This window comes from Camelus bactrianus, chromosome 20, assembly GCF_048773025.1.
Source record: "Camelus bactrianus isolate YW-2024 breed Bactrian camel chromosome 20, ASM4877302v1, whole genome shotgun sequence".
In the NCBI taxonomy this organism is placed as follows: domain Eukaryota; kingdom Metazoa; phylum Chordata; class Mammalia; order Artiodactyla; family Camelidae; genus Camelus; species Camelus bactrianus.
The window spans coordinates 2,665,632-2,787,527 of NC_133558.1; the positions used below are offsets into that span (position 1 = coordinate 2,665,632).

The window sequence follows — 121,896 nt, forward strand, 5'->3', positions numbered from 1 at the left end:
TTCTCCCATGATGGCTACTCTGATGCTTTATTTTTTTAGGTATCAAATTATTTGAAAATAATTTTTCAATAATCCTACTCTGCTGGTGCCCAAGTGTGTCTAGAGTGTCTGTAGGTGATGGACACTGTCTCTGGGGAAGCGACCAGACGCGTGGCCAGGTCATATGGGCTCACAGCTGCCTACAGCTTTCCTTGATTTACAATCATGGCTGTTTCCCTGGCAATTTAATGCCTGTCTATTGCAAAAGAGTATTAGCTGCCTGAGAGCAGGGATGATTGTGTATACATTGATTAGCAAGGGGCCTGGAACACCATATGTGGTCAATGAATATTTATTGAATGAATGAATGAAGGACTGTAACTTAGTGGTTCAGAGCTCAGACCCTACAGTTACCTGGACTTGAGTATAAATTTTTTTGCTTCCCCACTTACTAAAAATGGAGACAATCATTCTTTTATTCCAAAAGGTGACCTATGGGTAGATGGGCTTACTTAGGGTTCTGTGTAAATGTTAGCTATTATTTTTATTAGGTGCTGTTGAATTAGAGAGGTCAGTAATTGTAAAGTGCTTACAACAGTTCCCGGCACTGGGCAAGCGTTTCTTGTTTGTGTTTGTTTTTTTTTAATGTTGCTGTTTATCAAATTAAAATGCATTCACTTCACGCAGTCTGTTAGGGATACTCTTTGGAAATGCTTTTACATTCTTTGGAAAGAAAAGGCCTAAAATATATACTATAAATCCTCATTAGTTCAAAATATATTACTTCAGAATGTGTGGTAATTCAGAAAGGAGCCTGGTCTGAACACCTTTGTAGCATTTATGGAGAAATAATTTGTACCGCAAAAAAGGAATCATTAAGCTATTTAAGAAAATGGGTTTTAAAACACTTTGGCGATACCATTCAAATATAATTAGAAATCCAACTTCACAGGGGTTTGCTACCCATCTCCCAAACAGTGCTGTTCAGATTTTTTTGGTCCTGACCAAAACGTAGGAAACGCCTTTTACATTATGACCTAATATATATAAAAGTGTGTGTATTTCATGGAAACAATAGTCCCACCCCAGTGGAGTGATGCATGCACTCTGATTCTTTTCCCAAGTCCGTTCCATTCTATTCATTCTATCCTGTCTCACTTAAAAAATGCTACTCAAGATCTACTAAAATAACCCAAAGATCTGCTACTGGTTTGAAATCTGTAGCTTGATAAAAACAAACAAACAAACAAACCAACCACAAAGAAACAAAACCGCTGCTTCTCAAACTTCAGCAGGCAGCAGAATCACCTGGAGAATGTATTAAGCAGATTACTGGGTGCCAGCAGGTGGGTGGAGGCAATAGAGAATTTGTACTTCTGATAAGTTTCAAGGTGAATCTGTTGCTACTGGTCTGGGGACCACAGTTTGAGCTCTGCCCAAGGCAATACTAGTGATTCAAAAACAAAAAACAAAAAACAACAAAAAAAAACCAAGCGCCAGTACAAGTTTCCATGTGCTACTGTGGCCCCAGCTTTGTGTTCAAACATATTTACTCTTTGCTTTAGATTTCAACCCCCGCCTGCGCTGGTCCTGGGCACATCCCCGGTTCCACCGCTTCTGGTGCGTCTGGTGTTCCAGTTTTCCCTACCGGCCGGAATGTCTCCCCTCATCTCCTGCCTACTTGCTGTCTGATTGATAATCTCTTTCTCTCTAGAAAAGGTCAGAAGGTAAATGAGGTTACTGGGATGGTCTTGCTTGGGTGACAAACATAATGACCATCACAATAATTCAAGGGATGTTTACATTTGATGTTTTTTTCAGGAATCCAAAATGAATTAGTAACCGCCCTGGTATAAAGTCCACCGGAATGTCATGGCAGTGCCTCTAGGCTGTTCACTCTTTACGAATTCTGGGTATTTTCTCCTTCCGAAAGGGGGAACAATGTGTAAAGGTATGAATGAAAAACTTCGTCAGTCTTTATCAATTACGTCAATCAAAAGAAGGTTCAACAAACACATATTACAAAGATTCTTTTGGTGGAATCACCATTAGCTAAAGAGAAAAAGGAATTGAAGTTAAACACTAAATCTAGTTGAGAAAGAAGACAATCCTTGATTGTAAACTGATGAGACTTGGTCAATGGTGGAACCTTGGTCTAAGAGGAAATTGGTGAAATCAGTCACAGGACTCACACCTCTAGGGGCAAAGAGATTAAACAGTCCTGGCGCTGGCCAGCAAACAGCAGTGTGGCAGCTGGGTTAGGCACTCACGTCCATACAGAATAGAGAAAAATGCCTGGGACCTGGACGGATGCAGGCAGGGGGAGGTGGCCAGGTGAGATGGGGAAACTGATGACTTGGCCAGGGAAGGCAGCAGCCGCTGAAACCAGGAACCAGAGGTTACTGGTTATCTAGCAAAGAAAGGGCAGTGGTACCCAATTCAACCTTTCAGGGGAGGAAGAGCTGCTTGGCTCCCAGTCCAGAGAAGGGCCTAGCATCTGAATTCATTTTATGATTGGCTTTCTGTGCTGCTCTCCTTGGCTTTGTCAGGCCTGAAATGTTACTTTCTTTTGGGTAAGTGATTGAGACAGGAATTTCCCCACGTTTTATGGAGTGGGTTCTGTATAACAAGAATGGTATTTAACTTCTCTTTGGTCACAGTGTGCACAATTAATTTTAGGTCACTTCTTGATTTAAAAAACCTGCAGTTAAATTTTAGGTTTCGGTGGAGGTAGCCAAGACAGGTTATACTTCTGGGGTGAAAAACTGACGAAGGGGATCATTATTCGCCCTCTTCCACAGCCACCAACCTTAAAATGCCTTTGGCTCTTAGAATAGAAGTTGCTAGATTTTGGTTTCTTTTGTCTTTCCCCTCCCCTCCCCCATCTCCTCTTGGGAGCCTGGGGATTCAAATGTAGATGAAATGTAGATTATTGGGAGAATTGAAGACGGTGATCTGTTGGGCTGTTGAGTAGGAAAAGGGAAGAACGAAAGAACCTCTAATTTAAGATATTAGTCATTGTTCTGCCGGGACGGGGAATGGCTTTGACTCCAGATCTGAAGAGTCTTATCTTGAGCGGTACTGATGGTCGATTACCAATCGTTCGGATAAATGTGGAAAAGGAGTAAACTGGTTTACGTCGGTCTCCACTACGAACTCACATCAGGTAAGAACTGAAGCTTAGAACCAGTAGAGGTGTATTTTAATCACACGTGCACCTCATCTTGCTTCTTGACCATTTCTATAATCTTTAGGACTTGTATGTTTCACTAGTGCACACTGTTGTGCTGCATGTATTTTTGGTACCTTGCAGATATCTTCCTTGATGTGTTTATGGGATGTGACGCACTTTTATTCTCAATTCACCGAGAAAGTACTTTCACAGCACCCACACACGTGGTCATGGTAACTACTGCAAAACTTCACTATTTCATAAAAGGTAGTATAAATTCAAAGCTGTTAAATGATCTCCGACATACCTGCTTCTGTTATGAGTACTGATAAAACGTCTACATTTTTAAAAAGTGCAAGAGGAGAGTAGATTTGCTTAAAAGTAAGACAAATTGACATAATGAGGTGAAATACATCCATAAGCAAAACAGCATTCAGTAAACCAGTGGGTGTTTTAGGTGGAGAGAGGAATGAGAGGAACAAAGTGGACAGCTGACCTCAATTTCTCAGACCCTGGTTGGGTACTTTAGTACCGATCTCCTCTGCCAGGTTCTTAATTAAGATGGAAACTGACCAGTCGTTGGAGGAGAGAGGTACCTGGGGCTGAGCTTAGGAGACTGGCTTACTCTTGTTTAGTTACAGAGGTGCCTTCTAACCCCTGGTTACTGCACGTTGATGACTAATCACAACAGCACAAATAATCCAGGTCACCAGGATTAAAGGTCTGTGTACATCAACTTTTTGGAGTTACCTTTTTTTTTTTTTAACGCCACAATCCACCCCACCTTTTTCCTCATGAGGGAGGTCTCCTTATGCTAGGATTGTATATATACCATATGTAACTAGCTCAGTATCTGTGTATGGTTGTGGTGGATGTCTTTAGACCCTCCTGTCTTCCTCCCCTGGGTAATAACGGTGGTATGGGGGACTTCAGAGACCACATATTTAATACTTCAGACCATTAAGCATGTGGTGGAACAACTTGTGAATGGGATAGCAAGTTCTGTTCTGGTGGTGGCGATAATTCGGGTGATGGCCATGAGTAAAAGAGGTGTTTACATGTATATCGGTCTATGATTGTACGTAGGTTTCTAGGTGAGGTGTGTCTGTTCAATTTACACAGAGAATCCCTTTTTTGGACAATTCATGTTTTATTGTGCTTGTGTGATTTTGAACCACCTCCTGCAAGTCCGTGAGCACTTGCAGTGCTGAGCAATCATTGCTGACTTTGAGGATATGCAGTTTTAGTCCTCGCCTTCAAGGGGCGTACAACTTAGGGCGACGAGTTTGAGTGCCTAGAGAGACCATAAGCAAGTGCGGCAAATACTGTGTTACGTGAGAAGAAAGAGGCGCTAATGTTTGGAGGAGGGAGAGAGAATTGGCTGGGCCGTCTGGGAGAGCGCCTGGACGGGGAGAGGAGGTGAGGACTTTAATTTGTGATTCTGTTGTCAAAGCATTTGGTAGCGGACATTGGGATTCCAATTTGCTGAATTTAAAACCTTATTTTGTACGTAGAGAATGGTGCGAGGGGCTGGAAAGTCAAGTTTGAAGATGAGATCTGGGAGAAGGTCATCGCTACAAACAGGGGGGCGGGGAGAAGGAAGAGTGGGCAGAAGAGAGTACACGGAGGGAGGCGCCGCCATGGAGCACGCTTGAGTGGCTGGGGAGGGAGTGACTCATTTTGCCCTGGAAGTCAGAAGGCTTTGCTTTGGAGGTGACGTCGGAGCAGGAGTTTCAGGTTGAAAGGGGCATTCCAGGCAGAGGGAATTGCAGGCAGAAGCGTCGGCGTGAAAAGAATGGTGGTTCGACTTGAAGTGACTTAAGGGCAAGCGTTGCGCTTGTTTGTGGGCGTGAGGGCAGGAAACTCAGCGGGGCCAGTGAAAAGCCTTGTGGTTGCTCAGCTGTGTACACGGGGCACAATCGAATTGGGTTTGGGGAAGAAAACTGGTGGGAGGAGCCTGGTCTCTAAGAGGTCGGTTGGGAACTGGAGCTAGATAGAGCACCAGGAACGCGGTGGCAGGAGAGGATGCACTGGAAGAAATGAAAATTTGGTGGTGGCTTCCAGGCGTAGGGGGTGGGGGACAACATGACACAGTGTCTGTGCAGCGCCCCGTGGAGAAGTTCCGCTCCGTTCGCAGGAAGGTTGGGAGTTGCCAGCTATTTGAGGCAGTCGGGCCAAGCAGCCCCTTCCTCTTCCCACACGGATGGGGAAATGTCCAGTGTCCCGGCAGGTGTGCCCTGGGAGCTAGCCATGCGGGCCGGCACCACTTTGCCCCTCTCCCCTGCACAGGGGAGGAAGGGCCAGCCCATCGCTGGGGTCCCGGAGGGCTGGTCGCCTAATTGTCCACGCCGTTGCCCCCAGGAGAACCACCACTGGCAACTTCGTTCGATTGGAACCCAGACCTCCCCGGAGCCCAGATTCCGGCCCCTCCTCCCAGCTCCCCTTCGGAGGAGGCGGACGCTCCAAGAGGAACAGGGAGGCCCGGCGTGGGGGAAGCTGCGGGCCGAGCGGAGGCGGCCGCGCCCTCGCGCCGCCCTCGACTGCGCCGGGCTCCCACCCCGGCCCCCACCCCGGGCCTGGCGCCCGGCGAGCGTGCCGGGCGCGCCGGGCCCCACGAGGGCGCGCGCTCCGGCTCCGGGTCTTGGCGGCGGCCGCGGGGGAGGCGGGCACGTGTTGGGGCGGGGGCTCCACCTGGCCACGCCGCGGGCCCTCAGTGGGCTGGCCCGGCCCGGATGGGCTACGCGACGGGCGCCCGGGGGCGTGGGCCCCGCGCACGCTCCGGAGGAAGGCGGTGCGTTGCTGCCGTCGGGGCGGCGGGCTCCAGACACGGGCCGGCTTGCCCCCGCGGCTCCCTGCCCAACTTCGGGCCCGCCGGTGCCTGCCCCCGTGCGCGCGACCGCCCTCCGCCCGCCTGCCCCGGGCCCGGCTCCCACGTCGAGGTGGGCGGGCGGAGGGCGGCGCTGCGGCCCGGGCCGACCTCCGCGAGGGCACTTGGGCGAGTCGGGCCCCGCCCCCGCCTCGCCGCGGCCCCGCCCCCCGCCCAGGCTCCTCCCCTTCCTGCCGGCCGGCTCCCCGCGGCCGCCCGCCCGCCCGGCGCGCCCGAAGCGAAGCCCGCTGCTCCCCTTGGCCGCCCCGCCCCGCCGGCCGCCCCGCCCCTCCCGCGCGGGCGGCCCGAAAACCCGGAGCGCGGGAGCGCGGCTCGGCCGGGCCGGGCGGCCGCACTGGGCATGCTCAGTAGCCGGGGCAGGTTTTTTGGTCGCAAGTAGGAAGCTTTTTGCACTACACCGGAGAGGGGGAGCCGCGGAGCAGCGCGCCGCCGTGCACCGCCGCCGCGCCCGCCCCAGCCCGGCCCGGCCCCGCGGCGGCGCGATGAGCCCGACCCCGAGCCGGCCCGCCGGGGAGTGAGCGCGGCGCGGAGGGCGCGTTGCGCAGCTGCTCCTGCGCACAACCCGGCCGGCGGCCCGCACCGGCAGGAGTGAGCGGCCGGTCCGCGCTGCGCCCGGCGCCGGAGCCGAGCGGGAGCAGGAAGCGCAGGCCACGCAGGGACCCAACTGAAACAAAGTGTCGGCCGCCGGCGGCGCGGCGCCTCGCCCGGCCCGGCCCCGCGCCCCCCGCCCCGCCGCCCACCATGGCCTCCGAGGAGCTGTACGAGGTACCTCCCCTCCCCCCGGCCCGCGCCCCGCGCGGCCCCCGCCCGACGGCCGGCCCGCCGCCCCCTCCCCCGCGGGCCGCAGTTTGCTGGACGGAAGCGCGTGCGCCCGGGCCCGGCGGCGGGCGCCCGAGTTGTGGGGCCGGGGGTCCCGGCCGCGGGGAAGGAGCGCGGGCGCCGGCGACTTGCTCGGACGGCGCCCGAAGTGCCCGCGGCGAGGCGGTGGGTGCGGAGCCCCCGGCACCGCCCGGCGGGGGCTGTGGGCGGCGCGGGGGTGCTGCCCTGGCCGTTCGGCGGAGCGCTCTGGGCAGGGTTTGCCTCCGGTTCTGGGGGGCCGAGAGGAAGAGTGCAACTGTCTCCCGACTCCGCTGCGGGCCGAAGCGAGGCAGGATATCGCCCCGAAAAGGCTGCGCGCTGACCACATGCTTTAATTAGGTTAGCCTTGTGGCCAGAGCCAGGAAATTTAAATTGAACGCTGATACACCGTCATTCATTTGCGCCGCGGCCGTGCGAGTGAGAAAGGGCACGATCAGGACTATAAGTTGTGGGCGATGGGCTTGCCAGCTTCGGCTTCAAGTTGTGCACTTACCAGTTTGGATCTTGAGACATATTTCGTACGCCTCGATGTAACTTCTTGACGTATTGCAAAGTAGACTTCCTGGGAGTACGGAAGCGTGGAAGGCTTTCTGTTCTCTTGGATAAGTGAGTCTTCGGTTGCACGTGCATACTGACACATCCATCTTCTTAGGAGACTGAAAACTTCTGGATACTCTCCGGATCCACCTCTTTGACGCGGTTAGGAACCTGGGCCTTTAGGGACTTAAGGAAGCCTCTGTAGCAAGTAGAGCCCCTTGGCCCTCGTGAACCCTTCGTAGGTTCCCAGTGAGCCTTCCTGAGGCGTCTTCTCTTGTGGGCGTGTTATGCCGCTGGCACAGAATGGAGCTCTGCTGCCAACAACGATAGCCTTCTAGCAACTTTCTGTTGCTTTTTGAAAGCAAGTGTTTGCAGAAGTTCAGAAGGAGGCTGCCTTCTGTAGATTTAATGGCGAGGTGGTGGCCTCCGCGTACGTTGTACGTGATCAGTGTGCCTTAGCTGGCACTGAAAATGTTCCGTTCTGTCCATTTCACACATTAGCTGTGCCCTACTGTAGTCAAGGTACGATCTTGGGTCCTCTGGGGATGTAAAGAGAAAAAAAATCTCCCTGTTCTCAAGAAGCTTCCCTTCTAGGAAGGCCAGTTTTGTTTGGGGAAGGCCCAGACATGGGGGTTAAGAACTGCAGTTGGGAAAGTACATTGCATGAGGGTGTGAGGAATTTTGGTTTCTACATTTTTTTTTTTTTTTGATAGTTCAAGCTTGAGTATTCACTCTTCACTCATTTTTGTGATTATAAATACACAGTCAGTTAACCCATTCCATTAGTGTTTCGGTGAGGGTAGCACCTTATACATAAGTTGTACCTTACGTGTATAGGTATTTTTTGAAGCAGAACATTTACCGCTAGTGCGTTATGAACTAAATTTAGTTTTTTCTTTGCTTATTAGCTTCAGGTTTCCTTCGCACTGCTTTCCTGGCAGAATTCATTTAGAAGTTCCATTTTGTACAGAGGTTGCGTTCATTCAGCACGTTTGTTGAATGCTTGCCCTGCAGAGGGTCAGGAACGGGTGAAGGATGAAAACGGGTCCTTCCCTCAAAGGGCATCTGTTGGGGAAGAAATTAGTACGTTGCAAAGAAGTGACCCAGCTATGCAGCTGAACTTTTGACTCTGAGTTTTAGTTTTGGAAAAAAGTGTTACAGGTGTGTAGTTAGTTGAGGTGATAGTAAAGAAGGTAGTGGGTATCTTTGATGGTAAATTTCCTAAGCTCTCCTTCCAGAAGTTCAGAAGGAGGCTGCCTTCTGTAGATTTAATGGTGAGGTGGTTGACTATGTTATGATTGGAAGTTGATCTTTGAAAGTTCTGCTGAGTGGTTGAGAGCCTGGACCTGGAGTCAGAAATCCTGGTTGTTGAAATCCAGCCCTGTCACCTTGAGTAAATTAACCTTGAAAGCTCAGTGTCCTCATCTGTAAAATTGGGATCAAAGCTTACCTCAGAGCTGTGAGGTTTAAGTGAAAAAATATGTAAGCATACCCGCATTCCCAGGGAGAGCGCTCGGTAAGTGATGGTTATTGTTGTGTTTTAACTGATCTGACGTGCCTCCCCGAGGCCTGGTTTTGTTTCTAAAGCTGTAGCATTGGACTGTTTTAATCAAGGCAGTATTACTTGTGAGGCAGAAATGGTAGCAGTTGTCAGGAAGCAACTGACTGGCTGTTGGATGGGCTGGGGAGAGCGCCAAGATGTCTTAGTGGCCAGGTCCTGGGGCATCGCCTGCCGCGTTTTCTCCAGTTCTGCTGCCCAAATCGAAGTACAAGTTTCATGTTTGGCCTCCAGCTCCACAATTCTACAGGGATATAGTCACCGAGGAGGAAGTTCAGAGTCTTGCTTTTTGCGGTAAATTCGTGTGGTGAGAGCAGGGATCTTCACCCCCAATCCCTGAATGTGGAGGGTGGTACCTGATTGCCCAGCCTTGGTTTTATCACCGACCCTGAGCATGGTTCCCGGGAGGTGGTGGTAGGTCCTTGGTGAATATTTAAGTGGTTACTGTAACTATGCCTTGTGAATAAAAAATAAGGAAACAGAACCGAGACAAGATGGGATGGAAGGGTCAGCCTTCCTGAGCTGGAGGAGCTACTGTTAGTTGAAGGACAGAGTTCATTTACCCTCTGCATCTCCAGCAGCTCCAATCGGGGAAGAGCCTAGAGGTTTTTTATTTACTCATGCTACGAACTTTATAGTTTTCAGAAAAAAGGCAAGCGTTCTTTAGACCAGGGTCCGTGAAGTTCATGTAAAGGACCAGAGGGCTGTTAAAACTTTAGCCCCCGCAGGCTGCGCGGTCTGATGCAACAGCCACGGACCAGGCCTGCAGGAGTGAGCGCTGAGCGCCAAGAAAACTGTCCATGGACAGCAAAATTCACATTTCATAGAGTTTTTACATGTCGTGCAGTGTTCTTTCTTTCTTTTGTTGTTGTTGTTGTTGTTTTTAATCACTTAAAAATGTACAAAGCAGTCAGCCCGTGGGTTCTACAGAAACTGGCCGTAGGCGGGACTTGTCCTGCAGGTCTCAGTTTGCTCACCTCTGCTTTAGGTGAGGAGCTGTTCTGGAGCCGAGGTCTAGCCTGGGGTTGGGGTGGATGGAGGGTGGGATGCCCAGTGATGAAGGGCTTTCGAGCTCCAATCCCAGCTCTAGACTTGGAGCCAGCAGCTCTGGGCTCCACTCCTCCCTTCTCTGTAGGAAAGGGAACGGCTGAGTTCCTCCCTCTCCTGAACGTCCACATCTGTGAAATGGGAGTGATGATAACTGCTCCAAAGAATTACGAACACTAAATAACGTTAGCACCTAAAAGCAATTCCGACTTGATAAAATGCTGTACCCCAGGGGCCAGTGGTTCCAGTGTCTTACGAAACATCTTTATCTTCTTCCATTCTTAAACAGAAACAAAACCTCCCAACACTCAAACCCTGAAACCAAGCCTTTTTTTCCTTGGAGCTTTCAGAGTGTCAGGTAAATTGATTATATCACCAAAGAAAACTGTGAGATCCAGAGGGTCTTAATTTATCTAGTGGTCAAATAATCACCATAAGATTTGGTTCACATGGGACTGAGTAAGGAATCCAGTCTAATATAATGGAAGCAGCTGTTTTGTTTGTGTGTCTTAGTCATTCCTTTTTCTCAGTGGATGTGGGGTTTTTTTCCCTGAGAACTACTTTAATAGCGAATTTAAATTTCAGTATGATCTTAGCGATCTAGTCTCGGCCTTCTGAGAAAAATATTTATCCAACACGTGCATGTTTCAAGTGTGGAAGTAAGCTTTTAAGAATGAAATTATACTTGGCTTATAAAACATGTCTTAAAGTTGATTAGTTTCGAAGAATACTCAGGATTTGGGGGAAAGTCGGGTCTTTTGAGTCTCTCCTTACTTTGGGATAAGATTGCTCCTTTCTCCTGTGCACCACAAGAATTTTGTGTGCACTGACCAAAAGCACAGTTATAAATAAAATCTGCAGGTGTGGTTCAAATGGAAGTCACAGAGGTCAAGAGATCTTCCATGGATTTTGGTCAAGACAAACCAGCATCTGTTGTGTGCAGTTAGCTGGCTCTTAAGATCGAGATCCCCAAAATAGGAAAAGAGAAAGTGACTTGACTGCTGGACTTGATCGTGGGGTAGCGGGGGTGAACGTGTGTGTGTTTTGAAAATTAACACACTCTCTTAAGTGAATTGCTGCGGATATTTATGTGTTTGTCTCAACAGGAGTGTGGAGGCATCTCAGGTGCTTTTCCTTTGAATTTTCTTCCAGTTCCCGTGTACTCGAATAAGTTTTCCTGTGACCCTTAAGAATCGTTGATTTTTTTCCCCCTTACGCTCTATTATGATTTTAACCATCGAACATATTTCCACGGTTTATAGGAACTACTTTATTTTCAGTGTTCTGATTCCCAGCTTTGAGTATCTTGAACTGCACAAAGCCAGTCTGAGTCAAGTTTTTGTGAACAAGGAGTCAGCATTTTTATATTGTGTGTGTCTGTAGGTGCAACAGCCTCATCGAGGGTCCTGTTAAGATACAGATTCTTGGGCCCTAACTATGAGATTATAGTTTTCAGTGTTTGGATGGAGACAGGAATCTGTTTCCAAAAGCTTCCTTCTGGGAGGCAGGTGGAGTTAGAGCCTGTGGCTTGCACTGGCCTGTTTCCGACTCAGGCTACAAGCTGAGGTTAGGGAAGTGGGGCTGGGGTCTGCCTTTGTGGAAGTCTGGCTCCAGATGGACCAGATGAGTCCTTTTTGCAGGGTCTTTAACCATTACGGGTGGTTAACTGAGTCATTCCAGGAAGGGAGCATTAAAAACACTCGGTAGGTAGGTAGGGGCGGATTCTGGAATGTCTGTTTTTTGTCCTCCTTGTGCAGCATGCTTGTCCACCAGATTGTCAGGTTGGTGTGCACAGTCTTTAAAACTAGGAATTTCTTTCTGGTCGTTATTTCCCACGGTTCAGATTCTGCAGTGGTTGCATACTTGCTGAATTACACTTCAGCGAGAAGGGGTGAGTTACAGGAACGACCCTATCTCCGGATTCCCTCTCCCCAAAACGGTATGCCCCCTTCTGTTCCTTTCACCCTTAGTTCCTCATCTGAATCTGCTTTTAACTCTAGAATGGGGAGAACTTCTGACTTTGCTGTTTCCCACACAGACTTCATTCTCTCCAGCTTAAGCTGGGGAAGGTCTTCTGCACTGGTCTGAAAATCCATTCAAGTACATGAGAGCGTTTTTCTGGGGGAGAGGATTGACAGTTTTCATCTGTTTCTATGCCCTCCCGGAAGTATTGAAATTGTTCTTGAGACCTTTGAGTTCAGACCTTTGAGTTTCACTGCCCTTCATCGACTGTTTTGACATTATTTTCGCCAGACCCAGCTCTGCCGCAGCCGTGTCCATATTCAGCTTCACGTGGAGCCACAGAGCTGATGTGAAACCCTGTTAAAACCTCACTGACTGGGTTTGGAAGTTGTATGCTATTTCCAGGCTTGAAGTGGCTGTTCTTAAAACTATACCTACATAAAACCTAAAGTTAACCACAGTTTTAGTTCCACTTCTGACAGCAGGGACTTTAGAATCCTTTACCTCTGATCCACCCCCGAACTTACATGCTGTTATTTTCCAGTGTTAATTACTGTCCATGAAAAAAAAAAAAAAAAAAAGCCCAGGAAGTAGAGCATGATGACTGCGCACGGACGGTCCTGGCATAGTTTTACTGGTGCCTTTACCAGATCCTTTGACCATCAGTCTTCTATCTCAGAACTGTCTTCTGGGATTTTTCCCCCCTTGTCTCAAATACATCCTTTAGAGATTTCTTTAGTGAAGGGTTATTGGTGTAAAGTCTTAAGTCTTTTGATCACCTGGAAATGTCTTTATTTTCCCTTCATTTTTGAAAGATAGAATTGATTCTGGATAAGCCGGTTAATGGGTTCTTTTCTCTCCGCGTTTTGAAGCTCTTCTCCCATCGTCCTCTGGCCGCTGTTGTCCTTGAGGTGGTGGGTCTGGACGGTTCCCTCGCAGGATGTCTGTCTGCTGCCTCTGGCTGCTCTGGGATCCTCTCTTTGACTTTGGTGTCCTTACTCTTGACAGTGTAGCCCCCTGTGACTTTCCTTTTGTTAATCTCAGTAGATGTGCTTCTTCGTGGACTTGCCGCTCGCTCGCTCTGGAAGGTTGCTGGCCGTCTTACCAGGTGCTGCTGCCTTAGGTGCCCTTCTCTGGAGTCCAGGGAGGCACTTGTTACATCTTCTGTCTCCTCCCTCTCCCTTCCAGCTCCTTGTTTTTGTGTCATTTGCATTCTGGGTACATTTCCTTGAGTCTGACTTTCCTTGAGTCTAAACAGGAGCTGAGTCTAATCTGCTATTTAACTCATCTATTGAGTTTTAATCTTCAACAATTACATTTTTCACTTCTAAATACTCTGGGCACCCCCCAGTCTGTCGGTGTGTGGCTGGCTGGCTTCATCTTTGGTGGGTCTCTTCTTGCCTGATTGACTCCTTCTTTGTGGTTGGGTTGGAGGGTGTTACTGGGCACGTGCATGTTTCCCTTGTGTCCTGCAGGGTCAGTGAAGTAGTAAGAGTTACATTTTCTGAAGATCTAGCTGTTTGTAGTGAGAGTGCCCTTTGGAACCTTGTTCGCTTTTTTTTGCCAGAAACCATATCGATTTGGAATTTGTGGGATCGTGAATAGGGAGGGAGGGTTTAAGCCAACACTTGAGATCTTCCTAAAGATACTGAGCATGCAAATAAAGTATCAGCTAGATTTCAAGGGCACGGTTCCTGAAAATGGAGATCACAGTTACAGCAAATGCTTCTGAAGCAAAATGTTCAGCATCTTTGTTCTGCCTGCTTTGGTTTGTAAGCATATCTTGTCTAACTTTCCTTTACCTGAGGTTGGCTGTTGAGCTGGTCTGAGCCCAAGAAGCCATGGTTGCTGGCTCCCTGGGTCCACACCTGCACACCCCAGCCTTTCCCCGTACCTCTGTGTGGCCATGTCTTCAGTAAGTGGTGGGTCCCCCGCTCGCCAGCCCCCGTGGAAGTCCTCACGCAGGAGCAGGAAGCCTCCCTTTCGAATTCCGTGTGACTAATTCACCTTTTGTTTTGCTCTGTTAATAATTTGTACTTGCTTATGCGTTACTTCCTCTGGGTATTAAGCTCTGTTTTCTCCCGGAGAGGCCAGCTACCTGTCTCTCTTTTGGTTTCTTGCTACTCCTGATCTGAGGATGTGAGTGTGAGTCAGTCATTGCTGACTTTTAGCTAAAATACAAATATTACAGTGACTGGAATTGCATTATTTGAAATTATACCATATATGTGAGAGTTGTGCATTTAGGTACCTTGTTTGAAAAGCCATATGGTGTTTTGGAGGAAAGTTATTTCTAAACTTGATACAAATAATTTAGAGGAAAATTATGTTCCTGGAAAGTCTGTTTGAAATGTTGGCCACAGCATTTATATTTACCCCCCCCCAATGAAAATGGGGGGGCTGTCTAACAATAGTGCTCCCTAGTTGGAGAAGTTAGCTGCAGTGTATTTAGGAAATGTCCTTGCTCTTTGTCTCCTTCCATTTGTAATGGTCTCTGTCTTATGTTTTCAAGACGTTGGTAGTTGCCAGTGTTTGCTGATGCAACCCCACAGTGTTGATTGCAGGTCATGAGTATCTTTGGTTAAAATGTTAAAATTTTTCATCAGTAGTTGACTGTTTAGGGTTGCAGAGCATCACAGAGCTGCGTGCAGAAGCATTTCTTATCTTAGCCTGTAACTGATCTGGAAGCCTCAGCTGTTCAGAATATGTGAGAACCAAGACAGAAAAAGGCCTCTTGGCTGTAAAAAGTTGTCGCACCCCGTACACATTGAACACTCTGGGTCTCTCCTTTATTTTCAGCATGGCATGCTTGGACTTAGCTGGCTTCCTTAGCACGTTAGAACCAGATCATTGGTAAGGGAAGGGAGCCGCCAGAGGCAGGTGCGTTGACATGAGTAAGTTTACTCGTGAGGTGCTTGAGGTGGGTCGGGCGCCTCCAGGTCATGGATCACAGGACTCCTGAACCCCATGGAGCAGGTGGGGAGCACATCACAGAGTGAAAAGCCATGTGTTGGAAAGAGCTATCAAAGGTGATTTTTAGAAAGTTTGGGGATATAAGTGACAAAGCAAAGTTTAACTTCATGGTATGTCTTCCAGAGTTTGCACCCAAGTAGTCCTAATGGTGGGAGATAGAGAGCAGGTGTCCTCGTAGGGGTGGAGTGGGGGTGGAGGAGTGCCGGCTGGCCTGTTGTTGAATTCTCATTCTCCTGTTGTCCTGAACCTGACAGTGTGTGCTGCACGGAGTGGCTGGGGCTTGACATCATGCGCTTTAAGGGTAACTGCCATTAGCTCTTCTCCGTAAATCTTTGGGTCGGGTTGATGCTTCAGGAAGATGAGCTGTGAGTTGGTGACTTTGACTCTGTATCCCCTGCTGTGTACACGTGTGTCCCTCCGCCCCCCGGGGTGTGAGCAGGGAACTGCCGGGCCATCCTCCATGATGACACTTGGTAAAGGAAGGATCAGCTGATGTGGTGAGGTGTAGACGAGAGCACGTGATTGAGTTATCGGTAAAAGGTTAAAAAAAAATCTTGTTTCTGAATAGTTTTTACCGTTGAAGTTTAAAGAGATTTGTCCTTTATCTGAAGTTGTGTTACTGCCGGGTGCTCAGGTCTGCCTGCTGATTCTCCGCTTGGAGGAGCAATGGTGCCATTCTTTGGAGTGTCCTGGGAGCATCTGTGGGGTCCCCGCCCGCTTTGTAATTCCTCCCCACCCCCGGGCTGGGCCAGAGCCCCCTTAGAAAACTGTCTTCTCAGGCGTCTCTGTCCGTCATCCCTCTCTCCCTCCTGGATTTTCTTGCCCCGTGTCCAGCTCTGGAACCTGCAACCTGATTTCCATCCCCCAGCCAGGTCCCCTTTGACTCGAGGCTTCATTCATCCTGTGTGGACCATGGACATGGCTTCTGCACTTGCTTGTTGCCCGGGGAAGTACCTTGCTTTCTATCCGTGCAGTTCAGGGAGCAGCCCCCACCAGCCTTACGCCTCAGGCCCCTCCTAGATGCAGATGCGCTTTTGAGCTTAAAGCAACAGGTAGATGATTACTTCAGTATCCTTTTCAGGGACGGAGAGGGGTGTGTGTGTAGTGGTGGGGGTGCTCCCGGGAAAAGGATCTGTAGGGCTCTTTCCTTGGCACATACGGGTGAGAGGAATTTCCCCCGGAATCATTTTACATGCCATTATTCGACACCACTAGCTTCAGCTCATACACGAGCTTTTTGAAACTGTGTTGATTAAATTGACAGGTACAGAGCTAAAAGGGTTCTCCCAGGGGAAGCAGTCTGTCCTGACTAGGTCCAGGCCGGAACTGATAAAAGTGATGGAATTGCAGTGATGACGTAGAAAGAGTGCAGAGGATTGCAGGCATGCGATCCTGCTGAAGCGCGTGTGCCCCTGGGCGGGAGAAGCGTGGAGGCCAGGCGCGCCCTGCTGACCCAGGAACCTGATTCAGGTCCACAGATGAGAGACTGTGGTCCTGAGTGGGCAGTGCCACCTGGCGCCACACCGCAGCTCTGCCAAGAAGGTGGTCTCGGAGAGGAAAAGGCCAAAACCACCTAGTGAAGGGGGGCAGGGTTGCTCTGAATCCCAGGTTCTTGCTGGCATCATCCCACCAAAAGGAGAACTGACCCCTCGGGCCTTTCTCTTGCCTGGTTTCTGCTGCAGTCGAGGGGCCTGCCCCAGAGTCTGGTGAATGACTTAAGAAGCTTTTTCTTAAGTGGAGCTCCCTTTGGGGAAGAGGGCTCCCTTGAGCGTTTGAGGAGGAAGCCCTGGTGGAGAGAGCTAGGAAGTCCGAGGGGCCCTGAGAACTGCCGCCCGGCTCAGGCCAAAGACCAAACATCCTTGAACCCCTTGCCCTCCTGGGTGGTGCTGGGGAACCAGGCCTGAGATGGAAGTTCCCGTCCCTCCCATGTTTCCACCCCCTCCTGCCTCTCTGGGATTTGGAACCGTCCCACGCCCGCCTCAGGGGACCACAGCCCAGGGCCACGCTCCACTGAGTCTGGAGAACCTGCCCCCCGCCGGGCACCATGCCCCCCTCCCCGGGGACCGGAGGCCAGCTCCAGCCCTGGGTGCTCTCTGAAGCTGGCAGGGGGCCCAGCAGAGGTGAGGGCTGCCTTCTCTCCTGTTCCTGATGCAGCGGGCATCACTGCTTGTCAGAAGCTCTTGGTTTTCAGTGAGGCTTCTGTGCTTCGTAGCATCACCCATCGGGGCGGATGCAGGAGTCAGACCTGGCCGGGCCCGTGGTCGGCCCTCCCTGCAGCCTGTGCGTGCTTCCCGGACCTGGCAAGCCCCCGGCCCCCCTGCACCTCTGAATTCCTGTGGGCAGGGTCCCCAGAGACTCCCACTAACACACCTGCTGCCAGGGAGGAGGGACTGGAAAGCCACACGAGGGCTGCTCGGGGGACCTGTGTAGCCCGGGCCCCTGGGCCTGCAGATCGCTGCGGGGTCTGTTACTGGACTAAGACTCTGGGGGGGGGGGGGTTTCCTCAGCTCTCTTGCATTTTTGGTGGTTTCTCACTCTGGGTGGAGGGCAATGAGGTAAGGTGTTGCTGGCCTGTCCGCCCGCGTGCTGGCCTCCCCGCCTCTCCTCCCAGCCAGTGGGCGAGCCCGACCCCCTCCCCCATCACATAACATGGACTTGAACTGTTTACAGAAGTTTAATGAAAAAACCCAGCGAACAATAGTACCCTTCCATCTTCCCCAAACAAATCAACCTTCAGACTAAACGAAGCTACCCTTGTATTTGTGCTCCGTCTCGTTTTCCCTGTAGCTGGTTTGTCCTTAGTAGAAAACGGGTTTCTCACTCCTGCTGGACGTCATTATCCATTCAGGACCCGTCATCCGGGCAGGTTTTTGCTGGTCTGTTACGTGTGAGACGTTAGAATGATGCAAAGAGCAGCAGATGTGGAGGGGACTGACCGCTCCCTCCGTCTCTTTGGGACACATGTGAGCAGCAGTTAGCAGGAGCTGTTTAGTAAACATCCTTAAATGATTTGTGTGTTTTTTAAAAATGGCGTTTGAAAATGTTCTTGAAGAGACTTTATGACGATACCCTTTAAATGTGAAGATTGCTTAAATCTTAAAGTTTTGATGTGCAGTTAACACTGACTTGACGATGCTGTGTTTACGCGTACGCGGGCGATCTTCCGCGTGCTTTATGAAAGTTTCTCAGAGTTTGAGAGGTAGTGCCTTGGTGGTTTAGGGTTTACGTTGAGGTATTTGGAGATACTGTTGTTCTGGCACATAGTAACATCTTAACCAAAAAAAGAAAAGGAAAGAAAAAAAACAACCCACTCATTGTTCTTGCTATGAGGACTGGAGTTATAAGGGTTTCTTAAACTCTTTGTAGTACCAGAGTTAACAGAGGATGGTACTTCAGTCACAAAAAACAAACAGGATCTTAACGTCCTAATCTGCCTTTTCTTCCGTGTTCACCACACGGGGATCACTCAGCAGATGTAGAGAAGAGGTGACTAAAACAATGACATTTGCTAGTGTAGCTTGTGGAAGCTCACAATAATTACCTGTAATTTTAAGGTAGCCAGTAGGTTTCCTGTGCACAGCAGCATGGAAAGCTTTTGTATGGACCTAAAAAGGAGTGACTAATTATAGGGTAGAAAATGAATAAGCTTTGTACAAGATGAAGCAGATTTGCAAGGAGCATGAACTTAACACACCAACGTGGGTGACAGCCTTTGACTGTCACCCAAGAGTTTGAGTTCAGCAGGTGTCTATAACGAAGCACAGAACATCAGTGGAAACGGAGGCAAGGCCAGAGATTCCACTTCTCCAGAAATTGGTCCGAAAGATCATTTGAAAGTTTCTACAAAGATGATGAATGAACATGATGATTTGACGTTTACTATCACTTTTAGTTTGTTCTCTTTCTTTAAAAGAAAAAAAAGACGTGTTTGGAGACCACATGAAAGGAGAAGACAGGCCAGTAGAGACCTTAAAGGGCTCCTGCGCAGCCACAGGCAGTCACACCCTCAAGAACCAGGAAGCTCCAATGTCCGAGAAACCAGCATGTGATTTTTGTCACCAGTAGCGTCATTCCTGGTACAGCCGAGTCCTCGGAGTCAAGTAGATTTAGCAAGTGGGAAATCAGACGTTTGAGACCCGGTGGGACGCAGCGGGGGCAGGCCTGAGGCCGTGGGGGCCCTTTACCGGGACACTTCGCTGTGTCTGTGGGAAGCCGCGTCACATTTACAGCACGTCGTCACCTCAGCTCACCAGCCATCCTGGTTTTGAGTTACTCTGGTTCATTCCCAGATTCATTTCTGTGGATTTTGGGCACCACGGGGGACATTCCAGAGACGGCGTCCGAGGGCAGCCCTGGACGGGGAGACAGCTCTGAGACTTCTGTGTCACCAGCAGCCTCTTTGAAATAAGAGTTCGCCCCGTTAAGGTCGCTCCTTGAACCGGCTGACACGCACTTGGCAGGCAGGTGCTTTGCATTTCGTAGTCACGCCACCTTGCTCGCGGTTTGTACGTAGAGGCCCCGTGCGTGTTTATTGAGAAAAGAAAGTGGAAATGAAAAAAGAAAAAAGTCGCCCCCGGCTCCGGCACCCAGACTGAGCACCGCAGCCGGTAGAGGACCTCGTTCAGGACGGCTCCGTGCGGGCGGCGACGGAGAGGGGGCGGAAGGTCACCGTGAGCGCGAGAACGGAGCTGTATCCGTGCTGTCTCACAGACGCGCCACTAGGCGCTACTGCTGCAGGAATTGTGGGACGTCCTGTGGAAACCTTTCAATGTTACCGGTCCGTTCTTCTTTTGCGTTTTTCTTGATTTCCTGGAGTTCTTTGTAATCGATGCTCATCTTTGTTATTTATGGTGCAAGTATCTTCTCATCTGTGCTGTGTCTTCCCTCTTCGTTAAAGGCTTTTAAACCTGAAACATAATTAACATATTTCACCCACCAAATTGATGCGATTTTATATTTCGGTGCAGTCAGATCTGTGTTTCTCATGTTGTTTCTTGTTTAGGGAGTCCTTCCTCCCCCAGGATCATTGTGTTCTATCTTTCTGTCCAAAAGTTTTGCTTCTCACAGTAGCAAACGCCCGCAGTTTTATGTTTTATGGAAGTACAGTTGGTTTGCATGCAGGTTGTTTTCTGGACGGTATGAAGTTGGGATCTGATTTGGTTTTAACTGTGGGTAATCCGTTGTCCCTGTTTATTGAATGAGTCCATCTCTCCCCCACTGACTTGACCCCTCCACCGTATATGAGGTCTCGTTTATGTGTGGGTCCCTTCCTCCTGTTCACCTGGCGATTTTTCTTGGTGACACCAGACCATTGTAATTAATGTGGATTTGTAGTGAGTCTTGGAAACTTGCCCTCCTGGATATCTTCATCTTGTTCTCTTTCTGAAAAGCATCTCAGGCGCTTCTTGGATGCGTTTGTCCGCTTCCATGGTGGGATCGTCTTGGTGACACAGGAAACCACGCGGGGCTGGGGTGGGCTTGATGCTGCGTTGTGCCTTCGGGTCCCTGCAGCACTGGAGAGACAGCAGTGGACCCGACAGATCAGTCCTGTCAAGGAGCTGACATGCTAGTGGTGGCCGCAGGTTCAGTGGGATGCGGCTGGTGGCTTGGGGTGTGGGTTAGTTTTATGCAGATTGTCAGAGAAAGCCTCATTGATAAGGTGACTTCGGGGACTTGAAAGCCAAGGAATGCCCCCTGAGGCTAGCGTGTTCTTGGCCAGTTTAAGTAGCAGCAAGGAGGCCTTTGTGTCTGGAGGCTGAGAGGGATGGTATGTGAGGTCAGGGGGCTGGTGGGATCCAGGTGGGCCCTTGGTAGATGCGCTGAATACTTTGTTTTATTTTTACTGAGAAGGAAAGCCCCTGGAGGAGTGAGGTAATCAAATTAGAAATAGTAAATGGTCATGTTGGATGCCAGACAGAGACCAAACCGTAGTAGGACTAGGAGGGACTCAGGGAGGCTGATCAGGAGGCTGGCAGAGAATTCAGGCAGAAGATGACGGTGTGTGGAAGCCGAGTGGCAGGCTGAAAGTGATGAAATGGGAAGAGTGGGAAGAACTCAGGCTTCTCAGGCTTGAGCAGCTGGAAGCGTGGGCTCGGCCAGTTCCTCAGGCAAGTGTCCCTGCCTAGGGCTTGGCTGGGGTGTTGCCACGCGAGGGCTGATAGGTGATAAGCAGGAGGTGGGTTTTAGGCTGTTGAGCTCAGGATGGCCTTTGTACATCCGGGCGTAGGTGTGGGCAGCAACAGGCTCTGCAAGTTGAGAGCTCAGGGCATGTGCTCAGGCAGGGGATCATTTGGAAGATGTCAGTGTATGCGTGTGGGTTTTTAAACCATAGAGGGACCGAATCATCCAGGGAGTAAATGTTGGGAGAGAAGAGATGTGAAGGTTGGGTCTTGGAGACTTTGTTATCTAGAGTTTGGGGGCAGCTAGAGATGCAGTGAAGGATGGAGAAGAAAGTGGCCAGGAAAGCAGGAGAAAAGAGCAGAGCCCCGGAAGCCAGGTGGAGACAGCTCCCAGAAGGAGGGGATGGCCCACTGTGTTTTGCGCTGCTGAGGAGCTAGACGGGACCGTTAGATTGGGCACCGGCTGTTCTAGGGAGCCCAGGGACATAGACCTGGCATGGGCTCATGAGAAAACCGGAAAAGAGGAATTGGAGGTGATGATTATAGGCAGTTCTCAGGACCAGTTTTTCAAAAAGGGAACTGGGCGGCAAGGTAGGCTCCAGAGTTTGTTTGCTTTGAGATAGAGAAGTGATCGGATGTTGTGTGATGCTGGGAAAGAGCTAATAGAGGGGACATTAAGGGATCAGGGAGGGAGGGCGAGCAGTAGCTTTACCTGGGTTGGCAAGAGGAACCTCACTTGCTCTCCTCTTCCCACCTTTTTGTCCTCCAGTAACGTTTTGTTACGCACTTTTAAAAAGTTTTGCACACCTTTTCTTAGCTTCATTCCTAAAAACTATAGTTTTTGTTGCTCTTATTAGTGGGACCTCTTTAAAGTTGCATTTTCTAACTAGTTAGTACTTGTGCATAAGAAGGCTGTTTATGCCTGATCTTTAAATCTAGTCCTTGTTGAACTTAATAGATTCTTTTGGATTTATATGTAGATAATCGTGTCTTGTGCAAATAGGGATGGTTGTATTTCTTTCTCTTCAAACTCATACCTGTTACTTTTTATTTTATTTCTTTGGCTGGGACCATTTGGTACAATGTTGAATATAAGTTGTAACAACAAGCATTTGTGTTTTATTTCTAATTCTGAAAATTCTGTAAAAACTTTATTATTAAGTAAAAGCTGTAGATGGTTGCTAGATGCCTTTTTAAAGTCTGGTTAAAGTTCTCTTATTTCTAGCATGTGAGGAGTTCTTAATCACGAATGGTTAATAAGTTGCATGGACTGTGCTTTCTGCATTTATTAGAAATTGTCATTTTACCCCCTCTTTCCTGTTAATATTTTAATGTTGTGTATTAATATATTTGGTGTTAAGCCATCCTTGCATTTCTGGGATAAACCTTGCTTAGTCAGTGTATTATTTTATATACCTTATTAAATTCTTTTCATAATCAGTGTTAATAATAGTCACTTAAAGGAAAGGAAACCGACTTGATATTTTTTTCTATTCTGAAACAGCTGCAGAATCCTTGGATCTTCTGGGGGTTTTTTTATTTTCTGTTTTTGAAGATTTTGTTTTACCTGCATTTAAAATCATCTGGACCTCTGTTTCCTTTTAAGATAGGAGAGGGACTGTTTGTTCATTGGAGTTATCTTGTATTGATTTATTGGTGCTTTCTATTTCTTAACTCAGTTGTGGCCTAAAGCTTTTTATATTAGAATATTTTAGGATATTTAAAAATCTATACTGGATTATATGCCTTTATATGATTATATACCTTATATGATTATATACCTCTATGATTATATACCTTTAGCATGCCTTATTTTTTTATGCCTTTTTCCTTACAGATATTTTTGTCTTATTTGATTCTTTTTAAGAATTAAGTTTTTTATCTTATTGATTCGTTCTATTGTTCTTTCTTTCTTGCTCTTTATTTTCTTCTGCCTTCTTTAAGTTATCTGGTTCTTTTACTGGCTTACTGAGTTGAACATTTTGCTCATCTTGTTCTTTCATGAAGGCTATAAGATTACCTTGTAAATACAGCCTTAGCCGCATCATACAAGTTTGGTTATTTTCATACAAGTTTGATTTATTTTTTAAATCTCAAGTATCTTTAGCATTTTCTTTGTTTATTTAAAACAAATTCACTTACTTTTTTATTAAGATATTTATTCATATGTTTTAAAATTCAAAAAGTATAAAAAATTTACAACCACAAGGACTTTGTTTTTGAGTACTTACATGTACTTAAATTTAGATATTTTTAAAGTGAAAATCTTTTTCTTTACTAGCTGTTTTCTAACTGAATTACATCATGGTCAGAGAATGGTCTTTATGATCCTTATTTCATGGGAGTTTCCTTTTTTGATCTTGTAAAATGGTTTATTTGGGGATTAGAGTTCAAGATTTGTTTGGTTTAGAGTTCAGATATATACATAGGCATCAAATAGATATTTATGGAATAGTGACTGTACTTTCAATATGTAGGGCTCCTGTTAATGAAATTTTCCCTTAAAATTTGTTTTCATATGTTGCTACACTAACTTATTTTGGGTATTATTTGCTAGTCATATCTTTTTCCTTTTTAATTTAAAAAAGTCTGTGGTTTTATTTAGAAGTGTCTATTGCAAGCAACATATAGTGAGATTCGCAGGCTTCAGTGTGATGTCTTTTATGAGTTTAATGTATTATGCTTTCTGAAATATCTGAAATATTTGGACTTACTAATGTTTGGTGTTATCCTTCTTTCCTTTTTTTTAGTTGTCTGTTGGTTTGAGAGATTTTTCTCTGTGGGTTGAGTATTCTTTTGCTAGTCGGAAGATACAGATTCTTTGCCTGACCTTGTGGTTTCCCATTAATTTCTTTAGATTCTGCTTAACTGTTAAACTGAATGATCAAATTGTTCAGTGATTTCTACTAAAATGTGACATAGTTTTTTTTTTTTTTACCTTTTGAGTGTATCTGCTCTCCCTGTCTTATGCTCATTGAGAATGTTTCTATTTTTAATATAATGAGATATGCATTTAATAGTTAATTTTTATCTGTCTTCCTTGAGGACACAGCAAGGGCACAGCTCACTAGTAACTCTTCATTGAAATCTCCAACCTCACCTCCACTAGATTAAGATTATTGTCTAGTACATGTTCTATCTTTTAAAAATAAACCAACAATTTTTTAAAAATCACAGGTTATTTAAAATTTCTAGCTTTACATTTGAATGCTTGCTTCATTTATCCCTTCTTTTCTGTCTGGACTGACTTTTGTTCCTGAATTGCACCTTACTTACTTTCTTTTTCTGTTTCTTTTTCTTTTTTAAGATATAATTTGGATACCATAGAATTCCTCCTTTTAAAGCATACAGTTCAGTGGTTTTTCGTATATTCACAAAGTTGTACTTACACCGTTACCTGATTTCAGAACATTTCGTCACTTCAGAAAGGAACTCCGTACCCATCAGCTGTCGGTCCCTACCCCACACCCCTGCACCCCTGGGGAGCACTAGTCCACTTTCTGTCTCTGAATTTGTCTGTAGTGGACATTTCATATATATGGAGTCATACAATATGTGGGCTTTTGTGTCTGACTTTTATAGTATGCTAATAATTTAACACCTGTTTTCATGAATCATTCATGTCGTAGGATATATCAGTTCATTATTTCTCTTATGGCTGAATAATATTCCATTTGAGGGCTAGACCACATTTTGATTATTCATTCACCAATTCATGGATATTTGGAGTTGTGTCTATGTTATGAGTAATGCTGTAATGAACATTTATGCAGAGGTTTTTATGTGGAACATTTATGTAGAGGTTTTTCACTTCTCTTCAGCATATATTGAGGAGTAGACTGAATTTACATCTTTTGGTGATTATTTTGGTAAAGATTTGGGATAGTAAATTCTTGATATTTGTACATCTAAAGATAATATTACTATTATGTAATGGCTTTCTAGCTGGGTATAAATTTTATAGGTTGACAATTAAGATTTATTAGCTTTGCAGCTGATGAAACATCTCCCCCTCTTTCCTTTGTAAGCATCTGAGTCTCTGGTAGTTCACGATTGCTTACCCTTGAGAGTTCTGCAGTTTTATTACTGTGGGTCTAAGAGTGGATATGACATACTTTTGATCTGAATATGAATGCGTCTGAGGATGTTTGGTCCTTCTGATCTGTGTTAATGCCTTAAGGAATTGTTGTGTCTGTGTTCATAAAGTTTATGGGTCTGTAATTTTCTCTCCTTGTTTCATGTCAAAGTTACGCTGGTCTCGTAAAGAAAGTTAAGGAGCATTCCCTTATTTTCTGAAATCGGTTGTGTTGTTCTCTGAAATTGGTTTTAATTCTTTCATGAATGTTTACTAGAATTCACCAGTGCAGCCATCTGGTACTGAAATTTTCATTGTGGTACATTAAATTATGAATGCTATCTTTAATAAATATAAAGCTACTCAGAACTTGTATTTCTTCTTGAGTTTTAGTGTTATGTCTTTAAAGGAATTTACTTTATCTAAAAGTATTGGTGAGGAGGTTATAGCTCAGTGGCAGAGTGCCTGCTTAGTATTAACAAGGTCCTGGGTTCAATCCCCACTACTGCCATGAAAATAAGTAAGGAAGTAATGCTAATGACCCCACCGTACCAGAAAAAGAAAAGTAAAAGTATTGGATTCACTGGCAGATAATTGCTTCTCTATTACTCATCTTTCACTTTTGGTTTAATTTGGTTTTCTTTTCAGTTTTATAAGGTGGAAGTTTAGGTCATTGGTTTAAGGGGTTTCTCGTTTTCTAATATGAACATTTAACGCTGTAAGTTTCCTTCAAGCCCTGCTGTAGTGTGTCTTGCAGAATTTGATGTGCTTTCATTTTAGTCTAGTTCAAAACAGGTTCTAATTTCCCTTGTGATTTCTTTGACCCATGGGTTGTTTAGAGTTAGGTTGCTTAATTTTCATATTCTGGTTTTGATTTTTTTAAAAATTCCATTGTAGTCAGAACATTTTCTCTTAAGATTTTTAATTTTTTTGTAATCTATTTTGGCTTGTTTTATGGCACAGTATTTGACTGTTCTGTGTGCGCTTAACAAGGTTATATAACTCTTCGGTTATCAGTGGAGTGTTTCATAAATATCATGTAAATTAAGGTTGATGCTGTTATTTGGATCTCCTATATCTGTACCATTTTTTAAAAATTGGTTTTATCAATTTTTGACAAGTGCGTTAGAATCTCCAACTATGAAAATGCATTTGTCTCCTTTTACTTCTGTTTTTGCTTCGCATATTTTGATGCTCTGTCATTACATATGTATATGTTTATAATATTGGTATGAGTATACCAATGTACTATTCTGTTGACCTTTTAAAATCATTATGAAATGACCTTTTTTGTCTGTACTAATACTTAAAGTCTATTTTGTTTTATATTAATAAAGCCATCTAGCTTTGATATATATTTGTTCAGCCTTTTAGTTTGTTTCTGTCTTTATAAAGTGCTTCTTTTGAAGCTAGAATGTAATTGGTTCTTACTTTTAAAGAAATCTACCAATCTGCCTTTTGATGAGAACATTTAGTCCATTTACATTTAAAGTAATTATTGGTATGGCTGTATTTCAGGCCTACCATTTTCTAGTTTTTTAGGGAAAGATTTTTGTCTGTCTTATGCCTGCTCTTTTGGTTTTTGTGTTAGTCAAAGTTAAATTTCTTTTTAATTTTTTTCTGTTGGTTTTTTAGCCATATTTCTTTGCTTGAGTTGTGGTGGCGGCAGGGAGGGGGGCACATGTTTGCTCTCTAGGGATTACAAGATGCATTTTAGCTTTATCCCAGTCTGCTTAGCATTGGTATTGAATCTCCTCGGGTAAAATGCAGAAATTCTTCAATAATATATTTCAATTTTTCCCTTCTTAGTAATTATTGTTATATATATATTACATCTAAATACTTTGTCCTATAATGTATTTCTACTTCCTCCTCTTACTCTCAGTGTTGTCATGTGTTACATTTATATGCCTTGTAAACTCGCCAGTAGTATTGTAATTTTTGCTTTAAGCTGTCATCTTTTATAGAAACTAAGGTAAGAAATTTATACATTTCATATTCAGTCGTCCCTCAGTATCCACAGAGCACTGGTTCCAGGGCCCCCCTGTGGATACCAAAATCTGCATATGCTCAAGTTTCTTAACGTAAAATGGTGTAGTACTTAACATATAACCTGAGCACATCCTCTCATATACTTTAAATCATCTCTAGATTACTCATAATATGTAATACAATGTAAATATTATCTAAATAGTTGTCAGTGTGGCAAATTCAAGTTTTGCTATTTGGAACTTTCTGGAATTTTTTTCCTCCAAATATTTTCAATCCACGATTGGTTGAATCCATGGATGTGGGACCCACAGATACAAAGGGCCTACCACACACAAGTAATCACTGTTTCTGGTGTTCTTTATTTTTCCCTGTACATTTTAAGTTGCCGTCTAGTGTGATTTCCGTTCAGACCAGAGAACTTTATTTAGCATCTCTTGTAGTGCAGATCTGCTGGTGATAAATTGTTTTCTACTTGAAAATGTCTTTGTTTCACCTTCACTTTTAAAGGATAGTTTTGCTGGATAAAGAATTCTTGGTTGACAGATTTTTTTTCCCCCTTCATCAGCAATTTGAACGTTTGGTCCCAGTGTCTTCAGACTTTCTACTTTCTTAATGAGAAACCAGTTTATGTTCTTACTGTCTTTGTTTTCGTGTATAAAGATGTCATTTTTCTTTGGCCGATTTCAAGATTTTATCTTTGGCTTTCAGCAGGATGACTGAGGTACGTCTTAGTGGTTTTATTTGTCTTGATTCTGCGTGAGGTGTGCTGAGCTTTGGGGAGATTTTTCAGATGTTATGTCTTCAGAAAATTATTTTCCTTTCTCTTGTGGGATTCCAGTTAACATGCTGCTTCCTGTTGTCACACGTGTCTTTGAAGTCTGTGCATTTTTTGTCCATCTCTTTTTCTTTTCTTCCGATTCTTCTCTATTCAGCTTTATTACAGATGTTAGATGAAAGCATCCATTTGTTTAGCGAATCTGCTGAGTTTGTTTTACTCATTGTTTTGTTCATTGTTTCTGTGTTGATATTGCTCTATCTGTTCACTCATTGATAGCATATTTTCCTTCAATTCTTTGAGCATATTTTCCAAATTCTTTGACCTGTTTGTTAGCTGCTTTGAAGTCTGTTAAATCCAACATCTGGGCTCACCTGGAGTCAGCTTCTTCTGACTGTCTTTTTACTTGCATGCGGGTCACAATTTTCTGTGTTGTTTTGCTTTTCTAGTTGAAAATTGGATGTGTGGTGACCCTGGGCTCTTGTGTTCTCCTGAGGATCACTGGGGTTTTGCTGTAGCAGTTAAATTGCTTGGGGTCAAACTGAGTTTTGTTTTTCCTGGGACGGGTGCTTCCTTATACCCCTGCTCTGTTCTTCTGTCTTTCCACTGGTGTTTTTTTTGCTCTAGGGCCCCTTGCCTCTCCCTGGTGCCTGCAGGGCCTGGAAGCTGGCTTAGCATCGGGTAGAAGTGGGCTTGCTCTGAGGGCCCCCGGGTTCCAGCTGCCGTGCCAGCATGGCTTTGTGTTCTGAGGTTCCAAGCCTTTCGCAGCCCGAGCTGAGCACAGTTGAGAAAGAGCATCGCATTCACAGGTTTGGGTCCACATTACCCTTTCAGAAGATTTCTTCCTGGTCCCTGACTGCTTTTTCCCGAGGCCACTCCTGGTTTCCTTTGAGCATCCACAGTTCGGCCGTCAGCCCGGGATTTCAGCATTTGATGCTCTGAATTTGAGTGTCACCCCTTCTGTAGTTCTTGTGCTTTCTGAAAGCTCTGAATTTCTAGCTGCTTCCCCAGCTCTGAACTCTGCTGCCTGGCACCTTTAGCTGGTCCGCCTCTGTCTTTCCCAGCCCCTGTCTCTGCAGCCCTCACTTTGTGGGTTGGGCAGTGCCCTCAAGCCAAGAAGCCACGTACTCTCAGTTCTTACCCCGTAAGTTTGTAGTTTTTGAGATTTAACCCTCTCACTGCCTGGTAAACACCATTTTTAGGTAGGTTTTTTCTTCCCATTCATTTTTTAATAAATGTTATCTGTGTGTGTTCTCTTGACCTCTTTGGTCTTCCTGCTGTTACAGAGAATTGACTCTTGGTTTGTTTTGAAACATTAGGGGACAGTTTATCTGTTTCGAGAACAATGTCTTCCTGCGTGCTTTCATTGTTTATAGGGTCATTTTGTTCATTCTTTTTTTCTTGTCATATGTTTGAATAAGATTCAACCAGCCTTCTTTTTCTATTGTTCATTTTTATTTGAGATTAGTCTCTGCGTTTTAGGAAAGGGGGCAGGTCAGGACAGGTTTTCTGAAGTCACAGCTCCAGAGCTCCCTCTTCTGTCACTTTGAAAATGTGGCCTGGTCCCTCCTGAGTCCTGGCTCTGTTCTGCCATCCTCACCCGTCACCCAGACCTCCTCTGACCAAACCTGTAGTCCCTGACACCTGCCTCCTCCTCTCCCAGGGTGAAATGACAGCTCAAGCTGTTGGGTGTGCTCCGATTTTTAGTTAAACGGTTTCTCCATGATTAAATTAGCAATACTCTCTCCCCACCCCTTTGAACAGCATAACAGCCCTCCCTCTGGTCTTTCTCTAGCATGTGTCTCAGACTTGACTAACACAGAAGTGGCTGTTAAGGGGTAAACTCTTTTGCTAAACACATTCCCCACCCACACCACTTAGACATTGCTAGTCCTTTGAGGAGACATCTCTCAGTGACAAATTAACCTTGAAGAAGAGTAATTAGACTTAATGTTTGGGTTTTTTTTTTTTTAGTTCATCACTTAAATGAGAACATAAAATCAGAAGATTCTGTAGACCTATCGGCCCGTTCAGCGTAAGTGTCTGTCACATTTCTGTGCCTTTATCTCACGTGTTCCAGGTTTCTCTTCCTACTGGTGTTTTTTCTACTTTTTTTCCTTGTTTCCTTTTAGGAAGGAGATTATACAGAGATTTCCCTCGACTATTCAGTTAGTTTTTGCACATCTGACATGGTTTTGCACATTGAGTTTAGTTACGTTTGTTTTGAATGTGATAAAAGGAGGAGAAACTGTTCATAGTAGCTCCATGGTGTTAACAGTGATTTTAGCTAGAATGAAGGTTTCAATTAAATTTTCAAACTAGATAAAAAATTAGACAAAACTGGACGGTGCTTTTGAGTGGGAATAATCCATATGAGCCCAGGTCTAACTCAGGACACTAAACCTATTACTGTGCTAATCACTAAGTGAATTAGCTTTTCTCTCTAAACTTATGCATAAATTTTGCTTTACTTTTAGAGGTTTCCAAGACGAATATGGTAACTCCTGTTAGTCTAGCCCTCTTGGCAGTGAAGATGTGTGGTTGGTTACGGAAGAGGATTGGGATCGGTGTAAACAGCAGGAAGGTGGTGCCAGGACTCGCCTCGGGCTCCGTCCGTCCACAGGCGACAGCACCGCTGGTTAAGGGGGCACCTCACGTCCAGGGTTATTAGGCTGCAGGAGCCGGCGAGACTGGTGCACACAGAAGCGGCAGCTGCAGAAGGCTTGTCGCGCCCCGGCGGCTGGGCAGGGGGCTGCGCGGCCTCGCACACCGCCTGCCGGGGACCCGCCGGGCCGCTGCGGGAGGGGCGCCCCGGGCGCCGGCCCCCCGCACCCTCTGCGGGCGGAGGGGGCCGCGGCGTCAGCTCCAGGGCCACCAGCAGGGCGAGAGGGTTCGTTTGTAACTGAGAGACTGTCTGTGTTGTGCCCAGGGTGAGCTTTCTAAAATTTAAAACTGCCCGGACAGGGAGGGTACAGCTGGCAGTGGGTACAGCTCAGGGTGGGTACAGCCCGGCAGTGGGTACAGCTCAGGGTGGGTACAGCCTAGCGGTGGGCACAGCCCTGGGAGGGTACAGCCCGGTGGGTGGGTACAGCCCGGCGGGTGGGTACAGCCCAGGGTGGGTACAGCCCGGTGGTGAGTACAGCTCAGGGTGGGTACAGCCTGGCAGTGTGTACAGCTCAGGGTGGGTACAGCCCGGCAGTGGGTACAGCTCCTAGTCAGAGAGTTTGGGCTCTTTCCAACACCCTCATTTTAACTTAATTACTCTTTAAAGGCCTTCTTCCCAGGTAGTTACTTTCTGAGATGTTGGGGGTTAGCACTTTGAGTTTTGGGGGACACAGTTTGGCCCATAACACCTTCTCCACGCATCACACCAGGAGGAGGAAGGGTACTTGACATTGTCTCACTGCTGCTGGTCCTAACCTCAGTCGCTTGGGTAAGGTGGTGTCTGCCATGCTCCCCGCCTTGTGGTTAACACATGTCTCGGGGGAGGGAACTCTGAGACTCGCAGATCCATTCTTTCTCCCTGAACTTTTCCCGGTCCCTTTAGCGTTCCGTTGGCGAGTCTTGTCTGCAGTAGGCACATCTGTGGGGTTTACCTGCTGCTGACTTTCTATTTCCCTTGCTTCTCCTTTCTTTTCCATTTATTAATTGGAGTTTTTCTGTAAAGGAGGAGCTGTCTCTTCTCTGTATATTCATTCATTCAGTGATTTATATCTTTATGGAATCACGGTTTTTGAAAACTCAATGAGTATAACCCGATGCCCTTACTTTGCTAGTCAGATGGCTCTAGTTCTGGCCCCTGGAAGCTCCCGTGGCCTTTTGGCAGCTCCCGCCCTCTCCTTTCTGGAGCCCGTCCTCATTTTCAGCCATGCCAGATGCTTGGGGCTCACCTTGAAATTTCCTTGCACAGCCCTGGAATTAGCCACCTCCTCAAAGAGCCCTGCTGGTGTCATTGGAGAACGGCATTTAGAAACCCCGATCTGGCCACGGGCTGTGCTCGCTGCCACTGAGGTGTCATTGCATCTGGACCCTCCCCATGGGTGGAGCTGTGGAAACGTCCGTGTGTCCGTATCCGTGCCCACACAAACCTGCACATCTTCGTTGGTTCTGCGTCTGTACTGACACCACCAGGGTTCAGGCTGTGACCACCTCCGTTTCCAACCCAGCAGCACAGTATTCTTGCTAATAATTCTCCTTACCTTATTTGCAGCTTCTTTCTCCACCAGTGAGAAGTCTGGTCACTGTTCAGTATATGTTTGCTCAAGTCTCGTCTGCACATATGAGCAGTTTCAGAATTGCTAACTGGGACCTTGTGAGAAATAGCCTTCCTCACGAGACCAGGCGTCAGTGGACTGTGGCCCGTGGACAAGCCTAGTCCACCTCCTGTTTTTGTAAATGAAGTTTTACTGGAATGCACCTGCCCGTTTGTTTCTGTTGTCTGGGGCCCCTCCTCACTCCAGTGGCAGAGTCCAGTCATTGTAATGAGGCGGGAAGCCCCATAAAAAAGACCGGCAGGACCCAGGAGCAGGGTCACTACTCTCCTGCCAGCACCATCCGGTTCCCTGGCCCAGAGGCTCTATCTCACTTTTTGCCTCTGAAACGGCTTACTTGCCCCTAAAATTCTATTGGTTCCCTAAGCTCACTTCTGATTGGTTATTTCCTTCACTCCTGATTGGGTATTACTTCCACTTCTGATTGGTCCATTTGTAGTACTTTATTTGCATGGAGCTCACTCCTGATTGGTTATTTCTCTCACTCCTGATTGGTCCATTTCTACAAAGCTTGTTCCTGGTTGCTCAACTTCTGTTATACTCTATTTGCATATGATGTTGCAAAGTAAAACTGGCAGCCTATAAAAGCCTGTGTAAACCTACAGCTGGGGTCCGGAGCTTGGAGTGTTAAGTTCTCTGAGCCCGCTGGTGTAATAAACCTGAGTTCGTCTATTCTCCAACTGCTGCTTGGTCTCTTGCCGGGATCCAGGTTACTGTCACAACTGAGCTGTTACACCGAGCTGTAACACGTTTTTCGCAACGTTTTCAGAGACCAGGCTGCAGAGCGAAGCTACTTACTGTCTGGCTGTTTATGAGGAAGTTTGCTGCCTCCTGAACTCCGGAGTGTGTGTTTTGTGTTCAATTCTTGTCTTCCGACCCGGGGCCTGCCTGCGCCTCCCCGTGGGTGTCCAGTGTGTCTTTCATGTGTGGTTCCTTCACAAACCAGATGCCTATGCGCTTTCTTGCATCTTCTTTCTTCCAACAGAAGTAGCGTGTTCTCCACGCTGTTCTGTGCTTTGCTTTGCGTTTTTCACTTAGCCGTCAGTCTAGGGACTAGAGAGTCAGTCCAAATCAGTGTATGCAGATCATCCCCATCTTAAAAATAGCCGCATAGGAATTGCATTTATAAAGTATAAACCAGAATTTGTAAAACCACTCCCTTGTGCATGGCATAACTGGTATTTCGCAGTTGTAGACAGTGTTGCAGTGAATAACCTTCTGCACATGTAGTTATATGATGCTGGGAGGGTCTGTCTTCAGTATAGGTTCCTCCAGGTGGGGATGCTGGGTCCGAAGGTACGTGCAGGTGTGGTTTTGTGAGCTCTGGCCCAGTTCTCCACAAGACCTCGTCCCAGCTTGTATCCCCAGGATCACTGTGAGAGTATGCGTTCTCCACATCCTCGCCAGCAGAATGGACGTGTTGTCATACTTTGCCCTGGCTTGAAAGGTGCTCAGTGTTTTTGACTTGAATTTCTCTAATTGTGAGTCTCAATATTTCTTCATATGTTATGTATTTTTTTGTGACATTTTAATATGTACATTAATATTTTTATATCTTTTTAATTGCTTGTTCACATGTTTTCCCCATTCTTCTATCAGATTTTGGCTCTGTGTCCTTCAAGTTTTAAGAGTGTGAGTGTATGGTAGGGATGTCATCCGTTGGTGCTATCTGTTGCCTGCCCCACCGCATTGGCCTTTGACTTTGTGGCGTCTGTTTCTGCCTTCGTGACTCCCTCTGGTCCCTGGGGTGAAGCCCTCATTCTTAAACACACACACACACACACACACACACACACACACACACACACACACACACACACACACACACACACACACATAGCTCACCCTTTGCTGTGCTGTTTGTAGTGAACACTTCCCAGCACTGCTCAGCAAGACTCAACTCAGGGGTCAGTTCCCAGCTGATTTCTCAGGAAGGTATCTTCGGCCTTTCGGAGGGTGCTGGGCTTTTTAAAGTGGTTTGAGCCTCGTAGTGCCTTTAGTGACTGTGATTATGTGAAGAGGACCGCTTGACTAAGCCAGAGTTCCTTTCAGATTTCATCATCACCATGTCTGTGTGGAATGATTCACCACTAGAGTCGAGACTTTTTCCCCAGTTAATTGTCTAGGATTTCACGAGTGCATTTCCACCAGGATCTCTGCCCTAGGATAGGATGAAACGTATGAGTCCCAGTGTTAGCCTGAGTGGCCATTTCTGTACATCTGGTTACTGCAGAGGACTCCTTCAGCGAATAGTGGGACATCTGCCCAGCACACAGTGGGACATCCACTCAGCACATAGTGGGACATCTGCCCGGCACACAGTGGGACATCTGCCCAGCACACAGTGCGATGGCTGCAAGGCACCCGGACTTAGTGGGGCTTCAGGTTCAGGCCCCCTCACTTGTAAGGGCCGGGCCTGGAGACTTTCTACTAGTTGTCATTAAAGAAGGGACCTTTCTGTGTACTCATTAATTCTTCCGTCATTAAGAAGAATTTCCTCTGGAAGGATTAAATAGCAGGAGTATTACGCAGAGATGAAGCCTAGTGGGCCATGTGAAAAACTCTGGAATTATGTTGCACAGGTATTACTCCCGATAGAAATAACCGTTATTTATTTTCAATAAACTTAACTAGACTTAAAAAGATTTCAATAAAAATAGAACACCTAACTTAAAATAGTGCTTGTAAAAGTACCTGTGCCGTGGTGATGACGGGCTGGCACCACTGCTACCGACAGACTTTCTCCCCTGCTTCCTCTTCCGGCCAGTTACTGAGCAGTATTGAGGAGCAGAGCCAGCCCATGCTACTTGACCCTCCTGGTGTCCCTGCTGCTGTGAGATTCCTGCAGTTCAGTAACTGTGCACTCAGAAAGGGTCTGGGTGGGTTTTTAAAAAACTGGCTCTTAATTGCATGGTACTTAACTACATTGTTCTTATGAAATAAATGAAGACATTGTAAGTCAGGCTGAAGCCTCCTTTTACTCCTGGGACCCTCACCCCCTTCCCACCTCAGTCACCCGGGCACCAGTCTCCTCAGGAGCCTTTAGAGCAACTGTGGTCCTCGCCCCACCCGGGGGTCCCTCTCGTGGAGGCGGGGGTGGAGGTGGTTAGAAGCGCAGAGGCCTGGCACGCTGTAGACCGACTGAGCCAGAAGCTGCCTTTCAGCAGGACCCTTAGGTTTTCATACCACGTGATTTTGTTTACATCTAACGACGTGTAGAAAACGCTGCCAGTGTGTGTTTAAAATTTGCACAAATGGTCTGGTGCTGTAACTTTTCCCCATCGACAAGAGGCCCTAGAAGCTTCTGCAGGTCTCCCCACGCTGGTGTCCGCTGGGCCTGTCTCTTTCCTTGCTGCTCCCCCGCCTGCCCTCCCTCTGCTCCGTTGGGAGACCCGTCATTTTGTCATTTCCCCATCGAAGGATGGCCAGCGTGTTTGCCACCCTTTGTTTTTCCTAGACATCAGCGTTGCAGTGAACTCTCCGGGGTCCTGTATCTTGTGTGCGTGCACCAGGGAAATAACTCGGCTTTAATTTAAAATGAACCCTCCAAAGGGGCTGTATCAGTTTGACCCTCATTTTGTTTTGGTGACCACTTTGCATGTTCCTCATTCTTAATGGCATTGTTTGAATTACTGCAACTTTTATGTCTTCTTGTCAGGTTTCATATCAAGACCCGTCTTTCGTGTAATTCAGAATTATAATGGCTTTTAAAGAAATTTCACATTTGTCTTCTGTAGGAAATTTAAAGTCAGCTCACCAAGTTCTGTGAAACATTTCATGGCGGGAAACTGCACTGAATTTCTAGATGAATTTGAATGAGAAGGTGGAGCCTTCTGGTAGGCGCTGCTGGGCGTGGTGTTTCTGTTTATTTCAGCCTGAGTGGACAGTGAAGCTTCGTAGTTGGTGGTGGGTGTGTACATGCATCTGTGTCTCTGTGGGTTGTGTAATGTAGTTTTGTTTACGCTCTGCGAGATTTATTCTTAGGTGATCTCTCTAGGTATTGTGAAGGGGATTTCTTAAAAGATCAGTTTTTAATTGATGGCCAGCCAGCAGGAAAATCACAGGGGTTCTTTCGTATGTTAATCTTGTCCCTGGTTCTTTTGCTAGACACTAATAGATTTAATTATCAGTTAGATCACCATGGTTTTCTGAGTAATTATGTCTTAGACTTTTCCGTTAGTATTTATACATCGATTTCATTCTCTCATCTAACATGGGCTGAGTGCTTCCTGCGTAGAACTAGCACGACAGATAACATTGCTATCGCCCTCGGCTCCTGGGGAGTGCTTCTAATGTGTCACCGTTAGCGTGTGACAGTTTCTGAAAACATCTCTCACAGAGCTCTTCTTCTGTGCAGATGTTTTGGCTAAGAGGGCTTCAAGACTTGTTTAAGTCGCGAGTGGCTTTAAGTCGCTGGTCTGCTTTTCCAGCATCTGCCGACACTGTTCCGCGTCTCCTGCACCGGATGGCAGTGACCGTGGCCTTGTGCGGACTTCTGCTGATCCTGGGTCTCACCCCACCGGGTCACCATTTTTTTTTTTTTTTTTTTTTTTTTGCCCCAGTGGAGTCAGTTTGCTCACTTATTTGTTCAGGAAGTTTAATTCTGCTCTAAGTCAGGTTGTCCCCACGTTGTTCTTCCTTTGTGCTGTTCTAGTTTGGTTTGGGTATCAGCTGTTGTTAGAATGTACTTACTTGTTTCTTGATGTTTTCGTGGAATTTGTCTTAAAGTTTCCACCTCAGACTCGTAAACAGAATGATTGGCGCTGTGATGTGTTTTTTATTTCTAACAATGAGCAGGAACCTCTGGCAGGTCTGTGCGGTGCTCATAATATTTTCATTTCCACTTTTAGTTAAAATTATTCTTAGCAAACTTTGTGGGACAAAACATATTTTCTGAAAATGTTAGAGCAGTAAGTTTTCTTAAACTTTGTGTAAACTGCTCTTTTTATGTTTAGTAAATTACTTGAGTCAAAATTATGAGGGAAGAGAACCTGTAAGTAAAGACTTGCACCTTCTAGGAAATGAAACTGAGCAGAGAGTTTACCATTCTTGTGCGCAGCCAACGGGGGAAGTCAGAGGAGCTCAGAATTCAAGGAGGCTCTGCTTCAGGTGACTGAGGATTTACAGCAGTAAGAGCAGAGCTGACGACAATTTTGGGGTTGCAAGTCCATCCTACGAGTCGGCCCTGTAGGACTACTGTCCACTTGCGGGGCTGTTGACATGAATGCATTTGGGGAAGAGACCCAGCCAGAGTGAGATGACATCGCAGGGCCAGCCAGTCTCCGCCCCACGCGTCACAGACATCCCCAGTGTTCCCTGTCCGGGACGGTTACTTTGTCCTCCCTCCAGTCTCAGAGTCAGATTTGTAACCTCTCGGTAGGAACGCGGGCTTTAACAGTGCATGCTGAGATCCCAGTAAAAACAAGTAACTGCAGGTGGAAAGGGCGGGCAGTGGGCTTTCTCAGCCTCCCCCCTCACCTTCCAGAGCATGCACGTGTGTCTGTATACTGGAGAGAGAGGACTTTTAAAATATTCGCTAGAAGTTCATATAAATACAGCTGTGTGGCTTTTTCTTCTTGAATTTCATAATGCTTTACATTACAAAACAGGAACAGACTCACAGACAGAAAACAAACTTACTGTTATGGCAGTGGGGAGAAGGGGATGGAAAAGAAATTGGGAGTTTGAGATTTGCATATACTAACTAATATACATAAAGTAAACAACAAGTTTATACTGTATAGCACAAGGAACTATATTCAATATCTTGTAGTAACTTATGGTGAAAAATATGAAAATGAATATATGTATATTCATGTATGACTGAAGCACTGTGCTGTGCCCCAGAAATAGACACAATATTGTAAACTGACTACACTTCAATAAAAAAAATCAAAATAATAATAATAACAATAACAATAACAATGTTTTATGTCTGGTTACATGGTCATTTGGTACACAGCCACTTGCCCTGCCTCTTTTGAGAGCCTTGTGGATTTTATTCCCTTACTGTGGATATACTATAATTTATTAAGCCATTTCTTTGTTGACATTTAGATTATTTACAGTTTTTCAAGTAGACTCCTGAGTCAAAAAGTTTACACATTTAAATATTCTGTGTCACTAGATGGCCTTCCAAATAGTCTGCTTGTTCACATTTGAATGGAATGTCTTTTCCTGTTTTTGTATCACCTTTGTTTATCAGCGGCATTTACGTTTTGCTAATCGAATGGACAGAGATGGGTATATGAATGTCCTAATAGTGAGAGTTAAGGTATTTTTCTTTGGTCATTTTAATTAGTTTTCTTTTCCAAGGCATGCTCGCGTTAATGTTCCTATCAGTCCGTAGGCACTCTTCATGCTGTAAATAACAGTCCTGTGCTGACGGTGCTGTTCCTAGTCTGCCGCTGGTCCTAACTTTTCAAAATGCATGTCTTTTGCTCTACAGAATGTTTTTATTTTGATAGTCAGCCCTGTCTTTTTCTCGGTGCTGCTGACTTCTGTGTCTTGGAGACAGCATAGATTTGCGATGGACCGTCCGTGGTTCAGCCTCACTCCCGCCGTGCACACGCCCACTTCACGTACGCCCGTAGTTAATGTGGTTGACATTACAGATTTGTGTCCTGCTTTTTACAAATCATGAGCATAGTGCTACATGAAAAAATGTCACATATGAGTTATGAAGCATAACAATAGTAGGAGTCCCTGGGAACCACCTAATTTCAAGCCTTTTTTAAAAAATTGAAGTGTAGTTGATTTATGATACTGTGTTAGTTTCAGCTGTACTGCAAAGTGATTCAGTTACATAAATATATTTTTGTGTATATCTGTATTCTCCTTTTTTTCAGTTTTTTTTTTTTCCATTACAGGTTATTATTACAAGATAGGAGCCTTTCTGATACCCAAGCATGGAACTCTGGGTTCTTTCTCTAAAGACATTCAGTTACTGTTACACATTTATGGTAATACCGTGGCCCACTCTGATCACCCGGCCCCTATTAAGAGGGTGTTTGAAATTGTTTAAATCTGGTGAAAAGACTGGATCAGAAGCCATAATGTTTAGCTTTTTTTTTTTTTTTTTGAAGCCAAATGTTCACTCTCACTGGGGTCATCCCAGTGGTCCCTTCCCTGAATTGGAATCACAGATAAATAAAAAAAAGTAGCTCACTGATAGAAAAGAGTTATCTTTTCATTTGCATTTCTTAGCTAAGTGGCTCAGAAATATTAGCCCTTTTGTAGTTAGATTTTTTTAAAAGTCACTCTTTTTTAAGCTTTTTATATTAAAGATATTCACTCTTTGTGGCAAATATATTTTCTCAGTTTATTTTCTTTGTACTTCTGTGCTTTTTTATTCATCTGAGTTTTACCTTTTAATACGTTGGCACGTCCATTGGTCTTTCTCTTTACAATTCGAACTTGAATAGTGCATTCCCAAGTGCAAAGTTAGTATCTTTATCCTTTGAAACCTTTAAATGTATAATTTATCCATCAAGAATTATTTTGCCCTGTGTTTTTTCTTGACAGGCTGAATCTCACAATCAGCTAGGCGGTATTTCCAGCATCGTTTATGACTCATCACGCCCATTTCCTGAAGTTTAAACTTCTGTGTCTTGGGGTCTCTTTTGGACTGGTGTGCAGATCCAAGTGTGGAATTTATCCACATCGTCCCATTTCTTGGGACAAAGCTTTCCTCCAAAGGACCTTTGAAAGAATACCTTTTTTTTGCATATTAAAAATGTTTATTTCAGTATTGGTAGCTCAGAGGCTACGCACAACGTTCCGTTTTCTCAGCCTTGTAGTTTAGTAGCTAACGAGTGACGAACGTTTAAAATAGAAAACACCAAGGACAGGAGTGGGTGATGAGAATGATCTCAAGAAACCCTTCCGGGGAGGGTGGTTTGTTCCTAGCACTGGAGGGATTTCTGAAGCCTTTGAAGGAGGCGTGGAGTATTCAGACGTGGAGGGGGTTCCGCTAGCCTCTCACTGCTGCCGTCTGGTGCGGGCAGTGAAGCCCTTGCTTCACACCTTTCGGGGTCTCTTGATAATGTACGGAGTATTTCCAGTGAATCCTTTAAATGCTGTCTGCATCATGCACATAACAAAAGGACTCCCATATACGTGACCAATGTGTAGCCCCAAAGCTCCACTTTTGTGCTCAGGAGGGAGTTTGTTTCATCCTGCGTGTGGAACATTACACGACAAGGATAAATCTGGGTGGCTTGCATGCGCCAGCGCCTTTGCAGGATTCGGAGACTTATGAAGCTATTGCGGACTGTGCCTTTGCCCCTGGATGTCTCTGTTCATGTGGTCGGAAGCACTTCCTGCAGGGAGTGTGACAGCCTAGGCTTTGGAGTTTCAGGGTTAAGTGGCAGTTGGGATCTTGCCCCATCTCTGCAGACGGTGGGGACAGGACGATTCAGCATCGTTCCTTAATAAAGGTTAACATTTTGAGTTTGCCTCTCTGTAAACAGGGAGTAGATTTCATAGGTTCCCACTAGTGTTCGTATCTCTGTGATGACCTTTACCTTAAGACTCTTAATCGCACAATCTTTCCATGGTAGGTTTAACAGAAAGAACAAATATTCAGAGAACAGTCCCAATTCCATTTCCCAATTATGTACCTGTACATAGTGCATGTAATAAAATACTGCCAGATTCTGGGGTAACCTTTGGTCTGTCACTGCTGAGGACGTGTGGGTACTTCAGGGATCCCGTGTTCAGGAATCTTGATTGGACTTTGGGCGTCATACCCAATCTGTCTGTACTTTTCCCCTTTATACTGATAAAATGTATAGAACATAAAATTTGCTATTATAGTCATTTTAAGTGTGCAGCTCAGCAGGATTGATTCGGTGTTGTGAAACCATCACCACTATCTGTTCCCAGAACTTTCCATTCCCCCACACAGAAACTCTGTGACTGTTAAGTAGTAACTGCATTGTCTTCTTCCCCTGGCCCCAGGAAACCTCTGTGCTACCATTTGTCTCCGTGAATTTGCCCATTCTGGGTATTTTACGTAAGTGGAATCATAATGTTTGTCCTTTGTGTCTGACTTCCTTCGCTTAGCATACTATTTGCAAGGTTTATCCACATTGTAGCATGCATAAACACTGTGTTCCTTTTATGGCTGAATAATATTCCACTGTTTATGTGTATATACACACCACATTTCATTCATCCATTCATTTGTTAGGGGACTTGGGGGTGGTTATTTCCACATTCAGACTTTTGTAAATAATGCCGCAGTGAACATTAACATACAAGTATCTGTTTGTGTCCCTGGTTTCAATTATTAGGGATTTACAGCTATTCTCCCACTTTTCAGAGTTTGCTTTACATTACTCTTCACTTTTAGAAAAGACCTACATCAGTACCTATTTTCACTAACAGTGCAGAATCGGAAGAGGATTTTTGCTTTCCTGAAGAAGGCTGAAAAGCAGAAGTAATGAACAGCGTGGGGTTTGCAGCGAGCCGGCGCAGAGGCCGCGGGCGGCCCGGCGATGAGAGGGCGCCACCAGGCTCCTTCCCCGGGAACTGCGTGCGGCGCTCAGCGTTAAGCCGCCATGGCGGTGAGCCGTGTCTGTGAGCATCTGTGCTTTATCTCTGTTCATTTTGTGTGCCTGTTAGCAGGGCAGTTGCTTCTTCACATCTCACCATTTTGGATTATGAAAGGTTTCCTGGAAACACTCTAGTTTCAGATGGCGGGAGCAACCTGTGTGCTAGGGTTGGGCCCCACGGGCTGTCGGGTGAATCGTTGCTGGGTCACGTGCTCATTCTGTGTTTCACTTTTCAAGGAACCACCAAGCTGTTTTATAGAGCAGTTGCTCCATTTGACGTTCCCATTGGCTACAAACACCAGCACTCAATTTCCCCTTTTGGGGGGACAGTCGTCCTAGTAGGTGGGAAGTGGTATCTCGTGGTTTCGATTTACATTTTCCTAGTGACTAATGGTGCTGAGCACCTTGTCGTGTATTTGTCTGTCTTTGCCCAGTTCTTTTCGCTGGGTGGCCTGTGTTGGTGAGCTGTCGGAGGTCTTCGTGGATTCTGGGCATTAAGCCCTTCTCATACATGTGGTTTGCAGGTATTCTCTCCTGTTCTGTAGGCTGTTTTTTCATTTTCTTGATAATGTCCTTTGAAACACGGACGTTTTAAAGTTGAAGTCCAGTTTATCTATTTTTTCTTTTGTTGTGTGTGCTTTTGGTGTCATAGCTAAGAATCCATTGCTGACTTCAGTGTCATGAAGATTTGTTCCTAGGTTTCCTTTTAAAAGTTTTATGATTTTTTTGCTCTTATATTAGTATTGATATTAAAATCCATTTTGAGTTGAGTTTTGCATATGGTGTGAGGTGGGGTTCCAACTGCATTCTTTTACCTGTGAATGTCTTGTTGTCCCAGAACCATTTGTTCGAGAGACTTTTCTTTCCCACTGAGTCGACTTTGGCATCTGTGTTTGTCTTGTGTCCTGAAACTTTGTTGAATGTGTTTGCTTTAGTGGCTTTTTAATGAATTCTTCATGTGTAATTTCAATATACAAGATTACGTCATCTGTGAATAGTGACAGCTTTACTAATTCCACTTTAACTTGAGTGCTTTTTATTTTTCTTGCGTAATTGCTCTGGCTAGAACTTGCAGCACGCTGTTGAGTAGCAGTGGTGAGTGTGGGGCATCCCTGTCTTGTTCCTGAAAGCTCCACTTCAGTCGTTCACCCCTGAGCATGATGTTCACTGCGGCTTCTTCATAAATGCTTTTTATCATGTTGAGGAAGTTCTCCTCTGTTCTTGGTTTGCTGAAAGTTTATCGTGAAAGGGTGCTGGATTTTGTCAGTGACTTTTCTGCATTGGTTGAGATGGTCTTGTGTTTTCTCTTTGTTTTACAAGTATGACATATTACATTGGTTTTCTTACGTTGAACCACCCTTGCATTTCTGGGGCAAATCACATCTGGTCTTGATCCGTAATCCCCTTAATACGCTGTTGGCTTCAGTTTGGTAATACAGCTGATCCTCGTTTGTGGATTCCATATGTGTGAATTCTCCTACATGCTAAAATTCATTTGTAGCCCCCAGATGAATAGTGTGGTGCTTTCATGGTTACTCGGGGCATGCACAGAGTGCTGAAAAACTGAAATCGCGTGACACGCACCTCCCCAGCTGAAGGTGACCGGAGAGATACTAAGCTTTCTTGGTTCAGCTCTCACGCAGAGGTGACCAGAGGATGCGGACAGTAGGGGGCAGTGCAACACAGCGCAAGAAGCTGTGGCTCTGGGGCCAGCTGACCAAGTTGGATGCGCAGCTCTGGTGTTTGTGGTGGGGGGCAGTCTCGGGAAAGTCACTTACCACTTCTGAACCTCACTTTCTGTTTTATGATGTAAAGAAGAACAAGTCCATCGGGGTAAGTCGTTCTTAGGATTGAAGATGGTGATCTACGCAAGGGGTGTGTGTGCACACATGTACTTCACAGTAGGCGCAGCGGTCCAACGTTCACTAATTCAGTATTTATGGCAGCTGTACAAGACATAACTACTGTGAGTATTGCGAAGCCACTGTATTCTGTTAAGGATTTTTGCTTCTGTATTCATAAGTATGCATAGTTTGGTTTTCTTGTGACCTCTTTATCTGGCTTTGATAGAAGATAACGCAGGCCTCATAGGATGAATTAGGAAGTATTCCTCTTCTGCTTGGGGAAGAATTTGAGAAGGCTGATGATGTTGATGGAATTCACCAGTGGGAAGGGTCTGGAGAGTAGGTGGTTTGCTGCTGGTTGGCTTTCGGATTTAACCACAGGTTAAAACAAGAACTCTGTTCACTGCACGTGTGTCTTGCACACGACTAGTGAGACCATGGCAGAAGCAAGACACACAAAGCAGAGGCTGGAGAAGCTGCTGCTGGCTTCTTGTAGTGTGAGGGCAAACCGCAGGGCTTACTTGAAAATGAAGAAGGACACGTGTGAGGCCAGGTGGACACTGAGGCAGCAGGTGTAAGTCAGGGCTGTCCTAGGCCAACCAGCACATGCGGTGGTTCTTCTAAGTCCGTGAAGCTAGCTTTCCGGGACTCCCTTTCCATTTCCCAGCTTGGAGCCAGAGCAGCTTCCCAGGGGGTTTCAGCCACGGCCTCACATCCGCTGGGCTGCTCTCCTCACCTCCAGTGCACTCGCTGCTTTTACACGCCCTGCCTTGCCGGCTGTAAGACCCAAGTCTGATCACGTCCGCCCCACGCCTGAACCCAGCACCGACCACCTGAGAACCACTGATGGTCCCCCAGTGACCACGTGCACCAGTGTCCTCGGGGTGTGAGGGCAGTGGCAGGTTTCTGGTTCCCGGCCCAGAGTGGAGGCACGTGGAAATGGCTGTCTCATTAGTCCTTTACCTCTCCCGATCCCCCGACCCCAGTGTCACAGTGGGATGCCACCCAGCTGTGGCAGTCCCCAGCGTCCTGCCGAGTGGACCCGGATGTCTTTTTTCCACATTCTTCCATCAGCCAAGGGGCTGTTACCGCCGGAGCATCTCGAGATAGAGCGGTCTAGGTCTCCGATCACTTCTGTTCTGCGCCTGGCGCCGGAAGCTCACGGCGACAGCCCGGTGGTGCTCACAGGGCGGACGTTCACGGTAAGGCTCCTTCGTGCTGTTGCTCTTGTCCCGAACTGGAGACGCTGAATGAGGGCGGGGCTTGTGCGGTCACTCCCTGAGGCTCGTTCTGCCGGTGGCTGGCTAAGACTGACCGGGGCTTGTGGCTTAGCCCTCGGGCCTCAGGCACTGTCCCCTCACTGACTCAAACAGATGCAGCTGTTCTGTGGGGAGGTCGCTTGGTGGGGACAGTGACGACACCCACTTTGGTGGGCGCGGCTCCTCCAGGGTGACTCATTCACATGGAAGCAGAGGGCGTCCTGCCTGGTGGAGGGCGACTTGGGTCCACGCCCAGCGAGCTCTGTTGCTAATTCCGTAACCTTGGGCAGGCCACTCAGTTCTGGGCACCTTTGGTTTTCTCACCTGTAAAGGGGTGTCCCAGGATCCTGGGACTCCTGTGAGGCGATTCGTGAAGATCCCGCCCAGCGCTTGGCACGCTGACGGCTGAAGTGCTTGGTCCCGGTTAGCTGTCCTCACTGTGAGCTCGCTGAAGTGTCCCAGATCTCATCTCACCTAAATCCCCAGTCCTGCAGGCGTCCCTGCTCTCGGGAGGTCTGGTTCTCCCAAGACCTCCAGTGCTGTGGGCGCAGGGAGCAGAGTCTGGGGTCGTCTGTGGTTGCAGGTCTTTGAGATGGGAGAAGCACGCGTGCACGTGCACACACCAGGACCGAGCAGGGAGCAGTGAGTCCATGTGTCTCTTCCCTGTCTTCACAGATTCGTGCACCCCGTGTCTTGGTAAAAGTCCCCCTGGGCAGTCACTGATCTCCACGGGCCCCGGCATGTGGCTTCTCAGCCTTGTCTCGGTGCAAGCATGTCGCTCACTCTTCATTCTTCACCGCGAGAGCCAAACCATCAGGTCAGGGGCTAACCTGCTTCCGGGCAGACGGCCCCAGACTACCAGCCAGCAGCTGGAGGGAGGTCAGACGTCAGCAGTGGCGATGAGGACGCTGGTGAACACCACGTGCCGTGTGATTCCCTGTCCTGGAAAGCCTCCTGCTTTACTCATCTTACTTTGATTTTTTGAAGTGGCTGGGCCGGTCTCTTGTTGTTTCCTTGCCCCTCCTGGGAGTTGGAAGTTTGGGCTGAAGGCCGGCTGCTCGGTCTCACACCCCCTCCCCGGGCCCGGGGTCAGGTGGTCCCGCTGGTGGGAGCTGAGCGGGGCGGGGCGCCTTCCCTCCTCTTAGGAGGGCACCCGGGGGCAGCGCTCGAACCCGGGCGGGAATCCCGTTTCCACCCATGTTTCGTCGTGTGAATCTAGCATCCACTGGTGGTCCGCGCTGAGTCTTGGCTGGTGTTGCAGGGTGGTGATTTCTGTCATTTCTTCCGGGTTGAGGAAGCAGAATTATGCTGTAAAGAAGGGCCTGCTTGTTGTCATCAGCAAGGGAGAACTGCCTTTCCCCCAGAAACGCAGGCGTAATGCTTTTTACCAGTTTTAACAGTTGTGGTTTGGTATAAAAGTCACTCTCATTGATAAGTGAGGGTTTTACATTTGTGTGTGTGTCATCGGGCTTTTGATTTTTCCTCAACAATTCCAGTGCAGTCATTCTTTTTGTTTGCATTGTCCAAGTTTTAGCCCGCGGGAGCGTTTTCTCGTGGGCTCCTTTGTTCTTCTCACATCTGCCCACACCCCTGTCAGACGTCGTGCGCTCTGCGTTTGGGCTCAGCGAGGTGGCCCAGGCCCGCCCCCGCCCCCCGTGCAGCTGACGATGTAACGGGTGGGTGGGCAGGCCTGCGCGCCCCCTGGATGTCAGGCTCCGGCTCGCACTTCTGAAGTGTTCACATCATCCTGTGTGTGCGAATTCCCACAGTTTGACGCTCAGTGCTGACCCGCCAGGTCTCAGTGTGAATGTGCCCCTGGTGAGCTGTGTTGGCGGATGCAGCAGTGGAGGGGGTGCCCTCCACCCGCTGGACTTGCCTGCAGGCGCTGTCATTTTAGGAGGAGTGTCTGTGGAGACAGGACACGCATCTCCTAACGTGGTCAGGGTTCTCCGTTGGTGAGAGGCCAGGCTGCGGGGACACAGTGCCACCCAGTCTCGTGGCCATTTGTGAAGAGAAGCGTGGTTCCAAGGCCGGCAGGTGGGAGCTGGTCCCCTTCGGTGTTTACAGACGGGAGTTCTGCCCTGTCGGTGGCGGCATGAGGAAGACTCGGTTCCAGGCGGCTGGCAGCCTCCAAGTCCACGTCCCTGGGGTGTCGGTCACGGGGAGGTCTCTGTGCCTGAAGCTCCCCTGCACTGACTCACATCTGGCCTATACTCTCCTGGGCACTTGTGCTCAAAGCTGGCGAAGGTTAAGGGAAGGGCAGGTCCAGCGCGGCCGAGAGTCCGAGCCTGGGTGTCGGGACAGGTTGGAATTTGACCAGATCTGGTTGCAGTCATGAAATATGCAGGGAGAGTAAACAAGAGCTTATTTACCGAATGCTGGGATCCTGGGCCTGCTGTGTGTCCAGATAGGGTTGGTTTAGGAGTAAATGAAAGGAAATAATTATTTCACGCTTGGCAGCTTTAGGATTTCAGATCGACGCTACAGCTAGATGGAAGAATGGTTTATTTACATTAGTTGATTCATGACGGATCCCCTAGGAAGCGCCCGTGAAAGCACAGTATCTAACCCTGTAAGTGAAGGAGAACTGGCCTTTTCCTCTGCTCATCCCCTCTTATCGCAGCGATTTTTAACCTCTGTGAGCCCCAGATCCCTCCGGAATCTGCCAAAAAGCCACAGACTGTCCAGTGAGAGAATTACGCACGCAGCACCCCAGAATTTCTCCTCGTAGCTTCTCCCCTTGGGGAGTAGGGCCAGGGGAGTCACAGATCCTTCTGACAGTTCTTTGTGGCCCCTTTTCCTCAGAACTTTTCTTGACCGTAACCCACAGTTAGAAATACATTTTATATCACAGCCTCCTTACCATATGTAAGTGTATGAAGTGTAAAGGTTCACAGGACATCACCCTGCCGTACGCAGCATCCTCTGCTCTGCTTCATTTTATTAAAGGTCATCCATGGAATTGATTTTATGACAACAGCAATGAGCCTCCACCTGCACTGATTTCTTCTGTATCTCAGTAAAATCTGTCCTTGGATTCGGGAACCTTCTTTCTTTCAGCCTGCTTCTCAGAAGGTCCTGTTGAACTGAGGCTTGTCCCGCCCTTTCCTCTGACTTCGCGGGGGTCTGATGCTTGCTGCTTCTCCTCCAGCTCTCTCGGGGGGGACTCAGCCGGCTTCTGCTGGGATTTCCTTCCCACCCTGCCCGTTGAGGAGAAAGACCACGCCTCGTGTTCGGATGCAGATCTGTATCCGCGCCCTGGAGGCTCGGCTCCTTCACGAGTTGCTTGTCCTCGTGCGCTGCACCAGCTCAGGGTCCCTGCGTCCTTCCCTGTCTCTCCGGCCCGTCTAAGCTGTGCTGATTCTTAATGCAGACTTTCAGTTAGGACCCTCACTCAGTCACTCTCTTCCCTGACTCCTGTTATCTCAAAATATGCTTCTGATCCCAGGGGAGACCTTACTCCTCCCGCCCTCCAACAAGAACAGCTTTGATTTTTGTATGTGGGAGACTTAGTTACACAGGAGATTCACGCAGCCAGTAAGTCACGTCAGGGACGGGGGAGCGCGGGGGGGGGGTCTGACATCAGACCCAGAGCACTGGCACGCCCCCCACCCTTCTTCCTGGTCTCGCCTCCTGTTCTGTGTAGTAGCAGGAATCTGGTCTCAGTAGGTGGCGGCCCTGGCGTGCTTTCCCCAGGTGCATCAGCTCCCTCCCACAGCCGCCCTCTGGGGCAGGTGCCCCCGTGACCCACGGCCCCGCAGAGAACGGGGCGTGGAGCCTGAGGCCTGGGGGCGAGCACCTCCGTCTGGGGCCCCCCTCCTTTGCTGGGGTGTGTCGGCGTCGTAAATGCCTTCCTGTGGCCTGCCCTTTTTTTTTTTTTTAATTCAAGGACAGATTAGAATTACAGGCTTAAAACTTAACAGCCGTCAGCATGAAGGTGGAGGGTTTAGACCCCAGAATCAGGCTGTCTGGGTTTGAGCTGGGACTGCGTACTTTTCTGTCAAAAGGGGCGCTAGACTCGGTTTACCTTGTAGGGTTCGGGAAGAACTAAATGAAAGCACGTAAATGGCGCAGAAGCACTGGGCAGACGCTGGAAGCCAGACGGGCTCTGCTGATGGTGTGTGCAGTGCAGTTACCTCCTGTGCCCCCGGGTCACTCCCGGCGTGTTTGCCAGTCATCTGTTGGAGGGCCTTCAGAGCGGTCCCGGAGCTCAAGTTCCCCTGGGCACACATCGCAGATAGACTGTTTTTCTAAGGGTTGTTCATGGTCAGGTTTTTGGTTTGGTGGCTGGGCTGTGCCTTCTTATGCTTTCCTTGATGATTTCTATTTTGTGATGTTTTCAGAAAGACACACAACCAAAGTCCTCGTAGAAATGTGTTCAGTGGAATAAACCTGTTCTTGTTTTTTTAATTGAAGGATAGTCAGTTTACAGTGTTGCACCCATTTCTGGTGGACAGCACACTGTCTCAGTCATACACATACCCATTTTCATATTGTCTTGCATTATAGCTTACTGCAAGATATTGAATACAGTTCCTTGTTGCTGCAAATGGCACTTTCTTTGTGTGGCTGAGTAGCTTTCCATTGTGTGCATACGCCGCAGCTCCTGTATGAGGTCATCTGCCGTTGGGCAGTTAGGTTGTTCCCCCGTCTTGGCTGCTGTGCACAGTGCTGCTGCGAACACTGGGCAGCAAACCCGTTCCTGGGTTAGGATGTCAGAGTAGTATCACTGCGGTTGGGAGCTCGGCCCTGTGAGCCGGGTGCTTCTCCTGTAGCCCTTGCCGTCGTGTGCGGCGGGCCTGCGGGCTCTGGGAGCCTCGCTCGGTGCGTTTGGCCTCGGCCCCTCGGGCGCGTTGCACACGAGGACCCGGTGGGGCCGCGCGCCCGCCGTGGTCCTGCCCCCAGCTCATGCTCTTTGTGAGGGAAGCTTGGCTTGATGGTGGCGGCCTTTTCGGGGGCTATTATTACATAAAAGGACATTTCTACTGTCAACTTTGCTCTTGGAGAATCAGATGGCTTTGACGAGCGCTAGTTCTGCAGGCCTGCGTTTTAGGGCCCCTCCTCCTTGTTTAGGGGAGAGTTCTGTTCGCTGCCCCCACTTACAGAGAGCTTTTAAAAATGTGAGCTGGGTGTGTGCTGAATGAAGGGGTTTGTGTTTGCCGGCACCACCTCTTCTTTCTCCTGGCCTCCCGGCTTCCCGCTTCCCCTCAGCGCCTCCCGCTCCGACTGCAGGGGGCAAACTGGCGGTCCGGGTGGCTGGCTCGGGGCCAGGCTGGCACGAGAACGCCTGCGGATGCAGATACAACGTACGAGAAGCTTAGGAACAAGTTCAGGCTTCTGTGTTTTCTTCTGAACCACAGGCTTCGTGTTTTATTACACACGTGTGATGTCCGGGATGTTACGGATCATCAGGAGGGTGCAGAGAGGGGCTAATTCATTAGCAGCAGTTGCTCGCTTCTCTAGCACAGAGCACTGAAAACACAAGACAAAGCGTGTGGGTGCCGGTGGGACATGCGGCGCAACAAGCAGAACGTTCTGGTACCACGTGCGTGTTCCTTCTAGTTCTGTTTGCGGCTCATCCAGTGATGCTTTGATGAACATCCCTGAGGTCCTCACCGGCCCGAGGGGCAGAGGGGCAGAGGGGCTGGCCTGCTGTCGTCGCCTCAGGGCCACGCCGGATGGCACTGTCTGCGTAGGAACCACAGAAACCATGAGTTCAGTTAAGGTTGAACACAAGACAAACAAGTAATCAACTGTGTTCCTGTAGGCAGAGTACCAAGTTGCTTATATACTTTTACAAGATTTACGATAGCAAAAACACTATAACCACAAACCTGTAAATCAAATAAAATACGCAGAAAGCATTGTAAAGCTTTACTGAAGGAAATTAAAGAACCGAATGGAGCGGTTTCATGCTCGTGGACGGGGAAGGCTTGTTTCTGTAATGTCTGTTTCTCCCGAGTAAACCATCAAGTCGGAATTTTCTCTATAAGTCCCCAAATAAAGTGTGTATTCGTTTTCATTTTGCCTACCCCCCACCGCCCCTGTTGAGTTATTGTTACACGACACACGTTGACCTTGTAACACGTTGGGAAATGTTGTGCCAAGAGTAGCCAAGATAGTTTGTAAACAGAACAGGGTGCTTATTATGTGGCATTACGGACAGCGTGGTGCTGATGTTGGGAGCAAACAGAACAGAAGGGTGAGTCGTGGGTAGACGCTTGGTAAGTGACAAAGATGAGGTTACAGACTAGTATGGAAAGGACTGTCTCTTCAGGCCATGGTGCTGGGATATTCCACCATCCGTGTGAGAAAGAAACAAAATTAGATCCCCTGTATATATGGCCGAGTCGGCAAAGTGTGAACAGGGGCTCACGGGGAAGGAAATCAGGATGGGAAATAAAGTTTTGTAAGAATTCTCTTCTCATCCATTGTCAGGAAAGTGCAAAAACAGAAGCTACCACTGCACACCAACCGAACTTTTAAGATGTTACTGTGTTGACGAGGCTGTGAAAAAATTGCTGCCGATTGAAGTGTAAACAGTTAATCTAACCTCTTCTGGCAGCAGTTTGGTAATAGTCTGGTTACGTTCTGGGCGCTTGTACCACCAAGTTTAGGAGTTTTTCTCCCAGGTGCATGTACCTTACGGAAGTAGCCATGTGCATGAGGAGTTGTTGACAAGGATACCTGCAGCATTATTGTTTGCAGTAGACAAAAACGGGAAGCAACTCAAACGTCCATCAGCATGAGGATGGGTAAATGGATGGGTGTATTGCTCACACTGTGGAATACTACGCAGCCTTTAAGATGAGTGAGCTAGGTCTGCATGTATGAAAATGGATTAATTTCAGAAACACTGGTGAGAATTAGAGAAGTAGATAGAGTTTAAAACCATGTGAAGTGCTACTTACTGTGTGTTAGATACACACACGTAAGTAGTACACTTTTCCAGAGACATGTGAGAGTGATAAACATCACGTTCGGAACAGTAGTTACCCCCGAGGAGCTGGGGTGCTCAGCGGGTTACAACTGTATCATACTGTGTTTTTATTTTGAAACACCCGAATCAGTTATCGCAGAGTGTTAGGGTTGATTAGTTAGGTGGGCAATCAGGATATAGATAATTCTCTTCCCCCCACTTTCTTATATTATCAGAATGTTTCTTTTGGGGAGACCCGAGGAAAGCATTGCTGTCACATGAAGTAAGGGTAATCTGTCTGGTAGGAAGTTCTCCTCATGAAATACAGGCTTAAAAACATTATTAAAAAGCAGGCGCTGGGAGATTGAGCAAGCAGAGTGTTAGTTACGTCGGCACATCCTTGGCACTAGAGCCAGGGGGGCGGTCAAGGTGAAGCAGGGTTCCGGGTCAGGAACTGTTCCGGGACACAAGCAGCAGTGAAGGTGCTCATGCTTCCTTGTCGCCCCCCACACAGTATACTCCCTGGGCTGCTCATTAGAGCAAGAGCCAGTGTTAGGATGTGGTTGGCTTTGGTCCTGCAGATGGGCAAACTAAGCAGAATCAGATGAATTCGCCTCAAAGAGGAAGTTTAAGGCTGATGAATGGACCAGTCTTGGGCCTGCGTCAACATGCTGGTTTTATAAATTCAGATGATGTTATTCTCTGGGTTTAATGCCAGACTTGTATGGTTAAGGCCATTAGTGCTGATGGCGGGTGTTCCTCTGCCCCAGAGTGTCACGGCGGCTGTGATCCATGAGAAGAGAGCTGGAAACCAAGGGTCTGAAGAAATGTGTCAGGGACACAGAGCACTGTGGCTGCTTCTCCAGAATCAGCAACGCTGCTTTTAGTGGCTGGTCACAAATCCCAAGCACCATCACGACCCCGTACCACACTGTACGTGCAGATAAAGCATTCGCGAGTCTTCCATTTCACCCTGGTCCTCAACCTCCAGCTCCTCTCCCAGCTTCCACTCTGTGAAGGCACCCTGAGTACTGGCTGCCGGGCACGGTGGGGCCCACCACTGTACAGAGCATTTATTTAGATCATCTTTAATTTCTTCCAGTAACATTTTGAAGTTCTCGGAGTCAAATTCTTGAACTTTTATTAAACTGATTCTTAAGTATTTTATCCTTTTCAATATATTGAATGGGATTGCTTTCATATTTTCACTTCTGGATCATCCTTTGCTGTAATATAGAAATACAGCAAATATGGAAAAGCAGTTGACTTTTACACATTGATCTTGTAGCCTTCAGCCTGTTAGTTCTCATAGTTACTTTGTAGATTCCTCAGGTTTTTTCCCCTGCATACCAGATCATGTCCTTTGCAAGTATAGATAATTTTACTTCTTTCTTTCCATTCTACTTGTGTTTGCCTTTTGGGCTGCATAGAACCCATAGCGTGAGGGTCAGCAGGAGCGCTGAGAACTCACATCTTGCTTGTAGTTTCTAGGATGTTTAGGGGAATATCTTCAGCCTTTCACGTTAAGTTCACAATATTAGCTGTAGAGTTTTTGTGGCGTTCCTTATCCAGTTGAGAAAGTTTCTGTTTCTAGTTTGTTAAGAGTTTTGGTCATGAATTTTTATTTCGTCAGATGCTTTACCGGTGCCCATTGAGATGATCGTGTAGCTTTTACCCTATATTCTGTTAATACAGTGTATGACATTAGTTGATTTCAGATGTGAAATTGACCTTGTATTTTGGGGATAAATCCTACTTGGGCATGGTGTGTAATCCTGTTTCTGTGTTGGTGAATTTGGTTTGGGATTTTTGTGTCTGTGTTTTTTGGAAATAGTATTCTGTAGGGGTTTTTGTTTGTTTTTATTGAGTTTTGCTTTTGTGATGTCCTCGTTTGGCTTTGCTGTCAGGGTAATACTGGCCTTAGAGAACGAGATGGAACGTGGTCTTTCCTGTCCTCTGACTGTTTGTATGGGATTTTTTTTCTTCATTAGATATTTTGTACAGTTCACAGACGAAGACATGTGAGCCCGCACTTTGTGGGAAGACTTTAAATTACTAACTGTATATTCGTTCACTTGTAAATCTGTATAGATTCTGTTTCTTTCAGGGTCTGTTGTGCTAATTTATATTTTCCTAGGCATTTCTCCATTTCACCAAAGTCGCCTCATTTGTCAGCACAGAGTCACATTACGTGCTGTTTCCTTGTGGTCCTTTAAATTCCTGCCACGTAGATAGTGATGTCCCCTCTTCCATGTCTGCTATTGGTAATTTGTGTTCTCTTCTTTTTTAGGTCATTCTAGGTAAAGCTGTATCAGTTTTGTTGATCTTGTCAAAGAACCAGCTTTGGGCTTTAATATTTTTCTAGGTGGTGGTTTTTGCTGTTACACTGATTTCTGCTCAGATGTGTATCACCTGCTACCTCCCCCTTGCTGTAGACTTCATTTGCTCTTCTGTTCCTGTTTCCCCAGGTGGAAAGCTTAGATGATTGATTTTTAAACTTTTGTCCTTCTTTTCTGAATAGGTGTTTTAAAGCTATACAGTTCCCTCTAAGCACTGAAGTTATGCTGTTTTCATTTACTTCCAAATGCCTTCTCACTTCCCCTGTACTTTTTTCTGGAAAATTTCCAAAACTGTTGGTTTCTAATTTAATTCCTTGTGGTCAGTGAACAAGATTTTCTCTTTGTCTTTAGCTTCTGATAGTTTCGGGGTGGTGTGTCTAGGTCAGGGTCTCTGTCTTGAATCCTCTGAAGTTTATTGAAATTTGTTTTAGGGCCTAGAACATGGTCTGTTGTGGTACATGTTCGGTGTACACTTGAAAAGAGTGCGTATTCTGCTGTTACGGGACGGCGTGTTCTGTAAGTGTCAAGCAGAGTGAGGTGATAGATAGCATTCAGGTTTTCTGTATCATTACTGACTTTCTGTTTTATTCTGTCAGTTGTTGATAAGTAGGATATTGAAGTCTTCAACTCTAAATGTAGAGTTGTCTGTTTCTTTCATTTCTGTTAGGTTTTTCTTCCTATAACTCTTTTAGGTATATGCATGCATTCATGGTCATTTTACCTTCCTGAAATGCTGACCTTTTTTTATCATGATGATCATGAAGTGTTCCTCTCTGTCTCTAGGAGTATTTCTTGGCTAAAAGTCTGTTTTGTCTAATGTGAATATAATCACCCTCAAATGGCTACTCTGAGCACAGCATATCTTTCTGTCCTTTTACTTTATTTTTACTTCTGAATCTAAAGTCGAGTCTTTTGTGGAGCACATAGTTGCTTTGTTCAATCTGTCAACCTCTGCTCTTTGTTGAGAGTCTTTAGTTTTCCTATTTCATGTAATTATTGGAACGATTAGATTTAGTGTGTCACTGTGCTAGTTTCCTATTTATGTCATTGTTTCTTCTTTCCTGCTTTCTTTTATGTTAAACACTTTTTGCCTTCACCATATTAATTTCTGTGATTTTTTTAAAAAAATGATATATTTGAATTATTTTCTTAGTGATTGCTCTGAGGATTATAATATGCATTTTATTACAGTCTACTTCAGGTTCATACTACCTTAATTCCAGTCAGTATATCATCCTAACTCAAACACGTCTCCCATTTCCCCGCTCCCTTTGCGCTGTTACATACATTATACCACGTAAAGTTACATACACTACAGCCAGTGTATCAGGTGTGTACAGTGTTGTAATGTTTGCTTTATACAGTCTGGCCTCATTTAAGAAATTGACTAGAAGGAAGACACAGTATTCAGCCAGTCTTGTGTATTCCCCCACCTGTTTGCTGTCCCCCGCCGCTTCCTGTCTTCCCCTGCCTTTGCATTACTGTCTGCAGTCTTTCTCTTTTAACCTGTAGAACTTCCTTTGGTGTTTTTTGTCGGGCAGCTCTGCTGGTGGTGGCTTTTCTCAGTGTCACTTATTTGGGAATGTCTTTATTTTGCCTTCATTTGGAAGGGTAGTTAAGCTGAATATAGAATTCTTGGGGCCTTTTTTTGTGTGTGTGTGTGTGCTTTGAATACGTCATTGCCCTGGTTTCTGCTTGTCCATTGTTTCTGATGAAAAGTCAAGCATTAATTGTATTGTTGTTCCCTTATGCATGTTACCTTGTTATTTTCCCACTGGTTTTAAGATTTTTCTCTGTCTTAGCTTCCAGAGTTTCAACAACTGTATCTCTAAGGGTCTCCTTGTATTGACATTAGTTGGGCTTTATCAAGCTTCTTAAATGTATAAATAATTACTTTTCATCTTACTTGGAATGTTTTCAGCCATTATTTCTTAAACATCTCTTTTTTTTCCCTCCCCCTCTCTCTTTCCTCTTAATCTTTTTGCTCTGTTCTTCACTTTGGATAAAGTCTGTTGATCTCCCAAAATCACTGATTCTTTCTTCTCCCCTCTCAAATCTGCTGTTGTTCACCTAGTGAATTTTTCGTTTCACTTTGTTTTGCAGCTCTAGAGTGTTTGCTCTATGTTGGTAGGCTCTATTTCTTTGTTATTCCCCATTCTAATTGGCATCATGTTTTCCTTGAGTTCTTTAAACATGTTTTTTAAATGTACTTATAAAGGTTGATTTGAAGTCTTTTTCTGCTACATCCAAATTATGAGTGAACTGAGAGATGGTTTTCATTGACTATTTTAATTCCTGAGTGTGACTCATACTTTCTGGGTGTTGTGTGTGTGTTTCAGAATTTTAATTTTTTCCCTGAATTTATTGAGGTTGTTTTGCGAGTGTGTGTGTGTATGTTTTCAGTCACTTGCCTGAATGCCATCCAGGGAACTATGGCCACGGATTTCTCTGCTCAGCTCCCTCCATCCCAGTTCTTACCTTGATTTGTGGCCTGACTTTCTAGGGGTCACTCTTGCGTCTGCATAGATTGTGAGTCCGGTTTTGGTCAGAGGCTGTGGTCAGATGCCTCGAGCCCGTAGGCTTCCACCCTCTGCACTGGGTTTGGGTTGGGTTGGGAGTGCACTCAGAGCTCAGGCGGCCCCCAGGCCTGCCGGGTTTCACTCTGTGCCGGCCCCCTCGAGGGCCTCCTGGACACGTGGCAGGTGGGCTGCTCCTCAGGCCCCGGGGGCCGCCTCACTTCCAGGCTCCCCCTTCACATCTCTGCCTGTCCCGCCATTGTCGCTCGCCGCTGCTGGACTTCAGCCCGGGCCGGAGGGCCGCCGCCTCTTCCGCCTTCTGCTTCACGTCGTGCCAGTCCCCCTGCCCGCTAAGCTTCAGGCTTTCCAGGCCAGCCCCGCGCTGGGGGTGCCCCTCGCTGCCAGAGCTGGGGGGCAGCAGGCGCGGGCAGCACGGCCACCGGCCTCCGCCGGGGGCACTCAGCTCAGCGGTTCTCATGAGTACCTGCTTCTCAACCTGATGGTTGCCTCTGGATTCCTAGGGCCCTGAGATAGCTGTTTTGGACAACTTTGCCAAGTTTTATGGTTGTTTTTTCAGTGGAAAGGGTTTGTCAATCTCTTCTTTCCCCTCTTGTGGGCCTGATTTCTTCTACTGAGGTCATCAGACGTGACTGACTGACCCCGCTTCAAAACACTTGGCTTCTGGACCCACGTCTTAGTCCCCCTCCAGTGCCGCTCCTCGCTCTTCCTGCAAGTCCCTGCCGGCTTCTCCTGTCCGGTCTGCCTTCTGCGTGGCTGAGTGTCTCAGGGCCTGGTCCTGGAACTCCTTTCCATCCTCACCCACACTTCGCTCCCTGCCTGGTCTCACGGGTTTAATGACTTGTGATGCCTGCGAATCGCAGGCTTCTGTCTCTAGCCCGCAGTCCCCATGTCTGAGTCAAATGACCTCCTCCCTATCTCCACTTCACGTGTTTAAAACTGAGTTCTTGTATCTCCTCGCATCCCAGTGAACGTCAGCTCTGTCCTTCCAGTTACTCAGGCCAAGTGTCTTGCTTGGCCAGCGTTCTTCACTTTCCCGCACAGCTTGTATTCGGCCCATCGGGGGGTCTTATTAACACTTCTTTGAAAGTAGATCCCAGATCCAGCTGCTGCTCACCGTCTCTCTTCCATCACTGCTGAGTCCAAGTACCACTTCTCTCTCTAGGATGATCACGGCACCTGCTGGTCCTCGTTAATTCCACAAAGTGGCTGGTGTTGTAATTCTGAAATTACTTGCTTCTGCCCAGGACCTTTCTGTGGCTTCCATCTTGCCGAGAGCAAACCCCAAGCAGAGCTGGGCTGCAGGGCACTGAATGGAGCCCTCCCCCTGCCCCCAGCCTCCCTGGCCTGGTCGACCCCATTTTCCCCGTTACCCCCACCCACCTGAGCCTCTGTGGCCTTCTCGCTGCTCCTCACACACTCCAGGCACACCCTGCCTTGTGTGGGGTTCACGTCGGCGTCCCCCGGCTGCATGTTCTCGGTGACCACTGGCTCACCCCCTCCTGAGCCACCTCTCCATCTCCCTGTCCTCTCCCTGTGGTTTTTTCATCTAAACGATTATATGTACTTAATGCAGTTCCCATTTATTAATGTGCCTGACCCCTTTCACTTGCATGTAACTGCCAAGATAGAAGGCAAGACCGTTTTTGTTTCCTACTGTATCCTCGGTAAAAGCAGGGTTGTAGGGACTTTGTACCTGTTGGTGGACTTGGTGGTTGGATTGACTCCAGGCAGCAGAACTGGACTTTAAAACCCATCGGGTGCCAGGGCCTCCCGCCAGGCCAGCAGCACCTCGAGACCAGAACCTCTTCCTTGGCAGACTCCGAGTCTCCCATCCCACGATCACCTCTAGGTTGTTGGGTTTTGTGTAAACATTGTATGTGCCCCCTCCACCCCAGCAGTCTCCCTAAATGGGCTTTGGGGGAAACAGAAAGGGACCCTTCCCCACAAAAACTGCTCATCACCCCTGGTCCAGGACACACCGTCCCTGATACTCATGTTACTGGGGAAGAAACTAGACTTTCAGTCCCTCTTCTGCGCCAACCCCTAGTGTCCCTCCCTGGCGTTACATCAGATGTGGCGTCACAAGGCGGCTTCCGTAATAACATCAGGCTGGGATCTCTGTGCAGGAGTCGAGACTTGGGTTTCTGGCCAGAGCAATTATGTTCTGGCTCCTAAATGATGCACTTGTTTGCTGCTGGTCTGTGTGCAGGTGTATCCGTGTGTGGTTTTGCAGTCTCCCCTGAGCTGCCTTCGTCCCGGAGCGGGCTTTTCCCTCTGGTGGGTGTGCTCATTCCTGTTAGTGGGGCACTTGGGAGGTTTCCAGCGCAGAGCTGTCCTCTCTGTGAGTCAGCTGGTCATTCCTGAGAAAAGTTTTCACCAAACTGCATCCGTGAAATCAGTCACAAACGTTACCTCTGCTGAGCACTAAGTGTGCGCCTGGGGTCTTCGTACTTGACCTCATCTTGCTGTGTCTTGGCATTTAGGCTTGGCTTTCTTTGTAGCACAATAGATTTTAAAATGAGTACTTTGGCAAAGTTTTTTATAGTTTAAGATATATGGATGTTTGCCTGTAGGGCTGTAGTTTCTAACTTTGCTATTTTGTTATGAGAATATAATGAAAGAGGAAAGTCTCCAACTCAGAAATCCTTGCTTATCTGTTCTCACTTCCTGAACAGTTTGGTCTTTGTCTCTATCCGTTTAATAAAGCCAGACAGCAAAGCACAGATCCCAGCATTCCGACTCAGGACAGGAATTTCTTTATTATTAATCAAGCTCTCTATTTAAAATAGCTTTTTTGGTTTGTGTTGTCAGTGAAAAATAACAAATGCTTTATTCTATTTTGAGGTATCTGAAGAATGATACAGTTGCTATGAAATATGCTTTTGTAGGTTTTCAGTTGTAGCAGCTGTGGGGGAAGTTGTGATTCACCCTTGTTTACACAAGAGACACACATAGATTCAATCCACTTGGTGGTTTGTTTGTCAAGTGTGCCAGAAGCAAGTGGCTTCATTTGTACCAGACACCGTCCCACTCTTACTCAGAACAAAATGCCAGAACTGTGACTTACTGGTAAAATTTCTAAATGGCTTAACCTTAAAAAAAAAAACAAACAAACCCTGAATCCATTTTCACTTGTGTAAGGCATGTAAGTAAAAGCGGATAGACACGGTGGGAGGAGGACGCAGGTCCCTGAGGGCCTGTCTGCCGGGAGCATTTCTTCACTCCGGGTTCCTCCAGCCTGAGAGCTGCTGGGCGTTTTCCCGTTAAGTTTGTTAAGTGAGGAGTGACCGGTTCGGTAGGTACCTGGATCGCAAGTGTGCGGTGGTTCTGACAGATGTCGCACGCGTGTGACCGCCGTCCTGACGGAGGAAGAACGTGCCCCGCTCTGCTCCCCCAGCCACGGACACCCCCGCTGCGATCCTCACCACGGGCGGCCGTGCCTCCCGCGGGCCCTCGAGCAGGTGGAGTCACGCACGTGTGCGCCCCGTGTCTCGCTTCAAGGACTCAGCGTGACGGGGCTGGACTCCCCCGCGTTGGTGCCGGGTCGGCGGTGCCGCGGTCGTGCTGAGGGCCGCGTGCGCGGTGGGTGCGCTTCGTTCTGCCCATCCCTCCGCCGTCCAGTTGATGGTCCCTGGGCCGGCTCCGTCTCTGGCTGCTGGATGAAGCTGCCGGGAACGTTCTCCTGCAGGCCTTTGTGTGGACGTGTGTTCCCGAGTCTCTTGGGCAGATGCCTGGGAGTGGAGGGGCTCGGGTGCGTGTGTGTCCCAGGATCCGCCGCGCGACTTTCCACGCTCACCCGTGCTGACGTGAAAAGAAGCCGACCGCCAGGTGTCGTCCAGCAGAGCCCGGCTTATTTGGGATCAGCAAAGCAGCGCATTTCAGGGTCTCCGCCAGACAGGCCGCGGGTGAGTCCCCGCCTGCGACGGAAGGAGAAGCTTTTATAGAGGAGACGGGGGTGGGCGGGCTCAGCATACAGCCCCTGGCTTCTCATTGGCCGAGTCCTCCCGGGAAAGAAGAGTCTTCTCCTGTTGGCTCCGCTGTCGTCACAGGGGTAAGAGCTCCCCCTGCTGGTCTCCCGACCCTATTAACAGAGCTTTCTGGTGATTAATGTTTCTTACCAGCGGTGAATGAGAGTTCCAGTTGTCCTGCGTCCTCATCAGCATTTACAATTGTCGTCTTAATTTAGCCATTATAGCAAGTCTTAAATTTAGCTAACACAGCCCTCCAACTTTGTGCTTCTTTCAAGGTTGTTTTGTCTTTTCTACATTCCTACCTTTGACATATAAAATTTTAGACTTTTGTCAACTTACGTTAAAAACCTCTAGGATTTTTGATCAGGATTTTGTTGCATCTCTGTATCAATTTAAGAAAAATTGGCAACTAAATAATATTGAGTCTCTCAATTTATAAACGTAGTGTATCTTTCAGTTTATGGGTATTCTTTAATATCTCTAAGCTATGTTTTGTCGTTTTCAGCAGACATTTTAGACATTTTTATTTATTCCTGATATTTTGCTCTTTGATTATATTGTAAATGGAGAGTTAAAACTTTTCATTTTTAGTTGTTTAATACCACTATTTATAAAAAACACTTGACTTCCTAAAAATTTTGACATTCACTCAATTTTTCAAAATTTAACCCTGTGGCTTAATTGAGCTTGCTTATTTTTCCTAGTAATTATTGTAGATTCCTTTGTTTCTGAGTTCTTAAAATCCGGAATGAATATTGACTTTTCCTCAACGATTCTTTAGTTATTAAGAAAATTAAAACGTTCACCTGCCCACTACCCAGCCTTTGGTGAACGTTGTTCGGCTTGCCACCCTGCTGTCCGTCCATCAGTCCATCTTATTTGTTGACACGTTTTAAAGTACGTGCTGACATCCATGCATTTCCCCCTAAAGAACTTCGTTTAGCACACATTTCATTAACCTGAATTCCGTATTTGTAGTTTTTTCTTGTGATGTAAAATTTCCTAGTAGTGCAGGGCACTTAAATACTGTATGAGTCGCTGAGCTTAACAAAGGCGTCTGCCAGTGCCCCCCAAGGCTGGAGTCAGGGAGCCGTCTCCCCGGAAGGTTCGTGGCTCCCCTGTCCTAGTCAGCTCCCTACCAACCTTTGTTTTTGCTTTTTTTCAGTAATAGTTGTTTGGGGGTTTTGTTTTTGTTTTGGGGGGCTTGTTTAAGACTTTTCACTTAAGTAGAAGCATACAGTGAGTATTCTTTTGAGTAAGGGTTTTGGTTCAGCATAATATTTTGAGACCCACTCAAGTGTCTGCACGTCTCACTAGTTAAGTTCTTGCTGAGATTATTGTACTGGCATATAACAGGTGGTCCAGTTATGTGGACTGTTTCTAGTTTGGGTCCATCGTGAACAGAGTTGCTATAAATAGTTTTTGTGCAAGTCTTTCTGGAGATGTATGCTTTCATTCCTTTTGGGTAGGTAATTAAGATTGGAACTGCTTCCTGGGTCATAGGGCAGGTATTTGTTTAGCTTTATAAAATGCTGTCAGGCCTTTTTCCAGAATGGCTGGACCGTTTTTAAATCCTGCCATCGGCGTATGAATGTGCCAGCTGCATGTCCCTGGTGTTTTTCCATTGTAGCCACTCTGATGGGTATTTTGTAGCATCTCTTTGTCTTTTTAACTTGCATTTCCTCACAGATGATGACATTCATCACTTTTTAATGTGTTTACTGGTCATGCACGAATCTGTTGGTCGGCGTGTCAGCAGCCTCCCTCCCAAGAGCCCCGGTGTGGTGTCACCACCAGCACGGGCGGCCAGTTCACCCCAACAAACCGAGGGGCCTTCTTGCCGTGGAAAGGTTTGCAGGACTGTGTGGGCAGTAGCTTCTGTCTGTTCAGCCCCAACAGGAAAAAGGAGGCCCGGCCCCTTCCTGGGCTCTGGGGACTGGCGGCGGTCTGGCCTCACTTGGGCGTTGTCCTCCTCAGCCCTTGAGCCAGGCCGACTCCCACATCTGTGTCCTTTGAGGCCAGACCTAGCAGACTGGGGTCGGGTCAGTCCCAGGTGCTGTTGGTGCACACTGGAGCGGGCAGCCCCTTCTGAAAAGTGGCTGCTGTTGGTTGGCTGTTGCTGCCAGGCCCTCTTCCGCCTGTCCCAGGGAGGTCTGTGACTCTCAGACCTGGCGCCCCCTTTACAGACCGGTCAGTTTGAAATCGGTTCCTAACACAACAGGAAGGGCCCAGTGCACTCGGTTGTTAAGTGGAGACGCCGCGTTGAAAACTAGACACTTTGGCATCTTGGCTTCATGTGAAAAGCTTCAGGAATCCATATCTCCCACTCTTCCCTAAATAAGCACAGCCACTGACTCAGGGGGACCGCTGACCCCCAGGATTCCCCCAACGTGCCCGGGGCTGGTTCTCCATGGTTCAGGGAAGCCGGGGCCCGATGCTCTCTGCTCAGATGCTCCGCTCGTTGGGCAGAGCCCCTGGAGTCTTCCTCGGGGATGGCAAAGCCCTGTTTAATTACATGTTGGATGAAACAGGTTGAAGTGACGTCTTCGCAGGGGACTAAAATGTCACTCTGGGACCTGCCAAGCAGCGCGGGGTGGCTCCAGCTCCCGCACCTGCCACACAGAACATCTGTTAACGCCCCCCTCCCCACAGCTGTTACCGTCATTCCGCAGTGCAGACGAATGCCACCGGGCTGGCTGGGTGGGCGCACTGGATGGGCTGGACTGCCTGCTGTCAGGCACTGCCTCCAAAAACAAGGGCAAGGCCGCTACTGGGACTGTGCCAGCCGGAGAGCCGCGGTCGAGCGCCCGCGTGGGGGCCCGGCCGCCGTGATCAGGGCGTTCCCACGCCGGCATGCGCGCCGCGGGACTGAGCTCGCAGGTGGGATGCACGTCCCTCCCGCAGACACGGTGACCCGGAGACCTTGACGTGTTCCAGGAAAGTCAAGCAGTAGGTCCCGCCGCCCTCCGAAGACTGGGGTTCTCTCCAGAGTGAGGCTGCGCCGGGTTACTCAGGGCGGGTCCCTGGACGGCTGCTGGGCTTACTGTGTGTGCCTCCCGCAGGCCAGAGCAGAGAAAACGTGGTAGGAAGTTTGTCCCCGTGAAGACACGTCAGCCCTGGAGGGGTCCCCGCCGCGGGCCAGGACTGATCCACGCCGTCACTGATGCGTCCTGCGTGCCTGAGTGCGTGCCCGGAGCAAGAGGGAAAATGAGTTCAGGAGCTGAGGAGCCGCCTGGCTCCCTGAGATGGCCCTGGTGGCTTGTGGGGTTTGCTCAGCCCGCTGCTGCAGGGCCTGGGAGGACCGCTGAAGGACAGGGTTGCAGTGCTTCTCCCTGATGGTAGAGTCACGCTGGTAGTCGCTTTACTTACGAGCTGAATGATACAGGTTGGATGGACGTGGTCCCAGCCTGGGCTGGTCGGAGTGGCTGACGGAGTGGTATACACAGAGGGCAATTTCCCAGAAGCCACGCAGTGTGGAAACCAGGGGTGGACACTGTCGGGAGACAGTTCTCGAGGGATCCCTTGCATCTCTGTGTGTCTTGGGAGCCGAGACTCTGACCGCATTTGCTCTGGACTTGGTATCTGTGTAGCAAACAGTTGGAGACAAAGCTGGTGTCTCCCTTCAGGCCTCCGCCTAGGTTTGCCTACAGCTCTGGGTGGCAGAGAGAGGACAGGCGTGCTCACCGGCCATTGGGAAGTTTCTGGTTCCTCTCCTGTAACCCCCCGCACGAGCTGCTGTCTGCCTCCTGGCCCTCCTTCTGTTGCCCTGCAGAAATGGGGCCCAGGTAGCTGGTACAAGCGGAGGCTGATACTCTGACAGTTGCTCTTGCTGTGAGTAATTTTTTTTTTCTCTCTGATGAGGATTCTTCTAAAAACCAGCATCCATGAAAATGTCAGCTTGCAATAGCTAACTTGCTAGATGGCAAATAGGTGAAATTTCAGACCCTTCATGGCTCTTGAAGGTCGGCTGCCGGAACTTCCTTCAGCTCTTGTTCCTCTGAAAATATCTTTATTTCATCTCTGCCTTTCTTTAAACAGCTTTTTTTTTTTTTAAAAGAAAAGATGAATGCACATACCAGACAGATCACCCATTTAAATTGCTCAGTTCAGTGGCTGTTTATACAGCATTGCATCCGTCAGCACAGTCAGTTTTAGAACAATTTCATCACCTCAGAAAGGCATCCAAATCCATTAACTCTCACCCGCCTCCTCTGCCTTCCCTCCCCACCAGTACCCTGCCCCCAGCCCTAAGCAACCACTGATTTGTTTTCTGTCTCTAAAATCACCTGTTCTGGGCGTTTCTTACAGATGGAATCCTGTGTGGACTTTTGTGACTGGCTTCTTTTGCTTAGCATAATGTTTTCAAGGTTCATCCACGTCGAGTAACTGTCAGTACTTCGTTCCTTTTCATGGCCGAATAATATTCCCTCACAGAGCCGTGCTATTTTGTTTACCTGTTCATTGGCTAATAGACATTTGGATTGTTTCCACTTTTTGACTGTTACGAATAATGCTGATATAAACATTCATATACAAGTTTTGGTGAGGACACAAGTTTTCTTTCTCTTGAGAAGACTCCTAAAAGTGAACTTGCTGGGCCATGGGGTAACTACCTGTAACTGTTGGAGGGGCTGCCGCACGGGTTTCAGAAGCGGCTGCGCCATTTTACATCCTCACCAGCAGTGTGTGAGGGTTCCAGTTCCTCCACATACTTGTCAGCACTTACCTGTCTTACTTTAGCCATCCTGCTGATTTCTTCTTTGGCCCATTGATTATTTAATATGGGTTGTCTAGTTTCCACATTTGTGAATCTCTCAAATTTTTCTATAAATAGTTTTCAATTTCACCCAGTTTTATTGAAGGTAAGACTTTGTATGATTTCAATGTCTTTAAATTTATCAAGGTTTGTTGTGTGAGATAGCATGTGGTGTGGTCTCTGCTGGGGAACAGTCCATGTGCGCTTGGAAGGAGCGTGTTCTGCTGTTGTTGGGTGGACGGCCCATGGATGTCTGAGGTCTGGTTTGGGTTTGGTCTTATTCGGGTCTTCTGTTTCCTTGTTCGTCGTCTGTTTGCTCTGTCCACTACTGAACGTGGGCCTTGAAGTCTTCAACTATTATTGTTGAATTGTCATTTCCCCCGTTGCTTTGATCGGTTTTAGTTTCACGTGTTCTGTGTACACACGCTTATCACTGTTTTATGTTACATTTCTGTATGTTAGAGATCCAGCAGTAAAGTCACATACATACTATTTTATACAGTTGCTTGTTAAATAAGAAGAATGCAGAAAAACAGGCATTTTAAACTTTTAGAATTACATAAGTCCCTTTACTAGTCTTGATTTTTGTTTTTTTGTGTGAATTCTGATTGGCCAGCTTCCAGCCTGAATATCCTTAGTATTTCTTGTAAACAGTTCTGCCAACAACAAATTCTGTTTTCGTTTATCTGAGAATGTCTATGCTGTGTTCTCATTTTGAGGGGCAGGGGTCGTCTGCAGGCTTTTTAGAGCAGTTTTACGACTCACAGCTAGTGGAGCAGAGAGTTCCCCTCTGCTCCCTGTCCGCCCGCACGTGAACAGCCTCTCCCACCATCAGCACCCCAACCACAGTAAGACACTGGTTGCTAGGATCGGTGAACCTACGTTGACAAGTCAGTATTGCACACAGTCCATAGTTCACATTAGGGTTCACCCCTGATGTTGTACACTCTGTGGGTTCTGACACATCCATAATGACATAGATCCACAGTCACACAGAATAGTTCCACTGCCCTAAAAATCCTGTGCTGTACGTACTCGTCCCCTCTCGCATCCCAGCCTTGATGAACACTGATGTTTTCACTGTCTGCATGATTTTTCCTTTTTCAGAATGTCATAGTTGGAACCATACAGTAGATAGTCTTTCCTGTTTCCATTTTTTGAAAGATAGGATTGCTGGATATAAGATTCTTAACTGACAGTTTTTTGGTTTTAATACTTTGAATATGTCATCCCACTGCCTTCCGCCTGCACTGTTTCTGATGAGAAGTTAGCCATTCATCTTCCTAGAATTTCCTTGTACGCGAGGGGCTGTCTTCCTCTTGCTGCTTCCAGATTGTCTCTTTCCTGGTGACTTTCAGTAGTTTGACTGTGCTGTGTGTTTGTGGCTCTCTCTCTGAATGTGTCCTCTTTGGTTTGTTGAGTTTCCTAGACGTGTAGATTATTGTTTTCGAGTAAACATGGAAAGTGTTTATGTCAATAAATGCGGAAGCCATTATTTTTTGGGTCTTTCTCGGCTCCTTCCTCTCCCGTCCTCCTTGTACTCCCACTACACGTATATTGCTCTGCTTGAAGGTGTCTCCCATTTTTCTTCGGTTCTGTTTATTTTCGTTCTATTTTCTTTCGTTTGTTTGGATTGCATAATCTCTACCCACCCTTTTTTCCAGGTTGATTGGTTTTTCTGCCAATTCAGATCTACTGTTGAGAACCTCTAATTCGTTTTTCCTTTTAGTTGTCCATTTCAACTCCAGAATTTCCATTCGGTTCTTTTTGCAATTTCTGTCTCATTAATGATATTCTTTGTTTAATGTGATATTGTATTTACACCTTTCTTTAATTCTTTGACTTATTTGAAGTCTTGTTTCCACTACTGTGTGAAGCCTTGATGTGCCCCCCAGGGGTCACGGCCGTGGACAGCACGTGGCCGCCCGGGAGGGACAGCAGTTCCATCTCTGACTCTCCCCCTGGTCTCTCTAAGCTGCTGCTTTGTTTGGTGTCACACCTGGCCTGTTGGCCTCCCCTGATCACTGGCTGGTCACTGGGCTATTTTTGACACACCCAGGTGCGTAATTGCTCGTCAGTCTGATTCAGTAGATTGGGGCAGGGTGGCATTGAGGCCAGTCTTTGAGGTTGGTTTTTACCCCAGGCACGCTCTTCGCCATCTCTCTTTCTGATTCTCCATGGTGAACTAGGTGAGCGGTGGTTTAGCTTGTTGCTCTTAATTTATCATTTTCAAGAGCATCCTTAGGTTTAAAACTTCCCACGCTCTGTCTCAAACAAAGTTCTTGTAGTGAGCAGCTCTCTTGTCTTACAGGTTTTCTCCCCAGGCAGTCTCTGAGCCACTCTTCTGGGTGCTGGGTGTGGTGTAGCCGCTGGTCTTCTCGGCTTGCCTCTCCCAGCATGGAACCTGTACCCCAGTATGACTTGGGGCAAGAGCTGTCAGAGTTCCTGCATCCTGGCCCTGCTACCACGGGGGAAGGGCCTCTAATGGGTCCCGGGCCAGGCAGAGAAAGGAGCTCCTGGTCCCCGCGGCAAGCCTGGCTTGGGGGCAGAGCGGCGGGGGTGCCTGTGTTCTTGTCCGAGCCCACCCCAGGTGAGCCCCTGCCACACTGAGCTGGGGCGGGGGGAGGGAGGAAGTGGGTCGGGACTCAAATGTCAAGACTTTCTCTGTGCTTGTCGACTGTTAGTAAACTTTCTTGAGTAATGTTTCTTCATTTGCTCTGTGGCCTTAGGGCCATTTTCAGACGCTTAGGCTGGTGTGGTTTTGAGGGGACGGGGTCTGTTTCGTTGGTTGTGGGGTGTCTGCAGAGCTCCTGATGACACCGACCTGGAGGTGGGGTCTGCCTTGCTCTTGAAGCCTGGTTTCCCCTGGAATTCTGAGCTGACAGTCCCTTCCTTCGGTGGAGGTGCGTTTCCTTGTCTCCTGGCCTCCGTGGTTGTGGCCCTGTGTGTGTCTTTTCACAGCCTCACTCCACCAGCCGGTTTGTGTTTTTCTTATCTTGGTTTTTTTAGGCTTGACTGTGATGTTATTAGCGTGATTTATGCTGACCACCTGCTTTCCTTCTAAAACTCTGGGGTTTTGATACATGCTGGGCCAAGAGGGTGTGAGCAGCCTCCAGTGCAATCCTGGGTGCTGAGGCTCTGAGGAGATTGTCTGGTGACAGCTCGCTGCTGGAGGAACAAAGCGTGTCCTGGGTGTCCTGGGTGACCCCCCTGGCGGCTTGCGCTTGGCTCCCCCGGACCTCACCCCACACACTTTCCCTTTGCTGGTTTCCTCTGGGGCCATCCTCCCGCAGTGAATCACAGCCACAGGCGGGACTGTGTGCTGGGGCCTGGGGCGGGCTCGGTGCCTCCAGCACGCCAGCTGCTGCATTCCCGGCCTGCTGCCATTCCTGGCCTGCCCAGCTTTCGAAGGGGTTGTCTGTTGTTTCAGGGGCTTCCCTTCCATGCGGCCCTCATGCCCGGGGTCCCCTCCCCTCCACTCCTGCTTCCATCCCCTGAGCCCGTAACACTGTGCTTTCTGCCGAGTTCTAGGGGTGCAGGAACCACTGGGTCCCCTCGTTTCAGGGGCCCACCTCCACCCCCGGTTTCCATAGGCCTTTGGTTTCTTTCCAGTGTCGTCAGATAGCTAGGTGAATATCATTCCTGTTTCTTGAAGTGGGAGGATGTATCTGCCTGTGCTTTCAATAGTTAACAACTGCTGTTAGTAGCGACGGCAACTTGTCCTTTTAGGCGTCAACACAACCTTCTCGTGGCTGGTGGGAGCCTCTTCCTCATCTAAAGGGCTGTTGCTTTTCCGGGGCCCACCAGCATTCTCTGACGTGAGCAGGGTTCTTACTGGTTCTTTTTTCCCTAGTGACGCTCTGTTGTTCCCGGTTAACTGGGCACTGGCGTCAGACTTAAACCTGAGAAAAGCTTTCTGTGTTGCCTCTGTTTCAGAGTCATCCTGGGAGCTGCACCCTCTGTTCTGGGAGGGACCAGAGCACGGCCGGTTACCGATGACGGTGCAGGCGTCAGGCTTCGCCTCTTGCAGCTCCTTTGCAACTTTGGTCTTTTTCTTGTGAGCGTGTATATTTGCATGCCTTGCCCTGATCTAACTTCTCAGGCCGTTTGGTATTTTAACTGCAGCAATAGCTTTGTCCCTCGTCTTCCTGAGCTCTTTAACCAGGGTGGGGTTCTCTGCGGGGCTTTGCTCATAGGGTAGTGACCTGCATCCATCCTTTTCTGTGTCCTGTGCAGCCCCCAGCACATCCCAGCCCACCCCTGCGCCCCGAGACTGCGGGGCGGGGGGGCGTTCAGAACGACCCTTTCGGATTCATCTCACTGCTCCGTAAACCTTCAGAGGACTTCACACTGTTACAGAAGCCTGGTTCTGCTGCTTTGACATTGCAATTTTTTTTTTAGATTGAGTTTTAGAAGGAAATCCTAACAAAAAGAACTTTTGTCTGCAATTCTGTGCTTTCATGAAGAATTTGTTTTATAAAATTCTTTGCATTGAAATTCTGTAATTAGAAGTGGATGCCTGCATACACATTGAGAAAGAGTTCATGGTTACTGGTTTTCAGAACCAGTTATTAGTGGGGCGGGGCAGGGGTGGTGCTGGAACCGAAGGGGGAGGAGCTGAAGACCCACGGAGAGATTTACTTATGTGTTGTCTTGTGAGCAAAGCTTCCTCCCGCACCACCACAAAAGTGCTCTGGAAGTCGTTTTCTGCTTAATACTCTAGTAAAACCTTGTTGAATCCAGGTGATGTGCCTCTTTGTGGGAGATGAATTTATTTTAGCCACACGGACTAGGAATCAGCACGGCTTCACTTTTAAGCTTTCACAGTGGGGAGGACATTTGTCCTTGAATTGGGGAGGGGGTCCCCGTTTAGTGTGAAGTTGGTACAAGGGGCCTGTGGTGGTTGTGGCCTGAACCTCTCGCCCCGTGTCCAGTGCCTGGCATGGCTCTTGTAGACCAGCCACTTCATGTGTGTGTCCGTGGGTTCAGCCATCTGTGTTGTCAGATTGAAGCCACGTCCCCCCGCAGGGCGGCCGAGCAGCATAGGGGGCCCCGAGTGCCCAATGTTCCTCCCCCGTCCAGCACTGGGGCCCACAGGCCAAGTCCAGGAGTGGTTGCCACAGTTTTCAAGTAGTTGAAGAAAGTCAGAAGTATAATATTTTCAAACATGTGAAAATGACGGAATCCTGACTTTAGTGTGCATAGATGGTTGTTTTCAGTGCCATCTCGTTTACGTGGCATCTGTGGCTGCCGTGGCAGGGTGGTGTGGTTGGGGGACCACGTGGTCCCTTACATAACATTTGTCACGCCACAGGCTCCCATGTGCCTCTTCCTGCCACCGAGGACACACAAAGCCCGTGTACGCCCCACGGCAGCTGCAGGGCCTTCCTGGGGGTGAGGCAGGGCCGTGGGGGGCTGGCCAGGGGTGGTTCTGGGGGAACACGGGCCTGGAGAGAGCACACAGACACAAGGAGAGGCGGGGAGGAACCTGTCCTCCCTGACCAGACCCTTGCTCCCGCTTCAGGGAAACTCATTCAAGCCAACTTAACGCTTCTGCGGTGGAAATTTATTTAGAAAGAAAATAAGTATTTAAACAACACGGTTTGCTCTTAAGAGATAATCTCTTTACCCCTTGCATTTAGAACTTTCCAGTTATTTCTGCTGTGGAATTGATTTGCGTGGAATTTCCCAGAAATATGTGTCTTACTTAAATTGAAGTGCTCACGCCCCTAAACGTAACTCGTCACAAGCGGAGGAGTGAGGGGATCACTTCCAGAGCTCCCCGAGCTGCACGGGGGACCATGTGGCCCCCAGTGCAGGTCTGACGCCAGTGTCCCCCCTCGAGACCTGCTGGGCGTGAGGCCCGCCTCCTGCTGAAACAAGGCCTTTCTTTGCCTTTGACCCTTTTTGCACTGAAGCAGTAACGTGTATTTGACTGGAGACTTTCCTGGAGTTAAGGGCTTAAATTCTGTATACCCCAGGTGGATGTATTGGAGAGTTTAAGGAGGGTTTTGAGAGCAGGGGAAATGTTGGGGTGGGGTGGCGTGTATCTCCCGTTATAAGCGTCTGCAGCTGGACTCGGTGGGCCTCTGCTGTTTTGCAATGTTGGAGAACTCGATACGTCGTCGTGTCACCTGACCTCACCTGTAACTTTGCCAGAGCTGTGTTGATGCCCTTGACAACGGATGGACTTAGACCTTGCATCCTTAATTGAAGAGCTGCTTGCCGTGTGGCTGCAGGCTGCCACCTGCAAGGTGCGAGGCACGTGCTGCCTCCCGGGAACCAGGCTGTGGGTTTTGTGTTGCCTGGAGGGGTGCCAGCAGATTCCAAGTGTTTGTCCAGTAACGTGGGGGGCAGTATGTCAATATACTTTGTTCACACGAGTCATAGGCGATCTCCATTTACGCTTAGGATGTCGAGGTAGTAGAATTTGTCACAGTAATAACTGTGTCATGACAAGTCTGTGTGAATTCATAAAGGTGGTGTGGGGCGTGTTGATCATCAGATTCAAAGATTAACAGCATCTCCCTTTAAAGAGGACAGCGTAAAACTAGTTAAAACCTAGGTTTGAAGGTAAATAACCTGACTGATCTGTACCATTTTAGTACCAGTAGAGCAGTAAGTCCTCTGCTGAGCTTTTTAAGTTTAACCGAGTGCTTCTAAGTGACACTTGCAGTACGGACCACGTTTCCTGGGTGGGCGGGTCCGGGTCCCCCGCTCAGAGCTCTGCAGGCACCATGGCCGCGCTGTTTCTTGCGTGTTTGCTGTCGGTAGCCTGAGGACGACCGGGCAGAAGGCTGGAGACGACTGGTTCTGTTCCAGTTGCAACTGTGAAAACCAGCTCAGACTGTCAGTGTTCAGTGTAAAAGATAAAAGCCCCCTTTGAAGCACCTAAAAAAATAAGCTACCTAACGCACACCCATATATTCCGAGGATTTTGTTTGACCAAATTTCAAGGAAACTGCTGGAATCCCAAACACCGCGTTCCTCTTCTGTTTTCAGGCTTTCGTCTGGGGAGGCGGTCACCGTTGGCATCGCCTGTTGTGGTTTTTATGGTTTCTGCTGCTCCGCTGGCACTTTCTTCCCCAGATGACTTGTTTACACGCTTCTCTTCTCCTCTGCACACAGGTGGAAAGGATCGTCGACAAGAGGAAAAACAAGAAGGGGAAGACGGAGTACCTGGTTCGGTGGAAAGGCTACGGCAGCGAGGACGACACGTGGGAGCCGGAGCAGCACCTGGAGAACTGCGAGGAGTACATCCGCGACTTCCAGCGGCGCCACAGCGAGAGGCAGAGGGAGGGCGCGCTGCCCAGGGCCCCCCGGACCTCGCCCAACAGCGCGCGGAAGCAGGTCTCCAGGTCCACCAACAGCAGCTTCTCCAAGGCCTCCCCGAAGCCCCTCGTGATCGGCAAGGACCCCGAGTCCAGAAGCAGCGCCTTGTTTGCGGCCAGCCAGAAGTTCAGGAAGAACACGGCCCCATCCCTGTCCACCCGCAAGAACATGGACCTCGCCAAGTCAGGGATAAAGATCCTGGTGCCCAAGAGCCCCATCAAGAGCAGGACCACGGTGGACGGCTTTCAGAGCGAGAGCCCCGAGAAACTGGACCCGGTCGAGCAGGCTCAGGAGGACACGGTGGCGCCGGAGGCGGCGGCCGAGAAGCCAGTGGGAGCTCTGCTGGGCCCCGGCGCCGAGCGGGCGCGGATGGGGAGCCGGCCCCGGATACACCCGCTGGTGCCTCCAGGGTCCGGCCCCGTGACTGCGGCCATGGCCTCGGGCTTAGCCGTGAACGGGAAAGGTGAGTGCCGGGGCAGCTCGAGGCCCGCCCGGGGATGCTCCCGGGTGGGGGCGCCCCCCCCCCCGGGGGCTGCTGCGGGCTCTGCTCTCGGCAGGTGCCGTCCACGGGGGCCTGGGGGCTTTCGCCAGCCTGCCCCTTCTTTACTTGGAGGCTTCGGCCTTGGCCTCTGAAGTCAGCCTGGGCTGTCTGTCTCATAACCGTCCACCCCCTGCACCAGCACGTTGACTTGATTTAAACAGTGTCTCACTCTCAGTCATTTACGGGTTTTTTTACTGCTGGTTTCGTTCTGAAGCCACCTACATCAAGGCGTCTCTCAGGCCCCGGCTCTCGTGCTCGGAGCCTGTCTGGCTTTTCTGAGTGTGACCAGTATTGATCATAGTCACGATCCTTGTTTTGCTGACCCCTCTCGATGACCAGAAATGCCTTTCACTGAGGGTCTCGTTGCTGAATGCAGCCTCGGGGACCTGGGCTTGTCTCTGAAACAGTCGACTGTTGGGATCTCTTTTTCAGAGGAGTCCATCAGCATGTTGGTGTTTTCTGTTTTATTTTCCCTGTTCCTGCCCCTGGGGGTCTGGTGGCCTCCCTGACCCTGAGACAGCACAGCTGGGACCAGCACGGGCGGCCTCCCTCCCTGCGCTTTGCTTTCCCCGTGCCGGGCTAGCCCCCCTGATTCTAGAAATCTGTCACACTGTCTCATGTGAACCATCCACAGCTTTCTAATTGGTCTCCCTGCTTCCTGCCTTTTGACAGTTCCATCCATTTTCTGTAATTCTTGGCCAGGAGGGGGGGTCCCCAGTCACCAGGCTGGTTGTACCACCATCCCCTTGGTCAGCAGCTGTGCCCAGCCCTGCCCTGCCCGCCCAGCTCCCTCTCCCCACGTCAGTGCCCCCTCCCCTCCGCCAGGACCTCTGTCCCCCTCCCTCCCTCACCTCGGGAGCTCCGCTGCTTCCTTCTGGTTCAAGGCCATCTGCTCTGTGTCCTCAGTCTCCCGGGCCCCGCCCTCCGCACTGCAGGGCTGTGGTCCTCTGCACCTGTGTGCATCTCCCTCAGCCCCCACTTAGCAGGATAATAGGAGGCAAGGCTGGGTGATGTCGGCTTGTGGGGGCTCTCTTCCTCCAGTGAGATGTGCCCCTGAGACGCCGCTCTGGCTCTCCTGCTGTGCTGCCTCCACAGACTTGGTCTTGGGCCCGTGTCGCACTGAGGGGGATGGTTCCTGAAGTTTGGGTTTCCCTTTGCACGGCCCTGGCCCCCCTGCCAATGTCCCCAGTTGTCACTTTGCCCGGACACTGCTGTTCATCGCGGCTCCTGGCCTTCACCTGCAGCTCATGCGAGCAGACTTAGCACGTGGCCCACCTGCTCTGGGCACAGCTCCCTCTGACCTTATCCCAGGAAGGCCCATGGAGGCTCAGGAGAGACTTGACCGTCGTCTAATAGCAGGCTCTGTTTCACAGCCAGGGAAGTTGAGTGCAGGGAGGCCGTGATGTTTCTCACTTCTCACTGTTGCTGGCCGCCTCCAGTAGGTAGAGAAATACCTTCTTTAGGGATAACTGCGGGCCAGGCCCCTGGGGGCCCTGGTGCTGCAAACAGACTGCAGCCCGCAGGCCAACCCTGTGTGGCCTGTTTCCAAGTGGCCCGTAAGCTAAGGATGGTTTGCACGTTTCCGAAGTTTGAAAAAAATCAAGAGGGGTACTACTCCGTGACACGTGGAAATATAAGACATTCAGATTTCTGTTCCGTAAAGAAAGTGTTATTGGAACCCGGTCTCCTTTGTTGGTTCACGTACGGCCTGTGGCTGCTTTCCAGCCGCTGGGACAGAGTTGGGTCACCGTGACAGAGGCTGTAGCCTGCAGAGCTGAAGATTGACAGTTGGCTCTTAGCAGAAAAAGTTTGCCAACCCCTGCTCTAGGAAGCCACAGTCCTGGGGCAGGACTGGAGGGGGCGGTAAGGGGTACAGAAGGCCCTGTGGTTCCCCTCTGTCCACAAAGCTTGTCGGTGCTCATGATCTTCAAAACTCTGACCCGTGAGTTTCCACGTCTGCACTTAGCACAGCTCCGCAGGGCTGGCTGCCCTCGGCAAAAGCCTTCCGTTTTATATATAAGGAAGGTCAAGGCTTCTATTTAAATAAGGAGTTGGTGACTTTCTTTTTTATGACTCTTACCATTTCAAAAAGTCTTTGGTGTCTCTAAGGGTGACTGTGGGGAGGACCACGAGGGACATTAAGGGTAAAGTCTTTAATGATTCTCTCTCGTTCTGTGGACTTCAGTGGGCTAGGGTGGCGGTAACAGATTTCCAGCCCCTGTGACCGCCCTTCTCTCCTGGCCCCGAGTCCAGGGTTGAGAATCTGCTCCCCACTCAGATGAGGGGACGACCGGCAGCCCCCAGGAGTGTTTTTAGGGCAGTGGTGGGGACATCCCCACGGCTTGCAGATTAAGAGAAGAACCAGCACGTCCTCTCTGAACGCATGGCCGTGGCGGACGCAGTGGTGCCCGGACAGCTCGGCACCGCAGACGCCCAGCCAGATCAGCGGGCACCTTTGCTTCCCTCCCCCACCCTGTAGAGGACGCTTTTGTTCTTCCCCCACTGGAGTGTGGTCTTGCGGCGCCCGGAGCAGGGCCTTTGTGTGGCGGGGGCTCCGAGGCTGCTGGTGCTGGGATGCAGGTACACGGATGCTCGATGCTCGGTGCTCGCTGGAGAGGAGGCCGTAACGCACCCTCTGTGGCCTGCTCACTGGGCCACACTACATGGGCAGGAAGGGGCAGGAAGGGGCAGGGCTTGCTACTGAACTGACAGCGCACAAGGGCCACAGGAATGCTCCAGGAAGCCCCCTGGTCGCCCTCAGCCTTCTCCTCCTGAGCAGAGCGGGGCTGAGGCCCTGCTGGCTGGTCGGTCCAGGTGCATTTCTGCCTCTCACGTTCACTTTAGAGCCACACGGATTTGTTTTTCTAAAATGAATTGAAGCAGCTCCTTGGGGCGTCACCGGGAAATGAACCGTCATCTCCTGTTCAAAACATTAATCGTGTTGGGATATTTTTGCCACCAAGTGCAACAAATATTTAATGTCTGTTACCCAGAAGAGTGAATGTTTCTGGAGAATTTTCTCCCGCGCGCGCGCGCGCGCACACACACACACACACACACACACACACACACACAGTGACTTTTACAGAATAACCATATGTGTGTGTTGGTGTTTAACTGTTTTCAGTAGGAAACAGAGATTGGAAAAATGACTATATGTTCAGAAATATTAAAAATTTTAAATTCAGGCAATGCAGCTGCCTGCTCTTTCTATTAATAAGTAAATGATAATGTTTTCGTGCTCTTTTAATCGCCTGATAAATTAATCCCACCAAAGAAGCAATTGCTTTTAAAAGTTGAATTATCATTACTTTGTTCTTTCCTGAATTCAAATATATAATTGATCACCATTCCACACGTATGACATTTGAGAAAATGCTATTAGCGAACTTTTTCCTTTTTCTTTTTTCTTTTTGAAGTGTGGTTGATTTATAATATGTTTCTGGTGTACAGCATAATGATTCAGTTATGTGTGTACATGTATATTCCTTTTCCTTATAGGTTATTATAAGATATTGGATCTTTAATCCACAACTAAATTGTGTTTGTTATTTTTTTAGGTTCTTATCGTTAAATAGATTTAGTTCCTATGCTTTCCTGACATTTTGATTTAAAATTGTCTTTAGGCATCTGTAAATTATTTTTAATAAATATTATAATTAAAAATTTTAAATCACCAGAAACATAAAATAATTAAAACATCTCGAAGGAAAAAGGAAGAATAAAAGCCCCCACCCCGCCCCACCTCCTCTGCTAACAGCTTTTTCCTTCCAGAAGCTGTAACAAACATGCGCATCTTCTGAATACGTCGGTGGGCTCGCAGTTGTCGTGTGGTCCCACCACTTAGGTCTCTGGTCTTATTTGGGAGTACTTTCGCATCCACAGGAATGGCCCCGCTCTGTTTAACAGGTGCGGCTGGCGTCTCACCCCACCTGCTGCTGGTGATTCCGTGTCAGTGCTTCTCAGCAGGGGCGCCGTGGCGTTTGGGCCTGACGCGCCCCTGGTTTGGCATCCCGGGCCCCGCCCTCAGGGTGCTAGAGTGGCCTCAGGCTGGCGACCTGTCACAGCATCTCTGGTTCCCGTCCGCCTGCACACCCGCGTCTCTGCAGGCGCCCGGGTCTGGGAGCATCCTTTGGGTGAGCACCGCAGCTACAGACAGTGTGAGTATTTTCCTTGTAAATGAATATGTTTCACTGATGTTAACGGAAGTAATAATGTGCCTCCTGTCGTAAGCACAAGTAATCTGTAAATACTGTGAGTTTCTACACAGGTAATTTAGAAGTACGTTGAGCAAAATAGGGAAGGGAGACCATTACCTCCTCCCCTCGGTACTGTTTACGTCCCCAGACGGGACATGAATGGTCTGTCATTGCAGGCTTCTTTCTGTGTGTTCATACTCTTCGATACGGGACCATACCACATAAATCTTCTTGGATTTGTCTTTTTCATTTGACATCAGATCCTGGAGAACTTTCTAAGACTCTCCCATCTCTGCCTCACTCCTTTGGAAGCTGTAAGCTTGATTTTTGTATTTTTGACAATGATTTCAGACGTACGGAGAAGTTGAAAGACCAGAACAAGAAACCCCTACATCCACTTCTCCCACGTCCACCGATTATCTGTATTTTTCCCCATTTACTGCCCCCCGCCCTCCCTCCCCCGCGTGTGGGACCACACTCGTCTCTGGGTGTCTGAGCCCCTGTGAGCGCACGTGCGAAGCCCTCGCCGATTCCTGGTTCTCCTGGCCCCCACGCAGGGGCTGGGACTTCCATGCCACGGGTTAGAGTGAAGGGGCTGTCTGGTCTCTGCCTTAAGGGGTTTTACAACAGTGTAATGAGAAAGCCTCAAATTAATTTCCATCAATTTTATGGTCCCTGCTCAGTTTTGAAACAAAGTGTATTATTAACTTGGAGTTTTATAATTTAAAAAGAACGCAGGTTCCTTAGGTCATATGTCAGAAAAGCATCTTTCCGACTACAGCTCCTGCTCCTCCTGCACTTTGTAACTGACTGGTACCAGGGCCGAAGAGGAAGCATCACATGTGCAGGTGAAATCCTTCTGTAAAGTGTTCGCTCTTGTCAGTGCCAACCGGTGGGAGCAGAACACCTGTCACGCGTCCCCCTCATCTTCTGCATCCCCTGTTTGTTGCTGTCACCTGCGGCAGGGTACCAGTCTTCCAGAATATTCCTCCAGGGACATCCTGGACCTCAGGGATGAGAGCAGCTCTGTATGGACAGAGCACAGCCATCCAGGCTCACCTCCGAGCCTGCTGTCACGTTGTCTCTTCTGTCCCGAGTTCTCCGAGGTGCTCCTTCCTCCGTCAGGGCCTGCGTGTGTTAAGGGCGAGGCTGGTTGTGAAGGGAAGGCGATTTGGTGAAAGCCACTCAGCAGACCTGGGGGGACAGTCGGGTCCACATTAGAACCTACTCGTGACTCCTGTTTAGTTCTTCCGTGTCCCACTCTATTGAAAATTAATAGAAAATTGTTGTATCTGCAAAACCGAGCTAAAGAATGCATTCGGCATCGGCAGACAGGCGGCGGTGACAGCGCTCCCTGCAGAGGTGCTGGGCGCGGCGGGAGAAGCCTCCGGGTCCTGTCCCCCTGGGAGGCGGTTCGGGGGCTGGGCTCGCCTTGCCTCGCCTCGCCCGTTCTCTGTGGCTGGGCCCCCAGACCTGGAGCCGGGTGTGCTGGGGTCACTGCCCTTGGCTTCGGGCACGGTGCTTGGCTCCTGATGATCTGTCCTTGGTGACCTCTGAGTTTCTGAAGTGGATTTTTCTCTGGTCTGAAGGCATGTTGTAAACCGTGCCTTTAGTTTCTGATTGAATACATTCCCTGCTGACAGTCAGCTGCCGCCGCTCAGGAGAGACGGAAGCTCGGTGCCTCCTCGTCATGTGCCCAGTGAGCACCTCCTGTGTGCCAGGCTCCGTGCTGGGAGCTGAGAACTCGGAGCTGGATGACACACAGCCCGAGACTGCTGGGCGCCGGGGAGGAGCTCTCTTGTCTGACCCCAGGGCCCCGGTGAGTGGTTGGCCGGGTCCAGGGTGTGTGGAGCCAGACCGCGGCGCGGGGCTCAGCCCTGGGCTCCCAGGCCGCGCTCCCTACGGTGGGCGCCGTCGGCCAGACCATCAAGGAGGTTACAATCAACTCGTCCTTGTGCAGACTCACTCTCGCTGGAATGATGGCTTCTAATGAGAGAAACTCATAAAACATACAATTCTCATACAGTAAGTACCCGCCTCGCCTAGTGATAAGAATCTGACTTGATCGCCTCTCAGTCCCGGACCGTGAATGGAATCTGCCGAGACATGCAGAAGAAGAAATGCGAAGAAAGCAGTTAACGTCTCAACCTCCAACGAACCTTCTCTTCCGGGTGTTTTCCGAGCGCCGCGCTGGCTCCTCAGGGCGGTGGGTTTGCTGCTTGCGCTTCATTCACCAGGCCGCCACCGCCCGCCTCTGGGCAGAGGGCGCTCTGTAGTCAGGTTTGTTCATGGTAACACCTGGTCTGCCCTCCCTGCTTCATTATTTAAGAGTTGTTTGTGCTTAAAAATGCTTTTTCAGTGGGAACATACTAAGTTCTCAAAACGATGGAAGACTGCCCCCTTCCCGCCCGGTCATCTCAATCCTGGTCACCTCTAACTCCTGTCCGCAGGAGCGGTTTACTTAGGAGCGGTTAGCAGGCGGAGAGGCATGTGCGGTCAGGAGGAAGGACGGGAATGACTTAGTGTCTCCTCACACGGCTGCAGGTGGTACCTAGGACCGTACCGGCCACTGGGGATGCAGCCGTGGGCTCGGTGTGGCTCCCCCCGCCTGCCCGCCCCATAGTCCACACGGTAGAATAGAGACATTTTGTCACCAGCAGACCACCTCAGTCCCCGTGTCATTGACGGCACCACGGCATCAGTGCTCCTGTCCTCGGGTGCAGCCTTTGGGGTAACCACCATCCTCGCCAGACCAAGATGTACCCCACCTACCCCCAGTGCTACCTGGAGGGCGGTTCCAGAAATGACTGTGCACCCCAGTCTTACTGGCGCTGAGTTTACGTGAGTTTGTGTGGTGGGTTCTGTCCTCTCCAGCCCCGACGCTGGGTGAGGAATGTTAAGCCCACCGAGGAGTCCTGGCTGATCGAAGGCACTGTCCCCCGTGGCGAGGTCAGTCCCAGCTGAGTACTCGGGATCCAGTGTGAGTGTGGGTGCTGCCTCTCCCCAGCCCCTAAGACAGGCCTGGTTTGCCCCCAAGGAGGGTAGTGTCTCAGTGCCTCTTCTGCGGTGACGTGCTTGGTCCTGGGGACGGGTGTGGTTGGGGGCAGTCTGTATGGGGGTGAATCCCTGCATTACTTGTAGGTAATCACAGGGAGTTATACCGTTTGCTTTTGAGAACTGAATCAGTGACGCCTTCGGCTCCGTCTGGGTGGGGAGTGACGGCTGTGGAGCCCTGAGCCTCGTTTCACGTCCGCAGGCCCCTCACTTCCCCAGGGCTGGCTTCTGAGGTGCTGGACACCTAACGGTGGAGAACTTGCATCAGCTCACGGGGCCATTTCTAGTGTTAACTGCCATTGTCACAATTCCTGTGACTCTACAAGGATTAGAGCTTTAAAAAAAAAAATTGCTGGTTCTAGTTAAATCGTAAGTCACACAGTGAGATGCGGTGCGTGGGGAGGTGTGCCCCGTCTTCACTGAGCTGCGTGTCGGTCCTGGAGGGCGGCTTTGCATCTCACCCAGTAAGTGCCACACAGGTGTGCGACGTGACTGGTACTAACTGTGACGCACGTTGTTACCTGGAGCCCTGAGTGGACAGGGGTGATTCTTCATCTTGCTGATCCGGTTGTAAATTGCGTATCCCTCTTAGCCCCTTATTGTCGCGTTTTCTTCCTTGGATGACGCTCTCAGCCGAGCCTGGCGGCTTTTTCCTGTACTACTGAGAGTTAAATGGCCCTGGCTTTGTGGGAACACTGTGCAGCATACGTGAACGTTGTCAGCGTTATTTCGGAAGCTCGTGCTGTTTCATTACCATGTCGCCGGAGCTGTGACCAGGCCGTCCGCACACCACCTCCGGTCTCACAGGCCGCAGCACAGGTGTGGGGCCGTGGGTCGCAGGACCGGCCTTGGAACGTGGGATGTCTTATCCGGAGTGTGACTTCAGCTGCAGCATTTCCAGGGCCTGGCATTCAGGCTGTCTTAGGGGCTTGAGAGGGAGAAAGGGAAGCAATCTCCCTTTCCGTCAGAAGTTTGATCCTGTGCTGTGGCCTTGCAGACTAACCTCACTCGATGGGGTAAAACGTCTCGGTCTGCTTTCTGCTTTGTTTCGCCTTGTGTGGGGAATGGGGTTGTGCTTGCAAATTTCCCACCTGTGATGAAGCAGCCTGCTTTTCCCGGGGGGTTTCTCGTGTGTGTTGGGTGAGCAGGTTGACCTTGGGGTTCTTGCGTCCACACCCGCCTGGGGAGGGGCCACTGCTGTCTGCAGAGCTGCATTCGTCATCACGGATCAGATCCACGTTAGAAACTGGGGCTGAGTGGTCGGGTCATCCCTGAGCGCTGGGATGTCACCACGGTGTGCTGCTCCAGAGTGGGCCGTCGGAGCAGGCAGGAAGCGCCACGGCAGCCGTGTCTGTGACCCTGATTTGTCGGCGAGCTGGAAGAAGAGCCCCCATACAGCTCTGCTCTCACTGCTCAAACCGGATTTTAAAATCACTGTTACTTTTCACGTGGTATTTAGGTCCCTTAGCAAGTGTGGCTTTCGAGGTTTTGCTTTACATTTTGAGGGTCCGTGCCGAGGTCCATTTTCTGTCTCAGCCTCTAAGCAGCTCTTGTCCTCATCTGTGAAATGACGTGTTGGATTAAATGCTCTCTTTCTTCAGCATGTGATTCTGGTCTTTGTGAGGTGGGCGGCAGGTCTGTGGACGGCAGGTCTGTGGACGGCTCTGCCCTGAGCTCTGTGCTCCCCGCCCCTCCCCGGTGTCCGTGGTGGACAGGCGCGCCCCGCCCGCACGCGGGGAGCACCTTGAGCAGACGCTGCCGCGAGTCCCGCGGGTCTCAGCCCCGCCGCACGCTGTGCACACCTGGGCCCTGGCAGAGGGGGGCGCGGGCCTGCCTCATGATCGTGTGGAAACCAGTTCAGAATCGCAGCCTCGGGGGATCCTTGGTGACAGCCTGACTCTGCCCAGTGGGAAGGGGCACGCCACCGGCCCTGTGGGTGGTCACAGGGTGAAAGCAGACATTGCCCCTTGCCTCTCCCCTCACAGACTGCATAGTGCGGCCTTGGGCCCCAGTTTGAGAAACACTCGTCCGGACCAAAGCTGGATGCTCGTGTCAGCAGTCGGCTCTGGGGGATGCGGTTTGCTCAGCCTGCCACTCTGCAGACCAAGCTGGCTGCCCAGCAACGGCAGACCGGCCCCGGGCTCCCAGCCGCTGTCCCCGTGTGGCCCAGCTCCGCCTGGTTTCAGGGCATCTCTCCCTGAGGTGGCCTGTGAACAGCAGGCTGGAGGGATGGGTCAGCTGGCCTCCGGCCTTGCCTCTCCAAGGACCTGGGCCCAGTGTTCTTAAGCTTAAAACCTTCTGCTGCTTTGAAGTCCTATAAGGACAGTGCCCGGCCTGTGAGGTTGCCCCTGTCTGTCTTTTTCTCCCCTCCATCCTTGAAAGAATGAAACTTTAATTCCCATCGGGGCCGCCAGGTGGTCCTTAGACGTCTTGAGTCACTAAACCCTCCGGCAGGCAGTGTTTCACACCCACATGGAGGTGTGCTGTGCGCCCTTAACTACCCCGGCGACGCGTACTCACTGGGGGGTCACCCTTCCTTTCCTTTCTTTCTTTTCAGCACTGACATTGTGTGGTAATGTGCCCCCTACACCTGCCTTCCCGAGGAGGGAAGCCCACCCCCGCACTTAACTGTAGGTGCCTGGATTTTCAGGCCAGCACGCACAGTGCCAGCCCCGCCCTCTGAGGAGCTCGTGCTATATTTTAACCCTCCTGGCACTGGCATTCACGAGATCGTGAAGGAGCAGTGACGGGGGAAGCGGGCGGGAGCGAGGTGCACCTTTATTTTCCTGTCTCCAAGCTCTTAGCACCATACCTGACTCCTCTCACCGCAGAGAATTAAGCGCTGTGTGTCAGACCTGACAATGACATAGATACAAACACGCATCTCAGCGTTGTTGATGTGTACTTTCACTTACAGTTGACCCTTGAACACCACGGGGGCAGGAGCACCAGCCCTCTGCATGGCTGGAAATCCATGTAGGACTTACGCTCGGCCCTGGGTCCCCGGTTCCTCCACGTCGCATTTACTGCTGAGAAAATCTGCGTCTTAGTGGCCCAGAGCAGCTCAGACCGTGTTGTTCAAGGGTCAGCTCTATTTACTTTTTAGTTTAAATTTATTGAATTTAATAATTTAATACGATCTCTGTACAATACTCGGCTCCCCTGTTGAGCCTGGAAGTTGTCGCCGACAGTAGGGAACAGTGTAGCTGGGTCCAATCTGGATTTGGTCCATGGTCGCTGGTTTGCAGACCCCTGGACTAGCCTGTTGGCTGGTCATCATGTTCTCTCCTTCCATGTCCTCCCCACCCCTGCACCTTTGGGGGCACAATTTGGCGTCCCAGAGTGAGGGCCCTGACCTCTGACCTTGGAAGTGCCCTAGACTCCCCTTCACTGCAGTCCCCTGCCTGCACAAACAAGCCGTGCTGATACTCCAGGGGCGGCTTCTCAGTGATCTGAGATACTCTCTCTGTGTTCTGAGCCCCCAGGCCCTGCGTACTCTGTGCACTGTCCTCGGTGCCATCTCTTTGTTGGGGGTGTTGTAGGGGCCTTTCCCAGCCTGTGGTTGATTTTTTATTCTCTGACGGTCTTCTGGTGAACACAAGTTCTTCATTTAATGTACTCCAACGGATCCATATTTTCCTTCTTTTGCTTTTTGGGCCCTTTAAGCGAATTTCTTAAATCTCCAAAGTGCTCTCGCACGTTCCCTCCTAGAAGCTCTCCCACGAACATCTCTCGTTTGCCTTGGCCAGTGCGTAACCGGCAAGTTTTATACCACTTGGGCGCTGCTGCCCGCCTGCGGTGTAAACCCGGGGGGAGGACGTCCCCCACCAGTCAAGCCTTCAAGATACTGCAGTTAAGACAGCGTGGGACCCGCAGGCCAGGATGTGGAAGCAACCCGAGTGCCCCTCAGCAGACGACTGGACAGAGCCGACAAGAGGTACACTCACGCATGTGCACACGCACATGCACGCACACGCACGCACACTGGAGTACTAAGCCAGAGAAAAGAACCAAGTCTCGCCCCTTGAGGCGGCATGAGTAGACCTGGGGGGTATTGTGCTAAGTGAAGTAAGTCAGACGGAGAAAGACAAATACTGTATGATTTTACTCATTTATGAAATATTTAAAAATATATAAACTAATGGACAAAACAGAAACACACAGTGAAAACAGATTGGGGGGTTCCCAGAGGGGAGGGGGTGGGGGGGTAAAGGGGGGTAACTGTGGTCACAGATGGAGGCTGTGGACCTTGGTGGCGAGCACGCTGCCGTGTGTGCAGAAGTCACACTGATGCTGCACTCGTGAGACTTACATAACATCATAAACTAATGTTACCTCAATTTAAAAAAATACCTTAGGGCTCTTTTTAAATTACTCTTTGTTTCTAATTCTAGAGTTATAAATGATAGACGTATTTGTTCCTGAAACTCTGTCTTTTTAAACATCCCCCTTCAGCGATGCTGTCCGGTGAGGCGCATTCTCGTGCTTTGCTTTAGTTCTTCTGACATTCTTTCCTTTAATTCTTGACCATGTTTGAACCAGCCGGTCACAGTCCGCGGTGCAGTCCAGCGTCTGGCCCCTCGGTGACGGTTCGTGTTGATGGCTCTTTCCCCGCATCGGGGGGTTGTTCCTTCTTGTGTCTTTGTGTGTCCTCTGAGTTGTTGTTGAAAACGAGACTTTTAAAATAATGTGGCAACTCTGGAAATCAGATTCTCCCCTCTCCCAGGGGTTTGTTGCTGTTTCTAGCTTGAACAGTTGACTTTTCTTACAGTTTCTGGTCTTTGCTGCAGACCCTGTCACGTGCACCGCGGTTACTGTGATGTCCCTGCGTGCAAGTCGTTGGGTCGTCTCCGAGTCTGGTTCTGCTGCTGGCCTTGTTTCTTGACAATGAGTTGTACCTTTTCCTCGATCTTGGTGTGTTTCATAATGACTGGGTGGTGTTCCACCGTGTACACACACCACAGCTTCTTTATCCAGCCATCTACACACGGACACTGAGCTTGCTTCCGTGTCTTGGCTGTTGTAAATAGTGCTGCTGTGAACATTGGGGTGCAGGTGTCTTTCCGAATTAGAACTCCCTCCGGATATATGCCCAGGGTCGGGATTGCTGGACCACAGGGTAACTCCATTTTTAGTTTTTAAAGGAATCTCCATACTGAAAAACTGGTTGGTTCTTAAAGTCAAGATAAACATGAAGAAAAGTACTGAGAGAATTCAGTCCTGTGTCAAATAAGATAGAGTCACTTCTGCAGGAAATAAAGCCTTTGTAGATATGATTACATAGCAAGTTCCACCGCTGAAGGAGCATGCCCCGCGGGGGTTACTGGTAGCCTTCTGTTCTTGTTTTTCTGGTTAATCCATCCTAGTCTCGGCACTAAAGGAGGGTGTGAGTCTGATTATTTTCTGTTCCTTTTTTGGATGACCTAGGCTGAAGATTTTTGCTGTTGTTTTCCTTACCAATATTCAAAGCTACTGATAAGGGAGATAAAAGGCACTGAATTTGAACTTCCACCTGTCTTGCTGGATTTACTTTAGGAACTTACCCTGTTGAGACTGATAGGATTTTTGATGCTAGTGATTTCTTTAAGTTTGTCATAAGTAAAACTAAACTTAATAGCTTGAATTTGTATCTATAATGAAAGCGATCGTGCTTGAATAAAGTTTCCCATTAACTTCGTGAAATAATACACTTCGTTTGTAAGGATTTCCATTTCCTCGGCATTCTTGACTTTCCTTCTGAAATGCTGGTGCCAGTAGCTTTGTAACTGCGTTTCTGCCATTCGTGTTGAAGAACTGAGTCCTTTGGCCCCCCAGGGACCCGTGCTTCTCGGGGTCTAGGAATCCAGCTTCCCTCGGGGATGGTGCTCTGTGAGGAGCCAGCTCAGCTCAAAGTGGAGACTGAACTGACAGAGGCTCTAACACGTACAGCAGGGCTGCAGAGGACTGACCTCTATGCCCGGAAACTCCAGAACCCAGCCAAGGACTCCTGATGGTCTCTGGTCGCGCCCTGAACTGACGGTAGCTGTTTGTGTAGTTGACAGTGACATTGCTAATCAGAATGCTTTTATTTCAAGAGAACAAAAATCCTCAGTTCTTTTTACTCTCCTCTTGTCAAAAATGTCATTCAGCAGACTCGCTGAGCGTCCTTAAAAGCAAAGCTGGTGCTCAGGACCAAAGGCACGAGCGCAGCAGGACGGGGTCTTCCCCTCCGGGAAACGTGCGCACCGCTGGCCGGGAGAGCGAGATTCCTGGCCGTAAAGAGAGAAACAGATCTTGTATTTTGAGGCTTTTGCCTCTAGACTAAGAGCCTCAGAATTGGCTACAAGTCTTTGTGTGATTTTCCTTTGGTTGTATTAACCCCTCTCCAGCAGTTAAATAAAGCATTTTCCATCCTTGTCTCCTCTGCTTCCCCGTCCCAAGAAAACCAAAGAAATTTAGCAAAGAGATGGAAGTGACCACGGTCCACCCCGTGATTTGGATCTTCTCCAAGAATTTGATTGTAATTGCTAATTAGACACCTTCTAGCTAGTTTAAGAAAATATTAAATATAACTTTTTAAAAAATCAAACATAGAATTACCATATGTTCCACTTCCATATCAACAGATAGAGACATTTCTGTATAATCTGTGTAATTACCAGTCCCACTTCCAGGTATGCATCCAGGGAACTCAAAGTGGGGATTCGGGTATTTGTACACGCGTGTGAGTACGTGTGCACGTGTGGCATCATTCACAAAAGCCGAAGGTGGAAACTGCCCAAAGTCCACTGATGAATGAACGGATAAACAAAATGTGGTCTTTGGGAAATACTGGAGAGGAATATTATTCAGCCTTAGAGAAGAATGAGTTCTGACGCCCGCTGCGTGGGCGCACCTCGGAGATGGGGCGCGACCTGAGACGAGCTAGGCACGGCAGGACGGGTGTCGTGTGCTGCTGCTACTGTGAGGGACCTAGAACACTCAGATTCACAGACACAGAATAGAGTGATGGATGCCAGGAGAATGAGGAGTCAGTGTTCGGTGGGTTCAGAGCTGCAGCTGGGGAGGTGGGACGTTTTGGAGACGGTGGTGGTGGTGGTTGCACAACCGTGTGAGTGTACCTAGTGTCACTGAACTGTACACTTAAAGATGGTTAAAATGGTAAATTTTATGTGTATTTTACCACTGTTTCAAAATTATGTTTGCTAATACCCTCTTTAGGGCTTTTGCGAAAAAAAAAAAGTATGTACCATGTATAGACACTCATTGTTACATACGCGTGCGTGCATACGAAGCCAGGGTTGCCTGTGAGGTGCGGGAGCGCCCTTCCCCGCGCCGGGCTGGGTGGCAGGAGTTACCGGCGGCGAGGATGGTGTGGTATCGTGACGCCACGAGTCATGAGTCACGTCTTGTGTGGTTCTGATTTGTGTCGTCTGTGTCAAGTTCTGACGTCAGAGTTAAGTTATCTTCACGAAGTGGATTTGGGTAGATTTCCCTCTTTTCTGGGTGCTCTGAGACCGTTAACTTCTATTGCTGGCCTAGCCCCAGGATGGTTTTCAGAGGTAATTTTTAGTAACTTTATTTCTGTCTTTCCTTGGTCATTTTTCTTTTTGTTTCTACTGTGTCAGTGGTTCAGTCTTGAGAATTGATATTTTTCTAGAAAGTTGTCCGTTTCTTGATATTCTGGTGTATTTGCATGGTGCGCACAAAGTGGTGGTTGTCCATGCTGTCAGGATGGTTGGAAAGCAAGGGAGGGGTTTTTCTGTGGTCCGGCCCCTCGGCTGATACTTCCCACCTCCCGTTAAGCTCCACGTGCAGCCCGCGCGGCGCGTTCCGCTCACGTTCCCCCGCCTTCCTCTGTGCGCATCCAGGCTGCTGCCCGACGGGTTCTGGCTCAGGGGCCCCCTTTAGCGTTTCGTCCAGTGCAGGCCTGCTGGCCGCAGACTCGCTCAGCTCTTGTGTGGGGAGGTTCTTATTTCTCCTTTGTTCCCGAAGGACATTTTTGCTGCATGTTTGCTGTGTCCGAGCTGACTTTTTCCCCTCGGTCTATGCACTGTAAAGGTGCCTTTCCTTTCCTTCTGTCTTGTGTACTTTGAAAGATAAACATACAGTGTTCTCACGTTGTTCCGTCTGTTGTCTTTTCTCTCTCCCCTTCCCTGCTTTTGAAGATCTTCGTGTGTCGCCAGCTTGCAGCGGATGGTGATGGTGTGCCTTGGTTTGGTTTTCTGTGTTTACCCTGAGAGGTGCTTGTAAGCTTTGGTCTGCAGGCTTCGGGTTCTCATCAGATACAGAAAACATCCAGCCTCTGTTTCTGCACGTGTTTTTCACACACACACACACCCCCCTTCTCGGACTCAGATCAGCCGTGTGCCCGACACGCCCCCTCCCTGCCTCGGCTCCCTCCTCTCTGCTTCATTTGGCATCTCCTGCTGTGTCTCCAAGTCCTCTGATCTTCCCTGTGTCGCACCTAATCTGTGAAACACATCCAGTGACATCCTTACCTCTAACCTCCCATTTCCTCGTACGTTCCTGTTGTCCCTTAAGTAAACCCTCGAGCACCTCGGGGTGATGTGTAACAGCTTTGGGAAACGTCCTTTTCTATTAATTCCGCCACCTCTCACTTTTAGATCTCTGTTAACTGATGTGATCTTGACCGCGGGTCCCGTTTTCCTACATCTGTGTGCATCTGGTGATTTGGGGTCCCTGCACCTTGTGACGTGTACATTTTGGGGCGGGGCACTGGGTTCCGTTGTCTGCTTTCTGCAAGCGCTGCGTTTGTTCTGACAACCCGTTGTTACTAACACGTGAGTCTGAGCCTTTCCAGGCTTACTTTTAAGCTTTGTCGGTGAGTTCTCGAGGATCCTTTGCTCTAGAGCTAAATTCGTTCCACTCTAGGTACGTGCCTGTTCTGGGCTCTCTACCCAGGGCCCGGGAGCTCAGGGAAGTCTCCCCACCAGCTGGTGCGGACCCCCAGCCTAAGGTGAACTCTGGCGGCCCACTCAGCTCACAGGTCATCGCACTTTGCCCAGAAGTTGCTCTCTGCCCAGCCTCATGGATTTCGCCCTGCACGTGCCCAGAGTGGTGTTCAGCAGGGACTCAGAGGCTCCCTGGGCAGTCCTGGAACTTTCTCTGTAGCTCTCTCCTTTCCGCTACCTGCCCCACCAACCACAGCCTCCTGGGCCTCCTCGCCTCCAGTCTCTGTTCCTCCCCAGGTCAGCATTTTGCCCGCTGTGTCTGGTTCCCCTCCCTGCGCCCATAGCAAGGAAGCCGCCGCCTCCAGGCAGGAGGCCAGGTGGGTCTTTGGGCTCACGCTGTCTGCCCCCTTCACCATGGTGACGTGGTCCTGTGCTGCCTTGCTGTCCGGTGTCTGAAACGGCCGTGCAGGTCGTGCAGAGCCAGTGCAGAAATCCAGACCCTGTTCCTCTCTCATGCTTGGAAGCAGAAGGCATGTTTTGTTTTGGGGACATGCTTTCTGAACAGTGAATTTTAACAGGTGAACACAACCTAGGGTATCTTTTTTGCTCTCAGCATGTTTTAAAAGAAAACTGTTTTCAGGAAAGACACTAAAACGGGTTTTCTCCTAGCTGAGTTCTACGCCAGCACCCCCGGAAAGGCACGCAATTGTCCCGGCGCCCGCCTCCTGTGTTCAGGAGCCATCAGCTCACAAGGCAGCGTTTGCTCCTGTGTTTCCATCAGAGCTGCTGGCCTGAGTCACACTGAGTGCCACGTGCCTTCCGTCCGGGAGATGCTTTCTCCTGAATGTCAGTGTTAACCTTTCACTTGAGTCGTTAGCGGTTGCTTCTTCTCTGAAATGCAGCGGTCCTGCCCCTGACCAGCACGAGGCTGGGCTGAAGGCGCCTCAGGGTCCGCTCCCTTCATCTGTTTAGTCAGGGGTTGGTGGCTGAGTGTTCCGAGCACCAGGATCCGTTCGTGACGAGACAGACAGGGACCCTGCTCTCAGGAGCTCGGTGGCGTTGGTGCAGCTCAGTCTGAGGTGGCACTGGAGCTGCCGTTCAGATGAGCAGAGACCAGCCGTTGGAAGCTCCAGGTCAAGGACGATGAGGCAGAGGGAGGGGACGGGACAGAGGCCCCAGGGGAGGCAGACCTGCGGCAGGAGAGCGTCGTGAGGAGGGACGAGCCCGGTGCTGGCCCCGTGAGTCCAGGCTCAGTCCTGTTGTGCGCACTTCTGCAGCTAAGTAGGGCACAGTCAGGTGTCACGAGGCCCCTGAGGTGGGCCCCAGAGGGTCCTTCGGGGGTGGGGGTAGTGGTTGAGCCACTACAAGATTACAGGGTCTGCAGTCAGCAGGAGCCGTGATAGCACCAGAGAGCCAGTGAAGCTGGACAGGGAGACAAAAGCCAGATTCCACCGTCCTGGTCAGCACGAGCCGCCGAGAATCCATGTCTAAGTTTGCAGAACCACGGAGAGCTCCAGAGGACCTGCTCCCTCAGAGATGCTGCGCTTTTTCCGAAGGCCCCGTGGACCTCAGCCTAGAAATCCTGCTTTTGTGGAAGGAAGGCTCGAGGAGAAGTCTCGGGAGCTGAGGAGCATGTGACTTTAAATAGGGAGCGAAGAGTCACGGAGAAGCGGGAGCCGCTCAGGGTGGGAGGGCTGCCCCGAGGCCAGGGGGCTCTGTCCAGCGGACAGCAGGCACCTAGCACCCTCGGGCCTCCCCGTGTCGCCAGGGCCCTTCTCACCGCTCTGACCCCGCACCAGCTGACAGCTCAGGCCAGGGCTGGTAACCCTGAGACCCAAGCAGCTCTCGATGTTAGCTCACTGGCAGGTGCCGCCCACTGTGACCCAGCATCTGGAGAGAGCCAGAGCCTCCGGCCCACGCCCACTGGCCCTGTTACCCGGGGTCATGTGGCAGGAGAGAGCGCCATCTTCAGCTGTCTGACAGTGTAGTAGAATTAGGACCGGTGGACAGAGGTTATAAGTAGCCAGGGCCCAGGCATCAGAGGGAGGACCCCCCCGGAGTCTGGAGCAGCCGGGGAGGGGGCTCTGCAGCCATGGCCCCCAGACTGCACCGTGTGTTTGCCGAGTGGGTCTTCACTCCAAGGAGTACACCTCGGCTCGATGGCAGGCAGCCTCAGCTCTCATAATGAAGCAGTAAGATGGTGATTTCTTTGAAACTCGGTGTCCTTTTTTCTTTCCACTTCTCGAGCCTGGGATGGCACCCTCCATGAGACCCATTCTCTTTCAATTCCAGTCTTCAATTATTGCAATTTTTATTGCAAATAGGAAGAAGCAAAATATTGTCGCTTCTTTTGGGCCAGTTCTTGTCCGTCTTTATCTTACGAGGCAAGATCAGCACGAGGGCGAGTCCATTGTCAGACTCGGAAGGAAACCAGATGCCTTTAAAAGCTGACCTTCCCAGGGTTCTGCTTCTAAACGCGCCTGCCTGAGCACCCCAAACCCTGGCTCCGTAACTCAAAGGCGACCCTGGGGAGCGAGTCAGTAGCAGGGAACTCTCAGACCTCTGTGGTTTCCACTCCCGCAGGTACCTCTCCGTTCATGGATGCGCTGACAGCCAACGGGACGACCAGCATCCAGGCGTCGGTCACGGGCGTGACAGCCGGGAAGAGGAAGTTCATTGACGACCGGAGAGACCAGCCTTTCGACAAGCGGCTGCGGTTCAGCGTGAGGCAGACGGAGAGCGCCTACAGATACAGAGACATCGTCGTCAGGAAGCAGGACGGCTTCACCCACATCTTGTTGTCCACCAAGTCGTCAGAGAATAACTCACTGAATCCGGAGGTGAGCGCTGTTTCTCGGGCTGGTTTGTGCCTCCCCCGTGCCCGGCCCTCGCTGGGTCTCCCTGGGACTCGTGGGGATGGTCTGCGTGTGGACACCCAGCCACCTTCTCCAGGGTGTGGGCTGCGAATGGGGGCTGGCAGGGGTTCCTCTGTGCTCACCTCCAGGGCAGGAGCCTCGGGCCCCCTGGAGCCACCTACCAAGTGTGTGCACCTGCTGTCCCTCAGCTGTCACCAGACTTTGTTCAGACGAGACTCAGGTGCCCCGAGTTCCGCCCCACGGGGTATTTTACCACCGTCCCCGGCCCGAGTTCAGTGTTACCTGGGGAGGAACTCACGGTGACAGTGGTTTCAGCATGCCCGTTGCTGATCAAACCTGGTAAATGTCGCTTCCAGGGATCTCGCGAGGCTGGTGCTTGCAGAGGTGTGAAAACTTAGTTCTCTGAAGTATCAAAAATCAGAAGTATCTGAACCTCACTCTATCATGTGTAGAATTTTAAGTTCTGGTAGTTGTTTTCCACGTGTGAACACCTGGGTCAGGCTTTTTCCAGACAAGAAAACCAAACTGCAGGAGGCTGGTGTGTCAGGTCAGGGTCACGGGACAGAGCAGTTCAGGGCTGGTCCCAGAACCTTGCTGGACTGCAGGGTCCCTTCCCTTCATTTAATTATCTAAGTGCTTTACGTCCTTTAAAACGACCCCACGCTGGTGTGCTTGTTCTTCACGTATGCACCAAACTTGGGGTTTCTGTCCCAAGCGTGGTATGCTGATGTCAAAAAAAAGGGCAAAACAAGGAACCGAGAGCGTCTCTGAGCTGTCTGCCTGTGCCACCTGCCGCCCAGCCTGCAGAAATGCCCCGTGGGTGTCCTTGTGGCTCCCCTCCCGGGGCCTCAAGGACTGGCCACTGAGGTGCCTTAGTTGCTCCCCATCCATAGTTGCTCAGCTGATGCTCCTCTGTCCCCATTATTCCCAGTGTCTGGTCTCAGAAAATAAGAAATCTGTGAATTAATTTTTTTTAACTTTTTTTCCCTTAATGGAGGCACTGGGGATCGAACCCAGGACCCCGTGCATGCTAAGCACACGCTCTGCCCATGAGCTGCTCCCTCCCCCTGCGGATTTCCCTGTCCCTGGTGGCAGATACAGGGAACAGCTGCGGGCTGCAGATGCACTTTCTCCAGATCCAGATGATCCGCTAGAGAAGTGCTTCTGGGACGCTCTTTAGGGAAGACCCTGTGCCCCCCGTAACTCCTGGTGACTTGCAGGTGATGAAGGAGGTGCAGAGCGCGCTGAGCACGGCTGCAGCCGATGACAGCAAGCTGGTGCTGCTCAGCGCCGTGGGCAGCGTCTTCTGCTGCGGCCTGGACTTCATCTACTTCATTCGGCGCTTAACCGACGACAGGAAGCGGGAGAGCACGAAGATGGCCGAGGCCATCAGGTACGCACGCCTGTCCGCCGTGGGCCGGGGTTTGACCCAGGCCCTGAGAGGCCAGGCCTGAGCAACCGGTGAATGAAGTGTACGTCTCCCCACTGAGACCTGGTAGCAGAATGAATCAAACCCTCTGTCTCCTCTGAGCCAGCAGAGAGTCCCACTGGCCTTGAGCAAATAACTAATTTCAAGGCCAGTGCGTGTGCAGACGTGCCCTGGTGGTCCGAGCACGCAGCGCACGCGGCCGCAGCCCCAGCCCCAGCCCTTGTGCTGCGCGTGGGTCCTGGCCTCAGCCCTTGAGTAAAGATGCATTCTCTTTCACGTAGTAACTCACCATTTGCTCAACCCTGAAGTAAGCTGGCTAGGCTTCACGACAACATAGTTCCATAACGTCCCGTGAGAAGGGTTTTTAGTACCAGCAGGACAGTCAGGTTCATCCCGAGTCCCAGCCACACGGAAAGCCGTCTAGTACAGGTGAAAGCTAAAAGTTCCCTTTCCCTCACCCCCAAGGCATCCACTGCTCATTTGTACGTCCTGAACCTTTTTTGAGCATTTTCAGAAGAGTATTACACACACACACACACACACACACACACACACACAACATACATGTCTTTTAGTTCTGTCAAATAAGTGGAATCACACTTCTTTTGTTTTGCAACTTCTTCCATTTAGCAGAGTGACTGTGGATGTTTGTCTCTCCTGTCGTGGGAGCCGCCTCTCTGTGTCGTAATGTGGCACAGCCTTCCCTGGAAGCCCGTGACGCTGCACCAGCACGTGCGGGTCTGTGCTTAGTTACGTCCCGCGCCGCTCATGCCCGTCGCTGTGCGTGTAATGAAAAAGTCTGATTGCTCAGAGGCTACTTTTATTGAAGTGACTGAAACCCGGTCACCAGCCAGACTGACTGTTGTACTGCCCGCCCCCCCCCACCACCTCCCTAAACTGTCGTGTCTCTAAGTGACGCTGAAGAACCCTCGTGTGTCTTTGTAGTTTACAGGATGGACACGTTTGGAGAGACGCAGGCCTCCAGAGTGGCAGTAAAGTTGGCTGGATCTCCTCCAAAATCCACAGATTTCTGGAGAGCTGAAGTTGGGCTGCTTTTGCTAGTTACTGGGCCCCAAGTGGCTGAGACTCCAAGCACTGATGTTGGAGGCACTGGGCTTCCTGGTCCCCTAAACTGCTTGAGGGGTGCCCATCAGGAGGGTGGAACCCTTTTCCTGCCTCGGTTTGGAGCGGACGGGGCATCACTCTCGGACATCTCTCCAGGTGTTCTGACGGGCACGGGTCCAGACAGCCCATCGGAGGAGCCCTGAAGCCACCCATCTTGGGGCTACGGGCGTTGCCTCGGCCTTTATAACATTTTCAGTGATTCTCAAAGTTAGTACGTTTTCCCACGCTGCAAGCACACGCGTGTGCGGTTAGTTCCTTCTTTTCGAACGTTGCCGTTGCTTAGCCTTTCGTACAGTCGCTCTTCTTTCAAATATAGTTTGAAATTTAAAAATCTGATTTCACTAAGCATTGTTTCTGGCCCCCTAAATAATTTCAAAGTGGCAGTGTCCTAAATAGGACCACCTGGTTACTCAGTTTCAAACTGAACTGCTTGATCAGGGCAGGGAGTTCCTTGACAAACCATCAGTAACTTGAGGGCAGCTGGTAGACGCTCCTCATTATTAACCCATCCCTTCCTTCCAGGGGGAGTTACAGTAACTGAATTTTCTGTATTTAATTGAAGTATCGTTGACTTTCAGTGTTGTGTTTCTGGCGCGCAGCACAGTGACTCAGCTATACACACACAATCTTTTTCGTATTCTTTTTCATTATAGGTAACTACTAGGTACTGAATGTCATCCCCTGTGCTCTGCAGTAGGACCTGGTTTATTTTATATATAGTAGTTAGTATCTGCAAATCCCAGATTCCTAATTCATCCCTCCCAGGAATTTAATTTTCATTTTTTAAATACAGACTCGAAAGCCTCAGAGGGTGGTGACTGTATTTTCCATAAGGTCGCACTGACTTTCCACGCACTCGTGTGACCTGGGGGCTCTGCTGGATAAGGAAAGAGGATTTGTCCACCTCGGTTCTGGCCCCCGAGGGCCCCCTGAGCCCCTCTGCTGACCTTCGCTGTGCTCCAACCCCAGTCCAGCCCTCTCTCCTCCAGGGTGGAGTTGCCCGGGACCGCAGCAAAGGCTGGTGCTGTCGGGGTCAGGACAGACAGGCGGGGAGAGCTCCTCTGTCGAGCTCTGGGTGGCTTCCAGCGTGTAGTTTCTTGAGCTGCCCGCTCCATTCCTGGAACTCCAGACTCTCCTCCCTCCCCGCGAAAATCTGAATCGGCATTCTAGGGAAAAGCCAAATTCTGCTCTAGGAAAAGTCCTCTTGGTTCTTCTTTAAATGAATATATTTTTGGCAGGAATCCAAAACAAGAGTCGGTTACACCAGATTCCCTGAACCTTCCCTCTGGCTCACTTGCATCGAAGTTCATTTTTACGTGACTGTGGTTGGCTTATCCACCTAAAGCTATGAGTATGTGTATTCTTTGTTTCTGTGTGTCTTGTCTTGAATTCTATACACCTTTGGGGCAAAGAATGTCATCGCACTGAGTTTTCTAAGCAAAGTGGGAACAGGAAGGTCAGACTTAAACATTAGATCATCACGTGTCTGTGGCGGCTTATCCGTGGTTGGGACTGGTGGTGGTGACCAGTCTGCAGGTCAGTTGCCGTAAGACAATCCCGCACATTAGTGATGGAAACAGAGTCATCACAAGTCAGCTTACAACGTGAGGCTTTGAAGTCGGAGAAACCAGCAGCTGACACTTCATGTCTGAAGGACCAGGAGCCTCCCCTCCCAGAGGGGCTGCGGAGCGAGTGGAGCCGGCGAGGCGGCGGCCCCCGGGCTAGACCTGCTCCCGGTCAGTCCTGCCCCAGAGGTCTGGTGCCGGGACAGCGCGGCTGGGAGGTGGCGGTGAGCTGGCCATTAGTGCGTCAGACCCTGGTGGCCTCGTTTCCCCAAATAATTCCTAGGCTCTCATTTTAGGAGATTTTCTGGCTTCTTGGTGATGTCTGTAGAGTAGTAAATGTTCTTCAAAAGAATGGGAAGAATTTCGATTTTGTTTAATTTTAAGTCCTTTTTAACTAATTTTGTGGCAAGTATCATCCTTCCTTCCCTGCTGTTCCCAACACGGCCTTTCACTCAGTTCACAGGTAATTCAGAGGAAACTGACATTTATGCTCAGTACATTGCACTGAGCACATTTGAACATTCATGTGTTTTAAGTTTTAAAATGCACTTGCTTGCAGCCACATGGCTCAGCCTCTGTGACTCTGGGAGGTCTCTGCTGAACTGGAAAGCAGTGCTGGGGACTTCTCTGTTGGTTTCTGGGGAGCGTTGTGAGTTTTAACACAAAAGGAATTTCTCCGGCCCACATCCACTTTGGTGTCTCAGAGCTCAGCAGACTGGCCCGGCAGCGTCCACTCAGAAGCGGAGACGGTCCTCGCCCCCGAGTGAGCTGGCTAGTTCACTCTCCTCCTGGAAACAGCCTCGGGCTTTAGATTAAGTGATCGTTCCAAGCAAAAATAAAAATAAAATCATCTTCTTAGGAGGAAAATTCTCAGTTCCAAACAGGTTTTTCTCCAGCCTGTTAAAATGCAGGCTTTGATTCTGCAATACTATTTTGGAAGCAGATTTTTTTTTCCGCTTATACAAACATGTAACATGAGAAGGAACGGCGCTACGTGGAATAATTAATTCCTTTTACCATTTCTCTGTAGAGCCCCTTTGTTGCTACCCTGTCTTGATCAACTCTTTCATTTTAATCTGCCCTGCCGTCCGTGGTTTCCAGATGTCGGCCCTGGAACAGCTTCTCCTTTGCCCCTGTTCACGAGCTACTCTGGGGAGAACGTCTGCTTTAAATCATGGAGACAAGTCAGCCGTTACCTTCCTCAGACTCGTCGGTAACTGAGCATAGAAAACGCATTTTCATCATGAGTCATTGACCCCAGGTCCTCAAAATGTAGCAGAGCTGAAGTAGCTTCATGTAGATGGTCCAGGGTTACTTCAGGGACCTGTCTGGCAGGCTGTCTGGTTTTCTGTGTCGTTAAAGCCCAGTGTGGTCTTATGATGGGGCCTCGGGCCCATTGAGAAGGTCTCTGCCACTTGTTCATTTCAGAGAGTTAATTCTTCTCATAAGTGCCCCCAAGCCTTCGGGGACCCTGGGTGGGCTGAGGTCTGCACTGCCTGCAGGGGCCTTCGAGAACAGTCCCCAAAGGCTTGCAGGCTGCCAGACTCAGGGGTTCCCCCCTCTCTGTTCACACACACTGCCCTCCACGCCCCCCCAATCCTGCCATCCAAAAAATATATGACCCCTCGTGGTGGCATCTGGGGAGAAGGAGAGATTATCTGAGATGCTAAGTCCTGATTTTCAGAGACGATCTGAACAGATTTGCTCGACTGTTAAACTGCGGAATTGTAGGGCACTTCCAGACTGTTGTTTTGGGTACTGAAGATGGGGGTGGGGTTTAGAATTGGAATTCTGTGCTTAGATCTAGAACTTGGACTAGCTTAAAGGACTTGTCCTGTATTCATTCTGGGTGTGTTTTTCCTTTTCTTCCCCGTGTTAAGTCTTCACAAGAAGCAACCTCTGAACACAGAATGAGCTTCCAGTGGCGAGAAGGAGGGCACAGCCCCAGTGTGGTGCGGCACCTGCTGGCCCTAACTAGAAAGTGCCCACCTTTCCGCCTGTTCCTAAAACAGCTCCCAAGATGGCGTTGGACGGGCCGTGAGCGAACCCACGGCCTCCGTGGAGGCAGCCCTGGCCTGGCCTCGCTGTCCTGAGGGCTGCTCGGCTCTTGCCCAGCGCTCGGGGGGAGACTCTGTGCGGGCGAGCGTCCCAGGGTGATGATGGTCTTGGTGGGCCTTGCATCTGAAACCAGCCCGTGAGCCTCTTGTCTCTACGTCCCCCAAATCGTTCCGTCTGGTTCTGTATAAACTCAGAAAATACCAGTTTTCCAAATAACCAGTGAGCTGTCTGCTGAACTCACACAGCCAAGTCCAACCCCAGTGCACTTGTCTCTGCTGAACAGCAGGGGGCCCCAGTCGCCCCGTGACACGTCCCTCCGGGACACCTGCTACACTGGTCCTCTGAAGCCCAGAGCGTTTACTGGGCTCCTCATGTCTTCAGGGGAAGGTGCGCTGGGGAGAAGTGTGTGCTGGTCCTGCAGCCCGAGCCCAGCGCGGCCCTCGGCGGTGCCGTGCCCCCGTCTTCGCACGGGTCCTGTGGCGGCAGCCGCCCCAGCCCAGCCCCCAGGGCGCCGGGGGGCCTCGGCAGCACACGGTGGGTGGACCCAAGGCCCTGGGAGGACGCCTTCAGCGTACCTCAGCCCGTGGGGAGGTGCACAGAGCTCACCTGCTGGTGTAACTGCTACTTGAATTCCTCAGGAGTAGTCGATTCTGTCTTGCACTGTCTCCAGCCTGCACTGTCTTGAGTAATCTGTCCCATTTATTTTTCATTTTAGAAACTTTGTGAATACTTTCATTCAGTTTAAGAAGCCGATCATTGTAGCTGTGAACGGCCCAGCCATCGGCCTGGGCGCGTCCATTCTGCCGCTCTGTGACGTGGTCTGGGCCAACGAGAAGGCCTGGTTTCAGACGCCCTACACCACCTTCGGACAGAGCCCCGATGGCTGCTCCACCGTCATGTTCCCCAAGATCATGGGAGGAGCATCTGTGAGTACCTCTTTTTAAATAATTCTGGAAAACTTCCTGAAGTCTAGTTTGGTTACTGGTTTTCTCAGTGTATACAAGGTGTCATTCTTTGAGGACGTTCCGTCAAATGCACTTGTAATTCAGCCCTAGTTCATAAAGTGAACTACTTAATTCATGAAATCCGGGGAGGTTTTCCTGTTTGGGTTCATGGAATGTTGACTGATGCTGTTGAAGTTTCTCCAGGGAAGGCCCTCACCCCCGAGGAGCCCCTGGGTGATGAACGCTGCTCTCACGACAGAGTGGTACACACCCGCTCTGTAACCAGACACCAGAGCTTGCAGTCGGAAGGTTCTTGACCTAATAACCTAAAGCTGCCCTTTTAAGGAAAAGCGTGAGGAACAGAGTTGCTTGGGATCAGGGGGGTTTCCCCACAGAATTGTGGGGTTTTGCTCGTCTAGCCATTTCATCCACCCATAACAGGAGTTTGTGCTGTAGCTTGAGATTTATTCAGGTTACATGTGTCGCATCCGTGTTTCCTGCGAGGGCAGAGGCGGTGTCACAGGTTGGAGTGCAGGAGCAGATGCTCAGGAGAGTGACAGGTGGGAGAAATCTTGGCCCGTGCGGAAGGGACAGGGCGGGCCCAGCTGGACCCAGAGAGGTGGTGCTGTGAGGCGGGCCCCCCAAAGCCTCCCCAGCTCTTAGGGCATGAGGAGCTGAGGGGCATGTGTGGCCTGTCACAGAGTCCAGGGAGGGAGGGAGCACGGTGCCCCCGTGGGTCCTCCGGGCGGATGGCTGCGGCCCTGCCTGCCTCCACCCCTCCTTCCCAGGCCTCGGTACCACACCCTCACAGGGCTCGCTGCATGCGGGGCTCCTCCGGTGCTGGGCCCAGCTGGCAGCCCCTCACGTGTTGGGTGGGACTTGGCCACGGAACCCTGTGGCCCGAGCTGGGCAGGGACCTGTTCTGGTGCCACCTGCAGACCTGCAGGCAGGAAGCCGTCCCAGGCCCCACCGTGTGGCAACCAGCTAGTCTCCTCAGGCCTCGCGCCAGGCAGGATCTGGAAGCCGGCCGCTCAGCATCACGGTGGCTGAGCATGGTGGACGTCACATGTCCACCCGCCTCTCCCCCGACTTCCTGGTCCCCAACCCTCCAGGCCCTGACCGGCCAGCCTGGCCATCACCCTTGCCCTGGGTCACTGCCTTCCCACCTCCATCCACTTCACACAGGCGGGTGACCCAGAGTATCCCCCTCACCACTGTCTTTTTGAGCCCCTGCTGGGAGCAGCTCCAGGGGCTGCTGTCCGCATGTCGCTGACTCGGGGGAGCCCCATTCAGCTGTGGTTGGCAGCAGAGGCCAGGTGCTGGGGCGGGGGGAGCAGGCGGCCTGTGCCCTCTGGTGTCTGTGTTGCATTTTAGGGTAAATTTGGAAATGCCCATAGTTGCTCTGCACATCCAGCCATCTGGAGTGGGAGAGACTCTGCTGTGACAGCAGGTGTGGGGTTGGCCCAGCTCCGAGGGAGAAAGGCCAGCGGCCAGAACAGCTTGAGACTGGAGGGGAGGGGAGTCCTGCCTGGCTCTCAGCCCGCCTGCCACCCCAAGGCCTGAGAGTCCAGAAGAGGGAAGGAGACAGGATAGAGGTGAGCGGTGGTCAGGCTGTAACTGACCTCCACGTGGCAAAAAATGACATTCAGGGAAGTGACCAGGAAGGACAGAGATGGCCTGAGGGAGGGGCCAAAGGATGCGTGCCCCTCATCCACCACCCCCTAGACAGCACAGGGCCCGGCCACATCTGCGTCCATCACTTGAGCCACAACCCTGTGGTTCAAGTTGGTCTTTTTTTTTTTTTTTTTTTTTTTGAGTTATAGTCAGTTTATGATGTGTCAATTTCTGGTGTACAGCACAATGCTTCAGTCATACATGAATATGCATATATTCATTTTCATACTCTTTTTCACCATAAGCTTATAAGATACTGAATTTATTTCTGTGCTATACAGTATAAACTTATCTATTTTATATATACCAGTCAGTATCTGCAAATCTCGAACTCCCAGTTTATCTCTTCCCCCCTGGCAACCACCAGTCTGTATTGTCTGAGTCTGTTTCTGTTTTATATATTTTTTTTAAGATTCCACATATGAGTGATATCATATGGTATTTTTCTTTCTCTTTCTGGCTTACTTCACTTAGAATGACATTCTCCAGGTCCATCCATGTTGCTGCAAATAGCATTATTTTATCATTTTTTATGGCTAAGTAGTTTTCCATTGTATAAATATACCACAGCTTCTTTATCCAGTCATCTGTTGATGGACAGTTAAGTTGTTTCCATGTCTTGGCTGTTGTAAATAGTGCTGCTATGAATATTAGGGTGCAGGTGTCTTTTTGAATTAAGGTTCCCTCTGGATATATGCCCAGGAGCAGGATTAGTGGGTCATATGGTAAGCTTGTTTAGTCTTTTGAGGAATCTCCATAGTGTTTTCCACAGTGGCTGCACCAAACTGCATTCCCACCGGCAGTGTAGGAGGGTTCCCTTTTCTCCACAACCTCTCCAGCGTTTCTCTTTGTGGACCTTTGAATGATGGCCATTCTGACTGGTGTGAGGTGATACTTCATTGTAGTTTTGATTTGCATTTCTCTGATAATTAGTGATATTGAGCATTTTTTCATGTGCCTATTGGCCATTCAAATGTCTTCATTGGAGAATTGCTTGTTTAGGACTTCTGCCCATTTTTGGATTGGGTTGTTTTTTTCTTTAAGTCATATGAGCTATTTATATATTCTGGAAATCAAGCCCTTGTCTCAGCTTTTGCAAATATTTTCTCCCATTCTATAGGTTGTCATTTTGTTTTGCTTATGGTTTCCTTTGCTGTGCAAAAGCTTGTAAGTTTAATTAGGTCCCATTTGTTTATTTTTGCTTTTATTTCTATTGCTTGGGTAGACTGCCCTAGGAGAATGTTGCCAAATGTATGTGAGATAATGTTTTGCCTGTTTTCTTCTAGGAGATTTATTGTGTCTTATGTTTAAGTCTTTGATCCATTTTGAGTTTATTTTTGTGTATGGTGTAAGGGAGTGTTCCAGCTTCATTGTTTTACATGCTGCTGTCCAGTTTTCCCAGCACAATTTGCTGAAGAGACTGTCTTTATTCCATTGTATATTCTTGCCTCCTTTGTTGAAGATGAGTTCACCAAAAGTTTGTGGGTTCATTTCTGGGCTCTCTATTCTGTTGCATTGATCCATATGTCTGTTTTTGTACCAATACCATGCTGTCTTGATGACTGTAGCTCTGTAGTATTGTCTGAATTCTGGGAGAGTTATTCCTCCAGCCTCTTTCTTTTTCTTCAGTAATGCTTTGGCAATTCTAGGTCTTTGATGGTTCCATATAAATTTTATTATGATTTGTTCTAGTTCTGTGAAATATGTCCTGGGTAATTTGATAGGGTTTGCATTAAGTCTGTAGATTGCCAATCCAGGAGCGTGGGATATCCATTTTTTTTAAGTCTTCTTTAATTTCCTTCATCAGTGTTTTATAGTTTCCAGTGTATAAGTCTTTCACCTCCTTGGTTAGATTTATTCCCAGGTATTTTATTACTTTAGATGCTATTTTAAAAGGGATTGTTTCTTTCCTTTCTTTTCCTGTTGATTCATTGTTAGTATAAAAAAAAATGCAACTGATTTTTGTACATTAATCTTGTATCCTGCTACCTTGCTGAATTCTTTGATTAGTTCTAGTAGTTTCTGTGTGGAGCTTTTAGGGTTTTCTATATATAGTATCACGTCATCAGCATATAATGACAGTTTTATCTCCTTTTCCAATTTGGATCCCTTTTATTTCTCCCTCTTGCCTGATTGCTGTGGCCAGGACTTCCAAGACCATGTTGAATAGGAGTGGTGATAGTGGGCAGCCTCGTCTTGTCCCAGATCTTAGTGGGAAGCTTTTCAGTTTTCCACCATTGAGTCCTATGCTGGCTGTAGGTCTGTCATATATAGCTTTTATTATGTTGAGATATGTTCCCTCTATACCCACTTTGGCGAGAGTTTTTATCGTAATGGGTGTTGAATTTTATCAGACGCTTTTTCTGCATCTATTGAGATGATCATGTGGTTTTTGTCCTTTCTCTCGTTGATGTGATGTATTACATTGATTTGCGTATGTTGAACCAGCCTTGTGTCCCTGGGATGAACCCAACTTGATGATGGTGTATAATCTTTATGTGCTGTTGGATTCTGTTTGTTTGCTAATATTTTGTTGAGGATTTTGCATCTATGTTCATCAGTGATACTGGTCTGTCATTTTCTTTTTTGGTGGTGTCTTTGTCTGGCTTTGGTGTCAGTGATGGTGGCTTCATGGAATGAGTTTGGGGGTACTCCCTCCTTTTCAATCTTCTGGAAGAGTTTGAGAAGGACCGTTATGAGTTCTCTGTACCTTTGGTAGAATTCCCCAGCCATCGGGTCCTGGACTTTGGTTTGTAAGGAAGTTTTTTTTTTTTTTATTGCTAATTCAATTTCATTTCTAGTGATTGATGTGCTCAAGTGGTCAGTTTCTTCTTGACTCAGTCTTGGTGGGCTGTATGTTTCTAGAAGCGTGTCCATTTCTTCTAGGTTGTCCACTTTGTTTCCATATACTTGTTCCAAGTTGGTCTTGAGAACACACTTCAGCCCTTAGCGATGGGGTAACGGTCTTGTCTCACTGCATGTTGGGAGTGAGAGGAACACAAGCTAGGAGAGGAGAGCTCTGGTCCCCCGGGGCACTTCCCCCTCCCCCGGTCATTCTGTCCCCCTTTCTCGCCACGTTTGACTCTAAGTCCATCGTTGGTTTTAGACCTCCCTTTGCTGAGCAGCACTTCGTAGAACGCCTCTAGACTCAACGCTCACACCTCTGCCCAAGCCTGAGCTCAGACGGCAGGCTCCACCTGGGGTGGGAATTGAGACGCTGGCGAGTCCTCCTCGCGGGGACCGGGGACCAGGGCCCGGCCGGCACCTGCTCTCCCGTTCCCTGTGGCTCCCCGAAGTGCACAGGTGTGGCGGCTGAGAGACGGCTCAGCGACCGCGGGGCCTTTCATGACAAGGACTTTACCTCTTGGAAAAAAGTGTGTCTTACCTGAACCCCAGAAGCTCATGCAGGTCTTCTTCACGACCATCAGTCTTCAGGTGGGTTAACCTGCAGGACAGAGTACAGGGAGGAAATGGTCACAGCACAGCAGTTTGTTTGTTTTAACATATACAAACGTGAGCTTCCATCGAGTCACCGAAGTAACTGTGCAGACGAACAGTGGTCACCCAGGGCCTGGCTAGTTTTATTTTCACATCCCAGCAGTGAAGCGTGGCTTCCGGTGACCCTGCGGCAGACACATCACTGCCCAGAGAGCGTCGCGTCGGCCTCTCTGACAGAACATCGTGTAGCAGCTCTGTGCCCCGTGCACATCCCCGAAATCAGAAATTGCTGTGAGCCTTCCTGACGGCTCAGCTGCCCAGGAAACTGGCTTGTGTCCTGAGTCCACATGTGGAAGCTGACACTGGTGGGGAGGCAGGCAGGGCGGGACACACCAGCAACTTCAGGTCTACAGCAAACAGACCTTTCCTGACTGAGTTCTTGGTTACATCGCCCTCTATAGTCTCCTTGAAACATCGCCAGCCGGTTTGTCACCCCCTCTGCCTCGTCGATGTGCCTCCCGGGCTGGCCCTTGGCGGGGTGAGTTTTCGGGCGGGTCTCCCCCACCTCTCATGCCGCCGTCCCCTCTTCTTCCCTCCAGGCCAACGAGATGCTGCTGAGCGGGCGGAAGCTGACGGCGCAGGAGGCGTGCGGCAAAGGCCTGGTCTCCCAGGTGTTCTGGCCCGGGACCTTCACCCAGGAGGTCATGGTTCGCATTAAGGAGCTCGCCTCCTGTAACCCGGTTGTACGTCCAGTTCCTTCTTCCTTTTTTTTTTTTCCAACCATGACATCTCCCTGCAGGGAGCTCACGCAGTGAAGGCATCTCCTGCATCCTGCACGAGCCTCTGCTCACCCGGCCCTCCCCTTGCAAACACCCCAGAGCCAAGAGAATGCATTTGAAGCTGAGATTAGTAACCTAAAAATGCTCTGTGAAAGTATACAAAAAAGCAACATTTCTAAAGCTCTTGAGGGTTTCCAAAGCCCTTTCATGGGTAACCAGACTTTTTTTTCACCCCTCAGTGGACATGAACATACAGGGTAATAGTCCTCTGACAGAACTGCAGGTGGCCAATGACAGGATGAAATGTTGTTTAATATTAATGGACCCAACGCCTATCTAAGCTCTCCTAGGCGTCTGAACTGCTCAGTACCGAAATTAAATTGAGGCTAGAAAACCCCTCGGCAGGCACTCCCAGTCCCTGGTGAGCGTCACCAGCGTGCGGGTGGGGGTGGGGGGCCTGGATGCGGGGCAGGACCAGGGCGGGGAGGGCACTGCTCTTGGGAACAGCTTAGCAGCCGAGTGAAATGGAGCGTGTGTCCGACCTCCGCCTGCCGGGCCTGGGGAGGAGGGCCAGGTGGGCCTCGGGTCGATGGTGCCCCCATCACTAACCTGCTGCCTGTGGCCCGGCCAGGTGCTCGAGGAGTCCAAGGCCCTGGTGCGCTGCAACATGAAGGCGGAGCTGGAGCAGGCCAACGAGAGGGAGTGCGAGGTGCTGAAGCGCATCTGGGGCTCAGCCCAGGGCATGGACTCCATGCTCAAGTACCTGCAGAGAAAGATCGACGAGTTCTGACGCCGGGCGCCCCCCGACCCCGGACCCCGGAGCGCGGCGCGGACGGCGGGGCTGGGTGCCCTCCCGGCCGACACACGGTCACCGGAGCTCACGCTTGGGACTGGAAACATCCAAGCTATTTATTACCAAGGAGTTTTTAAGTACTGTAACTTTAAAATAAATAACTACAAAGCTCCTTTGTCCCAACGTCATTATTTTATGCTGAATATACACTCAAGTGTAAACATATAACGGTGAGCTCCGACGTTCATGACCTTTGGCTAGTGCCGTATACAACATGTGCTTCCCTGGTTTGGGTGGCAGAACAAGTCCGGAATAATGTTTTCCTTATCTCTTCCTTCTAGAAAACAGAATCTAAAGAGGTGTTAGCCAGCCTCACCTCCCCTGCCCCAAATAGAAACATGGAAAGATCTGAGGCGTGGCCTTGACTCCAAGAAGGTACAAACCCTCAGAGCTGGAAAATTCTAAATCGTTACTTATCTTTTAGGATAAGTATTTCTGATGACCGTAACCTCTAAGCTAAAACACGCTTAGGATTCATGCTGAGAAATCAGTTGATTCTTCTTTCTTAAATGTGTCCAATTCTTACCCAGTTAACATGAAGAAACCACTCTCTCTCTGGGGGAAAAGCTTGTTTTGCAGTATTAGTGAATCACTGACTAGCTTAAGTATGATATCTAAGTTCTAAGTTAATCTTAGTGGGTTTATAATTAGTTTTTCAGACCCTTTTGAAAAAATAACTACATACGTGCTTCTTGTTGCTGGGTGAGAAATACTACTTTATATACAGTTTTGGGTTTCTATTTGCAGGTATGATTGATGTATTACACCAAAAATAAAAGTATTTTTATGTTTATAAAGTGTAATTTTTAGGTTCACTTAGAATATATTTTATTTAATAAGTTAAAATTCTTTTGGCACACTATTAAATGCAGAAAAACTCCTTTTTAAGAGAAAGAACTGCCTTCTATTCGACGTTTAATGTTCTTGGCCTCTGCTCTCGTGGCTACACAATACACCAAGTGCAGGATGCGGTCCGAGAGTGCCCTGTGTAAATAGCCGCCCCCCGCCCGCCGGGGGGGGGACCGACTCCTGATTCCAGACGCCTGTCGTTAGGTAGGCTTCTGAGCTTGCAATCATATTGAATGTATGAAGAATGAAATAAAATCAAAACCTTATTTTTGTACAGTTTTGAAGTTTATACTTAGAACCGACCGCCTCCCGGCCTTGGGGAGAGCTGTACAGCGTGTAAATTGGCCTTTACCTTGGATTGGTTGGTGCAGTATTTTTGCATCTGTGGGACCTACTTTTTCGTTCAGTAGTTTGAACTATATATAAACTGTACAATCTGTAAAGTTTTTATAGAATAAATATTCAGCTGTGAAAACTGGTTAAATAAAACTAATATTTCTTAACACATTTGAAACGTTCCTCTGATCATTCTTCTGCAGTTTCTCATGGGATACTCACTCTTTCTGGGAAACATACACACGGGCGTCCACGATTGTGCGCTTTACGGGAAATCCACGCCCACGATGTAGACAGAAGGGCGGGGAGAGCAGCTGGCTAGGCCTCCGCACTGTTCGTCTTGGTCACAGGGTGACGAGGGTGAAGCCTGTGGGCGGACCAGGGGCCAGGGGCTGCCTCCTCTGACTGCATCACAGACACTCCAGCCCGCTCGTTCATGACTTCCCTTACACCAGTGCAAACAAACATCTACATCTACATAACATGTACAACCAGTGCAAAGGAAGGAAGCTCTGTGTTACAGGAGAACTGGCATCTACCAGATAGTGACATGCGTCACAAGAGGGACAGCCAGGGCACAGGGCTCTGTCTGCTGGGTCTTTCGCTGCCCTCAGGGAAGCTCAGTCTCATCCAGTCAGCCCCTCTGGTGGCCTCTGATCACTGACCTTTCCATCCCTCCAATGGGCAGCTTTCCCAGCCACACCCTTCCTGTCCCCGAGTGTTCTGGGGGCCTCCAGAACATGCCAGGGCAGCCCTGCCCCTCCACAGGCAGGGAGAGACCCCGGGCAGCTGAAACAGTCCTCCGAGTAGGCCCTAGAGTAGAGCCCAGAACATGAGTGACATGGTGAATCTGACCTTCCACACACCTGTTTAGCTTTACACACGAGGAAGCTGAGGTCCAGAGGATCAGGGGATCCGCTTATCACCCTCAGCCTGTACGTGGCCTGGCGTCCAGGAGTAGCCAGTGCTCCCCACTCCTCCGCGGGCCTGCCTTCCTCAACACCTTTACCTGCCACAATCAAATGGAGATGAAAACGCGATGGCTAGTGTGGAGCAGAGGTTGCCCAACTTCAGTGCCTCTTTGGAGCACCTGGAGAGCTTTGACAACTCACGATGCCCTGGCCGCCCACGAAACCAATTAAACCACCACCTCTAGGCTGAGAGCCAAGCATCTGGGGTACCTGGCCCAGGGCAAGTAGCGTGGCTTGTCTGTGTCTGGAGTGGGGAGGGGCAGGAGAGGGGGCTGGGGAATCCAACCCACTCTGGCATCCTGCAGTCTGGGAGAGGAAGTGGTGGACGGCGAGGGTTTTATGAAGATGCTTGGTGGCTCAGGATTTAGGGCTTTCTCACATGGAGGCTGGACTTGCCCCAGAAATTTGACGGTCTGCAAACTATCCTACCTCTGGAGGAGCTGGACCAGTCTACCAGTACTAACTTAGAAATGAGCAGCCTCACGGAGCTCACCCAGGACGGCAGAGTAGGAAGACCCCAAGCTCGCCGCCTCTTGGGGGCGCCGCAACCACAACCGTCTGCAGGAACACCATCAGTGAAAGAGACTGGAACTTACCGATAACATCTACAACCAAGGATACAAAAAGGAAACAGCCCCAGTGAGAGGGGCAGAGTCACCACACAGTCAAGTCCCACACCGCAGCCCACAGACAGGAGGATGGTGACAACGGCAGAGTTCTCCCACAGGAGCGAGGGGTCGGCCCCACGTCAGGCTCCCCAGTCCAGGTGTCCTATGCCAGGAAGACGAGCCCCAGAACACTTGAAGGGCTTATCTTTCAGAGTCCCAGAGGGCTGGGGGAGATGGCAACTCCAGTAGTAAAGGACGTGCACAAAATCTCACACACTCCGGGACCCTGGTCAGAAGCGGTCATTTGAAAAGAATCTGGATCGGACCTACGTTCTGGCCCTGGAGAGCCTCTGGGAGAGGCAGGAGGCAACTGGGGCTCACCCTGGGGACACAGACACTGGCTGCAGCCGTTTGGGGAGCTCATTCTACCACGTGGACACTGGTGGCCGACAAATGCCATTCTGACATATTCCCTCCGGCCCATCGGCATCAGGACCCAGCCCCTCTCCTGCCCACCAACCTCTAGTCCCCAGTACTGGGGCTCCTCAGGCCACACAACTAACTGGTGAGGGGGCAGCCCCACCCACCAGCACACATGTGCCTTAAGACCCCCTGAGCGCACAGCCACCCCTGGACACAGCCCTGCCCACTAGAGCCCACACACCCGTGCCCAGACCGGAGACCCAGGACCCCCAGGGCCCTGCAGCCAGAGACCCCAAGACCCATCTCCACCCACCAGCGGGCAGAGAGCAGCCACAGGGCATCCGCAGCTCCGCAGCCTGTGGGCCCAGCCCGCTCACCAACAGGCCAATACCTCTCCTGGGAACCAGCTAGGCCCTGGTGCCACGCATGAGCAGGCCAACACAGACTCCACCGCCAGCTGGATCAGGAGCCAGCCTCCCCTCCAGCAGTCTGCCACGAGCCCTGCAGCCAGACCCAGACCCCAGGACTTGGCTTCACCCACCAGTGGGCAGGCACCAGGCTCCAGGGTCTCCTGGACCCCAACTTCACCCACCAGTAAGCCAGCTGTAGCTCCAGGGCCCCCTGGGGACTCTGCAACCAGCCACCTCATGACCCAGCCCCAACTACTGGTGGCCAGCAGCCTCCACCCAAGGCCGGGCCTGACCACCACCAAGACCAGGGCCGGCAAAGCCTATCAGGCCGCCCGCACAGTGAGCCCACCACAGCGGAAGGACCCGCACAGCCCACGCTGGGGGCACCCCTGGAGCATACAGCTCTGGTGATGAGAGGGGAGAGCACTGCTGGGGCGCAGAGAACGTCCCCTACAGAAAGCCACTTCTCAGAACATGATGCTGTGCACCAGAAATTAACACAACGTTGTAAACTGGCTATACTTCAATAATTTTAAAAAAGCCACTTCTCCAAGGTCAGGAAATGTAATCAACCTACCAGACATATAGAAATAAACACAGCAAACTAGGCAAAATGAGGAGACAGAGGAGCACGTTCCAAACAAAGGAACAAGACAAAACTCCCGAACAACTAAGTGGAGTGGAGACAGGCAACCTACCCAACAGGGTCAGAGTAACTCGGAGAACCGGCTCCTTGAAAAGAAACAAAATTGATGAACCTTTAACCAGACTCACCAAGAAAAAAGTGACAAGGCCTCAAAAACCAATAAAATCAGAAATGAAAAAGGAGAAGTTACAACTGACACCATAGAAATATAAAGGAACCTAGGAGGCTACTGTGAACAACTAATGCCAATAAAATGGACAACCTAGAAGTGGACAGTTTCTTAGGAAGATGCAAGCTCCCACGACTGAAGGAAGAGAAGGAAAATATGAGCAGACCAACTGCCAGGAATGTAATTGAATCAGTAATTTTAAAAGTCCTAACAAACAAAAGTCCAGAACCAGATGGTTTCACAGATGAATTCTACCAAACATTTAGGGAAGAGTTAACACCTATCCTTCTGAAATTATTCCAAAAAAACAAAACTCAGAGGAAGGAACACTGCCAAACTCACTCTATGAGTCCAGCATCACCCTGTTACCGAAACCAGACAGAGATATTACAGACCAGTATCACTGATGAACGCAGATGCAAAAACCTAGCAAACCGAATTCAACAATACATTAGAAGGATCACACACCACGATCAAGTGGGATTCATCCTGGGGATGCAAGCACTTTTCAGTATCTGTAAATCAGTGTGATGCACCACATTCACAAATTAAAGAATAAAAACCATATGAACATCTCAGTAGATGCAGAAAAAGCTTTTGACAAAATTCAACATCCATTTATGATTTAAAAAAAAAAAAAAAACTCCAGAAAGTGGGCACAGAGGGAACACACCTCAACAAAGTAAAGGCCATACATGACAAACCCACAGCTCACACCACACTCAGTAGTGGAAAGCTGAGAGCACTTTCTCTAAGGTCAGGATCAAGACAAGGATGCCCACTCTTGCCATTGTTATTCACTATAGTTTTGGAAGTCCCAGCCACAGCAATCAGGGAAAAAAATCAAAGGAATCCAAACTGGAAAAGAAGTAAAACCATCACTGTTTGCAGATGACATGATACTAGACACAGAATATCCTAAAGATGCCACCAGAGAACTGCTAAAGCTCAATGAACTTGGTAAAGTTGCAAGATATAAAACATACAGAAATCTGCTGCATTTCTATGCACTAACAACAAACTATCAGAAGGAGAAATTAAGAAAACAATCCCATTTACATCCAAAAAACATAATACTTAGGAGTAAACCTACCTGAGGAAGTTAAAGACTTGCACTCAGAAAACTATAAAGCAGAAAACTAAAAAAACACTGATAAAGAATCTGAAGACAACACAGATGGAAATACATTCTGTGTTCACAGATTCGAAGATAGGGTTTTAAATTACCATGTTACCCAAGGCAAACTACAGATTAAATGCAATCCCTATTAAAATACAAATGGCATTTTTCACAGAACTAGAACAAATAATTTTAAAATCTGTATGGAAACACAAAGGACCCTCAATAGCCAAAACAAACTTGAGAAAGAACAGAGCTGGAGGAATCACACGCCTTGATTTCAGACTATACTGCAAAGCTACAGAAATCAAAACAATATGGTACTGGCACCAAAAAAGGCACATAGCTCAATGGAACAGGATAGAAAGCCCAGAAATACGCCTACACATTTATGGCCAATTCATCTGTGACACAGGAGGCAAGAACAGACAATGGAGAAGAGACAGTCTCTTCAATAAGTGGTACTGGGAAACTGGACAGCTACCTGTAAAAGGCAGAAATCAGAAAATTTCCTAACACCATAAACAAACTCAAAATGGAGTAAAGACCTAAATGTAAGACTAGAGACCATAAAACTCTTAAAAGAAAATATAGGCAGAACATTCAGACAGAAATCTTCTCAGTACTTTTTTGGGGATCTGTCTCCTAAGGCAAAAGAAACAAAAGCAAAAATAAACAGATGGGACCTACGTAAACTTAAAAGCTTTTGCACAGCAAAGGAAACCACAGTCGAGATGAAAAGGCAGGCAACCTAAAAAGATGAAAGAATGGGAGAAACATTTGCAAGCGATACAACCAATAAGGGGATTACAGCCAGAATAAACAGTTCCCACAACTCAGCATCAAAAAAAACAAAACCAAAAAACTGAGTAAATAATGGGCAGAAGAACTGAATAGACATTTTTCCAAAGAAGATATACAGCTGGCCAATAGGCACATTGAAACAATGCTCAACATTGCTAATCAGAAAAATGCAAATCGAAACCCCAGTGAGATATCACCTCACGCCTGTCAGAATAGCCATCATCAAAAAGACCACAAATAACAAATGTTGGTGAGGACGTGGAGAAAAGGGAACCCTTGTACACTGCTGGCAGGACCGTAAATTGGTGCAGCCACTGTGGGAAAAAATTATGGAGGTTCCTCAAAAAACTAAAAATAGAACCGCCATATGATCCAGTAATTCCACTCCTGGGTATATAGCCAAAGAAAACGAAAACGCTAATTTGAAAAGATACCTGCACCCCCAACGTTCATAGCAGCATTGTTTACAATAGCCTAGATATGGAAGCAACCTGAGTGTCCTTCAGCAGATGACTGGACAAAGAAGTTGTGGTATCTATATACCGTGGAATACTACTCAGCCATAAAAAAGGAAACATTGCCATTTACAACAACATGGATGGACTTGAAGGCTATTAAGCTTGGTGAAACGAGTCAGACAAGAAAGACGGATACTGTAGGATATTACTTATATGTGGAATCTAAAAAATAAAACAAACTAGTGAATATAGCAAAAAAAAAACAAAAACAGATTTAGAGATACAGAGAACAAACTAGTAGTTACCACTGGGGAGAGGGAAGTCGAGAGGGGCAAGATATGGGTAGAGGATTAAGAGGTACAAACTACTATGTATAAAATAAGTATCACAAGGATATACTGCACAGCACAGGGAATACAGTCATATTTTATAATAACTATAAATGGAGTATAACCTTTAAAATTTGTGAATCACTATGTTGTACACCTAAAACTTATATAATACTGTGAATTTACTATACTTCAAACAAAAAATAAAAATGAGTAAAAATAGTACCCTTCTGTAAAAAAAAAAAATAATAATAAATAAAAATAAACAGCCTCACTGCTTGGCAACAGGGGAAAGGCTGACAATATTCCAGGAAACTCCTCCCTGTCCCTGAGGAACATTACAATGGTGTCTCTGAAGATGCTGACAAATACCTGCTTGGTGACAATAGCACTGCACAATTTTAACACTGGTTTAAAAGTTACTTTTTTGGTGGGAGAGAAAACTTTGGTATTTCAAAGGTAAAAGTTGAATTTATGATCTTAGAGCCATACTATGTCCTTAGGTGACTAATAGATTGGTTAGCACAGGCATTTTGTAAACATAAAGGCTAAGGTCTAATGATTTTTAACATTAATTTATATTTTCCTAAATTTTATGTGGTATTCTAAAACTGAATTTAAAAAGACTAAAATCATACAATCTATGTCCTTCAACCACAATGGAGTAAAATTAGGTATTAACAAATTTAAGACATTAAAAATGCGTGGAAAGTAAAGATCACATTCCTAAACAGAGACAAAACTCCTATAAGAGAGATTAGAAGATATCTGGAGATAAGTGAAAATGAAAACGAAAACATGAGTATTTGAATAAATTATACAATAACAAAACACCTATATTAAAAAGTAGAAAAGAAAACAGATATTAAGTCAATAACATTCCACCTTAAGAAACTAGAAAAAAGAGCAAACTTAACACACAGCAAGCAGAACGAAGGAAATAAGATTAGAGCAAAAGTAAGTAAAACGACGAATATAGAAATGGGAGAGAAAAATCAAGGAAACCCAAAGTTAGTTCTGTGAAAAAAATTAGACTGATTTAGGAAAAAAGCATATTCAAAGTACTAATCTCAGGAGTGAGAGAGGAGACGTACCACCAACCCTATAGAAATAAAAAGAATTAAGGGAACGCTATAAGCACCTGTATGCTGACAAATTAGGTAAGCAACACGAGATGGGCTAATTCCTAGAAAGAAACAGACAACTGTGAATACACCTGTAACAGGAGACTGAATCAGTAACCAAAAATCTTCCCACAAAGAAAAGCCCAGGACCAAATGGTTTCACTCATCAATCCTATCAAATGTTTACGAAGGAATCAGTACCAATCCTTCATAAATGTTTCCAAAAGATAGACAGAACGCTTTCTAACTTCTTCTATGAGGCCAGTATTGCCCTAATATCAAAACCACACAAAGATGTCACAAGAATATTGTAGATCAATATTCCTCAGAAATGCAAAAATTCTTAACAAAATAATCTGGCACCATATAAAAATTATACACCATGACCAAGTGGGATTTATGGCAAGAATGCAAGGTTGATTCAGCACACAAAAGAAATCAATGTAATAACAATATTGTTAAAATAAAGGATAGGACCATATGATCTCAATAAATGCAGGAAAAGCACCTGAAAAATCTGAGCCATCATAATAGACACACTCCACCGTCTAGGAACAGAAAGGACTTCCTCAACTTGCTAAAGGGCGTCTATGAAAAACCCACAACTAACATGATACTTAATAGTGTGAAAACTTTCACTTTAAAATCAGAAACAAGAGAAAGATGTTTGCTCTTGGCACTTCTATTCAGCATTGTGTTGAAGGGTGTGACAATTACACAAGGAAAAGAAATAAATAATCAAATATTAAAAACCACTAATTTGAAAAGATAATGCACCCCAATGTTCACAGCAGCACTATTTACAATAGCCAAGCTACGGAATCAACCTAGGTGTCCGTTGGCAGATGACTGGATAAAGACGACGTGGTGTCCATATACAACGGACTACTACCTAGCCGTGAAAAATAATGAAATCTTGCCGTTTGTGACAACACGGAGAGACCTTGGGAGCGTTATGCTAAGTGAGGTAAGTCAGAAAGAGACAAACACCATATGATCTCATTATATGTGGAATTCAAAACAAGAACACCAAGCTCACAGACACAGAAGACAGACTGGTGGCTGTCAGAGGTAGGGGTGGGACGGGTGGGTGAAATGGATGACGGGGGCCAAGATGCATAAACTTGCGGTTATAAAATGAGTCAGTCATGAGGCTGTGATGTACAGCACAGCAACTATAGTTAATACTGTGTATGTGAAAACTGCTCAGAGAGTAGGTATTAAAAGTTCCCATTACAAGGAAAAAAAATTGTAACTGTGTGCTGACAGATATTTACTAGACTTACTGTAGTGATGATTTTGCAATACACACAAATACTGAATCACTATGTTGTACACCTGAAACTAATATACCATTATGTCAATTATACTTCAATTTAAAAAAAGAAATAGAAGGCTTCCAGACTGTAAAGGTAAAAATATCTATCTATAGACACGATCTTATACAGAGAGAATGCTAAAGAATCCACACATCAAAAACAAGAAAACCCCCCAAACCCAACCTGTTAGAACTAGTAAGTTCAATAAGTTTGTACAATACACAAAAACCAATTGTATTTCTAAACACTAGCAATAAACAATCTGAAAATGAAATCAAGTAAGCAGTTTCATTGATAGTAGAATCAAAAAGAATAAAATTCTTGGGAATAAATTAACCAAAGAAGTGCAAGACTTGTGTACTGGAAACTACAAAACATTGCTGAAAGAAATTAAAGACGACCTAAATAAATGGAAAGATACTCACATGGATTGGAGGACTTAACATCATGAAACTGGCAAAATTTGCCTACAGATTCAACGAGGTCGCTATTAAAATTCCAACTGTCTTTCTTGCAGAAATGGACAAATGAGTCCTAAAATTCATCTGAAAACGCAAGAGGTCCAGAATAGCCAGTTCAATTCTGAGAAAGGGAAGACAAAGTTGGAGGTCTCACACGTCCCAATTTCAAAACTTACTACAGAGCCATAGCAAGCAAGGCAGTGTGTGCTGGCGAGGAGAGACATACAGATTGATGGACTAGAACTGAGAGTCCAGAAATAAACCCTTTCTTCTATAAGCAACTGAGTTTGAACAAGGACGCCAAAACCATTCAATGATGAAAGAACAGTCTTTTTAACAAATGGTTCCTGGACAGCTGGACATCCACCTGTGAAAGCACCAAGTTGGACTCACCAAAAACCAAACTCAAAACGGATCAAAACCTAAATCGAAGAACTAAAAACATAACACTTTCAGAAGAAATCACAGGTGTAACTCTTTGTGATCTTGGATTAGGCAATGATTTTCTTTTTAGATATAACACTAAAAGCACAACCAAAGGAAAAAATAAACTGAACTTCATCAAGTAACATTTTTTAAACTTGTACTTCAAAGAACACCCAAGAAAGTTAAAAGCCAACTCACCGAATGGAGAAGGTATCTTCAAATTATGTATGTGATAAGGGTCTACTGTCCAGAATATATAAAGAACTCTTAATTCAACAAGAGGCGACCCAATTTAAAAACAGGCAAAGGATCTGAGTAGACATTTCTCCAAAGATACACAAACGGCCAATAAACACATGAAAAGATGTTCAATATATCATTAATCATTAGGGAAATGCACATCACAGCCATAATGACAGATCACTTGACAACACTAGGATGGCTATAATGAAAAAAGTGGAAAATAACACATGTTGATGAAAATGTGAAAAAACTGGAAGTCTTCTACACTGTCAGTAGGAATATAAATTGGTACAACCATAGTGGAAAACAGCTTGGCACGTCCACAAAATGTTAAACACAGAGTTACTACATGATTCTGCATTTCCATTCCTAAGAGAACTGAAAACAAGTACTCAAATGCTTGTACACAAATGTTCACAGCGTCATTGCTCACCACAGAGGATAAATAGCCCTGATGTCCATCAATGGATGACAAATATCATTTGTTCTTATATGTGGACTATTAAAAAAAAAGCTACAAATTTTATTTACAAACAAGAAATAGACTCACATAGAAAACAAACTGTGGTTACCCAGGGGGAAAGGGGGTGGATAGATGAGGAGTTTGGGATTAACAGACACACACTACTATATATAAAATATATAAACAACAAGGATCTGCTGTACAGCACAGGGAACTATATTCAATTTCTTGTAATGAGCCATAATGGGAAAGAAACTGAAAAAAATATATATGTATATAACTGAATTGCACCTGGAACTAACATTGTAAATTGACTACACTTCAATAAAAATTTTTTTAACTTTTTAAAGTGTTCTGGAATGAGTGGTGATTTTGCACAGCTTTGGAAATATACTAAAACCCACTGAATATTACACTTTAAAGGTTAATTTTACAGTATTTGGACTAGCTCTTAATTTTTAAGCATGTATATATGCTCTCAACTAACACAGGGAAGAAGTGGGAAAAATACGTAATTGATTCAGAACAAGGGATGAAAAATTTTAGCAAATAGAATCCAACAACACATAAAAAAGATTATACATCATGACCAAGTGGGGTTCATCCCAGGGACACAAGGCTGGTTCAACATACACAAGTCAATCGATGTAATACATCACATCAACAAGAGAAAGGACAAAAACCACATGATCATCTCAATAGATGCAGAAAAAGCATTTGATAAAATTCAACACTCATTTATGATAAAAACTCTCGCCAAAGTGGGTATAGAGGGAACATATCTCAACATAATAAAAGCTATATATGACAAACCTACAGCCAGCATAGCACTCAACGGTGAAAAACTCAAAAGCTTCCCACTAAAATCTGGGACAAGACAAGGCTGCCCACTATCACCACTCCTATTCAACATAGTCCTGGAAGTCCTAGCCACAGCAATCAGGCAAGAGAAAGAAATAAAAGGGATCCAAATTGGAAAAGAAGAGGTAAAAGTGTCACTATATGCTGACGACATGTTACTATATATAGAAAACCCTAAAAGGTCCACACAAAAGCTACTAGAGCTGATTGAAGAATTCAGCAAGGTAGCAGGTTACAAAATTAACGTTCAAAAATCAGTTGCATTTCTTTACACTAACGATGAATCAACAGAAAAAGAAAGTAAAGAAACAATCCCCTCTAAAATAGCACCCAAAGTAATAAAATATCTGGGAATAAATCTAACCAAGGAGGTGAAAGAATTATACACAGAAAACTATAAAGCATTGATGAAGGAAATTAAAGAAGACTTTAAAACATGGAAAGATATTCCATGCTCTTGGATTGGAAGAATTAATATTGTTAAAATGGTCACACTGCCCAAGGCAATCTACAGATTTAATGCAATCCCTATCAAATTACCCAGGACATATTTCACAGAACTAGAACAAATCATAACAAAATTTATATGGAACCATCAAAGACTTAGAATTGCCAAAGCATTACTGAAGAGAAAGAAAGAGGCTGGAGGAATAACTCTCCCAGACTTCAGACAATACTATAGAGCTACAGTCATCAAGACAGCATGGTATTGGTACCAAAACAGACATATAGACCAATGGAACAGAATAGAGAGCCCAGAAATGAACCCATAAGCTTTTGGTCAACTAATCTTCGACAAAGGAGGCAAGAATATACAATGGAATAAAGACAGTCTCTTCAGCAAATGGTGTTGGGAAAACTGGACAGCAGCATGTAAAACAATGAAGCTAGAACACTCCCTTACACCATATACAAAAATCAACTCAAAATGGATCGAAGACTTAAACATAAGACAAGATACAATAAACCTCCTAGAGGAAAACATAGGCAAAACATTATCTGACATACATTTCAAAAATTTTCTCCTAGAAGAAATAAAAGCAAGAATAAACAAATGGGACCTAATGAAACTTATAAGCGTCTGCACAGCAAAGGAAACCAGAAGCAAAACAAGAAGAAAACCTACGGAATGGGAGAAAATTTTTGCAAGTGAAACCGACAAAGGCTTGATCTCCAGAATATATAAGCAGCTCATACAACTCAATAAGAAAAAAATAAACAACCCAATCCAAAAATGGGCAGAAGACCTAAACAAGCAATTCTCCAAGGAAGACACACAAATGATCAAAAGGCACATGAAAAAAAGCTCAATATCACTAATTATCAGAGAAATGCAAATGAAAACTACTATGAGGTATCACCTCACACCAGTCAGAATGGCCGTCATTCAAAAATCCACAAATGACGAATGCTGGAGAGGCTGTGGAGAAAGGGGAACCCTCCTACACTGCTGGTGGGAATGCAGTTTAGTGCAGCCACTGTGGAAAACAGTGTGGAGAGTCCTCAAAAGACTAGGAATAGACTTACCATATGACCCAGGAATCCCACTCCTGGGCTTGTATCCAGAAGGAACTCTACTTCAGGATGACACCTGCGCCCCAATGTTCATAGCAGCACTATTTACAATAGCCAAAACATGGAAACAGCCTAAATGTCCATCAACAGGTGACTGGATAAAGAAGATGTGGTATATTTATACAATGGAATACTACTCAGCCATAAAAACCGACAACATAATGCCATTTGCAGCAACATGGATGCTCCTGGAGAATGTCATTCTAAGTGAAGTAAGCCAGAAAGAGAAAGAAAAATACCATATGAGATCGCTCATATGTGGAATCTAAAAAACAAAAACAAAAACAAAGCGTAAATACAGGACAGAAATAGACTCATAGACAGAGAATACAGACTTGTGGTTGCCAGGGGGGTGGAGGGTGGGAAGGGATAGACTGGGATTTCAAAATTGTAGAATAGATAAACAAGATTACACTGTATAGCACAGGGAAATATACACAAAATGTTATGATAACTCACAGAGAAAAAAATGTGACAATGAGTGTGTATATGTCCATGAATGACTGAAAAATTGTGCCGAACACTGGAATTTGACACAACATTGTAAAGTGATTATAAATCAATAAAAAAATGTTAAAAAAAAAAAAAAAAAAGAACAAGGGACGAAAAAGGACAAATGGCAAACACATAGCTGACACGGATTTTAGCTCAAAGTATTAATACGTTAAGTGAAAACTGACTACACGCTTGTGTGAGAGTATCTAGCTATACATGTATGCTTACAAAAAAAAAAACACATCTAAAACTAAAAACTTTAAAGTGAAAGGTAGAAGATATGAGTTATACAAATACGAACAACAAAAAACTGGCGTAGCCATATCAGCATCAAAGTATCTATTAAAGCAAAAAGAATGTTAGAAAAAACTTCATCATGACAGCAGAAAGAGTTCTACTGAAAGATAAAGACAATTCCAAACTCACGTGTGCCTAATCGCTTACCCTCAAAACACATGAAGCGGAAGTTGATGTCGCGGCTATAGCAAATACAGAAAAGTGCAAAACCGTTAAAAGGGGGCTTTGGGCCCAAGGCAGTAAGTGACAGCATCTGACCTCTTACACCCTCAACAGCAATGGGATGTTCAAGAGTCATGTAATTGGTTTTGTGTTTTACTTTTGCACGTTTCCAAGTGAGTACAGAGGCTCCTAAATTTCCTCCCAATGACCCCACCTCCGGGGATTCGCACATGGTGTAATCCCCTCCTCTCCGTGGGGCCTGGGCCCAGCGACTTGTTTAAAACAGACAGAAAATGGCCAGAGTGATGGGCTGTCACTGCTGAGCTCAGGCTGTGGGCCTGTGACACTTGCTCCTTCTGCCTCGTCCTGCTCCCTCTGGGGAAGCCAGCTGCCCCCCTGTGGGCACCTAAGGAGGCACCAGGGGCCAAGGAACTGGGGGCCGTTTCCATCAGAGCCAGAGAGGAACTGAGGCCCTCAGGCCAACCACCCATGAGGAGCTGAGTCCTGCCAGGGCACCCCCGGAGGAAACCCCCCACCAGAGGACCCAGAGAAGCTACAGCTGGAGTTGTGGTCCACCAGCTAGGAGAGAACTGATGTCGTAAGATGACCCGTCTCCCAGGGCACTCTGGTACTTGACAGATACACAGGTGTCTGCATGTAAGGCGGGAGATGATAATTTTGGCTGAGACCCTATCTCGTTTTGTTTTTAAACATCCTGTTCATTCTTTGCATTTAAGCATTGCTTTATAAGGGACTGGACACATACATGAGTTTATGTCTGTACAATGGATTCCTGTGCGACTCTTAAGGATGTGTTATCAATGATGTATATGTTCATATAATGAATGTTTACTGCCCTGAGTGTAATTCTAGTGAGATAATTGCTAATCTACTGCAACTTTCAGGTGAGAAGACAAATTCAGGGAGGTTACATAATTTCCCTAAGGCCACCCCCGGTAAAGGGTTGGAACAAGTATTTGACAGCAATCAAATCACATCCTGGAACAGCGTTCTGTCCCGCCTTGTGCCCAGGGCTCCGCAGACCCCCGGGGCCCAGGGAAGGAGCCCAAGCGCCCGGTCGTTCACAGCCTCTGCAAGGGAGCAGCGGAGCCCAGACTGGACTCACGTAGAAACGGGAGCGAACACGCCGCCGATCGCCTCTTGCAGTTAAGCCTCTGTACACCTGTGACATGCATGTC

The 121,896-nt window shown here is 48.3% G+C and overlaps 1 protein-coding gene across 3 annotated transcripts; it reads left to right on the plus strand.

Annotated features, from left to right (window-relative positions):
* The first annotated feature begins 6,428 nt into the window (after window positions 1–6,428).
* CDYL (chromodomain Y like) lies at window positions 6,429–107,504 on the plus strand. 3 transcript variants are annotated; one of them, XM_074348042.1, is made up of 7 exons: window positions 6,429–6,803; window positions 72,516–73,182; window positions 91,991–92,247; window positions 93,504–93,676; window positions 99,176–99,386; window positions 105,116–105,259; window positions 105,927–107,504. In XM_074348042.1, exons 1-7 carry the CDS (start codon window positions 6,780–6,782, stop codon window positions 106,083–106,085), a joined length of 1,635 nt encoding a protein of 544 aa, XP_074204143.1. In that variant the 5' UTR covers window positions 6,429–6,779; the 3' UTR covers window positions 106,086–107,504. The 3 variants fall into 3 exon arrangements, with proteins under 3 accessions (XP_074204143.1, XP_074204141.1, XP_010966905.2); XM_074348040.1 differs by lacking the exon at window positions 6,429–6,803 and adding an exon at window positions 44,638–44,808; XM_010968603.3 differs by lacking the exon at window positions 6,429–6,803 and adding an exon at window positions 71,438–71,641.
* Window positions 107,505–121,896: the final 14,392 nt, after the last annotated feature.

What these genes read in the sequence shown, in the direction of transcription:
- CDYL (XM_074348040.1), top strand. Translation starts at nt 44,653, where the DNA reads ATGTCTTTTTTCCACATTCTTCCATCAGCCAAGGGGCTGTTACCGCCG. An exon ending in CTTAGCCGTGAACGGGAAAG is followed by an intron (nt 73,183 to 91,990) that starts GTGAGTGCCGGG and finishes CCACTCCCGCAG; the next exon opens with GTACCTCTCCGTTCATGGAT. An exon ending in AGATCATGGGAGGAGCATCT is followed by an intron (nt 99,387 to 105,115) that starts GTGAGTACCTCT and finishes TCTTCCCTCCAG; the next exon opens with GCCAACGAGATGCTGCTGAG.